Consider the following 144,179-nt stretch of genomic DNA (forward strand, 5'->3'; position numbering starts at 1 on the left):
AAGTAAGTGTGGGGGTGGGTTAAGTATATATATTTATATGTATGTATGTGTGTATGTATGTATATGTGTATGGAGTGATTTTTAAGTAACACTTATTGAATAATGAGTTTACATGTGATATCACATACAATCAGAAATCCTAATCTTAGAATGGTAAAAAAGGAGTTTTCATATTGTTGGTCATGTGATTACACATGGGTAAAGAGAATATATATTAAATATTGAATGATAATCTTAGACATGGGATGAATGACTTGTCTTCATAGCTTTTTAGGAGGAATCTCTGGGAGTTTAAGCATAAAAAATAAATTTGAATCTCAAAAATTAATATCATAAAGTAATATAAAGTCAATATTACTGAAAGGTGGGGGTATCCAAAGCAGAAGCAGATTTCCTATAAATTCTGCATTGTGTTATACTGACAATTATGAAAAAAAATAAGAAATGTGATCCCTGTAGTCTTTTTATCCATAAAAGTAATTTATGAGTGGAAAAAAATATGAAATTCTTTAGGGCAATTTCATATTTGCTAATATTCCCTACTCTTGACTACCTTTAGGTTTGTGAAAGTGATTGAAATGTGGCTCCTCTTTCACCTCTCCTCTATCTGTTGACTTTCATATTTGGCACCATTGTAAGAACGATTCTAAAAAGAAATGAGTTTAATCATAAGAAGATGTCTGATTTGAGTAACAACTTAGTCAAATACTAGAAAGTTCTTTATAAAGTCAAGACCATCTCTTAAAACTAAAACCCATGAACCAATATGAACATAAACTGCAAAATTCTTTCAGGATGGAATTTCAAGCGTCTATTTCACAACTTGCTTTTATGGGTTTACGTACAAGCTTGACATTATGTGAATGCAGTTTGCTGTGTTTAATTACTATCATTATTATTATTATAGATACAGTAGTAATTATCTCTTCCTACTGTCTCATTATGTTTTGATCAGTTCACATAACAAAAGTTTACTGTAAATATAAGGTTAGGTAGCATTCAAGAAAACATATAATTATGGAATATATAATCATATACAATCTAAACAGCTGAGAATTTCCCAAACATTTCTAACAATTAAATATTTAGAAAGTAAAGAATTAGCTGCCTTTATAACATAGGTGTAGTTCTGGAGGCATTGGCTACACAGGGCTTTATTTGTTGACCTAAAATTACTTTACTTCAGTTATATTAATAACATCTAGGTTTCTCAAAACCTGCTGGCAAAAAAAAAAAAAAAAAACATCTTTCCAGCTTTATTAATGATTCATATGGCAGTTTCTGAAGAGACAAGTCCCACAGAGAAGGAGCACTTGATTAATGACCTGGAAACACTTTTCCTTTTCAGCTGATTAAATAAAATTGACTGGATTTTTACATTTTTATAATAAAATGACCCGCAGGGCTGAGACGACACAGTGAAAGCAGCATGTTCACTCTTCAGCAGATTTTTATTTTGTCACTTGTAAAAATGAAAGGGCTAACCACCCAAGCAGAAAAATGCACTTTATCATCGTCCACTGCTGCCATGCTGACAAACGCTGCATACAAATATAAAAACATGGAGGAAAATAGGTAGTGTTTATATTCAGCATGATTTTGTCTAATAATGACAAAACTCTGATCATTCCTAGGCCTAGAAATTGTATTATTAAATTGTTATTAAAAATAGAAAAACCAAATGTATGAACAAGAAAAAAAAATCAAACCATTACCTGCAAGCTTTAGAGTCATTCACTGTGACCCTTAGTAGAATCACTGGCTACCACCACTATAAAACTTCCACACTTCCAGGCCAGTGGCCAAAGGGATGCTCTGTGGAGATCAAAGTTCTGTTCTTACTTTCACCCTAACAGGCTCAGATACAGCTCCAGGCCAACTGTGAAGTAGAAAAAAATATTTTTCTTGCATTTTCCATGCAGGGTCACCACACTTCTCTGTCTCCCTAGGGCCCCTGACATTGAGCTTCAGTGTCACTTCCCTGAAGTTCTTTACTCCTATCCCATTTCTTTTGTTGATGTCACCTGCCTCACTCTTGTAGAACTTTGAATTGCGATTCCTAACCAAGATCTAGGGGCTCTTTCCAACCACCAAAATGATATTTGTGAAATCCTTTCTTTTCCTCCCTCTAGAAAAAAAAAATGCAATTGCTTTTGCCAATTAACCCAGTAAAGCACAGCAATAGGGAAATTTCTAGCTAGTAGGAGTGGCAGGCTAGCAGCATTATGGAAAATTACTATGATAGTTGATATTTGGTGGCAGACGTGAGCTTTCTGTGTCCATAGTAATACTCTGTTCTCCTAACTGGTTTATAGTCATAAAATTCAAATCGGTCAACTAAGCACATGGCTTATTACAATTTGAAATTTATCAAGTTCAGAGAAGATAAGTATTTGAGTATACTTGACTGTATTTTCTACTTATTTTGTGAAGATTCAGGATAGTTGTGCAAGTGTTGGAGTATTTTCACGAGAAGAAGAATAAAGGGAAAATCACTAGGAATTGCAAGCACTGTTCAACCAAAGCCACCACACCTATGGTACTACATTCTTGCTAGCACTTTTCTTGAGCGTGCCCATCAAAAGTATGGTAGTATTACCAGTCTCTCTCAGGTTGCCATACTGGAGTTGAATAGGAAAGGCTATAGGCTTGTTCTTACATCTTTATGATAAGAGAATGGTATATAAAGAATCTGGTTGATTCAGTTTGGGGAAGTAAAATTAATAATAATATCAATAATTGATTACAGGTAATGAGATATTTGTATATCTTACAACATTTACTGTTTTCAAAGCATTTTGCCACACTTAGTTCCCCAGATTAGCATGAATAGCAAAGCGTGTAAACTCTGATGGCGGGGATTTTGGTCTGCTTAGTAACCACTATACTTCTAGCACCTGGAACAGTACTGGCAAATAGCCAACTCTCAATAAACATTTGTTGTTTAGAGTCAATGACTGTTCTAGTTTGCTAATGCTGCAGAATGCAAAACACCAGAGATGGATTGGCTTTTACAAAAAGGGGGTTTATTTGGCTACACAGTTACAGTCTTAAGGCCATAAAGTGTCCAAGGTAACACATCAGTAATTGGGTACCTTCACTGGAGGATGGCCAGTGGTGTCCGGAAAAACTCTGTTAGCTGGGAAGGCACGTGGCTGGCATCTGCTCCAAAGTTCTGGTTTCAAAATGGCTTTCTCTCAGGACGTTCCTCTCTAGCAAGCTTGCTCCTCTTCAAAACATCACTCACAGCTGCACTCAGTTCCATCTCCCTGAGTCAGCACATTTATATGGCTCCACTGATCAAGGACCACCTTGAATGGGTGGGGCCACGCCTCCATGGAAATATCCCATCAGTTATCATCTACAGTTGGGTGGGGCGCATCTCCATGTAAACAACCTAATCCAAACGTTCCAACTTAATCCCCACTATTATGTCTGCCCCACAAGATTGCATCAAAGAATATGGCTTTTTCTGGGGGACATAATACATTCAAACCGGCACAATGACTGAATTTAAGGTACATTCTCAGACCCTCCAATCATGAAGCATCTATATAGTTACTAGTAAATTTTAACCAACCTGATTATTTCCTCCCTCTCCAATTCAATAATTATCAGACTCAATATGACTGAGCCAAAATCTTAGTTGTGTTTGGAAGGACAGGTTATTATTCTATGCCCAGATATGTGTTCAAAAATCTGTTCAATGTAAAAAAAAAAAATCCATGAAAACTGTTATGTCTGAATACCTGATAAGCATTAAAAGTATACAAAGAAGTTAGCATTTTCTCATGAGGAGTTCAACATCTAGTAATAATTATAGATTTATTTTTACCTTTTCTTTATTCAGAACATCACTTAATAGTTATTAAGCTCTATGTAGAAAACAATTTATATAACTGGACCCCATGTTATACTCTTGTCTCCATGCAATCCTTCCTCTACCTCTACCTCTAGCATGCATGCAACTCTTTGCACTTATTAACTATACATACACAAATACACACACACGTATGTATGTATATACAATCTTCATTAAATATGGTTATTTTTAAATCTTCCCAGGGTAATTGACAACTGTTTTATTTCTATTCGCTGCAGTATCTGTTTAGCTGTCTTGAGTTTTATAATGATTTTAGCTTTGAAGTTAAAGGTCATCCTCAGGGCAAGGAGCACTTTACTGTGAAGCTGGAAATATAAAGAAGTGTGAATAAAACTGTTTATGACCCTCTGCGTCTCTGTGAGCCAGGACTTAAGCAAGAATTTGAAGGATGTCAAATGCACACTCACTTCAACAGGCCATTATAAATGCCATACAACTCTCACTAGCATGCAATAAGGCTGGTGACACTGGACACATGGTGGTGTGTCTGTGGCAAAACCATGAGATAATTGCAGTTACATGGAGATCTCAGAGGAACACAAAGCCCTTTACGGATTTCATTCTGAATCGATTTGTGCCATTCCCCAATGTGCTCTGCCTAATTAGAGAGGGATAGATTATATCCCAAGTTTTATAGATAGAGAAATGAAACTAAAGAAAAGTTAGGTATGTTGCTGAAAGCCTCAGAAAACACTTTTAGAACTGTCCAGTTTACATGACACTTTCTGGCTGTTGCACTCATGCTCTTTAATAGCACACCACCACGAAACACACTGAGGGAGGCCTCGGGAAAACAATTTCATGCAGCTTGCACTTTCACATTTATAGGTTCTCAGTAAAAGTTCCGAAGTTCAATCTGATGATGAAATAAGAAGTTCACAGGTTCACAGTCTAAGAGTGAAAGTAATACCAAGAAATTAAAACATGTAAATTTTCCCTTTCATGAGCCAAGAAGCATTTCTATTTCTACATGGACAGAAAATTCAAGAACAGTGTTTAGATGTTTTCCCATTTTTATTTTGTAAGAAGTTTTCCAAAGGGAGAATGAAAATGAAAAAAAAATATATTAAAAACCCAAGATTGGGAAAATGAGAAGTTCCTGGTATTGTGTAGGGAAGCGAAAATACCAGGATTCCTTTATCCTTTGAACGTGAATTCTAAAGACCATCAGCCAGTGCATCTGAGGGCCATATGTAGCCCTAAAATTCAGCTTTGTGAATTTATTTTGCTGGAAAAACCTCCTTTTCTTTGAGAAAGCTTTTCTATTCCCCAGATCAGGTTGATGATGTTTTTGCTTTCATAAGTCAAAATTAATTTTGGATTCTTCTAGGTATGCCCTTCTCTGCCCTTCTGAATACCTTGTGCTAGCACTGGCAAAACAGCTAAAAGTCAAAGAAATGGAATTTGTGAACGAACCTCACTTTTATACTTTTAAAACACTAAAAAATCAACAAAGCTCACTTTGTTAAACTTTGGTGCATTTTTTGACCAAAATTAAAATGTGGAAAGGATTCTTTATAAATCAGAATCTAAAAACTGACAATGCTGTTAATTTTAGCCTATAAATATACCATGGATGTATATTGGATCCAATATCAGCTTTATTTATCAATGAGGTAATATATACACTTCAATTTTTAGAACACAATACTATTATTTTTTGGCTATCCTTTTTACTGGAGTATTCCAATTATATAGCATCTAGATTCCTGATTTTTCAAAACATCAGAATAAAATAAGCTGAAGTGTATTTCACAGGCCCTAGATCTGGACTATGAGCCACCACGTAGCAAGGAAAAACCATTATAGCAGCAACACTAGAATAGTTAACTGGGCTTGCACAACAGGGGCGGGGGGCATGGCTTTAATAGTTAAATGATTTTGCACTTTCATAGAGACCCCTTACACAACTGGAGATATTCTCTCTCTTCAAATCCTCATCCAAATTATAGAATTTGAGTTCTTAACCTTAGACCTAGTCATCCACCATAGGTGTTTGTGAATCTTGGTTGGATTCTATGAACCCCCTGAAAATCTATGCAAAACCTCGTGTGTGTGTGTGTGTGTGTGTGTGTGTGTGTGTGTGTGTGTGAGACATGATCATTTATGCATGGTTCTTTTTGGAGAGAGGATGCCTTGCTTTCTTCAAGTTTTTCAAGCAGATTCATACTGAAAACAAAAGGAAGGCCAAGGGTGTGCAGTTGCCTGAAGGCAGTGAGGTCTAGTGAAGCTGAGCCCCAGCAGAGGGTTGAGATATTTGTGCCCTACTCTAAGTCTGTCACTAAGCAATGTTTGACCTTAGGCAAGTTATCTAATCTCCTCCTGTCTCCGTTTTGTCAGCCATGAAATAGGGGAAATAATATCTTGCACCTGTCTTTCTTAGCTCACAGGCCTATGGTGAAGATCAAATAAGAATTTGTAAGGAAACCCTTTGCATTAAAGTGTTCTACAAATGCATGGCTTATAGGGATATGTGTCTCCTCTCCCTCCCTATGCAACCTCTCCCTCAGCTTCATCCACAAAATTCACTGGGAGAGAATCCAACCCTCTCTTTTCAGTGAATTGCCACCCAACACTAAATAACACTGCCTCTGCGTGCTAAATTCAATATTGCACAAATTGTCACATTTCTAAAGTATGCTCTGTCTTCACTGGATAGTTCCATCTTTTCCCTATTGGGTAAACTTTCATTTACCATCCAAGACCCAGGTCCTGTCATTTCCCGGGTGAAGCCTTTCCTGCATGAGTGCACAGGGCTCCCTCCTTTTGCTTCCTCAGAGCTCTGTTTAGAACTGTATTATAGCATTTACCAAGTTGTAGTGTGATTTTTTTTTTTTAATTTACTGGGCCATCTAGCCTCACTAAACTCTCATTGCCTGGTCTTAATTCCTCTTTAAATTAATCTCCAACATGTTTCACAGAGGCACATACATACTAGGCACACGGTAAAGTGGTTGGTGAATAAGAAAACCGATACAAACTGCATTTCTATGGTAAAATCTACATAAATATGCAGCAATTTCCTCAGAAAATGCAAGAAGTTTCTGCAATTTTGCTATGTGTAGTACAACTGTACTAAACGGCATCTGATTTTCCAGTAAAGAATATCTTGTGCCTTAATGTAATTATATTTCAGCATTTTTGTAGCCAATTTTTCTGTTGCATTTAGTAGTTCCTGTAACTTGTCAGATTTACCTTACTTTTAGATGAATTTATCCCAGAATTTTACATCTATTCCTATAAACACGTTATTTCTGTTTGAGAACAGTGTTTAGCCCTAGTGTCAAAGCACCCATTATATGCACACTCAAATTTAATTAAGAAGGAATTCAATATTAAATCAAAATTTTTTAAACTAAGAGAAAAAGTAGGTTACTTAACATGGTCATTTTAACCCGCCTAAAATGGCTTAGTATGGCCTAATCCTAATGTGCTTCTCTCCCAAAAATCTTTTCTCAGTCAAGAGAGAATAAGAGTAAAATTTGCCTCAAATAGTAGCTTGCAGTGCTAAAAGCAGCCCTTCCCTTTCTCAGCTCTAATCATATGCCAAGCAGAGCCTAATTCAGGTGCCATTGCTATCAGACTACCAATAAGACAGGTGTGGATAAAACAGGTGTTCCCTCTAGAAAAGACAGGCTGACTAATGGCTAAAATCCTTCACATAGGATTTGCACTGGCCATGGTTTGGACTTCAGGGTCCCTGTAAACTGTATCATCCCCTCCCTGCCACCCACCCCCCTCTCTACCAACCAGTTGATTGTTCCAGGTACTCTTTCCTGAGATTTGTTCCTCCAAACTTCAGCTTTAATTTGATAATGCCCTACAATGTCACCACCAGGTTGTAGAGGAGGAGCGATTTTGAGCTTCTCAGCTTAAGAGTAAGTATCAAGAAATCATATCTATTGGCATTTTCCTTTAATATTGGATATAGAATTGTAAACTATATTCATATGAAAAGTTTAGCACTCCCAATTGGTTCTTTGTTTTGTTTTTGTTTTTTTTTTTTTTTGCTTGTTTTTTTAATGGCGCTTTCTCCTTTTTTACAAACAATGCCATTTATTTTTCATTTTTCTTTCTTTCTTTCTATTTTTTTTTTTTTTTTTTTTTTTCGGTCACCATGGTCCAAGCCTTTACTTCTTTACTTGAGGAGAGAGAATGCTCCCAAAGAAGAAAAATAGCTGAGTTTTTAACAATGTGACTCCTTTTTATCCTTTACCCTTTCCAATCTTTGAAGATGGAGCTACCCTGAGGAGATGCACCTCCTTCATAAGACCAGAAAACAAAGTGGAAAATTAAAATAAATCTCAGGGCCTAAAGCCAGTATTAATAATAGAGGTCACTTTAGAAAACTTAATCCAAGAGAGTACAGCTAACCAATTGAGTTATCCTGAGGTCATGATGATAAAAGTATAAATTCATCACTAGGTCTCATAAGTGGCCACATTCCATTTCTTTCATATGAAGTTAGCAAACATATTTTCTGATCTACCTTGTCCTAAAGTGCTCTCACCCAATAGGCTAATGCATTTTCCCTCTATTCCTGAACTTTAGCCTCCTTGAAATGTGTTCTAGCTATGACTCTTCCAATACCAAATGCCTTAAATGGTTTGAAGTATCACCCACACAGTGTGTGTTTCATCTTGGTCCCTATGCTCAGGTTGTCTCTACTACATGCTTTCTCTCATGGAATTACAGGAATCCTACCCCCCTACACCCAGCTCCACCCCACTATTATTTATTGTAAAGAAAAATCTCAAGATGACCAATCTAAGTATTGGTAGGAACTATAATTCAAGCATATTTTAATATGTTGGAGACATACTAAAACCTGATATTGCCAATTCAAAGTGACAGTTTTAATGCTGAGTATGTTTTAAATTTTTCTAAATTCTATTCAGGTTGATTAGAAGAACATCTTCATTTTAATATCCTTTAGGTCACTTTCATGTGCATAGCATTATTTTATTCGTCATGAATTGCAACTTCTGTGATGCTGTTCTTTTTCTTTTTCAAAATTAGTTTGTAAACCTCTGAAAAACCCAGAAAAACCTCAGGACTTACCTTTTTAGATACTGTATTCCTGCATCATCTTGCCTTGAAGATTTGGGTTTTTGAACCCCAGAGGCAACTAGAAACACTTCTAAGAAAGTCTTTCTCGAATCTTATTCCATAGCTTCGGAGAAGTCAGATTAGAAAAGTAAGAGCAGTAAATTGCAGGTGACCTTAAAATGTTGGTAGACAGGATTCGAGTGTATCCTAGCCTAGAACAAAGATTTCTTCTCTTCCATTTTTCAAAAATATGTAGTGAATACTAATGAAGGCAAAGAGAGCAGTTAGAAGACTATTATAACAAATATCAAACAGAAAGAGCAAACTAAACAAATAAATTAAAATAATGAAAAAAATTTCATTATAAATTAAAAGGCAAATGCATTTAGTTGAGATGATTTGCAAAGAGGAGAGGGGAAAGGGAATATTTCGACAAAGAGCAATTGGAAATTAATTCTTACTTTTCCTTTGGAATGGGATGATCGTATGGGGGAAGTGTGATTCTAAAGTGCTTTATTGGATAATAGCCAGTTGAAATTTTAGCAAATTAAAATGGAAAGAACATTGTAGGCATAGATTGTGGTTTGGAGGCCAGAACAGGGACAAATTTTGATAAAAGGAGTAAAGTAGTTTCTGTTGCCTCTGCTTCCTAGGGTTATCACATTGCTCTTCTTTCCAGCTGTCTTCTCCTCTCCCCACTATGCACATCCAGTGATTATAACGAAATAGAAAGCTATAGAAACAGAATTAAACAAAACGTGTCTCTGCAGTGACACTTCAATGGTGAATAGCCACTGAATATTTGCTATTATATAAAATTACTGGGAAATTGTTAAGTTTAAAAAACTTATTTGTGATTTCAGAGGAACTTGTGGGGAAGGTGTTTCTCTCTAATTAAAAGAAAAAGGGGCAAGACATGAGAAATCGCTTTCCTCCGCCCTGTGTGAAATACTAATGCCTGGAACAATGGCAGCCAATTTGTCACCATGAGGGGCAAGTCTGAGATCAAAGTCAGATGCTGATGATGGCATGGAGGAGAGATGGAAAAAATGTGGGTATTTAATAGTATCATTATGCCACTGAATTTTAAAACCGTCTAATTTCTTCTCTCCACATTAGTTATTTTATGATGATAAATTTCTTCCTTGTATAAGCCATTTTAATTTGCTGCTTCCAAAGCATCCTGAAATAATTTGATGCATATAAAAAGTATGTTTTATTCCCTCTGCACATGCCACAATTTTCCCATAATGATCATTCTACATATTGAGTAACTTTTGAATAATAATCTAAATGACTTCAAAATTCTTAAAAATAGCTGTCTTTAATCCATATAGGATATTTGTTTGATTTACAAGAAAAGAATATGAACTTACAAACAAGGCATGTTGCAAAGCCATGATTTGTAAAATTAAAAATAATGCAGTGACTGTATTTAAATAGCACATACTCAATCCCTAATTACAAGTGAATTATCATTGCAAAAATACATTTTATGGTAGCATATCTTTATCCACATCTATGTGTTCTAGTTTTCTAACACTGCTATTAAGCAAAATACCATAAATGGACTGGCTTTTACAAAGGGGGTCATTAGGTTACACATTTACAGTTCTACGCCCATTAAAGTATCCACACGAAGGCATTGACAAGTGGGTACCTTCACTGAAGAAAGGCTGATGCCATTCAGAACACTTCTGTTAGGTGAGAAGGCATGTGGCTGGCATCTGATTGTCCTTTGCTCTTGGGTTGTGTTTCAAAATGACTTTCTCAAAAATGACTCTTTCAGCTGCTCTCTCTCTTAGCTTCACCAGGGCAAACTCTGGGGTTCATCTCTTAGCATCTCCAAACATACTTCTCTCTGCATCGTCAAACATCTCCAAGCGTCAGCTCCCAAGCGTCTCTCCAAAAGTGTCTCTCAGCTGCTCTTGGGGCATTTGTGCTCTCTTAGCTTCTCCAGAGCAAACTCTAGGCTAGCATCTCAAAGTGTCAGCAAGTGTTTGGGCCTGTGTCGGCTCTTTTTAAAGGACTCCAGTAAACCATTCAAGACATACTCTGAATGGGTGGGGTCAGATCTCCATGGAAACATTCAATCAAGAGTTCACACCCTATTCAAAAAGAGTAATCAATCTGCCCCTATGAGATTGCATCAAAGAATATGGCTTTTGGGGGAATGTAATATACACAAAATGGCACACTATGTCTACACCTATATCTACATTAGCAATCAAAGTATGAATGAATTATGTTTGAATTGCAATTAACGAATAGCTTAACATCCACCTATTGGTAAAATATAAATAATGCTATTAATGCAAATATGCTTCACAGTAGCTTTAACAACACATCCAAGGAAAAGCCAAATTTAAAATAATGAAATCAAATTTTGTTATCTTACAATTAAAAAGCATAAATAAAAATCAATCGACACTCCAGGGTCAAGATAGCAGTGTAGGGAGATGTGGGCTTTTGTTTGTCTTCTAGGGCAGCTAACAAATAGCAAAAACTATATGGAACAGCTATTTGGGGGACTTCCATGACCAGACACAAATCATACACCAGTCTGGAATGGGTGGAAGGGCGGAGATCACAATGCAGAACTGTAAATAAGTCTCCCAATCTGTGGAGACTGGTGTCCCCTCCCCCACTAGCATGGCAGACTGGTCTGCAATCACTTCCCTGTGAGAAAAAGTAGTTTCTAAAAGGAGCAAGGGAAGGTAGCTCAACCAAGCAACAATTGTGGATTTAATTAACAAATTTGGACTGCTACATACAAGCTCTGAGCACAGATAAACCCAGACAAAGCAGGAAAGGAAACTGGAGCTCCCTCCATGGCAAAGAGGAGGTAGGACTGACTGAAAAAGAAAAAAGAGGTGTTTGGAAGTGACTAGGTGCTGAATACCAGGAAAGGGTTGCACCCTAAGAAAACGGGCACATAGAACTGGTTACCAATTCCAGCTCTTGATTGGTGAACCGGGGCACTGAGGACTGATTCTGAAAGGATTTTATTTTACTTTTTAGCATAAAGAAAACAGCAGGCTTTTTCAGTTGTCAGCACTGCCCCAGGCAAGGGTGGAGTTAGGGAATATCTGAGACACAATGTAACTATATAGGTGAAGGAGCTAATTCCCTGAAGGGCCCATCTTCCCCAAGAAAGGGGGTGGGGCATGGCCCAGCAAAAGCCAATGCTCTCATTCAGAGAATTCAGGCCCTAGGGGCTGGAAAACAGAAACAGTTTAAGCCTGCCTTCTGCCTCAGCCTCTGTCTCAACCATGCTTCTGGCAGGAACACAGTCTGCTGAGAATTAAATGCACTGCACCTCTTCATGCTGGTGGGGAGCTGTGGGCTGACAAGTCCCAACTGCTCGGTGGATAGAAAAAGCACAGAATCAAGAGACATTAGAGAATTGACTGGCCACCTGCTGGGTCTCATCCCCAGGGAAATTTGATACTGATTGCACCCTCTTCCTGAGTCCTAGGACTGTCTTGTCTGGGAAAATTTGATTGGTGTCAATCCTATCTGGGGAGACCTTCCTCAAAAAAACTTCCATAAAAGCAGGGCAAAAACCAGAAAAAGAAGAGCTGAAAAATTCTCATCAGTTAAACAGAAGCTAGAGGTGTAGAAAAAGTTGAACTGCATGTCAAAGAATAGAGAAGTAATCCAACAAGATAACCCTAGGGAAAAGAGAGAAAGTGACCTCCAGAATAACCAAGTCAAGGAAATCAGACATCAAGACACCAACAAAAAGTTATGAGCCATACAAGGAAGCATGAAGATATGGCTCAGTCAAAAGAACACACTAACACTCCAAATGAGATAAAGGAGTTGAAACAACTAATTAAAAGATGTTCAAACAAGTCTTCTAAATCAAATCAATGAGTTGAAGAAAAATGTGGCAAAAGAGATGAAGGATATAAAGAAGAGTCTGAATGAACATACAGAAGAACTAGAAAGCTTGAAAAAAATAAATGGCAGAATGAGTAGGAATGAATGGTGCAGTAGAAGAGATGAAAACACAATGGAGACATACAACAGCAGATTTCAAGAGGCAAAAGAAAGTATTAGTGAATTAGAGGACACAATATCTGAAATCCTACACATAAAAGAACAGATAGGGAAAATAATGGAATCATATGAGCAGGGTCTCAGGGAATTGAATGACAACATAGAGCACACAAATATACATGTTATGGGTGTCCCAGAAGGACAAGAGAAGGGAATAGGAAAAAAAAAAAAAAAAAAAAAAAAAATGGAGGATATAATCAGTGAAAATTTCCCAACTCTTATGGATATAAAATTAGAGATCCGAGAAGTGCAGCATACACCAACAGAATAGATCCAAATAGACCCACTCCAAGACACTAAACAGATTGTCAAGGGTCAAACACAAAGAGAGAATACTGAAAGCAGCAAGAGAAAAGTGATCCATCACATACAAGGGACGCTCAAGAAGACTACGTGCAGATTTCTCAGCAGAAACCATGGAGGTGAGAAGGTAATGGTATGATGTGTGTCTATGTGTGTATATATATATACGATGCTGAAAGAGAAAAACTGCCAACCAAGAATTCTATATCCAGCAAAACTGTCCAAAAATGAGGATGAAGTTAGAACATTTTCAGACAAACAGACACTGGGAGAGTGTGTGAACAAGAGACCGGCTCTTCCAGAAATTCTAAAGGGAGCACTACAGGTAGATAGGAAAAAACAGGAGAGAGATGTTTGGAGAAGAGGGTAGAAATAAAGATTATCAGTAAGAGTAAAAAAGAAAGGTGATAAAATAAGATATAACATATAAAATCCAGAAAATAAAGTGGTAGAAAAGAGTACTACCTTTACAGTAATAACAGTAAATGTTAATGGATTAAACTCATTGATCAAAAGACATAGACTGGTAGAATGGATTGAAAAACAGGACCCAACTATATGTTGCCTACAAGAGACACACTTTAAACCCAAGAACAAAAGTAGATTGAAAGTGAAAGCCTGGAAAAAGATGCAAACAACAACCAGAAAAGAACAGGGGTAGCTTTACTAATATCAGGCAAACTGGGCTGCAAATGTAAAGCAAACAAAAGAAACAAAGAAGGACACTTTTTACTAATAGAAGGGACAATTCATCAAGAAGACATAACAACCATAAATATTTACTCACTGACCCAGAGTGCCCCAAAATACATGAGGCAAACACTGACAACAGTGAAGGGAGAAATGACACCTCTACAAAAATAGTTGGAGGCTTCACTACACCACTCTCATCAATAAATAGAACATCTAGACAGAGGATCAATAAGGAAACAGAGATTTTTAATAGTGTGATAAATGAACTAGACTTGACAATTACAGAACATTGCACCCCCAAACAGCAGGATACACATTTTTATCAAGTTTGCATGGATCAGTGTCAAGGAGAGACCACATGTTGGGACACAAAGCAAGTCTCAATAAATTTAAAAGGATCAAAATTATACAAAACACTTTCTGGATCATTCTATAATGGAATGAAGTTAGAAATCAATAACAGGTGGAAGTCTGGAAAATTCATATATATATGGAGGCTAAACAACATACTCTTAAAAAAACAGTGGGTCAAAGAAGAAATTACAAGAGAAATCAGTAAATATCTCAAGGTAAGTGAAAAAGAGAACAGAGCATATCAAAACTAATGGATGCAGCAAAGGCAGTGCTGAGAGGGAAATTTATTGCCCTAAATGCATATATTAACAAAGAAGAAAGAACAAAAATGGCAGACATACCTGCTCACCTGGAGGAACTATAAAAAGAACAGCAAACTAATCCCAAAGCAAACAGAAGGAAAGAAAAAACAAAGAAATAAGTGAAATTGAGAGCATGGAAACAACAGAAAGAATCAACAAAACTGGAAGCTGATTCTTTGAGAAAATCAATAAAATCAATGGACCCTTAGCTAGGCTGACAAAGTAAAAAAGAGAAGGGATGAAAATAAATAAAATAAAAAATGTAAGGAGTTACATAACTACTGACCCTAATGAGATAAAGGAGATAATGAGAGGATGCAATGAGCAACTATATGCTAAAAAAACTAGACAACTTAGATTAAATGGACAAATTCCTAGAAAAGCATGAACAACCAACATTGACCTGAGAACAAATAGATGATCCCAACAAACAAATTGCAAGTAAAGAGATTGAATCAGTCATCAAAAAGCTCCCAAAAAAAGAAAAGGCCAGGACCAGATGGCTCCCCATGTGAATTCTACCAAGCATTCAAGAAAGAATTAGTACCAATCCTGCTCAAACTCTTCAAAAAAATTGAAGAGGTGTGAAAGCTACCTAATTCATTCTGTGAAGCCAACATCACCCTAATACCAAAGCCAGGCAAAGATACAAGAAGAGAAAATTATAAACCAATCTCTTTAATGAATATAGATGCAAAAATCCTCAAGAAAATAATTGTAAATTGAATTCAGCAGCACATTAAGAGAATTATACACCATGACCAAGTGAGTTTTATTTCAATTATGTAAAGGTGGTTCAACACAAGAAAATCAATTAATGTAATACAGCACATCAATAAATCAAAGGCAAAGAAAAACATGATCATCTCAATTAATGCAGAAAAAGCATTTGACAAAATTCACCATCTTTTCTTGATGGAAACACATCAAAGGATAGGAATAGAGGAAAACTTCTTCAACATGGTGAAGGGAATATATGGAAAACCCACAGATAACATCACACTCAATGGGGAAAGACTGAAAGCTTTTCCTCTAAGATCAGGGACAAGAGAAGGATGCCCACTGTCACCATTGTTAGTCAACATGGTGCTAGAAGTTCTAGCTAGAGCAATTAGGAAAGAAAAAGAAATAAAAGACATTGAAATTGTAAAGAAATAAGTAAAATTTCCATTGTTTGCAGATGACATGATCCTATATGTAGAATATCCCAAAAAATCTACAGCAAAGCTACTAGAGCTAATAAAGGTGTATAGAAAAGTGACAGGATATAAGATCAACATGAGGAAATCAGTAGTGTTTCTATACACTAGTAAGGAGCAATCTGAGGAGGAAATCAATAAAAAAATTCCACTTACAAGAATAACCAAACAAATCAAATATCGAGGAATAAATTTAACCAAGGCCACAAAAAACCTATAAACAGAAAACTACAAAAAAAATTGCCTAAAGAAATCAAGGAAGACCTAAATAAATGGAAAGACATGCCGTTTTCATGGATTAGAAGACTAAATGTAGTAATGATATCCATTCTACCTAAACTGATGTATAGAGTCAATGTAATACCAGTCAAATTCCCAACCACTTACTTTGCAGAAATCTAAGAAAAACAATAATCAGATTTATTTGGAAGGGTAGGGTACCCTGAATAGCTAAAAGTATCTTGAGCAAGAAAAATGAAGTGGGAGGTCTCACACTATCTGAGTTTAAAGCATATTACAATGCTACTGTGGTCAAAGCAGCATGGTACTGGCATAAACATAGGTATACTGACCAAGGGAATCAAATTGGGTGTTCAGAAATAGACCCTCTCACCTACGGACAATTGGTCTTTGATAAGGCAGTCAAGTCAACTCAACTGTTCAAAACATGGTGCTTGGAGAACTGGACATATATATCTAGAAGAATGAAAGAGGACCCCTATCTTACACCTTATACAAATATTAACTTAAAATAGATCAAAGGCCTAAACATTAGAGCTCAGACCATAAAGTTTTTAGAAGAAAATGTAGGGAAATATCTTAAAGATCTTGTGATAGGAGGTGGTTTCCTAAATCTTACACCCAAAGAGGGGGCAATGAAAGATGAAATAGATAAATGGGATCTCCTCAAAACTGAACACTTTTATGCATCAAAGGACTTTGTTAGGAAAGTAAAAATTCAGCCTACACAATGGGAGACAATATTAGGAAACCACATATCAGATAATGGTTTAATATCCAGAATATATAAAGAGATTCTACAACTCAACAACAAAAAGACAAACAATCTAATTTAAAAGTGGGGAAAAGACATGGACAGACATTTTCCAAAGAGGAAATACAATGGCTCAAAAACATATGAAAAGATGCTCACCTTCAAAAGCTATTAGGGAAATGTAAATCAAAACCACAATGAGATGCCATCTACACACCTACCAGAATGGCCATTATCGATAAAACAGAAAACTACAAGTGTTAGAGAGGATGTGGAGAAAGAGATACACTTATTCACTATTGGTAAGAATATAGAATAATGCAACTGCTCTGAAAGTCAGTTTGGCAGTTCCTCAGGAAGCTAAGTATAGAATTTCCATATGATCCAGCAATATCATTTCTAGGAATTTGCTCAGAGGAATTGAAAGCTAGGACACGAATGAACATTTATATGCCAATGTTTATAGTGGCATTGTTCATGATTGTCAAGAGATGGAAACAGCCTAAATGTCCATCAGTGGACAAGTGGCTATATATACATATGATGTATACATGATATATATGCATATGATACATATGATGAAATATTACACAGCTATAAGACAGAATAAAGTCATGACACATGCAACAATGTGGATGAACCTTGAGAATATTATATTGAGTGAAATTAGCCAAAAACAAAAAGACAAATATTATATGGTCTCACTAATATGAACTAACTATAATGTGCAAACTCTGAGAGTTAAAGTTAAGAACACAGGTTATCAGGAGATAGAAACAGGGTAGAGATTTGGCATTTGATGCTGAAAGAGTACAGCATTTTCAACAGGATTGACTGTAAAGATCCAGAAATGGATAGCACAATACTATCTGATAGTAGCACAATAGTGTAAGTATAATGAGTGGAGCTGAACATGAGTATAGTTGAAAGAAGGTGACTAGGGTCATGTATGACACCAGAAGATAAGATAGACGATAAAAACTGGGACTGTGTAACTTATCAAAAGCTAGAGTGGAAATGATGATGATTAAACGTAGAAATGTAAGAAAGTTTTAATATGAGGGAGACCAAGTGAATGTCAACATTGCATGGTGTTGAAAATGGATGGTGTGTGGAAAAAAATACAATCAGTGCAAACTAGGGTCTACTTTTAACAGTAGTATTGTAATATTCCTCCATTAATTGTAATTAAGGCAATATACCAATGCTAAATGTCAAAGGAGGGGGATATAAGGGAGGAGTATGGGATATTTGTTGTTGCTGTTGTTTTTACTCCTTTTTTATTCCTTATTCTTTTATTTTATCCTCTTCTTCTTTCTTTGCAGAAGAAATGGAAATGTCCTCATATAGATTGTGGTGGTGAATGCATAACTATGTGATTATACCAGGAGTTATCGATTGTTCGCTTAGGATGGATTGTATGGTGTGTGAATAAAACTGTTTAAAAAATAAACAGAAAGATACGAGTGCTGGAGAAAATGTGGAGAGAGAGAGATACTTATTCACTGCTGATAGGGAAGTAGAACAGTGTAGCCCCACTGCAGGGCAGGTGGTGGTATATACTTGGAAGAAGTGTATACTTGGAAGAAGTGAAAACAGGGTCACGAATAGGCATTTGCACACTGGTGTTTATGGTGCCAGTATTCATGATTCACAATGGATGGTGGCGGCCTAAGGGTACATCAACAGGTGAACAGAAGGGTGAACTGTGGTGTATCTACATACAGCAGAATACTGAGCAGCTGCAAGAAAGAATGAAATTGTGAGGCATGCAGCAAGGTGAATGAACCTTGAAGACATTATATTGAGTGAAATAAGCCAGAAACAAAAGGACAAATAATGTAAGTCCTCTCTAGTATAAACTAACTCTAATGAGCAAATGCCGAGAATTGAATTTGAGGGCATAGGTTATCAGGGGCTAGAATGTGGGCAGATTGGGCAATTGATGATGCAGGAGTACAGAATGTTCAATAAGGCTTATTGTAAAGGTTCCTAGATTGCAAGTGCTTATAGCAGTCACATCTTTTCCTGAGTTCTAACTGTTATTTAAAAGATGTTTATTTGGTACAAAATTTATATTCTCTGTAGCACACTATCTAATTTAACATGTATGGTCAGTTTATTTAAACAACATAATTACATAGAACCTAGAATAGGGAATGAGACCTTGTTATTCTGTACAGGTTAATGTAACACGCTGATACATCCTAGAGTATTTTGAGCAGAAAATAAAAAAGTACTTGCAAAGTCCCCTTGAGGGACTGGGGAACAATGTGGAAATATTAAACTTCCCCACCTGGGGAATTCCTGATATTCTCACAAGGATTAGGGACTCCCAATTTAATAAGGCAAGCCCTAAAGCTGAGGACTTGCCCTTATGAAACTTATTCCCACAAAGAAGCTAAGCTTATACTAATAATTATGCCTAAGAGTCACCCCAGAGAAACAATTTTGTTGTTCAGATGTGGCCTGTCTGTCCCAGCCAACCCTGCAAATAAACTCACTACCCTCCCTGCTACCTGGGACATGACTCCCAGGGTTGTAAATCTCCCTGGAAACATGGGACATGACTCCCAGGGATGAGCCTAGCCATGGCATTATGGGATTAAGAATGCCTTCTGGACCAAAAGGAGAAAAACAAATGAAACAAAGATTTGAGAGGTCATTCTGGAGGCCATTCTTATGCATTATATAGATATTCCTTTTCAGTTTCCTGTATATTAGAATAGCTAGAAGGAAATACTTAAATCAGTTGAACTGTAACCTAGTAGACTTGATTCTTGATGATGATTAAATAACTATATAGTGTTTATCGTGGGACCTTGTGATTGTGAAAACCTTGTGACTACTCCCCCTTTATCCAGTGTATGGGTAGATGAGTAATAAAATAAAGACAAAAAGTATATAAATAATAGGGGGGTAAGGGGTATGGGATGTTTTGGGTGTGCTTTTTAATTTTTATTTTTTTTTCTTTATTTTGGAGCAATTAAAATGTTCTAAAATTGATTGTGGCAATGAATGCACAACTATATGATGATACTGTGAGCCATTGATTATATACTTTGGATGGGTTATATGGTATATGAATATATCTCAATAAAACTTACATTTAAAAAATCATTAGACAGCAAAGATTAAGTCAAAACAAAGTGAAACAGAGATATGAGCCAATGAATGACAAATACAGATGAAAAGATTCTACAAGTTAAGATGGGACCATAGAATGTTGAAGCCACCTCCAGCCAGATTTATAACAATCAAGTCAGCATACTTCTCATCATTAACAGATGAGCATTTGCAATCAAAGTCAATGATAGATAACACTAACTTTGGAATTCTAAGAAAAATGTTATCCCTCCCATAAAAAGAATTGCATTCATCTCATTAGTAGACCTGTATTACAAAAAAAAAAAAAAAAAAAATTTACTCATTTATTCTTCTTATATTTTGAATTTTATCAATTATTTGTGGAAATTTGTTTTCTCTTGTTATGTAAATACCTATATAATAGTCTTGATATTGCCTAATAGTCCACCAACCCTAAAACATTTATTATCTAACTACTTGTAAGAAAAGTTTGCCAATCTTTGGTTTACCCTAATGCCTGGTTTGGTTTAGCATAATCCCATTCAGTACAAATAAACAAATAAACAAAAAAGCCCAGCCACTTAAACTCCAAAGTGTTCTGTACAAGGTCTTTCTGACCTAACAGCTATCTAGATTTCCTATGTCACGTCAAACCATTCCCCTGCTGGACTTCTGCTCTAGTATACACATACATATGCACTCACAAGTAAAATATGAGAAATCTCATTTTGATAGAGTCACATTATAAAAAAAAAAATAAAGGAAAATTTTGGCTTTTCAGGGCATATTAGTTTTTTGTTGTTGTTGGCACTTACCAAATTACCACAAACTTAGTGGGTTAAAATAACTCAAATTTTTTTCTCATACAGTTCATGAGGTCAGAAGTCTGATATGACTATGGGACTAAAATCAAGGTGTCAGCAGGGCTGATGGCTTCTGGAGGCTCCAGGGGAGAACCTGTTCCTTGCCTCTTCCTGCTTCTGGAGACTATTGGCACTCCAAGACTTGTGGCATCAGATCACTCTATTCTCTTCTTCTGTTGTCATCTTACCTTTTATTCCTCCTGTCTCAGAACTCCCTCTTTTAAGGACCTTTGAGATTATATCAGGCCCACCTGGATAATCCAGTATTATTTCCCATCTCAAGAGCCTTAACTTAATCACATCTGCAAGGTCCCTTTTGCCATATAAAGTAACATTCATAGGTTCCAGGAATTAAGACGTGCACATCTTTGGGGAGCCATTATTCAGCCTACCATACAGGGCACTCAGGCAATGACTCACATTGGATAGCTAAGTTTTCCAGGTAGGTAGGATTTTATAAAGAATTCTTAATAGTTAAATTATATTGAATCAATATATTTTTGAAATCTGGTAGTCACTTCATGAGCTTCTGTGCATCTATTTTTCTTGATAAGTCACAATGGTCTTAAATTATTTTGCTATATAAAATATAGTGATAACAACAGAATCTACTGATGTGGACAGGACTATTTGCCCTATGTGTAATGGTCCCATCCTCATGTTTTATATTAGACTTTCCCTGTGCACTCATACGTAAGTAAAACTTTTAATAGTTTATCTCCTTGTCATTATCTCTCACAATGGTTCTCAAAATGTATTCACTTGACAAATAGCATTAGTGTCACATGGAAATGTATTAAAAATACAAATTCTCAGGTCCCAATTCAGATCTATTGAATCTGAAATTTTGAAGAGTGGTGTCCAATTTCTGATAATTTTAGGGATTCTGAAAAACATTTTTCTATCAAATGTAATCAATTATCTGTGTCTATACCTGCTGTAGTAGACCCTCTGCTCTTTGTACTTGTTGCTTGTAATCTGTTGTGGGAGTGGAACTCAGACTGTCGCTCTTTTAGTTTCCTGGCTGCTAAAACAAATACTACATAATGGGTTGTTTTAATCAAGGGAATTTATTGGCTCATGGCTTCAGAGGTTAGGATGTTTGCTTCCTTCTGGGGTCAGTATCTTCTGGCTGGCCGGCAATCTTAGTAGTTGTCTTTTCTGTCAAGCGGCAATGCACATGGCAATATCTTCCCCTTTCTCTTCTGGGTTCCATTGACTTGTAGCTTCTCTGTGCTTCCAGTAACTTCTCTCTGTTTGGCCTTCTCTATATGGCCTCCAACAACGTGATTAAGACCCACCTTGATACAGTTAAATGCTTTAACTGAAGCAACTTCACAAAAAGTGCTATTTATAATGAAATTACAATGAGATCTTAAGAATGGATTAAGATTAAGATCATGCTCTACTGGGGTACTTTACTCCAAGACACCAGAGTCATTAGTTACAACTATCTTCAACAGAAGACCAGGGAATCTCTGATTGAAAACTATGAATTTCTTATCTGTGGAAAGTTCATAGACATCTGTAAATAAGCCATTAACTATTAATTTTAGCTCCTTTGAATAATAATTCACTTATTTCCTGGTTCTCTATTAGGAAACACATAATATTTTATATGTTTATTAAATTCCATACAGATTAGGTAAAACTGAAGTAAGAGGTGTGGTTGAATAAATTTTATAATCTGCATTTTCCAGAAAACTTCCAATTTCAAACAATTTATTTAAATCAAAATGAATCCTCAAATAAATGACAAAAGACATATATTTATATATTTACTCAAATTTTATTGAATATTTAAAACCTTTGATCCTTTTCACATAATAAGTAGGCAATTTTAAAATATTTCATCAAAATTATGTTGGATTTTTTGGAAAATAGGGGACTACAGACAGCTATATAAATAATTTGATAAATACAACAAAACTGTATTATATTTTGTGGCTATAACAATGAAAAAGTAGTTGTAAACTTTGAACTCTACTTCTGGGATCTACCTTAAAGAGAATGAATTATGCTTGTCAGACCTCATGTTTTGAGAAGCATGTTGTTGCATGAATATAGTAATTCAGAGTCATTCCTTATATGAAATGTAAGGCTTTTGAAACTGGAATTGAAGAACTAATTTAACAAAACAGAATCTCATCATTTAATCGTGATTGGCAGTATGAATAAACAAGCAAAACTGTGATGATTAATGTAGTAGTAAAAAATACTCTCAGTAATAGCAATGTGTGTATTAATGTATGTGTTCAAAAACTAACATGCTTTTTCTACAAAATTTAAATTTTACTGTTTGAAATGTACTTTTTCTATCCTATGAGTGAATATTTTTTTAAAGGTAATGCTGCTACTGTGTTGTTACTTGTGAACAAGAATAGCTAAAAACAACATCCTGTGTCCTTCTAAATCAAATGCTTAAACAAAAACAAAACTTTTTCAAAGTGCTTCTGATATAACCAAATAAAGCACCTTTGATCCAGAGAAAACGGTTACTTGAAAATAAATTATAAACTTTGTGCAAGCAAAATAAAAATATACATGGGGTTCCATTGATGGTTGGACATATCACCTTTAATAGACTCTTTGTGCCCCAACTGGAATCACCTCAGGCCTTACCACAGATTGCATAATGGCTCAGAACGTCAATGGCCTGAGTCCTTTCTCTGCAGAACAGAGCCTACTCTGCCATGTGGATGCAGGCAAGAAATGCCATGAAATGGGAAATTGACACCCCCTCAGTGCAGCCTGCAAACAAAGGATGACAAGAGTTGGTGGTAAATATCCCAGTTTCCTTGCCCCTCAGAGGAATAGCTCTGAGGCACATGTTCTACACGGATCGTCCACATCTGCAGGATTATGTCCACTTACCCACAATGGCAACTGGTGTGATAATGCACCCTTTCTTGGCTTTTTTCCCTCCCTGCCTCTCTTTCTCACTCACCTGCCAGTGTTTCCTGGGATGGTCTTCAAACAATTTCCACTCTCATCCTTGTCCCAGGGTCCTCTTGTGGGCGAAGCCAACCTAAAGCAGCACATAATTTCAGCAGAAAGGAAATAACAATTTTGAAGTTTAAAGTATGGTCTTTAAATGTGTCAGTCTTCAAAACAGTGTCACCATAGAAAAGAACTAAAAGAGAAGTAGGGTTAAGGAATGAGGGTGGAGATAGTACAACATTGGAGAGAAATTGAGCAAAAAATAAATTTCAGCTGAATGACAGAAAAAAAATAGTTTCAATGAGCAAAATCCCTTAGACAATAAAATAAAAGAAAATGTCCTTGGCTTTGTGGTAGAAGCAAGCCCTATTGTTTGAGGCGTTTAACTCTAGATGCAACAATGTATTGTAAAGAACAATGCCAAATAGCAGTGGATGGACATGATAACCTAATAGGTCTTTTCTGGCTATAATATCTATGATTGTATGATTCAATTCAAATACTGTAGTTTACTGTATCTCGAGGGTATAATACACTTCAATTGTGAAGTGCTACAATTTCAATACTAATATGTTTGAAGTGACATGTCTGTCACCTAAGTACCTAATAGAGTTGCTTGAAATGCTACAGAAAGCAAGCCTTCCCCCTATGGATCTATATACTCCCCTTATCTTCTTATCAGGCAGGCATTCTACCCATAAGCAGTGATAGGGCATTAACAGGACCCACATTAAATCTTCTGAAAGTCCACGGGTGTGAAATTATTCCACAAAAAAAAATAAACTGGGTCTTGCTACTTTCATGTGAAATATTAGTCTGCACCAAGACACTGATCAAAAAGCATGCAGATCATTGCACTCTCAAAGGAAGTCTGTCTCTATCAACATCAAAATCACTGAACTGGGAAATCTACAGTGTCTAAATGATGTTGGGAGTTTTGCTGTTATGTCTTTATTTAGCGATACAGCATGTGTAGCCAGCCTCTGAAATATACCAGGTATGCCATTCCCAGTTGAAACAAGGCACAGAAAGTCCTCTGGTAATCCTCTCTTTGATCCAGCCCATGCACTGTCTTCTTCAATTCTGAAATGTAATTCTTGAACTTGCAAGTCACCCTTGATTACTAGTGAAGATGAAGAAAAGAGAAAGGAACAGTGACTCAATTGCATAAGCTGCATTTTCATGTATGGCACTTCCTTTGATGACAGCAAGGCCTCCCACCCCAGATCCTGAGAAATGAGGCCTATTGAGAAGGCAACTTCAGAGAAGTCAGGCTAGAGATATCATAGGATCAGAGCAGTGTTTTCCTGTTATCACGACCCTGTTTTAATGCTACTTTGTTTCACTGTTAATAATTCCAGGGTACTTGAAAGGAAGAAAATAAAAATGTAATATGCTTCTCAAATCAATAGGTTTATTTATTAACCTTTCACTTGAATAAGACCTTTCACTTTTTGGAGATAAATGAGTTTAGAGTTCAGTGCAGGGATGCCTGTTCAGATCTCATTGAATTTATTCTCATGGCCAGTTCTACGCACAGGCAGACATGAACAGAAGTTTCAAATACCCTCCAAAGAAAAGAAGTGTGTTCGCTATAAAGCAGTTGTGTTTTTTGATACTCTTCTCATTGAGAGGTGAGATCTTTGTCACCTCCTTGTGAATCTAGGTGAGCTTGTGACTGCTTCAATCAATACAATGTGGCAGAAGTGATGCTATGTAACTTCTGCAGCAAAGTCATAAAAGCCCAGGCATCTCCTGCCATGTGTGTAGGACTACACACTCTCAGAGTCCCAAAACACCATATAAGAAGTCTGACCACACGGAGGTCTCCATACTGTGAGGGAGCCCACGCCACAAAGGGAAGTCACATGGTAGATATTCAGTCCCAGCTGATATCATACCATACAGGTATCAGAAGAGGGAGGGAAGAAACCTCCAATGATTCTTGCCTCCCACAATTTGAATCTTCCCAGCTGAGACACCACATATTAAGGAAACAAGACAAGCCATCCCATTATGCAGTGAACATAATAAATGATTGTTGTTTTATACCACTAAGTCTGGGGTAGTTTGTAATGCAGCAATAGAAAACCAGGACTGGACAAAAGATGGGAAGGAGGGAAGGAAAGAAGGGAAGGAACAAGAAAGAGCAAAAGAGAAAAGAAGGAAGAAAGTAGGGAAGGAAGGAAGGAAAGTGGGAAGGAAGGAAGGAAGGAAGGGAATAAGGAAAGAGGAGTAGCCTGCCCCAAAGTATCTCTTAGGCAGGTCTTCTTCAGGTTTTAGCACAAATGATAATCTTAGGGAATTATTCTATTATTTATTTAGACTTGTTTTCTTCAGAGAGGATGGTTCAACTTAAGTATAAATTAACTGTGACTTGTTTGGTTATTTTAAGTGAATAGGGATTAAAAATTTGGAAGAAAAGAAGAAGACAGAATTTCCTTTGGTATTAGATCTTTATTGAATAATGCATATTCATTATAGACTGAGGGAAGACAAAATGTAATAAAACAAAGAAAAGGTGAAAAAGAAGGGAATTAGAAATAAAGGCACAAATTATCTGATGCAAAAGGACCATCATGACTACAACTCAAAATTTTTAGCTAGTATCACATCACCAGTCCCCAAGAAATTGCATGTGGGACATATGATAGAAGTGCTTCTTACTGTGAAAGACTCCATTGACAAAAGGTGTTGATTTTCAACTGCTGCACAACTCATTACTTTTAGGTAGTAATAACTCACAAACAAGACTTTTTAAATCATTTAAGGGAATGGCTATAAAATTAGATTTTATTTAAAAAATTTCCATTGAGAATCCAAAAACATCACAGACCATTCTTCAATGGAAGTCTGTTTCTTATCTCATCATTTATGGAAGCCCAATTCTCCCCATGACCTACCAAAACACTAACCAAAATTTGGGGCTCTGTGCTTAACTTCATCTAGTATGAAGAAAATCGCTCCAAATATTTAAGTTTCTGTAATGTGCTTACCCTCATTGATTCCCCCGCCCCCTCTATAGAAATAAACACTTTTGTACCCAGGGGCTTCCTTCTTTTTCATAATTTGTTTGGCTTTAGCTATCTCACAATCAGAGAAATTACCAGATATCAGAAAATGGTATTGAAAACAGAAGAAGGAAGAAGTTGAAAAGAAGGAAGGATTACCGGTGAACTGTGACATAAATTTACAGAAAGGCAATTTTGATCATCTGGAGGATGAGTGGTGGTTGGTCTTAAAACATTCCCCATTTTCTCTCTGCTCTGTTCTGTGCTTCCTTTTGTTTGCTTATTTCTTGTCCCCCTCCTCATAACCTGGTTTCTCCTGTTCCAAGGATATTATTCATGCCCAATCTTCTATACATCTCTAAGCCCCTCCATAAAATTGTATTTATAATATATATGTCTCGTTCTCATTCTTAATTACAAAATTATTGACAGAATTTTTAGTTCATATGGTTTAAAATGTATTTTTAAAAGCAGCATTTATCTGAATTTACACTCATCCCCCCAAAATATTTTTATACCCCAATACAGTTTTTTTCATCATTGACTACTTCAAGCTTTCATCAATAATTACTTTTAGTTCATTTATAACCATGTTTTTGTTTTGTTTTGTTTTGTTTTTACCTTTTTATTATGAAAATTTTCAAATTAAAAGAAGGGAGACTTGCATGAACACCCTGTGAGCCCATCACTGACTGCTACAATTATTAATATTTGTTCATAAAACTTAGAATTAACTTAAAAGTATGTTAATTATAGTAATTTACTATTTCAGAGTCTCAAATCCTTTTGGAGACCAGGGCATCAATGCAGACAATAGAATTATAATTCTCTAAATTGTGTTCTCAACTATGTTTAACCCATGAACACTTCTTTGGGGATAAAAAGTTATGCCTGCTTTAACACCTAACAAACATTATTTAAAATTTTAAAATAAATTAAGTTTCAACTAAAAAAAATTATTAATTATATCAAATATGTCATTCCAAACTGTACAAAACCACAGCTCCCCTTCCCAACTTCTCCCTATGTCATGTTTTTTTTCTTTTTAAACAGCAGTTTTATTGAGATCCATTCACATGCCATGCAATCCATCCAAAGGTACAATCAATGGCTTTTAGTATATTCACAGAGTTGTGCGTTCATTACCACAATCAATTTTAGACTATTTTCATGACTCCAAAAAGACAATTCCATACCTATTAGCAGATACCTCTCAGTCCCCCAATTTGCCCTTCCCTACATAACAACTAGTCTCTTCCTCTCTCTATAGTTATTTATATTTACATTTTATATAAATGGAATCATACAATATGTAGTACTTTGTTTCTGATTTCTCTCACTTAGCAGAATGTTTTTTTTTATTATTTTTTTTAAATTAGTGAAGTTGTAGGTTTACAGAAAAGTCACGTAAAACATATAGCATTCCTATATATCCCCCTTATTGACACTTTGCATTAGTGTGGTACCTTTATTACAGTTGATGAAAGAATATTAAAATAACACTATTAACTACTGTCCATAGTTTATATTAGGTGTATTTTTCCCATATAACACATTATTATTAACACTGTGTGTTAGTGTCATATATTTGTTATAATTCATGAAAGTATATTCTTATACATGTACTATTAAACTCTGGTCCAACATCTACAACAGAGTTCACTGGGTTATGCAGTCCCTGTTTCATCTTCTGTCTTTCATTCTGGTAACATACATGACCCAAAACTTCCCCTTTCAACCACATTCACATATATAATTCAGCACTGTTAATTCCACTCACAGTAATTTGCTACCATCACCACCATCCATTTCCAAACCTTTACAATCAACCTAAATAGAAATTATATACAAATTAAGCACTTCATTCTTATGTTCTTACTTGAAGCATACGCTCCTCTAATCCTACTCGCAGCTCAGAATTACTAGTCCACATATATTATGTTAAATAGCTTTGTTTTAGTAAAATAATTTTAAAAATTGCTTAACCCCTGACTTTCTAAGGACTCTTAGTAACTTCTAGTGATAAAAGCAGGCATTTTACATTATAGCTAACACAAGTATGTTAAGGGCAACCAATGTTCAATGTCCCCTGGAAGATGAATAAAGACTATACTGTCTTTATTCAGTATAGTGCCTAGTGCCCTGCAGTTACCAGCAGCCCTCCTACCTGGCAAACAGGTTCCAAAGAGTATAGAGGTCAAGTGACAAACATACCCTGATATCTCTAGGCTTTTATTTGTTCTTTATATTTTAGAATTAAATAATATGACAGAGATCAGTCATTGTTCATTTTTTCAGTATATCGTTTTTCTGTCCTGACTTTGCTTTAACATGAAATAAAAGATTCACTGGCAGTATCAGCCATAGATAAAAATAAAATCTTGTAAAATGTTTCTTGGCCAAAATACATAGGGATCAAGGGCAATTTATTCCACAAGAGCCTTCTGTAATTATTGGCAGCTTAATTACTTCTTTGGTTCTCTTCAAAATTGCTGGTGTTAGAAGGACCTTTCTAGTGCAAGTGAAAAGGGCTGTGACCTTCTTTTCAATTAAGCATGCCTTCTCATGGGTGTCTTACCATTAAAAGAGAGTTTGCAAAGTAGGGACTTACCACCATTCCAACAAATATGCCACTCAAAGGATGTGTTGAAAGCTCCTAAACTTTTAGATGTGAATAGAGGTACACAAAGAACCTTTTACTTCAGGTTTCTCCCTTTCAAATGACATTTATATTAGAAGATGTCTGATTAAAGAGAACAAAACATTTGGCAAATGTTTAGGGTAGAAAGTGGTAGCTTCCACTGGAGGATGACTTGCAGGTCAGAATCACAACAACAATTAACTTTAATTTTCCCATAATGATATTTAATAATATCTTCAGATTCAGCACAATATCAAGGGATTTACAAGGTAGCCCTTTATAAAATGTTATTTGGATAATGTGAAATAATTTTCTCATTGTTCAAGTCTTAAATTTCTGTCTTTATTCAGTATAGTGCCTAGTGCCCTGCAGTTACCAGCAGCCCTCCGACCTGGCAATTTCCTAGGGGGGATTTAGATTCAAGGTCAGCAAAATGACAACTATTAGAAGTTAGTAACTTGCTACCTTTAGTTTAGGAGCAATAGTTGATGTAAATGGGGGGAAATCCACTAGGAATTGTAGTGCGCCCTTGTCTCGGTTATGCTCATCCAACATCCAAACTCCCTTTGTAATTTTGGGGAAGGGTCTGGCCCTGGCTATGGAAGGGAAAGGGATCAGAAACAATCTTTCCTTACTCCTAGAAAGCCAAGACACAACAAGGATGTAACTTCACTGGCTGATGGTCCCTTCCAGAATGTTGAATATAAGGGGAAGCAAGGATGAAGAAACTTCAAGTTATTGAAAACAGTGATTCTGGTAAGGTATCTTCCAGCAATGTCAATTATTTCTAGCTAATTCTCACTAACTCATATGAAAATGGTTCAGTTCATCTTTCTTTTAGAAAGAATCAGTGCATTTCAGTGGGTTACATTTCATGAATTCTCCATCTGGATTACATAATTTAGTTGGTATAAATGCAGTCAATTTCTATCCTTCAACATTGATATTTTACTGAGTTTCAGTAAAATAATTTTGAGCTAGAAGCCCCAAAGTGTGGTCTGATGATTCCAGAAAGTCCCTGAGATCCTTTTATGAGGACTATGATGTCAAATTACTTTCATAGTAATACTAAAATGTTTATCTCCTTTTTCATTCTTATTCTCTCACAAATGTACAGTGGAGTTTTTCCAATAGCCTGAAGCACATACAAGTATCCAGCTATCTTCTGAGTCAAAAAAAAAAAAAGAGATTTGTAAATATCTTAAAAATTTTTAAATTTTCTCATGTTTTATTTTTCATAAAGATTAGGTGTAATGAGTTTATTATTCTCACTTCAATGAAATAATAAATAAATAATTCTTTTCAGATGTAATTTCTAATTCAGTAAGTATCAATCAATATAGCCCAAGTAATCAAACGCTCTTTGGGGTCTTCAATATTTTTAAGTGCTTAAAGGAGTCTTAAAATCAAAATATTTGCAAAACATTCCTCAAATTGGTTTAGGTTATGAAAAATAATTGATTTATTGATTGTGTGGAGAAATTAATCACAGTTCAATTAAAACAAAACAAAAAGCAACAACAGTAAGATCTATATTTTCTAAACAATATAACTTCTACAGTCAGTTTGTTCAAATATCACAATTACATGGAACTTTGAATAGGAAGTGAGATATGGCAGGTCTGTATGGGTTAAAGTGAAATAGCAACACATCTCAAAGTAATCTGGAGGAGCTGGGGGAGGATGTGGAGGTGTTGGACTTCCTCACCTGGATTGTTGCTGATGTTCTCACAAACACTGGGGACAGACGGCTTGACATGCTAAGCTCCCTGTCTTGGGGCTTGCCCCTGTGAAGCTTGTTACTGCAAAGGAGAGGCTAAACCTGCTTATAATTGTGCCTAAGAGTCTCCCCCTGAGTGCCTCCTTGTTGCTCAGATGTGGCCCTTCCTCTCTAACTAAGCCACCTTGGTAGGTGATCTCACTGCCCTCCTCCCTACATGGACCTGTCCCCTAGGGGTGTAAATCTCCCTGACAATGCAGGATATGACTCCTGGGGATGAATCTGAACCCAGCATCATGGGATTAAGAAAATCATCTTGAACAAAAGGGGGATGTGAAATGAAGTGAAATAAAGCTTCATTGGCTGAAAGATTTCAAATGGAGTCGAGCAGTCACTCTGATGGACATTCTTATGCACTATATAGATAACACTTTTTAGGTTTTATTGTTCTTGGAATAGCTATAAGTAAATACCTGAAACTACCAAACTCCAACCCAGTAGCCTTGACTTTTGAAGACAATTGTAGACCAATGTAGATTACAAGGGGTAACAGTGTGATTGTGAAAACCTTGTGGATCGCACTTCCTTTGTCTAGAGTATGGATGGATGAGTAGAAAAATGGAGACAAAACCTAAATGAAAAATAGGGTGGGATGGGCAGATGATTTGGGTGTTCTTTTTTATTTTTATTTTTTATTCTGATTCTGATTGTTTCTGGTATAAGGAAAATGTTCAAAAGTAGATGGGTGATGAATATACAACTATATGATGGTACTGTGAACAGTTGATTGTACACCATGGATGACTATATGGTATGTGAATATATCTCAATAAAACTGAATTTAAAATTAAAAAAAAAGGCAATAACAACAAAAGTTCTTTATTTCAGTAACAAAATGAGGACAGATAAATAGATGGCCTCTAAGTTCTCTTTCCCTTCCTAATTTTCTAAGCTTCTATAAAAGACTTACTGAGAGAAAGCATAATTTGCTTAAAAGATATATTTTCCTAAACAGCAAGCTATATGTTTCCTTTGTAAAGGTGACTAATTAATTCACATTTGAGTTCAGCTACCTCCTTTATTTTATCTATTGTTCGGGTTTGCTAATGCTGCCTTTTCACAAAACACCAGAAATGGATTGGCTTTTATAAAAGGGTTTGACTTGGTTACAAAGTTATAGTCTTAAGGCCATAAAGCATCCAAGGTAAGGCATCAATAATCCTTCACTGGAGGCTGGCCAATGGTGTCCGGAAAACCTCTGTTAGCTGGGAAGGAATGTGGCTGGCATCTGCTCCGTAGTTCTGGTTTCAAAATGGTTTTCTCCAAGGACATTCCTCTCTAGGCTGCAGTTCCTCAAAAATGTCACTCTTAGCTGCTCTTGGGGTATTTTTGTAGTTGCTTCTCTGCAGCAAAAGTCTGCTTTCAAAGGCTGCCTCCAAACTGTCTCTGTAAGCTCCTGTGCATTCTTCAAAGTGTCCTCCTTGGATGTAGCAAGCTCGCTCCTTCTGTTTGAGCTTATACAGTGCTCTAATAAACTAATCAAGGCCCATGCTGAATGGGCAGGGCCACACCTCCATGGAAATTGTCTAATCAGAGTTATCACCTACAGTTGGGTAGGTCACATCTCCATGGAAACACTCAAAGAATTACAATCTAATCAACACGAATAGGTCTGCCCACACAAGATTGCATCAAAGATAATGGCATTTGGGGGACATAATACATTCAAACCAGCACACCTATCTTCCTGGAATTTTATTTGATTGCTCAAGAAAATTATTGCACAGAAATTGAGCAAGTATATATAGACACACTGAGAGAGTCATACTTATTTCAAATATCTGTTACCCAATAGTTCTATTGAATTGCTCAAATGGCTATGTAGCTATAGAAAGAAGAGAAAAAAGATACCTGTGGATATATTAGAGGAATCGACAATACAAAATAATCCTGGTAAAAATTGTGAGTGTGAATGTATTCTTGAGTATGAGTTACATTTTGATATCCCTTCATGATTTATAACGAATGTGCAAGAATAGCAATATAACAAGGCTTTGAATTGAAACAATTATTGAATAAGTCTAGAATTATAGTAGTTTCAACATTTATCATATTTGCTCTCAATTGATGTACATATATAGAAGAATTTGTCAAGTAATTACATATTGCGTAGTTGTAATATAAAACCTAAATTATTGCAAGTTGTTTTGTTCTCTTCTTTAACTGTAATAACTTTTAAATTCTAAAATTTTATTTAAAAGTAATTTTACTTAAAACTAACAAATTATTAGCATCTTTTCAGATTAGACTAAGCCTTAATTTTTTATGCTAATAGCATGGTACCATGATGTAATCACCAGTTCCCCAATGATTTGGTGATGAGGCTGTTCCAGTGATTTTGCCACTAGGCACAATGCTGCAATAAACACTCTTTCATATATATTTCTATTGATTGATTTTATCTCCTTAAGATAAATTCCCAATATTGAATTTATGAGTTTTAATTTTTTATTGTTTAGTGATAATGGATATTGGTAGATTCGTTTCCACTGTGGTTATAGTAATTTATACTTCCATCAGTGCACAAAACCACTAGCTTGCCTGCATTCTAGCCAGTAAGTAGCATTATTACTTTTTTATATTTTTCTCCATATTTTGGATAGATAATGCTAACTTGATTTTGCTTTATGTGCATTGGTAGTGGGACTGAATATCTTTTATATTTATTGAGCATTTGAATTTTTCCCCATGAATTATCTTTTCCTCTTTCCTGTGGATTATCTATGATTTTCTTGTCAAATTGTGGGAGTGAATTTAAATTATGGATATTTGCCCTTACCAGCCAAATGTTGGAAATATCTTTCATATTCTATTATTGCTATTTATGATGTACTTTCATTCTAATTCATTTAAACTATTTAAGTTATAAATAGTTTCCTTTTATCTTTTTTGGGTTTCTATATGCCCCAAGAATACATTTTTGCATTATCCAAAATTTTTCTAATTCTTCTTATATCATTTTAGTAAATATTTTAGTTTTATAACATTTTAATTTTATGTTACTGGACTGGAAGTAAAGTTAATGATATAGGAAAAGTATATACATAAATAAAACCATAAAATAGTATTACAACCTAAAATTTGATCTGAAGAGACATAGAGAAATACCCTCCCCCTGCATGTGAAGACGTTATTATAGAAATAAAAACTCTCCCAAAATTAATAATGAATATAATGAAACTCTAGTCAGAACCCCAATAGAGTTTTTATTTTTATTTGTTTGGGGTTTTGCTTTTATTGTGGAAACAGGTTAAAGTGATTTTAAAATTCATCTCAAGTTTAAATATTTTTGCAGAGTCATAAAATTTTTGTAAAAGTTGAAAAGCAAGTTGCCGACATATGATTCAATAAAGATTATCTACTCATTCATGTGGCAGGAATTTTCATCTACTTTTTTTTTTTTTTTTCACTCATATGTCCCCAATGAGTAGACTTTTGCCAGCAATAGAAGGTGTTCAACATTTGGGATAAGAATACATAAATGAATGAATGAATGGCGATGTAGAGATGGGTCCACCCTCCTTCCTTTTCTGCCCATGAGTTTCCTCCTCCTCTTCTCTTTCTGTTGTTCTCTTCCATCATTTCAGGGAATAAGGACTCTCAGTATTCAACTGTACAGAAACTAGAAAGGAAAGGTATACTTGTACTGCAGGGTAGGAAAAGCACTTCAAATGGGGTTTATATGTTACATTTGTTTCCAGTTATTCTCTATTATAAATAACTTGGAATTAATACTGAATTCACAAATCTTTGCTCAAATGTTTGTTTATTTTCTTGCGATAGATTCCAAGAACAAGAAATGATAATTAATGGGTCAACAAATAAAAAATATTAAACCTTAGACAGCCAGATTGTTTTCAAGAATGTCTACCATTCATTTACACTGTCTCCTGCAGTTTTTCCTCCGAAAATTTTCACTGATTCATATTTTGAATGTTTGAATGTTTGAATGTTTAAATGAATGTTCTTTCTTTGTCAGGTGGATTTATAAGTTTTTTGTATCTCATCTTCTGTGAATTGTTTGTTTTTCTCCTAGGCCCAGTTTCTTACTATTGTTTTTATCATAAGTATGTATGAGTTGCTCATAAACTAAAGCTAATCAAGCATGCCTTAATGATTTAAATATTTTCTCAGGTGGTTTTTTACTTCTTAAATTTGATTTATAATTTTTATTGTGGACATTTTTATTTATATTTGGTGAAATAAATTTTTCCTTTTTTTGTATTGATACTATGCTTAAAAAGTATTTTTTCTTTACCAAGATTAGCTAATCACCTCTATTTTCTTACAATTTCATTTATTTCTCTTTTTTTTTTTTGCACTGACTCCTTTAATTGCCCTGGAATTCATATGCTATGAGGTGAGAATCTACAAGGCTATTGTTGTTCTTACACTTTTTTTGATACAGCTAATTGTTTCAGCATTGTGTTTTAAATAACTAATCCTTTCCACTCCGATTAACCACATACTTCATGGTCATATATGCTAGTTCAAGGCTGTTCTGTTTCTCTGATGTATCTGCTAATTAGAATACCATTTCTATACTATTTTAAATGTTTTGATTTTGTAGTATATTTTTATATTATGACAAAATCCCCTTTGTTTATCAAAATTAGTTTGAATACGTTCACTTAGTCATTCATATAAATTTACAATTATATTAATAATCATCACTCCCAGCCTCCTTCCCACCTCACCCACTACAAAAACTGATATTATGATCAACACTTCACTGAATCTGAAGGTGCCCAAAGTTCAGAGGTTTATCACCTACATATGTAAATAATTTTGGAAGGAACTGGTATCTTTAATATATTAATCTTTTCAAATATAAATCTAGTATATATTGTTGAGGTTAAGGTCTGAGCATGTTTTTAAAAACTAGATATGTGAAGCATTTAAATTTTTATATTAATAGTAATAATAATCATTTCTTACCTTCACAGTAGTCGACAGATAAATTTGTATATATTGTTTATTTAATCCTCATAAAATCCTCAGTAGTTTTTACCCTATTATAGATTCGAAATAAGATCTGAGATGTTAAGTGACATGCTGACGTAACTAATAATTTATTAAACTACAACAACCCAATAATTCTAACTCAAATTCCACTTTATAGAATAAAATTTGCCAAAGAGGTACAAAGTTATTAAGTCTATCTCCATACATCAAACAAGATTCTCCCATAAACATTAACTTCCTGTTTTATCCATAGAGGTCCCATTTAATAGGACAGGAAATATATACATGAGATCTGGGTGAAACCACATTCAAGTTAATGGAAGCAACCATAAAAACGTGAAAATCACAGCAACTTTTGCTGAAATGTTTGGCTTGACAAAGACAGGTTAGGAATCATAAACAACCTTTTTATTGCTTGTTGGAATTAAACATAACATACTGCTTTCAGCTGTCCCCAAACAAATAATTTGATAAAATACACATTTAACTGCTGCAATTATTAATTGACTTTTAAGGTAGCTCTGCCATGTGGTATGGAGGGACATAACAGATCTCTGTAATTATAACAAAGTTTATTGGTGCATGGCAAGTGTAAACCACTGGGGTCCCTGGCAACAGTAAAATGGCAAATTAAACCCAAACCACATGCAAGTTGGAGTGAATCATTGGTCAGTGAGCATTTAGGAAGGGATGCCAAGCAAATAAATAGCCCATTAGTTAGTTATTGCCAGCACTAAATGAATAAAACTCTTGAGAAAAAATCATGGCAGTGTGGCGACAATCTGTGTTGGGTTTGTTGAATCCTGGAGCAGTGGCTGAAAAGTACGTATGGCTGCTGTGAAACAGGGGAATGTGGGTGCCATGGCCAGGCTGAAAGATGCCTCTTATTTGAAACCCACTGATGAGCTCCAGTCACTTAACGGCATCCTGAAACACAGCTGGCACCTAACCCTCAAATATTGATTTAGTGTTTACAAATCTGGTTCAGTTTCTAGGCAAACAGCTTATATAAACATACTGTGCCATCTGGTTTTATGGCTCAAGTGTTTCAACTGCACTTTTTTTCCTCCCAGATGTGGGGACCATGATTAATTTGAGCAATTTATAGTGTCCCTTTACTGCCTGTAAGGTAGTTAAGGTTTAGGCTATATTAGACACAAATTTTTAATTCTGGGAGCATAAGATTTTTTTAGTTAATGGTTAAGAGCAAGGAAAAAAATGACTACCAATTATTTATGTGACTCCAATAAAGTGGTAACTCTAAATTCTCTTGAGCATAAATCTGCGGCAAGAAGGAAGTGGATTTTACAGGCAGTGTGTACTTTTGTTATGCCACATTTAGCACACATTATCAAAGACAAACACAGGGAAAGGAGAGGTTTTGAGGAGACAAACAGGTTTTGGATCTTCTGCAAACAGGTATATTGGTTCTCAGGATGGTAGCCAAGCAGAATCTGAAAGTGGAGCTGAGGTTAACCTCAAAGTGTGTGGAATTCAGGCAGTAAAAAGCACTGTCATTAAACTGCATTCCTTCTTCACTAGTTTGACTCTCCCACAACACTGTCCTCCCAAGGTGGTTTGGTGGACTGCAATTTAACAAGCTGTGTTTTTGTTTAACAAAGGAGGCCTCTCCGTTGAGCAAGAAAGAACTTTGCAAGGTTTATAGAGTAAGTGAGGCTTGGGAAGTGTTTGAACCACACTGGCTCCTCTTTTGTTGAGCTGTTAGATATAATTCCTAAGTAAGGTGAAACAGGTTTATCCTTTTACCCTTCACCCAAAAACACAGTCATCTTTAGTATAGGTACAAGAGTAAAACTCATTTGTGCAATCAGACATCAAGTATTCTCATGTAATAATCTCACTCCTTGCTTCAGCTTGCTTTTCACTCTTCTCTTTAATAACCATTTTTTGATTTAAACTTATCTTGCTCTGTTATTATATAGCTCTAAATTTTTTGTTGAAATGATGTGAATTATAAATAAATAATTGCATGAATAATAAAATTCCAATGCCATGTCCCAAAAAATCACCTCTCCTCTCTTCCAAATATATTGCTGCACTTTTGATATTTGATGATGTATATCTACTGAGTTTGCAGAAGCAGTAAATAATCCAAAGAGGAAATTCTTCTGAGTCAAATTAATTCTTTGACTGTAACTGACTTCATTCATACCATGAGACCAGTTAAACCAACTGAATCATCAAAAATATTTCACTAAAATATCACAGTTCTCTTTGAAGTAGGTAAATATGAATATTTTATTTAGATGGCTATATTTCATCATAATTACTGAACAAGTAGCAAAGAGTTCATAATTGCTAAGGTAGGTTTCAGATCCATTATCCTTAATATTTATTATGACTTGTTTTCCCTTAAAACTACATTGGTAATATTAGGATAAAATTTAGTCATACCATTGTAGTTGTTATCCAACAACTTTGCATTCCCAAAGGTACTTTTGTACAGCATGCTATCAGCTAAACAGAATTTTTCCAACTTTCCATCAATCATATCAGGAACCTAATTAATAAAAATGAAATCATTTAACATAACTGTGCCAATGTATCTCCTAAGAGATATGTTAGATTTATGAGAGTTAATTATGTGACCACAGGTGCGATGATGCAGTCATACATTCACTTATTCAAAGCATACAATGTACTTAGGAGCTTAGAATTCAGGTGTTAGCAAGATACAATCCTAAGTATTAGAAACTAGAGTTGGGGAGCCGGGCAGGTAAGGAGGCAGTTATAAAACAGTGTGATAAGGGCCATGGCAAGGGAAGTCCAGGGAGTGAAAGGAACATTTATAAAGGCCTTACAATTCAGTCTCAGGGAAAGGGGTTCACTTTTCAGAGAAGGTGCCATTGATGCCAAGTTGCACAGGACAAATGAGTATGAGCCACACGAAGAAGTGGAGGTGGACTTCCCGGACATAGAGAGCAGTGCATGCATTGCCTAGAGGAATGGGAGGTTCAGTGCTGCTAAAAGTGGGTGACCAAGGTCAAGCATGGTGTGAGACGAGATCAGAGAGGAAACCAGGGCATGAGGAGCCACTGAAGTGCTTTAAGCAGGGCATGACCAAATCTGTGCTTCAGAAAACACATTTTAGATGAGCAGTGGTGGCAAAGCTGGAATTAGAGAGATCAGTTAGGAAGTAATGAGAACAATCCAAGGGACCCAGTCTCTGTCTTGTATAAAATTTACCAGAGTCCAAGTAAGTACTATTGATAGTTATGGCATCACTTTGCAGTGCTCTGCCAGAACTTTTGTACTGACATCTGAGTTGGAACTAGAGGAGAAAAATCAGTGAAGGAAAGGGTCAGGCACAAAGGGCACTGCATGTTCAAATCTCTCATCTCTAGTTGATCTCAGTGTCTACATCCTGCCTAATATTTTTCCACTGACTTTTCCAAGTCTGGGATTACTCAGACAAACCTCAGGCTCTACACACATCCCCAAACAGGCAACAAGTCCCTGTGTATCTGTGGACAGGGTATATAAAAATCCAGGCAAGGATGAGTTTTTCTAAATGAAAAACTAAGGAGAATTTGAAAAATAATAATGATAAAATCAAAGACACAAATATATAGGAAACAGAGGATTGCAGAGTGCAAAGTATGCATCCTATCTTTGATCTCTAGCCAAAGACTATTTGCCTTGGCCGTAAAGCTTTTGGGCATCCTCTCTCCCATTCCTTTAACTTGCCTCCATCTTATAATGGCAGGACTGTAAATATATATCTTGGTTCAACTATCCCGGTCCTGTAAAATCATTTCTACTTATAAAATCCAGGTAATTGGAAACTCAGAATTCTTCCAGACTCTGATTTATAGACTGTTGCTGTTTTCCTTCTGACCATGCCTCTACTGCCACACTCTACCTCAACATTCACTGCCACCCTGAGCTGCCCTCACCACACCATTCATCCCATCTCTTCTACTCAGAAATCATTGGCCCCTGAGTGCTGTATCCTCTGGTTGAGGAGACCACTGTTGTTCCAGCTACACTACTACTTCCACAGATTTCAGGGCATCCTGCTCTGACATTGCAATCACCTCAACCATCATACTCCTGCCATGCTCTATGCCCACAGGCCCCTTGTTCCTGAATCTTTCCTTTGTCACTTCCAATTTCCTGAGTAAAGACAGTGGTTTCCTCTGGTAGAGGCTGTCAAGATTGCTCTTCCTAGCAGGTACACTCATTCCCCCACTGCTTAGAGTGCTCACCTCTTGCCTTCTCCTGAGAATTGTCCTTAGCTGAAGGGAGCCATTGCACCAAAAGATCCTTGGGATGTTGAATCTTCTTTGCCCCAGTAGTCAAGGACTGACTGATAGGGGAGTTTGAAAGATCCCGGATCACAGCCCATTCCCTAAATTCAGGTCAACTCTGCTGGCCTGATTTATGCATCAGGACAAAACTACAATTGACCAAAGGTATATCCTTGCCAGGCTGTTTCTCCTTCCCTAGTCTGTTTCCTTATTTTCTCTAAATAGCCCTCCTTCCAAAAATCCTGTGCACCAAAATTCTGTCTCCATCTCTGCTTCTAAGAAAACTGACCCGAGACATCTATCATGGAAGACCTTAAAATTGTCATCTCCCCTTACTGTTCTTGGTTGGCTCTTTGGAATGGGCCTGTGCCCTGGAAAAGTCAAAGGCAGAAGTCCTAATGTCCTAGACATACCCCGTAATACACAAACAGCTTCAGATGTGCAGAAGCAGGCTGCTGGCCTCCTTGTAGTTTAAAAAGCATGCCCCAATTTTTATTACTCCTGAAATTCCCAAGTTTTCATTCCTATGTGTGGAAACACTGTCAGTTATCAGTTTATTTCCTCAAACACTTATAGCCATTTTACAAAGCTCTGGTCACCAACATATCTGGCGAGTTCATTAATAACTTTCATTTATAGGGTCCAGTGATGGTTAGGTTCATGTATCAGTTTGGCCAGGTAAGGTGCCCAGTTGTTTAGTCAAGTAAGCACTGGTCTAATTGCTACTGTGAGGACATTTCATGGATTTAAATCATCATTAAATTGATTGTGTCTACGGCTGATTACATCTGCAATTAACTGAGGAGATGGCCTTCAGCAAAGAGAGACATTTCATCCAATCGTTTGAAGGCTTTAAAAGGAGAAGTGATGATTTCAGCAGTCAGAAGAGAGAATTTTCATCTCTACTTCAGCTGGCCAACTTCTCCTGGGTAATTTGTCAGAAGCCTTCATCAGAGTTCCCGGCTTGCAGCCTGCCCTTCAAAATTTGGATCCATGCATCCCCACAGTTGTGTGAGACAATTTTATAAAATCTCATAATATTTCCAGATATCTCCCGTTGATTTTGCTTCCCTCAAGAACCCTGACAAATACAAGCCCTTACAATTATTGCTCACAAACACCAAATTACATGATTCACATGTATGAAAGCATTTAACCTCACAAAGATCCTATGAGATCTAAAATACCATTATTCCCATTTTAAGATGAGAAAGCAGAGGGTTAGAAAAGCTAATATCCCTCATAACATATGGATTCCAGAGCCCAGACTCTTAAGCCATGGGCTAGCCTGTCCCAAGTCTTTTCTGGCCCACCTAACTGCTTCACCAACTTAGCAGCATGTTCTCTTTGGTGATTTATTACTCAGTTTCCCTCTACAGGGTGATCATCTGGAATTACCATGTTATAAGTACAGTAAATCAAGTAAAGTAAAATAGACATACTTTCTGCTAAGAAAAGAAGGGGATCATGTTTTGGAGTACAGTAGAGTGGTTAAAAACCTGGGCTCAGTACATCACCTGAATTCAAGGCCTGACTGCCACAACAAATGACATGCAGTTGCTGGAAGAATTAAATAAGTTGATGCATCTAAAGTTCTTACACGGTGTTTAGCATGTAGTAAGGACTCAGTGTTAGCTATTATTAATTCTCTTTATAAAACATGTTTCAGATATTTTCTGTCATCAAGTTATTACCTAGGTAAATAATTTCCTTCTAGTAGCCTTCTACTTCAACTGTAATGAATTCTGTTTTTGAATCTGGTTTACATTTCATGTTGCTATTTCCCTCTCCAAGATAATAATGGGGAGCTGATCCCATCCATGATTCTTCAGTTTCCTTCTCAAGACTCAAATTCGATGCATATTCTCTCCCGGTGCTTCCTCATTCCCAGAGCTTTCAGCTAAGGCCTTTAGGGTAGTAATCTTTCCATGCCTGCAGGGCTTTCCAAATCAGCCTCACCCTCAGCATGGCCCAGCTCTGTACACATCCTCCACCCCACCATGCTGGCTAAATGGTTCCAAAACTCATAAACTATTACAAAGAAAAACAAATTACAGTAAGTTTCTGTGAAAGTCTAAAACTTTGCACGTCTTCTATTTTAAAACACATTTTCCACTAGTCCCCAGAGCCAACCTCAGTCTGCTGCCAAAGCTTCACAGGTGTGGTCAGTTGCCTAACTCATTAGATGGAGAGAATTAAGATCCTGGCCAAGTGATGCATCAATATTCAATATTTACTCTTTGATTTCTCAAATTCTTGCTTCTTGGTGTAAGCCTTTAGTTTAGCAAAGCAAAAGTGATTTTTCAGGCTTGTCCAAATCGTCCTTCTTTGTGCCTACTCTGTGAAAAGTAAACAACTTTAAACTATGACCCAGGAAATAAGAGGCACATTGAATTGTTTTCACTTTGAGAAGGGTGGTTTGATGCAGTCTGCTTGCAGAATAAAGAATATAATGTTTACCTGGAGAGTTCTGAAGGAAGTTCAGGCACAGTGCAGACTTAAATTTTCTTTTTGTCATGACTGTTCAAAAACTATTCATTTTTATCTTGCAATTCCAGTAAAACATCATATGGGAGTATAGGGGTGCTTATTTACTTTTACTTCAAACATCACATTTAAACTGTGCTTGAAGAAATTTGCTCTTTTGGCATCCCATGTTAGATAATTCCCTGAATCTTTCCATATGATAAAAGTAATAGACCATGGAGTGAAGGAACCACAATGGTTTCAGCATTCACATGTGAATTTCATCAAGTCAGCCCCGTGGTTATATCCCACTACTTCCACCCAGAAGTGTTCTCTAGTTGGATAACTTAATATTGTTTTCACTCTCACCCAGGAGTATTCTTTATGACTTAATATTGTTTTCACTCTCAGCCAGAAGTATTCTTTAGCTGAACAACTTAATGTTGTTTTCCTCTATCCAACAAGGTTTTAAAATCTCCTTCAGGAGTTTAAGTTTATATTTTATTGTCATCTGCCTGGTAGCACACAGCACAGGTGGCAAATGGAGTCAGAGGGAAAATTTGACAGCTGAGTTAATTAGTAGATGGCAGTTTGGAGTGTTGTCAAGCTGCCAGTGGGGATGGTAGGTGCTCTGGATGGAAGTATGCAAAGATGTTCTCTAAGGGTCAAAATATTTGTATTTCTCACATTACTTTGATTTTATTTTTGTGGATATTTGTGCCTTAGGGAAATGTATTAAAATTAATCAGTTGAGTTATTTCTAATCACAGATGACTGTTGATCTGAAATCCACATGATATTTATGACATCCACAAAATTTCTCAATGTCTTCTTATCGAATTTTTATGTGAGCACTTGTGAGAATAGTTTACATGCTTTTTCAAATAATTTCGAATTATCCAATGGGTCATTTGAGATTTTTTTTAAAAATACCTTCTTTTTCTTTTTGCTTATTCTGGGTTATAATTTTGAAACAGGAAATAAAATCTTCTTTTTTATTTACAATTTTTATTTCTTAAGTTAATCCCCCACCCCAACCCCTGCCCAAGACTTTTCAGTACAATTTCCCCCATTAGGTATTATCCCTTAAAGAAAAAATAAATAGTTCTTATGTATCTCCCTTCAGATCTCCTTAGTTAATTATGTATATACAAATAAAGAGAATATAGCTTGATATATTTTATAGGTAGACCCAAAGACCTCCACTGTTTCTTGTTCTTTATGAATAAATGAAAATCTTTTGGAAGAAACTCACCATTTTTGAAAACAATTTTTAAAGTGTTTTCTCACACAGTAGATTTTGATATTTGTCTACAATGATAATAGAAAGGCTATTCAGAGTAAATAGATAGACCATATTCTTCATTACTTTTTTAAAGAGAAGTTGTGAGGTTAAAAAACAATCATATGTAAAATAAAGGATTCCTGTTCACCACTTGTTCTAGTTTGCTAATGCTGCTGGAATGCAAAACACCAGAAATGGATTGGCTTTTATAAAAAGGGGGTTTATTTGGTTACACAATTACAGTATTAAGACCATAAAGTGTCCATCAACAAAGGGTACCTTCACTGGAGAAAGGCCATTGGCATCCAGAAAACCTCTGTTAGCTGGGAAGGCATGTGGCTGGCGTCTGCTTGCTTCTAGGTTACATTTCAAAATGGCGTTCTCCAAAATGTCTCCATCAGCTTCCAATGGCCATCTTCAAAATGTCTGTCTCAGCTTCAGCTCACTATGAGCAACTTCTGTCTGAGCTTATATAGTGCTCCAGTAAACTAAACAGGGCCCATACTGAATGAGCGGGGCCACACCTCCATGGAAATTATCCAATCAGAGTTATCACCTACGGTTGGTAGGTGTGGGTCACATCTCTAGGAACACTGAACCAGTAGGTTCTAACCTAATCCACACTAATACATCTGCCCCACAAGAATGCATTAAAGAACATGGCTTTTTCTGGGGGACACAATGTATACAAACTGGCACACTACTCCACCACCAATACCTTGCATTATTATGGAACATTTGTTACTATTAATGGTAGCACTTTTTGAAATAAATTGTACTTTTTTTATACCAGTTTTATCAAGATATAGTCACATACCATACAATCCATTCAAAGTGTATAATCCATGGCTAGCAGTATATTCACAGAGTTGTGTATTCATCACCAAAATCAATTTTAGAACATTATCTTTACTCCAAAAAGTAAAACCTCATACCCCTTGTACTCCCTTATCATTGACACTTAGCATTGGTATGGTACCTTTGTTATAATCAATGAAAGGAAAATACAATATTACTGTTAACTAGAGCCCATAGTTTTCATTAGGTGTAATTTTCCCATATACCACATTATTGTTAACATCTTATAATAGTGACGTACATTTGTTCTAGCTCATGAAAGAACATTCTTATATTTGTACTATTAACCCCAGTCATTGTCCGCAACAAGGTTCACTATGTTATATGGACTCATGTTTATCCTCTAGCTTTACTTCTAGTGTCATACACGACCCAAAATTCCCCTTTCAACCACAATCACACTCATAATTCAGTGCTGTTATTTACATTAGGTGTTTTTCCCCACATACCACCCTTATACCACCACCTTGTATTACTATCATATATTTTGTTATAATTCATGAAAGAACATTCTTATATTTGTACTATTACTATAGTCTGTCATCTACAATAGGATTCACTGTGTTGTACAGTCCTGTTTTATATCTTAATATTTATTCTAGTCATATATACATCCTAAATTTCCTCTTTTAACCACATTCACCTATACAGTTCATTGCTATTAGTTACACTCAGACTAATGTGCTACAATCACTGCCATTCATTTCCAAACCTTTACCATCATCCTAAATAGAAATTCTGAGCAAGTTAAACATCAACTCATTCTACCCCCAATCTATCTCCTGTAACCAATATTCTAGATTCTAACTCTATCAGTTTGCTTATTATAATTAGCTCATAACAGTGAAATTATACAATATTTCATCCATGTTGTTGCATGCATCAGAATTACATTCTTTTTTACATCTGAATAATATCCCATCATATGTATACATCCCATTTTGTTTATCCGTTCTTTGGTTGATGGACACTTGGGTTGCTTCTATCTTTTGGAATTTGTGAATAATGCCGCTTTGAACATTGCTGTGCAAATATCTTTTCAAGTCCCTGCTGTCAGTTCCTCTGGGTATACATTAAGTAGTGGGATGGCTGGATCATATGGTAATTCTACACGTAGCTTCCTGAGGAACTACTAATCTGTCTTCTACAGCAGCTGCACCATTTTACATTCCTATGAGGAATGAATGAGTGTTCCTATTTCTCCACATCCTCTCTAACACTTTGTAGTTTTCTGCGTTTTTAATAGTTGCCATTCTAGTAGTGAACTGATATCTTATTATAGGTTTGATTTGCATTTCCCTAATAGCTAGTGATATTGAGCGTCTTTTCAGGTTTGTTTTTTGTTTTGTTTTGTTTTGTTTTTCCATTTGTATTTCTTGTTTGGAGAAATGTCTGTTCAAGTTTTTTGAACATTTTCTATTTGGGTTGTTTGTCTTTTTATTGTTGAGTTGCAGGATTTATTTATATATTCTGGATATTAAACCCTTATCAGATAATGTAGTTTCCAAATATATTCTCTCGTTGAGTCTGCAGACTTTTCACTTTCTTGGCAAAATCTTTTGCAGCACCAAAGTATTTAATTTTCAGGAGGTCCCATTTACCTGTTTTTCTTTTCATTGCTTGTGCTTTGGGTGTAAAGTCTAAGAAACCATTGCTTAACACAAGATCTTGATGATGCTTCTCTACATTTTCTTCTAGGAGTTTTATAGTCCTGGCTCTTATATTTAGGTCTTTGATCCATTTTGATTTAATTTTTATATAACATGTGAAATACTTTCCTTTTTCATTCTTTTGCATGTGGATATTCAGTTTTACCAGTACCAATTGTTGAAGAGACTGTTCTTTCCCAGGTGGGTGGATTTGGCAGCCTTTTCAAAAATCAATTGACCATAGATGTGAAAGTCTATTTCTGAGCTCTCAATTCAATGCTATAGGTCAATTTATCTATCCTTATGCCAGTACCATGCCGTTTTGACCCCTGTAGCTTTGTAATATGCTTCAAAGTCAGGAAGTGTAAAAACTCCAACTTTATTCTTCTTTTTCAAAGTGTTTTTGGCTATTTGGGATCCCTTACCATGCCAAATAAATTTGATAATTCGCATCTACCTTTCTGCAGAGTAGGATATTGGAATTTTTAATGGGATGATATTGATTCCAGAAATCAATTTGGGTAGACATCATAACAATAATTAGTCTTCCAATCCATGAACACAGAAAGTCCTTCCATTTATTTAGGTTTTATTTGATTTCTTTCAGCAATGTTCTATAGTTTTCTGTATAGACATCCTTTACATCCTGGTATAAATTTATTCTAAGGTATTTGATTCTTTTACTTGCTATTGTAAATTGAATTTCTGCCTTGATAAATTCCTCAGATTGTTCATTACTAGTGTATAGAAACTGCACTGATTTTTGTGCATTGATCTTGAATCTTGCCAGTTTGCTGAATTTATTTTTTAGGTCTAGTATCTTCATTGTAGATTTTTGGGGACTTTCTGAATAAAGGATCATGTAATATGCAAATACAGAAAGCTTTACTTCTTCCTTTCCAATTTGGATGCCTTTTATTTATTTTTTTTGCATAATTGTTCTGTCTAGAACATCTAGTATAATTTTGAATAACAGTGGTGACAGTGGCCATACTTGTCTTGTTTCAGATCTTAGAGGGAAAGCTTTCAGTCTTTCATCTTTGAGTACAGTGTTAGCTTTGGGTTTTTCATTTATGTCCTTTATCATGTTGAGGAAGTTTCCTTCCTATTTTTCAAAGTGATTTTATCAAAAAAATGATGCCAGATTTTGTCAAATGCCTTTTGTGCATCAGTAGAGATAATGTGGTTTTTCCCTTTGAATTATTAATATGGTGTATTACATTAATTGATTTTCTTGTGTTGAACCATCCTTGCATACCTAAGGTAAATCCACTTGATCATGGTGTATAATTCTTTTAATACACTGTTGGATTTGATTTACAGGTATTTTGTTGACAATTTTTGTGTCTATATTCATAAGAGAAATTGGTTGGAATTTTCTTTTCTTGTAGTATCTTTATCTATATTGGTATTAGAGTGATGTTTGCCTCAGAATAAGTTAGGTATTTTTAGGTTGTTTGTGTGTTTCTAGGAATTTGTACATTTCATCTACATTGTCTAATTTATTGGCATACAGTTTTTCATAGTATTATGTTATGATCCTTTTTATTTCTGTGGGTCAGTAGTAATGTTCTCCCTCATTTCTGATTTTATTTATTTGCATCATCTCTGTTTTTTTCTTTGTCAGTCTAGCTAAGGGTTTGTCAATTTTGTTGATGCTCTCAAAGAAACAACTTTTGGTTTGTTGATTCAATCAATTAATCTTTATTTCATTTATTTCTGCTCTAATCTTTGTTATTTCTTTCCTTCTGACTGCCTTTGGATTACTTTGCTGTTCTTTTTCTAGTTTCTCCACATGTGCAGTTAAGTTTTTGATTTTAGCTCTTTCTTCTTTTTCAATGTAAGCATTTAGGGCTATAAATTTCCCTCTCAGCACTGCCTTCACTGCATCCTACAAGTTTGGTTATGTTGTGTTCTCATTTTCATTCATCTCAAAATATTTACTGATTTCTCTTGAAATTTCTTCTTTGGCCCACTGATTGTTTAAGGGTGTTTTGTTTAACCTCCATTTATGAGTGAGTTTTCCAGTTCTCTGCCTTTTATTGATTTCTGTCTTCATTCCACAGTGATCAGAGAAAGTGCTTTGGATAACTTCAATATTTTTAAATTTATTGAGATTTGTTTTGTGACTCAACATGTGGTGTATCCTGGAGAATGGTCCATGCACATGAGAAGACTGTATATCCTGCAGTTTAGGGGTGCAATGTTTGCTATATGTATGTTAGGTCTAGTTCACTTATCATATTATTCAATTTCTCTGTTTCCTTATTGATTCCCTAATGTTCTATCTAATGATAAGAGTGGTGAATCAAAGTCTCCAACTATTATTGTAGAGACATCTATTTCTCCCTTCAGTTTGCCAGATTTACCTCATATATTTTGAGGCACCATGGTTAGATGCATAGATATTTATGATTATTATTTCTTTTTGGTGGATTTCCCCTTTTTTTAATATATAGGGTCCTTTCTTGTCTCTTATAACATCTTTTGACTTAAAGTCTATTTTGTCTGATATTGATATAGTTACCCCAGCTCTTTTTTGGTTAATGTTTGCATGGAATATCTTTTTCCAACCTTTCCTTTTCAACCTATTTGTGCCTTTGTGTTTAAGGTGAGTCTCTTGTAAACAGCATATAGTTGGATCATACTTTTTTATCCATTCTGACAGTCTGTGTCTTTTCATTGGAAAATTTAGTCCATTAATATTCAGTGTGATTACTGTAAAGGCAGTACTCACTTCAGGCCTTTTATCCTTTGAGTTTTGTGTGTCATATCTCTTTTTTTTTTTTGTCTCCCTTTTTGCCCTTTTAGTTACCCGTACTGATAATCCTCATTTCTTCACTCTACTCCAAGCCTCTCTCTGATATCTTTTCCTTTCAGCCTGCAGAACTCCCTTTAGTATTTCTTGTAGGGTAGGCTTCTTGTTAATGAACTCTCTGTTTCTGTTTTTCTGTGAATATTTAAAACTCTCCCTCATTTTTGCAGGACAATTTTATCAGATAAAGAATTTTCAGATGGCTGTTTTTCTCTCTCAGTACCTTAAATATATCATACAACTACCTCCTCACCCCCATGATTTCTGATGAGAAATTTCCAGATCTAAGTATCTGATGAATTGTTTTTCTCTTGCTGTTTTCAGAATTAGTATGTGACTCAGAAAAGTTTTACTAGTATTTATTCTGTTTGGAGTATGCTGCACTTCTTGGACATGTATATTTATGTCTTTCATGAAAGTCGGGAAATTTTTGGCCATTATTTCCTCAAAATTTTTTCTGCCCCTTTTCCCTTCTCTTCTCCTTCTGAGATATCTATGACTCTTATGTTTTTTATGCTTCTTGCTGTCATTTGGATCCCACAGACCCTACTAACTTTTTTTTTCTTTTCTCTATCTTTTCTTTTATCTATAAGATTCTGATTGCCCTGTCTTCTAGTTCACTAATTCTTTCTTCTGCCTGTTCAAATCTGTTGTTGTATGCATGTAATGTGTTTTTAATCTCTCCTATTATGTTGTTAGTCCCCATAATTTCTGCTGGTTTTTTTTTGCATATTTTCAAATTTTTCATTATGCTCACACAGTGTGTTCTCAATATACTTTATCTCTGTAGCTATATTTTCCTTCATATCTTTGAATTAATTTAGTAGATTTATTTAAACATCTTTAATTAGTTTTTCCAAATTCTGTGTCTCCATTGAAGTTTTAATGTGTTTTCTTGACTGGGCCATATCTTCCTGTTTCTCAGTATGGCTTGTAATATTTTTGCTGATGTCCAGATGAAAAACTACTCTGAAAGTTGGTTTCTTCTTTCCTATGGTTTAACCCAAAACAAATGATTTTGACTCATTATTGTTCTTTAGCTATTGGTTAAGGATATTCTTTAATGTTTGGTCCAACTTATTACAGACCTTTAGAGTAGCCTGTGTTTAACAGTTCAGCTCTTCTTCATTCTGCCTCTTGCCTTGCATATGTGGTAAAATTTTTAAGATTGCACTTTGTGCAATTGTTTCTCCTCCAGGAGAGAGCTTCCTTTCCTCTGTTACTCTGGGAATCTTGATATATTCTGTTTGTTTTTGTTTTGTCTATATATATATTTTTTGTACTCCTTTTGTTGTCTCTAGCTTCTTTTGCCTAGAGGGCAAATTCTGGGATAGTCACTCCAGAAAGGACCCTCCAAATCAGTGTCTCCCAGCCAAAATATGTTCAAGGTGTTCAAGGACCCACAAAAGGGGCACAGACCACTTCCAAAGTGCCCTGGAGAATGGATCAAGAAGAATGCCCAAGTCTCTTTGACAGCTTCCCAAGGCTGCACTTTCCTGGCCTGCACAGGAGATGCAACTCTTCAGTAAACTGTTCCCTACAACCATAAGGAAACACTGTGTCCTTACATCTCCATTGTCTCTGTCCCTATCAGAGGGGATTGTAACAATAGTGTGTCAAAACAGTAGCTCAGAGCCCTGACCTGGCAATCCATATTTGTTATTCAAAAGCTGTGATAAGTATTTGGCTGAGCCTATCTCTGTTCTTGGGGAAGAAGATTTTTATGTCCTTTTGACAACAGCAGCCAGCCAGGGACTGCATCCCAACTGACCCTCTGCGAGAGTAGGGGGTGGGTGCCAGCAGCCACCACGCAGAGAGAGATACTCACTGTTCTTTACCATTGTTCATTAGCCTCTTCCTCCCACTTCTCCCTAGATACTCTGCAGTGGTCTTCTGGCCTCTGGGGATCTAGACCAGTTGTTTCAGACAGTTCCTGCCTGTTTAATAGGTGCTTTGGTGGAAGGAATGAGTCCTGGAGCTCCCTACTCCACCATCTTCCCCAGAAATCCTGATTCTTCATCACTTTTATAAGATGTAAATTCTAATTAGAACAACAGCAGACCTTCAAACTGTTTAAATAGTCTATATTCTCTTTCAGTAATATTTTCTAAAAGGCAATGTGTTAAAAATTTCCTCAAGCTATTAACTTGGCAGCATTATAAGACAGATTCTTCCTATAATCATTCTTTGCAGATATTTTACACAATAGTATACAACACATAATTAACTTTGGCTGCTTATGTGTATTTTACTATGACAATTATTTTTAAATTAATGCCAATTTGTTCAAGATAGAGATCATTATTAATATTAAGTAATGATAGTGACATTATTAATATACTTTTGTTTTTACTCCATGTACCCAGCTAGTATTTAACATCAAAATATTGAAATGAAAAGTTGAAATGAAACATATTTGGAGAAAAAGTTTATTTATCCTAAAAATTAAATTATGCATTTTATTCTGTTAAATTCAGGAAGTTTCTATGAAAACCCTGTAAAACAAATATTTTTGAGGCTTTGGGATATTTGAGACAGAGATAATCAACTTTTTTATATAAACAACACTATAGAGTAACCAATATTCATTGAGTTTCAATTCTAGGGTGATAGAATTGGCCTTTAAAAATGAAAGTCTCAGTCCTCTCAGATAATTCACTTTCTTTAAGGGGAGACAGAAAAGAAAACAGACCATCAAAATACACTGTAATGAATATTTTGATAAAGATGTGCTCTGAAGCTAAGGGGACTCAAGGAGCAGCTAATTTAGATTGAGAGGGAAGAAAATTTCCCAAAAAATATGAAGCTAGAGCTGAATTTTAAACAGTAGTAATAATAACAATAACAACAGCAGCCAAAAGGTATTGAGTACTTATCATACAAAGCAATTTATATGCATTATCTCATGCTATCTTTACACAATTTTCTGAGATACATTTGTTATTCTTGCTTTATAAATGAAAATTAATAAACTTACTTGAGAGGAAGCCAGGTCTGGCTGAATGTTCTCTCAAGTGCTTGTCTGCTATTTGTAACTCTACAGAGGAGCCATATGAATAAAGAATAGAGGAGTGAGGAAGATGGGGTGTTTGGGGAAGTTTGGGGTGGTTCAGATTGAGTAGCCTCTTGGATATATAAGGTAAAGTGTTGGGGAATGAGGATAGAGAACCAGGGCAGTTCAAAGAGAGACCGATAGGTCATGATCAGGAAAGTGAATTTCATCCCACAAGTTCCAAAGAGCCAGGGAAGTCATTTAACCATGGAACCTTAAGAGCAGAACCACTCTTTTGAATGGCCCCTCTGTCAACAAGAGATAGGAATAGCAGGCACTGAAGGGTAACTTGTTTGGGAGATGGAAAAGAGGTCCCAAATTACAGATTATTTTTTTTAGATCTAGACTCATGTCTTAAAATGTGAGATTTGCCATTATGCAGTAACCAGTGAATGGTTGTTGACAGACTATTCAATTACCTTCAGAATGGGTTTCAAATCATTAGCAGGAGAAGCATGCTGATCCCTTCAAGAATCAAAGTTTGAATAAGTCACTATTTAAAAGTAGCAGTTCCACAATCTGCTGCAAAATGTAGTGTTCTGATTTGCTAATGCTGCTCTTAGGCAAAATATGAGAAATAGATTGGCTTTTATAAAGGAGGTTTATTTGGTTACACAGTTATAGTCTTAAGGCCATAAAGTGTCTGAGGTAAGGCATCAATAGGGTACCTTCACTGAAGGATGACCATTGGCATTCAGAAAACCTCTGTTAGCTAGGAAGGCATGTGGCTGGAGTCTGCTTGCTCCCAGGTTGCATTTCAAAATGGCATTCTCAAAAATGTTGCTCTTGGGGTATTTTGTCCTCTCTTAGCTGTAGCTCCTCTTCAAAATGTCACTCTCAGTTGCTCTCCAAAATGTCACTCACAGCTGCTCTGAGCTCCTTCTATCTGTGAACTTTTGATATTGGCTCCAGTGATTTAATTCAGACCCACCCTGAATGGGTGGGGTAACACCTCCATGGAAATTATTCAGTCAAAGTTCTTGCCCACAGTTGATTGAGTCACATCTCCAATGAAACACTCAATCAATAGGTTCCAATCTAATCAGCACTAATGTGTCTGCCCCCACAAGATTGCATTAAAGAATATGGCTTTTTCTGGGGGACATAATATATACAGACCAGCACATGTAGGTAACAATTATAAAATGCAAATTTCAGCTAAAATAATTTTGGTGATACATCAATAAAAGCAAAGGAGGTGAATTACAAATAAATGGTAACACAATAAAAGATGATAGAGATCCCTAGAAGTTTATGTACTCAAGTAAATGCATCTTAATTTCAAATTGAGAATAAAATATTTTTAAGACAAATCTAAGAATTGCCACATGGCAAAGGTTTCATGCTAAAATGACAGGGAAAGAAGTAAAGAGAGAGCTATTGTTGTATTTTTAAAGACCAGGCAGTGGTGCAGAAGGAGGCCTGGGACTGAGCTACTAAGTTCTCCAGTCCTATATTGGCCAGGGTTGCAAGCAACGGAATTAAAGGTAATTAACCCAGCAGTACCTTTACCTAAAGGATAATTGAAGCACACTGGAAATAGGTAGAAGTGGAGCCAGGTTTGACAACTGTGTCTGCCTCTCATGCTTCAAGGCAGGTAGATATGAGAAGAATTGAAGCAGCAACTGGCACTGGACATGGTGGTGAAGCAGTTGTTGATCACACCCCAAAATATCTTTAAAAACTAATAATAGTCTCATTTTTGTTCATTTTAAAATATAGTAATTATTTTCAGTCTTTAAGAAAACCATGTGTGTGTATATATTATGTATATGTGTATGTGTGTATAAACACACACACACATAAGTGATTCTATTCTTGTTTCTTCTGAATCATGTTTTTTAACTGCTCCATGGAAGGTCAAAAGCACAGATGCTGAGTCTGTTGAAAATGGCCTAGAAAGCAAAGCACATGCTTTAATCTGATGTCTAGGCTGCATTTTAAAAAATTGGATTGAAAAGGATTAGATTAGATTAGACCTTCTGGATTTAAAAATGTTAAAGCTCCATTTATGCTTTAACATAATCTCTTTCTACTCTCTGGAGCCATCAAGCAGAACGCAGTCTTGGGTAGCTTTTTTATTATTATTAAATTTTAGTCCTTTTTTAAAAACATCTTCCACTTTCATATTTGTAAGAGAAAGAAATCCTCAGAGACTGAGCTAAAAGTTCTTTTGACCTGCTGCTAAAGGGAAGGGTGGGTATGTAAGGCTTCTGATTTACACAATGGCTATTATGTATTTGCACACACACATGAATATGAATGGCTAGTTTTATATCCAAATAACAGTGCCTACTTTTGAATACTATGCCTTTTTCTGACATTATGGTTGCTTTGCTAATGCTACATTATAGAATAACGATTTAAAAATCCTTTATGAAGATTTTGTATGCCAAGCCCCAATTTGACATACCTGTTAGCTTCAGTCTCTGTAAGTAAGAGACAAATAACTATATACCATTTTCAAACTGTCAAGGGTTCTGAATACAAATAGACTTGTTTTGTAGACCTCTCTCAAACACACACACAAAAGAACTGAGATTGACTTGTAAGCACTTATTAAGTTTTGTTACCACTGCTCTTGAGCTGACACTTCTCAAAATTACTGCACTTACAAATGATCAATTACATTCAATAGCATTATAGTTGTAAGATTTGTGGCTTGTCCCAGAAAAAGGTACTATGTCGTTTATCTAAGACATAAACATCACTCCTTCTAACCAAAAAGCCCATATGATATCAAAAAAACCATTTTTAAACTAAACTAAATGAATTATTTGTAACTAAATTATTTTTAAACTGCAACATGGTCAGTCTTAGAGAAAGAAATATTAGTCTCCTTATTGTTCTCGATGTGAAGTTTGATAACCATTTGGTGTAAGACAACATAACAGTGTCTTGTTTCCAAACTAAAAGCTGGTTTACACTCAGAACAGATTCACCAAGAACAACATTATAATTGGGATTGAAAACAAGTTTCTCTTTTAGAAGATTCTAAAATCTACTTTGTTTCTCCTTTGTGAGGTCAGCTTTTGGAATATTGGTGAAAAACTTCATTTTATTTTTATTTGGAGGGACAAAAGAGAGAGTTCTATTCAAAATTCCCTTCTAAATTTAAAAAGAAGTCACTGGTTTTTCAATCAGTTAAACTTTATTTTTTTGTAAATGTGAGACAGAATCTAGCATTTATCCTTCCTTTTCTATAAAAACTATACCCACAGTACTCAAATAGTTGATGAGAGGAAGTTTCTCTTTACAGAAGTATTCCAGAATAATAATTGGAGAGGGAATTCCAGAATTAGAATATCTCCATTTTGCAGACCCTAATTAAAAAAAAAAAAAAAAAAAATGGATGCACTTAATCATCCCCAATACTGATAACATCACAAAATGAGAAGCAACCAGACATTGTGTCACCCCAATAAAGTCCACAACACCACAAATAAACTTTTCTTAACAAAAACTCAAACCTGAATCTGATCAAGCACATCTACCAATTTACAAGAAAGATATGAGGCAGTGGAACATGTTAAACAATATAATTGGATAGAATCAGCAAAATTTCCACAGCAAGACATTCCTCATGACAAAAAACCTCATTTCTTCAACAAATAAATTTCAAGAAAGAATTAGAGACACATGAAGAGAGAGGAGAAGGAGGGAGGGATGGAAAGAGACTGGAGGGAAAGAGACTATATATTAGAGGAAACTTCAAAACTATATAAATCAGTTGCAACTCCAACAATTGTTGGAGAATTTATCTCCAACAAATACACTGTAAAAACAAGTTAGATATTACATAATACACCAGTGTGTGACAATTGTCAAATTTAATAAAGTTGAAAAAACATTCTATTCTGAGAAGCACTTATTCTGACAAAACAACAATTTGTAGTAGTTTTTCCAGAACCCCTTTTACCTATAGGAAAACAAAAACGTTAATGCATTTAGTGAGAACTTGGTTTTAGCCAAATCAGAACGTCTTTGCCAGGTTTCAGAAGAACAACATGTTAACTCTTAAAAGTTAATGTGTGATTGCTACTTTCACAAACCAAATTCTGGCAATCTGCATAACCTTGGGCCAGCAAACAACATTAAAGCAGGTATCAGTAACAGTTCTTTTAGTAGCTAAGTGTGGCCATAATTAGGTTCTTTTCTGAGACATCCAGTTTTAATCCCCTAGACAGTAAATTTCATTATTTTATATTTATGCAAATAAAGAGCTATACATAAAAATATAGCCAGGTTCTAATTCTTGAAAAGAAATAGCAGGAAGAAATAAGAAAGAAAATGGAAAGCACTAAAAACATAAATCTAAACTGAAGACGTATAAAAGCTTTAAATGAATAAAGAAATATATTTTAAAAGGAAAATAAAGTATTAATGAGATGCAATTTGTACAAAACAAAACAAAAAATATCTAACAATAAAAACATGGGGGAGAAATCCTGGAGCAATGGGAAATGAAATACTCCCAAAACACATTATGCTAAAAGGTACTTATTTCATTTGCAACTTGTATTTATATTTTTTAATGTGGAAAAAGACCAGCAAGCAACACATTATGTTAAAAGGTACTTATTTCTTTGTTGTTTCTATTTAAAGAAGTAATAGCCTTACTTGAATTACATATAGATTGAATATGAATCTATATTACTAAATTGTACTCTTTTGAGCTCCGTGATATACACTAAGCTCAGTGATTTATACTAAAAAGCACTGTAATTATTTAGTATATTTTTGTTTTTCCTTGAAATGTTGAGATCCAAGAAGTTTTTTAAAATATCAAATTCTTAAAATGTCTCCTTACAAAGGTTCAAGGAGATCTTTGAATATCTAAATAGTTATTTGTTTTGGAATTACTGCTTTCTCATATGACTACAGTGAAATATGCTGCAGATTTCTGAACCACCCTTAAGATAGTACACATTGTTATATAACTGATCAATGTACAGATAAAATTACTCCACCAATATTAAACATACCCAAATGCTGGGGAGTTTTGAGCATGAGATTATACCTATCCTTCAGCAATTTTGAGTGGAACTTTCCCAACAGCAAAGTCACTTTGAAGAACAATTTGATGTGCCCTGAATGCCCAGCGATACGTTCTGTGACACACCAAGTTAATTTAGCATTTGCCACACTGTAAACATCACTACATGTTAATACACATCCTACATAATATTGTGGGCTCATAATATTTTTTTTGGCTTGAAATCTTTATTTCTAGAAACTAAACTAGAACAATAAAATTAAAGCTCTTGTGAACATTTCTTTCCATATGAGATGGACAATTGTTTTCAGAGAAAATCCTGCCTGTAAAACTTCTTATTCTCCCTTCATTCATAGATTAGCACAATTTTAACTTGGTACTTTTTCTGCTGGATTTCTTTTATATACTAGATGTAGATCTTTTACAAAAGTAAATCCATGCCTCTTGTATCCCTTAATTCTCTTCCTTATACCAGTAAGGAGATTCATCTTTCTATTCAATTTTTTTTTTATTTGTAGTCAATTAAGCTCTGTTCTTTTATATTTTGTTATTTACTATACTTTATTCATGCAGGGTACTTAATTATATTTTGTAATGGGCAAATTTTTCCTTTAATTCTTTGACTATTTCTTTTCTTATATAAAGATCATAAAGCAGTGATTACATATACTTTGAAAGAGGAAATCTTAGGGATTTTTAAACCTATATCTATTGTTATATTTGAAATGAGCTTCTTGTAGTGAACATATAGTTGGGTCATTTTTTTTTTAATCCACTCTACCAATCTCTGTAGTTAATTTGGTATATTTAGACTCTTTACAATTAATGTAATTATTGATATATTGTGGATTAAATCTCCTTTTTTTCAAGTCTTTTGTTTTTATTTGTCTTTTTTCCTTTTTCTGACTTTCAGTTAACTACTTGACTATTCTTTTGAATTTCATTTTGATTTATCTTCAGTGTTTTTCTCTCTGTATAGTGCATCTCTCTGTATAATATTTTTGATGATTTCTCTAGGCACTACACAATATATACATAACTTATAAGTCTATTGACATTGATGTTTTACCTTTTAAAGTATATAAACCTTATCTCCCTTAAGTCTCCTTTAACCTTATTTATAAGATAATTGTCATAAATGCTTCCTCTACATAGAGAACCACATCAGAGAGTGTTATAATTTTTGCTTCAACCATAAAACATAATTTAGAAAGCTCAAGAGGGGAAGGAAAGTCTATTGTATTTACCTATATTTTGTCCTTTCTTCCTTCCTGATTTCCAAGATTCCTACTTTTACTCTTTCCTTTCATTTAAAGAACTTCATTTCAACATTCTTTTGGGGTAGATCTGCTGACAAGAAATTATGTTAGTTTTACTTCACCAGAAAATATCTTGATTTCCCTTTCATTTCTAAAGGATATTTTTGCTCAATACAGATTTCAGGTTTGATGGTTTTCTATCAGTACTTGAAAACTCTTGTGTCACTTCCTTCTGACCTTCATGGTTTCTAATAATAAGCCCAGTCTCATTGAAAATGTCTTTCCTCTATAAGTATGGTGTCATTTCTCCCTCACTGCTTTCAAGACTTTTTTGGGTCTTTTAGCCTTCAGAAGTGTCATGACATGGATTTCTTCAGACTTACTCTGTTTGAAGTTCAATCTGGTTCTTGAATCTGTAGGTTCATGAGTTTTTCCAACTTTGAGAAGTATTTAGCCATCTTTTCCTAGTATGTTTTCAGCCCCACCCTGCTTCTCCTCTCTATCTAGGAGTCTGAGGGCATGGATGGTAGATCTTTTGTTATAGTCCCACAAGTCCCCAAGGTTCTGTTTAATTCTTTCAGTCTATTTTGTTCTCCGTTGTTCAGACTAGGTAAATGCTGTTGTTCTATCTTTAAATTCACTTACTCTGTTCCATCCACTCTAGTGTTGAGTCCATCCATTCAGTCTTTTATTTTGTTACTGTATTTTTTCAATTCTAAAGTTTCCATTTAATTTTTTCTTTATATCTTCTATTTCTTTGTTGAGACTTTCTCTTTTCACTTGTTTTAAGCATGTTTGTAATTGCTGATTGATCTGTCTTATGATGGTCACTTTAAAATCTTTGCCAGATGATTATAACATCTCAGTTATTTCAGCTTTAGCATCTGTTGACTGAGTTTTCTCATTCAATTTGAGTTTTTCCTGATTCTTACTATGATGAGTGATTTTTAATTAAAACTCTGGATATGTTGGGTATTATGTTATGAGATTCTGGATCTTATTTAAATCTTCTGTTATAGCAGGCCTCCTCTGACAATGTTCCTGTAAGGGTGGAGACATGCTACCTTATACTGCCTGGTGGAGTTGAGGTCCAGATACTTCTCTTGGCCTTAATTGACAATTGGGGGTAGAAAGTCTCCTCATTACTGCTGGATGCAGATGGGACTTCAGGCTCCCTACTAGTCTACTACTGCACCTACACTGGCTTGAAGCAGCAGGAGTGCCTTGTTATTGCTCCCCATGTGGTCTCTGTTGATGTTAAGGGAGTATGGCCCCATTACCACTGAGTGGGGGTGAAAGTTCTGACTCATCACTAAATCTACTCTGACACTCCCTCAGCAGGGAGGGAAAGGGATACCTCTTTATGACTTGTTGGACTGGAAGTCCAATTACCCAAATGGTCTCCACTGATGCACAGGGTGTGGGGCCTCCTCATGATCTGGCAGGGATGAAAGTTCCAGCTGCTGACTCAATCTTCTCTGACAACATCTAGGAGGAGGGTTTGGGTACATTCTTACTTCTTGGCAAAAAGGAAATTCTAGGTTATCCACTTGGTCTTTGCTGGTGGTGGTGGTGGGAATGGCGCAGTAGGTGTTTTCTATTATGTTTAGCAGAAGTAGAACAGTTACTAATCTAAATGTTGTCTGTTCTGCTAGAGACATTAAGCTTTTCTTGAGTCTGTTGTTGTTGTTATTGTTGTTTCTGTTGACATTTACAAGTTGCCAGCCTCTCCAGCACCCAATCTGGGATATGGGGTGGGGAAAGGGGAGAGGGAGCATGATGAGGACACAGAATTATCTCAAGATCCCTAGCCAGCTTGCATTCTTGTTTCCACCTTTCAGAGTCTTCCTACTTTTGTTTTATATATAATGTCAAGTGTTTTAAGCTATACTTTGTGAGATGAATAGGTGAAAGTACAGCTACTCTATCTTCCTTGAAGCAGAAACCACTGATAATATGTTCATAGCTAGTATTATGCAGGATACCATACCATCAAGGTGGTGACCAAATAAACTTATCTTTCTAGAATTGTAAGTTTATTTTTATCTGTTTTATGTCATTGATAAATAACCAGATGTTATGAGGAACAAGGGTACAAAATAATTAAATGCACAGACTTTTGATCTAAGCATCTTTGACTATGAATCCTGAATCTGTATCATAAGAAATGTATGACATCCATAAAGTTACTCAATATCTCTAGAACAATTTTCCACACCTACAAAATGAAATAACGTAACATTAATACAGTGGTTGTAAAACCTCAATGCAAAAATGTATATGGACATTGTCTGGCAGAGTAAATGAGTTATTACCATAATCTTTGCATATATGTTTATTTTTCAAGGTATCCTTACATGAAATGATGTATTACTCCTTAGTAAGGTACTAGGTGATATTTTGTTGCTTTGAAATGTTGAGGTGAAAGAAAGTTTCTTTAAAAAAAGTATTTTATTCTCCCTGATGCATCATGGAATCAGATTATGGAGACCATCCAAATTGTTTAACAACCAGGGGTTGCCACAAATGAGCACACTGTAAGCTCTAAAACACATTTGAAAGTATCTTATATTTTGGCCCATGACTCATTCATTGACATTAATTCCTCTCTATAAGGGATTAATGTACTGAAGAATCAATATGCTTTCAGACAGATCCTACATCAGTGAGTTTCTTTGCTGGTCAGTATTTTCATTATTAACAACTTATGTCAGCAATATTCCCTATTTGCCTAGTGGTATTTGAATTTATTCTCTTATTTTAGACCTGAATGTTGAGCATTACTCTGAAGGTCTTTTATAACTTGATTTTCCAGGAAAACAGATTAGGAATATATATAAAGATCCAGAGGATGGAAAAGGGGAGCAATTAGGAAAAGTGTTCTCTTTAGCTCCACTTTTCTAGATACATGGGGTAAGATAAGGGGTCTAGGATATTTCTTGACATTTTATAAATTATTTGAAATTCCTTGTTAACTCTGAGTAAAAGCAAAAAGAAAATAAAGTTTTAGATTTTTCTACCATCCATATATACTCAAAACATTTGGACCAACCATTGTCATGAAAAAATGCTACTAAATTAAGCAAAGGGACTATATGAATATTTTATGTTACTCTGCACTTCTTAAGCCTTGCATTTTAAAAACAATACCATTTAATACTCTAATATATTCTATCAAATCTATTTTTAGTCTTTTGTCATCATGATAGACTTATCATTTTCCTACTTGTATGCCATCTTTTGACAGATTTGAGCCTCTTACAATATGTATTTATCAAATCAATATAATTTTATTTACATGAATCCTATCTTGTATGTTTTTACATCGGTTTAATATAGTGCTTAGAATATACGTTCTATACAAGACCTTGGTTTCTAACTGACATTTCCTCCCGAAAATGGATGACGTTTCTTTGAAGAAGTGGCTGATTCTAGGGCTAAGGCAGGAAAAGTACAAAATGAGCCTAGAATATAATTCTGGCACAGAAAGTAAGGAAAGACTCAGCAAATTATGAGGTTATATCAAAAGGACACAGAAGTCAGCTTGAAAGGGGTCCCACAGGTCACATCTGGACAGTTGGGGCATCAAAATGAGTAATGTCAGTAACAGATGATAGCCCACTGATTTAAAAAAAGAAAAAGAAAAAAAAAAACCCACAAATGTACCAGTTTGTGTATATTATATCCCCCAGAAAAAGTCATGCTGTTTGATGCAATCTTGTGAGGGCAGACATATTAGTGTTGATTAAGTTGGAACTTTGGATTAGGTTGTTTCCATGGAGATGTGCCCCATCCACTGTGGGTGATGACTCTGACTGGATAATTTCCATGGAGTTGTGGCCCTGCCCATTCAGCATGGGCCTTGATTAGTTTACTAGAGCTCTATATAAGCTCAGACAGAAGGAGCGAGTTTGCTAAAGTCAAGAGTGACACTTTGAAGAATGCACAGGAGAAAAGAGAGAAGCTTCAGCTTACAGAGACATTTTGAAGATGGCCTTTGAAAGCAGACTTTTACTCCAGAGAAGCTAATAGAGGACAAATGCCCCAAGAGCAACTAAGAGTGACATTTTTGAGGAGCTGAAGCCTAGGGAGGAATGTCCTGGGAGAAAGCCATTTCTTGAAACCAGAACTCCAGAGCAGATGCCAGCCATGTGCCTTCCCAGCTAACAGAGGTTTCCCTGATGCCACTGGCCATCCTCCAGTGAAGTTACCTGATTGTTGATGTGTTACCTTGGACACTTTATGGCCTTAAGACTGTAACTGTGTAACCAAATAAACCACTTTTTATAAAAGCCAACCCATTTCTGGCATCTTGCATTCCTGCAGCATTAGCAAACCAGAACGAGTCTAAACTGAGAGTACATATACACATAGGTAATGCATATATACATACATTAATGGGGAGAAGGGAAAATTTCTTGTTACAGTAGACTACTACCTAATAAATATAGAACAAAGATATTTTTAAAGAAAATCACCCGTTTTCAACCATCAGAGAAATAATTGATTCAGCCAAGAAATTATGAATGGATGCTGAAATCATTGGTTTAAATTTTGATTTTGGAAGTTATATTTACATTATCTCATTGTATGTTCCACAGACTATTTATTAGTAACAAAGGGGGGGGGGGAATAGGAACTTTCCATTGGAGAAAGCTGGCAGATTCTTTAACCAAATGATCAAACATGACATTACCAATAGTTAGATACACAGACAATATGTGCCTCCTGAGATGTGATGTACTGAGAAGGATACCATATTTGGCATTCAGTTCTCCTAGTAAAATCATGCAATTTGAATCTGAGCATGAGGGAATACTCAGAAAAATTCAGTTTGAGAAATATTGAAAAAAATAAATGGCCTATACTCTTCAAAATGCCATTATCATATAAGAAACAGAAGAGTTGAGATACTCTTGCAGATTAAAGGATTTGTCTACAGGCAATGTGTAATTTGGATTAGGTTTTGTATTGGAAAGTAAAATTATTGTAAAGGACTTTTTGTGAATAATTGGCAAAATTTGAATTTAGACTGCACATTAGATAATCGTACTGCATCTATGTAAAAGAGTGATTATGCAAGAAAATATCCTTCTTAGGAGATATCTGCTGAAATATTTAGGGGCAAAGGGACATAATGTCTGCGAGTGTTCTCAAATGGTTCAACAATAAAGTATAATACTTCTAAGAAGTGTATGTGTGGAGAGAGAAAGAATGAAAAAGCAAATGTGGCAAAATGTTAGAAATTGCAGAATCTAGGTGAAAAATGTATGGAGGTTTATTATATTACTCTCACAACTTTTCTGTAAGCTTGAATTCCTTTTTCAAAATCCAAAGTTTAATTCATATTCTGGATAGAGACATCTTGCATATAATTCTTGTCTTTTTTTAATTTATGGTGTGATATTTGACAATTTATTCATACTCTATGTCTCATATTTCTCATCTATAAATAACAATATGGAACCATCTTCATAGTGTTGTAAGGCTTAAATGAGACAGACATTACATTAAAACTCCCATCACATTATCTGTGATTGTATACGCTCTCAAAATATTAGTTGTTATTAATGTCCGCTAGGTTTTAATCCATTATAAAGTTGCAATCCATCAATATAAAGTATTTAAAATAATAAATTGAAATTTCTTTAATGTGATGTGCCATGAGGTTTTCTTAAAATCATAATTACAACCCTCCCTATTAAAGAATCTGAAGTTATTTCCTTCTTTCCTTTGATGATGAAGAAAGTATTTTGGCAAGAAGCAATGCACACATTTGGTATGTGGAAGTATACGGAAGGTTCTGTCTTAGAAAGCTGGACTTTAGGTATAACAGCTTTCCTTGGAAAGGGCTGTGGTGTGGCAGCATGGATTGACATCTCTGGTTTGGATTTATAATCTATATGGAAATATATTCTATATCAACAAGCACAAAAATAGCATTTTGAGCTATGAGAAAAGCAAATATGAGCTTTATCCAAACTAATATGCAAATGACTGATGGTCTCCAAATCATGTGAAAGACTAAGATGTCCTTACCTACCCCACTGAAAATTAAATTTCTGAAGGCCAGGGACATATGTCATATTCATCTCATTGTCCTTTGCAGCACTTAGTAGGTTGCCTTACACATATTAGGCATTCCATAAATACAGTTTGAATGAGCAAATAACTGCTGAATGGAATCCCATGCCATATAACAAATGGGATGGGAAATTTACAGAAAAATGAGAAAAATCATTTAGTGACAGAGGTCAACTAGGAAGACAAACAGGTTCTCATTAAGAGCCTAACCAAGATTATATCTTATTTTAACTTCTTTTCACTATTTCATTTTTTTTCTCTGTTCATATAATTCTATTTAGGAAGGCCTATTTTCACTCTCCAGTGACTGCTCACAAGTGCAGTTCACAGGGGAAGACCTACAATACAAAACCAAATGGAAAAATTGTTCTGATATATTATTGAACACATTATTATCAAAAGAAATATATTTCTGCTACTATTGCTAGAAATGTGTGAATAATGTTTTTGTAAATGTCATTTTAAAATACTAAAATGAGTATTCTTTCTCTTTATATAAAAATACTGCACATTTATTCCAAGAATGTTCTTAAATTTATTGGTGTTCTACTTATATACTTAAGATATTACAATCCTTTTTCCAATTTAGACAAGTCTACTTTGTATTTTTAAAATTTCCTTAAGTATTTTGATAAGAGCCATACTAATTTATGACTTTTATTTCTGTGTTTGAAACCTACTTCATTATTTTATACATTTTAGCTTTCAAATAAATGTAGATTATTTCATGTATTGTGTGCAACTGATCCAGTTTTAATGGTTATAGTTTTCCATTTATACAATGTTTTAAAAGCTAAGCAGCTACCCTGTATTACTTCACATTGCCTTTGCATATATACATGCAAATGAGGAAACAATGTATGTGTGTATACATATATGCAGTGACAGACTTATTAATATTTATGGATCTATTCTGCAATGACTCAACACAATAGCCAATCCCAGAAAAAAGATGGTTTTATTTTGTACTCACTACAAAGTGATTCTTTTTTGTACTTATTTTATAATCTGGGTCACTAATTTCCATGGACATTGTTTAATCAATAGTCTTGAAAAACGTTAGTTTCAGATGTCCAGCAGGTAGTCATAAGCTTAAATTTCTGTTTTCAAATGACATATAGTGCCACTAGAAACAAAATAAAAAGTCCTCGCTTTCATTGGGTTGATCAAAACAGAGGAAAGCATTAAATCACTGAAGTTCTCTTTGCCGAGCAGACAGACTATTTTCTTTATGAAGTCTTTGACAAAATTGTTTGTTTTGGGGTACTTCATTGTATTTCAACATTTTCATTCTCCTGTCAATGATGACTTTATATGTGATGAAATATCATGTTCATTTTTGTCTTCTGTTTAAATGTATTCTCCTGTGGCAACCGGCAACCAGCACTCAGAGAGGGTTTCTTGTCTGTACATTAAATTGTGAACTACTAACCTGTTTAATGTTTCCTTTGTCTTTTTCCAATATCCATTATGATCCCATTTATTATAATTAGAAATCAACATACCTAGCTGTTTCACCTACAGCTTCTGGCATTTAAAAAGCAGCAGTGACTCAAACTGATTTTGTAAAATTAAGATGGCTGCATCCCAATCACATAAAAGATAATATGGTCCTGGATCGATGTACTAGACATAGTCCATGCCCGTCCCCAGATTCTTTTGGTCCTGAAGAGCCCTAATCTGTGTCTATATTGCATTGTTTCTTAATTTAATCAGCTGCCTCGTACTCCTTAAGGGTAAGAGCCCCATGTCTCCACAGCCTCCATCGCACCCACCGAAACGTGAGCAGCAGCAATTCACTGCCCAGGCAAGTCTTACTTCATCTGGACCTGAGGACTTGGTAGCTTCCATTGGAGCTTCCAGGAGGAGCTGGGTAATACAACCCAGATATGCAGGGGAGTTAACTTTGAGAGACAGGATACAGGAAGAACCGTTCATAGTTTTAGGGATTCCATAAGGCCTTTCTTAAGATAGCCATGTGACATAGCAACAGTTTTTGTTTTTTGGTTTTGTTTTCCTTAATTAAACTTGTGAAGTTCTGGCCAACTTGATAAGCACCAACTTTTATTTGCTTTTCTCTTTCCTTTTCTAAGTTCCCTTTGTTCCTCTTTTTTTTTTTTCCTGCCATCTGAATTTCAACTCCTCCAATAAAACATCATGTAAGCTTTGTCCCAGGGCCTGTTTTATGGATAATACAGGCTAATTCAGATGTAGAGTATTTCAAAACAAGGAGTTTGAATGGCTAAAGATTTCTTAAAGCTATGTATGTTTTAAAACTTATATATATCAATGACACTCATACCACTTTCTGAGGATGATTTCCACTACCATCCTTTATTAGATGTATGTCCAGGAGGTCGTGACTTTTTTCTTTCATACAGCTAGAAACAAGAAGCAGAGGGATTTAAAGTAACATCAGCTGGCAACAAATTAGATGTAGATACCGGGTTTAGGGGAGGGAGTTGAAACTGACATTATAGTTTTTAGTCTGAGGGATGGACTACATAACATTACATTGAAAACATTGATGAGGGGAGAAAAGATTTCTAGGTTTGGGGGAAAAATTATATTCTAAGAGAACCTTGATTAATTGCCCTTTTATAGACTGGAAGCTCCCTTAATCCTCATCATACTTTAAGAATGTTTTCTGCTTGCGCCAGTTTGAATGTATTGTGTCCCCCAAATGCCATTATCTTTGATGTAATCTTGTGTGGGCAGATGTTATCAGTTTTGATTAGATTTCTTTGAGTGTTTCTTTGGAGATGCACCCCACCCAGCTGTGGGTGATGACTCTGATTGGATAATTTCCACGGAGCTGTTGCTCCACCCATTCAGAGTGGGTCTAAGTTGATCAGTGGAGTCATATAAATGAGCTGACATAACAGAAGGAACACAGTGCAGCTGTGAGTGATGTTTTGAAGAGGAGCTACAGACAAGAGGGACACTTTGAAGAAAGCACAGGAGCTGCAGATGAGAGACACTTTGAAGACAGCCGTTGAAAGCACGCTTGCTCTGGAGAAGCTGAGAGAGGGCAAATAACCCAAGTGCAATTAAGATGACATTTTTGAGGAACTGCAGCCTAGAGAAGAATATCCTGGGAGAAAGCCATTTTGAAACCAGAACTTGGAGCATACGCCAGCCACGTGCCTTCCAGCTAACAGAGGTTTTCCGGACACCATTGGCCATCCTCCAGTGAAGGTACCCAATTGCTGATGTGCTACCCTGGATACTTTATGGCCTTAAGACTGTAACTGTGTAACCAAATAAACCCCTTTTATAAAAGCCAATCCATCTCTGGTGTTTTGCATTCTGGCAGCATTAGCAAACTAGAACACTGCTCTTGGGAAAAACTATGGAAATATCAAATTATGATTGTAAACTCTTCTCAATTAATCCAAATCTCTGTACTCATTTCTTGAAATTCACCCTGCTACCAATGGAATATGTAATGCTTGGAAACAACCTGTAAGAAAGTTATTTTCAAAAACTGTGTTGACTTGTTATTAATATCACTTCAGAAGAACAGAGATGACCTGGCAATTAAATAATTGAAGGACAGTCACTTTTGCCCTAAGGGAAGGAACAACTGGCAAAAATTCCTCTGTCAACTCTTCAAAGTGGTCTCCTGATGATGGGCAAACTTTTGAGATCAATATCCATCTTTAAAATTGGGGAGTCCCATCTTCTCAGACTTCTGAAAAAATTTCCGTGAAACTGCATGACAAGCAGGATAAAGCCAGCGAGTTAATATCTCAATGTTGTATAATGTTGTTTTGAATAGTAATTTGGTATAAATAGAATAATTCTTCTTGGCTTGTCTCTAGATCTCTTAATATCTTAAAATTTCTTATTGTTTAGAAAGAATCACCTCTGATTTTGGCACTCACCTACAACAAATGATCAGTTCTGATTTAGACATTGAATTTGAGTTACTTGGTATAATCTTTTGGTAAGGTAAATTTTTGAAACTACAAAGTAGATATTAATATCACCAGGATACCGATGCTTAGGGAAAGTATTTGGCTTAAAATTGCACAGAAGATAGTATCAGAGAAAAGAACTAAAACTAAATCTATCAGAATTTCTTTCCTCTACACCACATTGAATCCTTGCTGTTTTTTGTTAAGCACCTAAACTCACTAGCTATTTAAATAAAGAGTATTAGATAAGGACCATATTCACTGAGTGTACTTTATTAATAATTCATGAAAATGGCAACATAACATAAACAATTATTTTAATTGCAGACTTCATATAAACATATTGCTAAGTTATTTTTCAAATTCATAGTTCATACGGTTTCATTCTACATTTACTAAAAAAATACTAGGCATTTATTCTAATGCTACCATTTCCCTGTGAAAACTACCATGATTCAAACTTAGCCACTACTTAAAATGTTTACTCGGGAATTGTTTCCCTAGAAACAGTTACCATGTGTATAGACAATTCCTTTCTATTCATTGAGTTCCTTTTTTCTAATACCACAATTGTCTAAATGTTCATGTATAGCATTTAGGTTGAAAATTCAAATTTAACCCAGAATGACAAGCTCAAAGTGAAAATATAATCAGAATTAAATCAATGTTTATACCAACCAAAAGAGTGACTAGAGCAATTGAATAAAATATAAGCCAAAGTTGAAAAAAACATGCAAGTGTCAGAGAAGTTGAAAACTGCAAGAGAGGACTTATAAATGCCATCCCCTAGTTTACTGTGGGTTGGGTCAACTCTTTAAAAATGGGGGAAAAAGACAGCTACGTTTCTTAAGACTTTCAAACTTTTCTGATTTTCTGACAATACAAGGCTAATTCCAAAGAAAATACTTATTGCTTTAATAAGTTGTAGAGGGGTCCAGTTCACGTATAGTTTTAAAAAATAAAAGTTCCTCTCTAATTTTCCTATTAGCAATAGTTCTATCGTAAACTCAACCATAATGAGAATAGAACTGTAAGTCACTTTTGTATTACTAATTTATTGATCTACACAAGATGTTAGACTCCTAAAATGAAGTAATCTGGATTAAGACCCACCCTATTAGTTGGGCTCCCACTCTACCTAAAAATAACATCTTTAAGAAGTCCTATTTACAATAGGTTTACACCCACAGGAACGAAGACCGAGATTAAGAACATGCCTTTCCTAGGGTACACAACCCAGTCTATCACACCCATGAGTCTTGAGCATAGAATCAAGCATTTATTTGTTAATTAATTTATTCTTTCACCACTTACTGAGCTCCTCCTATGAGCCAGACACTGTGCTAAGTATTGGATCGAATATGATAAGTAGACATGGAAAGAACAACAGCTTGGAAAAAAAATAAGGATTGACACTCTTGCTCTTTCTATTAGAAGCAGAAAGAGATGAAGCAGGAGTCAGACATCTGAGCTCTTTTTCCCTTTATCAATTAGAGCTGTAGAGCAGTGGGCAAGCATAAAACCTTTCTAAGCCTGGCTTGTTTACCTTACAAGTGACTATAAGAAGCACTCAAAAATGTAAATTGTACATCCTTATGTAATGTTTCATACATTGTAAATGTAACTCTTATATAGATTAAACCTTAGGGTGCAGCCCCAAAGAACCTTGTTGTTTTCCTCCATTTGCATCTTCAAACTTGTTCTAAGGAGATAGTTCTCTGCTCCTTGTTTGAAATCTAGAATATGTCCCATATTTTTCTGTACTCTCAGATAATGAATTTCTCCAGTAATTTTTAGTCAACAAACTCATTTCATTATTATTTTTTAAATGTCCAATTTTCTATGTCAGTCCATCCTTGGTACTTTATTAAAACCCTATCATGAGAAAGGAGGTATGGTTAGATTCTGATCTACTCCACCCTGTCTCATGTTTTACTCCTTTCTTCCCTCTACCAACACCATCACCTTGTACCAAAGGAATTGGAACTACAGAAGGAGGAGAGATAAGGAGCAAGAAAAGTCTTAGCTGATAGTGTCATTGGTTTCCAGCATGGGTACTCAATGGACATTCAGTATGCACAGGGTGCTTTGCCTGTTTTTGAGGGAACCCTGATTTAAGGACATCCCTCAACTTCAGATTTCTTCTCTAGCAAGCCACTTTGTCTCTTTCTTCAGCCATTCATTGTGAAGGTTTGGCCTGCACAGAAGCCCTGTTTGGGTTCCATACTCCTCCAGGCCTCTAGGGTCCCTCTTTTTTCTGTTCCACCTCTTTGTGGTTCCACAAAAAAACTCATGTGTCTTTTGCTATGACAAACTCTGGGAATGCAAGCCATTCCCACCATGGCTTTCTCTCATCTACTCACGTTAAAGCCAGCCTGCCCACACAAGCTTTGGCTAGATGGGATACTCACTTCCACGTGTCTGTCTTTTAAATTGTATTGAACTTTACTAAAAACAATGGCAAATAATTACCTGAGCCCATAAGCTCATGGAAGTCACAGTTTTCGAACCAGGTTAAGAGAAGTGACTTCAGTCAGCCACTTATGTCAAGGTTCCAATTTTTCTTCCAAAAAATATAATCTGAGCATTTTTTAAGTAAATGAATTCCAGAGAATAATATTTTTAAATAAAATACTAAAAGTTTATGTTTTGAAGACAGCTTTGTGGAAGAAATACAAAACCTTCCTATTACTTGCCCAATCATACATCGCAGCAAAGATTCAGAGAGATGGGCTTTGTTTCAAACTAGTGCATGCTCACTGTCAAAATAAGCCAAATTTTCGGTGGCAATTCTGCTTGGGTTAACTAGTATATAAAAGCTGGAAAAATAGTGACATGGAAATCCACTATCATACCACTAAAATCAAAGGTAGTCTCCTTTAATTGTAGAATGGATTCTATGTTGTCATCTTTCCATTAATCAAATGAAGGCATCAAGGCAGATTTTACCTCTATTTCAAATGTTAATCTTAATTCAGATAAACCAAAAAAGCTAAAATGGATTTGATTCATAAAATAAAATTCACTATTTTTAGAGAGCTTTCACAAGGTTTTATAATGTCAAGTACTCAAAAATAAAAGTAGTTCGCCCTGTGTAGTACATATAGTAATAACACAGTACCAATTTTGACAGGACAACTTTATTTGGAAATTCACCATCATATTTCAGGGTGCCACTTATGGAACAAAAGCAAATATACAAAAAAGTCAAAATGTCAATATGAGTTTTTCATATAAATCAAAATAAACAGATGCTATCTCATTATGCAAGCACCATCCAGAAAGATGAAAGTATATTATCCTGTCTCAGATTCTTATAAGATGTTCTTAAAAATTATGTCCTGCCTGCTTTATAATAAAAAGATACTATTTCCTTCAGACAGAGGGATATCAAATACATCCTTGATGATTTTTTTTAAGTTAACATTCTACATAAACCTGGGTATCTCAGTGTGATTACACATAATCTGGATTCATAGAAATTAGACATGTAAAAACTAGTCATCTTCTCTTCCTACAGTGTTCTCAGTTCCCACTGACATATTATTTGCAACATGAAGTTTGATCAGGTTTCATCCAATCTCATTGTAAGTGACTAGAAGCTGGGGATCTTCAAGTATTTGCTTTGAAAGATTACATTCAGACTAATGATGAATCTGCTTGCCAAAAATAACATGCAGCACAAATTACCCTGGAGGTGAATTATATTCACTGTATCTTGCAAAGAAGTAATCATTCTTCTGATGAACAAATATTTACTGATCTGATTTTTTTACTCTAAAAGTAATCTAAATCTAGAGGTCATCTCCAAAATCTGATTGAATTAGAGGCCTGTCTTTGAATTGTTTTTCCAATGTATAAAATCATAGTTACAAGCCCTCTTCTTGTAACAAGAAATTATAAAGGAGAAAATTCAGATATGTGATAAAATTACAATTCTGTCTGTGCAATTTATGAATTGGAATGAGAGGATGTATGACCTCCTGTGGGATAGTCAACTTCTCAGACCAGGACCAAGGCTTTTCAGTCAGATGCTGCAATATCTCATTATTTTATTTACCTGTGTTCAGGTCCATTATCTTGGAAGTGGAGAAAGCAGGAAGAAAAAAGTCACAAAACACATGCAGAGAAAAAGTCAACAAAATAATTTTATAGTACAAGTGTTCCAACTAGAACAGTTTACTCAATTTCTATCCAAATCATTTATCAGTAGCAATTTTGACTAAGGTACAACACTAGATTCTAAGGAATCAGAAATAAATAAGACAGAACCTGTGTCGTCAAGATGCTCAAAGTCCTAAAGGAAGAGACAAATGCATAAGAAGCAATTATACTGCAAGAGATGAATGTTATCAGAGAATTAGAACATGCTGAACATATATGAAGAGTTTAGTATTTGAAAAGCAGTATTTTTTCTATTAAGATGAAACTAAATAACTGGTTCTTATAAAAATCACAGAACACATAAATAGAAAGGCAATTTGTGAAATATTAATTCTGAGCAAGTATCAAATTGACCAAACACCATAGAACTTAAATAAAACTTTTGATTTTGAAAATAACCATTCTTGGAAGTCTGTTTTCAAAAGTTCATTTTGAGGCTTTCTAATGTAAATTCAAAGCCATAATGGAAAATTCACAGTAGAAAATCAACAGTTTGCATTTGCATTAATTCATAATTTTTTTAAAAAAAGAGCATAAGAGAGACAGAAAAAAAAATAGGGAAAAGAATCAACAGCTTCCAGTCTCAGACCACAGAGGTTCAATATGGAGGATTCAGCAACTCCCACAATCCCCCACAGCTGCCGTCCAAGAGAAAAGGCAGCACAAATCAACATGCATAAAACGTATGAGGGCAGAGAATATTGTAATAGACTTGCCTGCAGTACTTGCCCTGTGTGGTGGTTTGAAGCTGTATGGTCCCCATGTAAACATGTTCTTAAAGTTAATCCATTCCTGTAGGTGTAAAACCATTGTAAGTAGGACCTTTTGATGAGGCTACTTCAGTAAGGTGTGACCCACCTCATTCAGGATGGGTCTTAATACTATAACTGGTGTCCTTTATAAATGGAATAAATACAGAGAGAGGAAGAGAAAGCCATTGAAATAAGAAGCTGAAGTCAATGAAACCTGAAAGAGAAGGGAGAGACCAGCAGATGCCGCCATGTGCCTTGCCATGAGACAAAGGAGACAAGGGTTGCAGGCAGCTGGTCTTCAGGAAGAAAGCACGGTCTTGATGATGCCTGGATTTGGATATTCTAACAGCTTCCAACTGTAAGTTAATAATTTCCCATTGTTTAAGCTGAGCCCTTTCATGTATTTGATTTAAGCAGCCTAGGAAACTACACCCGACCCCACCTTTATTTTTTTTTTAATTTAAAACCAGAGACCTATCTAATGGAATATGAAGTAAATAGAGGAAGCAGAATAAAAGCATTAAGCCAAACCAAGTCACGACTGAACAATATTATAAGAAAGAAAAATACTTAAAACTCTATTCATTATTAAAATGAGTCATCATAATAGTCTCGAGGGGAGAATATTTTTTATTTTGGTTATATTTTACTGTAATGAGAAAGCTCTTTACAAATGATAAGGCATTATGCAGCATGAGCTTACCATCAACACCTTTAAGCAAAATGGTTTTCCTGGATAAGCTGGTCTTCTTAGATCATTGACTTTCCCTTCAAGAACCAAGAAAGATGTAGAACAGTGAACCTGATTCTTAGTGCAAAATAAAAATAAAAGTGTTTTTAGCAATAGAACAACATCAACTTGGTAAACCTTCCTCACAGTTGGATAAAACCAACTTAAATCAGAGAGCTCCATTGTTCCCATGGAAAAGTCTTTCTGACTTTGGCAAATGATAGGTTCAATTTGAATCGGGAGGCAGAGCAGAAAGCCACTGTTCCTGTCCATCAAGGTAAGAGACATCTTCTTAATTCATAAGGCAGAAATTTGGCTGGAAGGTCAGAGAGGCCTTTGCCATATCTGCAGCCTATTAGAATCAAGAAGGTGTGTTCTACATGCATAATATTTTCTGAGGCACTAAAATTTTCACATCAGTTTATTTCCTTTAGCAAATGATTTCAATCTGTCATGATTTCATAAAGAGCTCTTCTTTATCCATATTAGACTTTTCTCTATTAAAAAAACTTAAACCCATTACTCCCTGATAAATAATTCCTCCCTAAATTTGCACACGTTAGTGCAAATTTAGCAAGTATATCATTCACACTATCATGCTGGATTTAACCTATTTCTTTGTAAAAGAAGAAGGAATGAAATTACCAGTAAGTGTAGTCTACACTTATAATCCAAATGGGATGACTCCTCGGAAAACATAAAGCCACATAATTCTCATCACATCCCTGACAACTGAGTTTTTACTTAAAGCTTAGAGAAAGAAAATGAAAAAAGAAAAAAACTTGGTGACATAAAACCCATTACCTTGATGAAACATAGTTTTGGTTCAAAGAAAATGATATGCCATTTCCTGTTTGAAACTCTTACCAATATATATCTTGTAGAAATATAAATAAACTTTGACTTACAAACAAGCTTTAAAGAGTTTGAACTGATATTGAGCTGCTGTTTCCCAGGCCTCTTTTAGTCTTTCCAGATAACACTGTAGATTTTTTTCACCTACTCTCTTCTCCACCTGTGATTTGCTCTTACTTCTCGTGGATGCTGAATAAATTGTTGTTTACATGTGTTTTATCGGCCATGAAGGAAAATTTAATACTATTGCTCTTGCTCACCATGAAACCCAGGATACAGACTCCTGAGAGATTCAAGTGCAAAGTAAAAATACATATTAGAATTATACAAAAGCAGTAACACATAGAATACAAGTTAAAGCGACCATAGGAAGGAAACATAACCAATTGCCAAAAGATTTCTTTTTATCCTAGGCAGCACAAGATGAGAGCGTTGTGTGTCCTCCTGAAAGATGAGGAGAAGGAACAGGCATTTGGTTCTGTTGAAGGAATCTGGTGACAAATCAGCCAGATTGAGGGTAAAATCATATGGAGAAAAATGTCACAATTAATTAGCTAAGAGACTTTGAAACTAGAAAAAGAAACAGAAGCCTCATAGCTGTGCAAAAACCTAAGGAGAAAAAGTTAGAAAATTCTGTATTGATGAATGATTCTAACTACTCAGCTTGTTTTATTGGAAAAAAAGTGAAACTGACCCTAGAGAAAATCAGAACACTTTAACAGAGAATCAGTTCCTAAGGTGGAGCACTTATCAATATTAGTTCACAAAAATAAAAGGAATTTTCTCTATTCTCATTCTCAGATAATCTGTCTGCTTTTGTTTGCTGCATTTGAGGTTGCAGATATTCATCTAATAACATAAATTGTACAGCCTCGAGTTTGGGTAAGCTAAGGATTTTCGAAAACAGTGATTTTGTTCAGATCTCAGTAGATAAAATTCAGATCAGGATAGATCTGTAAAAACAATGGAACCTTATTTCCATTTCTTAAAACAAAGCAAAACAAAAAAGGCAATGGAGTTTTAAATAACAAAAAGAAATTAGTTATCATCCTCCAGCTCTTCTGTTTATTTAGATCCTTATCCATCCACTTCACTCTAAATGAAAAACTGGTAATTCAGGGGAAACACCAATTTTAGAACAAGTTATTTTTCATATGTTAGAAATAAATTAAAAGTTTTTCATGCTTGGTGAACATTCTGGGTTCCTTGTAGGAAAGAAGTTTGCAAAGCATTGAGCTGGAATATGCTCCTTTTGCATGCACCTGTTCTTTTCGATGCACTGGCCCACAAGTCACTGCTTCATCTTTGTCAACTTTCAAAGACTCTATTCTCCAGTGAGCAGAGGCTCATACAACAAAAGGAGTTGATTCCAAAGCACCAAAAATTAACTCCCTGCTACAATGTGATAGCTATAAAACTAAAAGGTAATGTTTGTATTGATTTTTATGCAGGACACCTTTAAAAAATAAGACAAGCGAATCATGTTGTTAATTCAGATTCCTATTTATTAATCCAAGGGATTGGGCTATAGTTATTAAGTTCTATGGAAAAGGCAGAAAAGAAATGGAATCACTCGGTTTATGGTTCCAGCAAGCAGCAGCAGAATCTCTGGTTATCTATTGCGTTCATATTCATGTGTTGCTGCTGCCAAGCTTATTTATAATGATATTAAAGAATGAAATTTAATTTCAAGAATTTATATACATACACATGTAGAAATACATAGTTATATACAGAAAAATATATATTATATACATAAATATATATTATATACAGAAATATATGTATAAAGAAAAGGAGTTTGGAAAAAAAGTATTTTGATAATTACTTTAGTGTTAGGATTTCATAAAGTAAAAGATTTTCCTGAGTAGGATCAGTCAAATGCTATTCATGACCTTAAAGTTTTCCAAATTTAACCCTCAAATGCACTTTATCACATTGCTCTATTTTAGATTAGTGCACCAATATAATTTTTTGCTTTCTATTTCTAAAGACACTGTGGAGATACAGAAAATACCAGTTCATTTCTAATTTTTTGATACCTGTTAAGCACATACAAAGTTAGTAATCTTTAGAAAGTCACAGAGGAATCACAACAACAGAACACAACACACACACTTATTGAGTATTAAGTATGTGTCAGGAACCTTGCTAAATCCTTTCCACAAATTCTTGCAATCTTCCCAGTAACCTCATAAGACAGACAGATTGACCATTGCAGTTTTACAAATGAGAAACAGATTTAGGGAGGTTCAATGGCATTCCCAATTTCTCATACCTGGCAAGACAAGGAAGTGTATTAGAAACTCCTCTTGTCTGAAAACTTTGAACACTTTACAACCTGAATGGAAAGCATGTTCCTCTTTTATATTTCTTGCCTTGCTATTTTGCCAAAACATTCATCCAAGAAATTTCCTTTTTGCACCAGCTTCTGTCAAACACTGGAAAAGATCAAATAACAGAGTAACAAAAATCATCAAAGGATAACAACAATTCACCTGGCAGTATGTCTCCTTGTTATAAAAACTGCAAAGTCCTAGTCAGCAAAATTATTTTAGGTAGCTGCCTAAACAACCTGTCTTGATGACTTAAAAATCAAACACAGAAACATATAAAATTCTGTATTAGTGAGAAGGGGCAGTAGGGGGCTATGGACACAAACATCAACTTAATAGATTAACTTTTATAAATCATGCCTGCTGAGAGCAAATCCCACCAACCCCACCAGCAGTGCCCTCTCTAATGTTGATAGTTTCCATCAACAAGATTGTGAAGCTCTGGTGTGCAAGAACTGTATCTAGATGGCTTCTGTATCCCCTGAGGTGGCCAAAATTTATTCAAGTGAATTAAATTAATCATATAGGACAGTAAAACACAGTGAGCCCTATTGTAAATGATGGACTAGAGTTAGTTGTACAAGTATTAAAATGTTCTTTCATGAATTATAACACATGTACCACACTGATGCAAGGTGTTAATAATAGGGTGGTATATGGGGAAAAAATACACCCTGATGTAAACTATGGAGTATAGTTAATAGTACAATTATAATATTCTTTCATAAATTGTAAAAAAGGTCCTACACTAATGCAAAGTGTTAATAATGGGAAAGGGGGTACATGGTAGTGCTATACTTTTTACATGATTTTTCTGTAAACCTACAACTTCTCTAATTAAAAAAATTTTTAATTAATGAAGCAGAGTTATATACATCAACATAGACATAAATCTCAAAAAATATTGAATAAAAAAGCAAAATTGTACATTGGTATCTACACATATTTATAAATAAAAAAAAAACTGTACTAAATAGTGCCTGAGAAAACATAACATGAAAGAAAAATAAAAAATAAATGAATAAATAAATATAATAAAAAAACTTGGAGTAATCAATACAAAATTCAGAGTAATGGTCTTATCTACGGAGGCAGGAGTAAAGGAATGAGGAAGCAAGGGAGAGAGGAGAGAACCAAGGAGGGAGGTCAGAGGGAATGAGAAAAAGGAGGAGAGGAAAGATACCAAGGAGGGACAAACAGGGACCTTCTAATGCCACAGTATTTTGATTTCTTAAAGAAAATCTGAGGCAACCATGACAAAATGTTAAAACCCACTAAAGAAAAAAAAAAAAAATGTAGCCCACTTAATGCTTTCCACCTCTGGGAACTGCCAAGTACGTTACATATTTTACTTGCAAAGCTCTGTGTTAAAACTTTTCCCGAAACTTTTCTGTATGTTTGAACTACTTCAATTTTTTTAAAAAAACAGGGGCAAAATGTTAACATATCAAATATTTGTGGGTATGTGGATGTTCATTATACTATTCTCTATAATTTTCTGAATAGCTGAACTCTTTCTTTTAAAAAAAAAAGCCTGTTTTAAAAATAAAAAAAATTAATCAGGGCAGGTAGATTGTTAAATTCTGAAAAGTGTTGTTAAGTATCAGGTGATGGATAAGATAAGTACTTTTCTCTTTTTAAATCTGATAACAAGATATTTCAGTTAGAAAAAAGTTTAGACATCTGCTCACATACAGATTATTTTTCCTAAATGTTAAATATTAAAATGGTCTTTTTTTGTCTATAAGACTACTTTGTCATTTTAGGATTTCTTCATTTCTGAAACTAAGGGTAACTTCCATGGATTAACAGGAAGCCTATCAATTAGGTGTTCTTTACTCAAGAAACTGGGACCTGTAAACTTAAATTAAGAACCTGAAAGTACAAGATGACCAATAGATGCACATCGCTCAGGACATCTATGGTTCTGAAACTGAAAATCTGCATCCCAGGAAACTCCTCAGCCCTGAGCAAACTGAGACAGTTGGTTAGCCTCAAAACTCAAAAATGTTTTCATAATAGCAGAGTAGTTTGAATTCAAGAAACAGATCAGATAACAAATATTGTATAAGAACCCACTCTGTTTAAATTTTTGCTTCTTTGTTTGGTTGGTTGATTGTTTGGTTTTGTTTTATTTTACTTTTGAGAATTAGGTGGATTTTATAACCTTAAGACCTCTACAGTGTATAGGCAAAATGAAATTGATACCAAAATCTATCTATCTATCTATCTATCTATATATATATATACACATATATGCAGTTGAGTGGGACATGGTCAGTTAAAATTGGAAAATAAACTAGCCTCATGCAGGTGGTGAGTCTTCCTGCAATTATATACAAAAGAAAAAGGAAGATATACTAAGCCAAAGAAGAAACATTCTCAAAGTCAGACAAGAAAACATGATTAAAATTGAACAAGGACAAACTCAAAGAGGATGTCAAATGCAGTGGTTTTCAAACCTGACTGTGCATTAGAATCACCTGGGGAACTGTGAAAAAAATACTCATGCCTAGGACCTGTCCAGAAATTCTGATTTCTCTGTTCTGGTATGGTCCCAGGTATGGGCATTTTTCCACAGCTCTCCCAGTAAATGTAATGTCTAACATGGGTTGAGAATTACTGATTTAATATATAATGTACTTATGTTATTTTTTCCTTGAATTGCTCTATTTTTTGTTGAAATAAATACATTTAACAAAGAAATGCAGAGTCAGAAGCAAAACGGGCCTTTTGATTAATTTATCTTTTCATATTGTTATAAAAATTAAAAAGTATCTTCATATAAGGGGTCTTCTTTTAGCATAGCTAGAGATTGAGTAGACTTTTTAACTCGGTTAATAGAAAACTTACATATTAAAAGATTACTGGGGTGGCCAGAATAGCTACTGTAGACCTGCTTCCAAGCCATTTATTTTGCAAAAGTATCTAATATAACGTATCTTTATATACATATGCCTGCTTGCATGAAAGTGCATCAGAATTGATTTTTTTAAATCAGATAAGGAAGGGAACAAATTATCATCAGTGAAATCCTTCTCATTATTAAAATTTAAGCATGTGTATAAAGAGAAATGGACATTTGGAATTAGTAATGGGATATGAAGACAACAACCTTTTAAAACACTGATTTAATTTTTTTAGGTCAGTAATGGCCAAATGTTCTAACATGCTGATTTCTCAGTGACCCATGTCAGTTGAATAGATAATGTGAACTTTATACTTAGTAAAAACAATTAATATCTAGAGGCAATATTGTACAAATGTGCACTTCTGATAATATATTTTAAAAAAACAGATTAAGAAATACACTCTAAATAATTTTTACTCTGAAGTGTAAAACAAATCATATCAAGAAACTATTACAGGAATATAAATTATTAATAAGAAGTTGCTTGAATTGATTTGTGTAGAAGGAAGTACATATATAAATGCATAGACATACAAGACAAGAGATTTGTGGTAAACTACAAATCTATTCAGTGTGATGGTGAAATGAAAATTAAAATTCTAGCCAACTTTGAAACAAGAAATTGAAATGAAACTGTAATTCAATTATGTTGACTCTATCAGGGATAGGAATTTTTAATTCTTATTCTGTGTTCTATTTGGCAAGTCACTTTGCTGCCCACGGTCTGATTTTGCATTAAAACAACTTGCTATTAGTATTGTCTGCAATTGTTTGGATTCATCAGCTAATTAGAACAAGCCTAATTGTTTGATCACCACACACATCAATTAACTTAAAATCACAATTCTGAAATCACAGGCTAAATTTACAAATTTGAGTAGACTTTTTTTTTCAAATTTATACTATTTATCATAAGAATAGCTAAAAATACACATATCCTTCTATAGCAGATCCATTGCAATGTGCTCATACAAAACTATACAATAATATGGGACCCAAAATGACAAGTACTTTGCAAATAAAATATTTTTTTCATTATGAAAACCTAATACTTGTGTTCTTATAGATGTAAAAGGATTATTTTAATAGAAAATATTTCCAAATGATAATCATTTGTTCTTCTTTGCATCTGAAACACATTTGGTTTAATGTTATTAAAATACCCAAGCACTCTGCAAATATTTCTGACTGGTAGTAGCTCTGTCATCAGATGGGAATGGTCTAGCTGTTTCAGCAGGAGTTGTGAGCTGTAAGCATGAGAGTTTTATCCCTGATCAGTGGTAGGAAAAGTAATGTTTTTTAGAAATTAATCTATCTTACCCTTTCTCAACCAACTTAATGTCTGCAAAAAATATTATTCCTTTTTTCTATTTCAAGTACTATTGGTGTCATCAACTTTGCAGGAAAACACATAACTCCATGTCCCCAGTCTTCACAGGTAAATGCCTCTTATTTAGCTGCAGGGTCATTTTATCTCTAGAAATAACCGCTTTCAATTGTTACACGAAAAACTTTAGACCAAAGAAGTAGCAAAAGCTGCCAACTTCACATGGTAAGAGCTTTGGCAAACCATGGATCTCTTACTCAAGAAACTGTGCCAGAAGAAAAGGGAAATATACCTTAATGGTATATTTAGGTATTACAGATGTGTGATGTAAAATGACAATTCATGTTGCTCTTATTAGATATTGGAAAGCCAAATGGACCTTCTGGGCTTTGAATGAAATGAGAATGAACGTTACTCAGGCAAAACTGTATTGGATGCAAAAAAAAAAAAAAAAAAAGTGTTACATTTCTACATACCTTATTGTTTCCCATCACATTATGACTAGGTGACAGCTTTGGTAAGCTTTTTTTTTTTTTGGGGGGGGGGTTGGTGGGTGGGCAGAGGTATTTTTTTTTTTTAATCATCATTTTATTGAGATATATTCACATACCACGCAGTCATACAAAACAAATTGTACTTTCGATTGTTTACAGTACCATTACATAGTTGTACATTCATCACCTAAATCAATCCCTGACACCTTCATTAGCACACACACAAAAATAACAAGAATAATAATTAGAGTGAAAAAGAGCAATTGAAGTAAAAAAGAAAGAACACTGTGTACCTTTGTCTGTTTGTTTCCTTCCCCTACTTTTCTACACATCCATCCATAAACTAGACAAAGTGGAGTTTGGTCCTTATGGCTTTCCCAATCCCCTTGTCACCCCTCATAAGCTACATTTTTATACAACTGTCTTCGAGATTCATGGGTTCTGGGTTGTAGTTTGATAGTTTCAGGTATCCACCACCAGCTACCCCAATTCTTTAGAACCTAAAAAGGGTTGTCTAAAGTGTGCGTAAGAGTGCCCACCAGAGTGATCTCTCAGCTCGTTTTGGAATCTCTCTGCCACTGAAGCTTATTTCATTTCCTTTCACATCCCCCTTTTGGTCAAGAAGATGTTCTCCGTCCCACGATGCCGGGTCTACATTCCTCCCCGGGAGTCATATTCCGTATTGCCAGGGAGATTCACTCCCCTGGGTGTCTGATCCCACGTAGGGGGGAGGGCAGTGATTTCACCTTTCAAGTTGGCTTAGCCAGAGAGAGACGGCCACATCTGAGCAACAAAGAGGCATTCGGGAGGAGACTCTTAGGCACAAATATAGGGAGGCCTAGCCTCTCCTTTGCAGCAACCGTCTTCCCAAGGGTAAAACTTATGGTAGAGGGCTCAACCCATCAAACCACCAGTCCCCTATGTCTGTTTGGTAAGCTTTTAATAAAACATTTGTAAAGAAATATATATGGAAAAGATTCACAAGATCTCAAATTTGATCTTCTAAGTGACTCATTATTCCTAATGAAATTGTCGTCATGACTATTTCATTATTAGCAGTAAAGCGAAATAAAAAGATAGCTTGAAAAACGATTGTCTTACTGTTCAATAGTAACTCACAAGATGAATATAAACATTCCAGCAGGTACCCAGAAATTCCCAAACACAACCAAGGGGAAAGCCAATTATGCCATGCTGAAAATAAAAAGAGGGAAGTTATCACCTACCTGAACTAGTCCACAAAACAGCTCAGCCAGAAAACTTCAGAACAGTTTGAGAAAATAAAGCTTTTTGCAGCAGCTAGTTCTACCTCACCCATGTCCAAACTGAAAATTCTTTGGTGCCTCATAATTTTCTTAGGCTAGGCAGCACCCACAGGATCTTTCAGTATTTTAGCTCTATCCAGGTAACCCTGAAGCCAGGTAATCTTCCTGCATGTTTATATGGAAATGAAGAGATGCTACAAAAAGATCCATTTTGTCAAATTCTATCAAATCAATGTATTCCAATTATGATTCTTTTATTCTGTTCTAAACTTTAACCAAAATGAAAAGAGAGATTTAATTGTTGATTCATTAGTCATTGTAATAGCTAAAAACTACTCACATCTGGTTTACTTAACTATCACCTGAACAAATAATATGTATGTATATATATATGTGTGTGTGTGTGTGTGTGTGTGTGTGTTTGTGTGTTTATGTACCTTGAAACCTCTTCAAACTTTTAATTTACTGTATAATTATGATTGATAACTAAACCAGGTATGTAAAAGATTAAACTATCCAACAACAACAAAAAAAAATGAGGCACAAGGAGATTATGACTTGACCATTGTCTCAAAGCCAGCTAGCGACAGAGGCAAGTGGCAATATAGAAATCTGGCCTCTGGCTTTTTCCACTAAGCAAGAGATTAACTAGGTCCAGATCCTAGAGCAAACAGCATTTTCAGAACTTGATCCAAAACATCAAAGATGCTGATACAGTAGAAATTTTAAAAACATAATGCATTTAACTAACAGTAGACTTTATAAACTTCATTTGAAATTAAAATTCAGATTCCAGATAAATCCAAGGTAAGTGCTAGGTGGAATTTTACTTGAACTTATTTTTAAGATTTTGCTTGTACAATACCATAATGTAAAATTTTAAAATAACATATTTTATTGCCTTCATCAGATTTTAAGTCCACGAAGACAAGGAAGAATCATTTTATTCAGGAACTGTCCCATCTCCACATACAGATAATGATAAACATAGTTCCTTGTTCATAGTAGGACACTCACTCAATAAATATGTGTTGAATGATTGTATGGATTTCTCAAATAAGTGTCCAAATAGTTCTAAGAAACGTCTGGAATAATGGTAAATAATTAAGTCCTATCTCTAGATTTATTCAGAATATGCTTCATATGTCTTTTCAACCTGAAATTCTACTGGATTTGGACTGCTGGGAAAGTTTCTTATCCAATAGCTATGTGTTTATATTAGTTTTAGTTACAAGCATTGTTCACTAAACCATCCAAGACATGTCAGGAAACATACTGTCCTCTCTCTACTAGAATAGTCTATATTTCCTCCACCTTCCTCCTTTTATTCTCCACACAAAGGTCAAATTTGGACTAATATACAATGAATTGTATATTAGTACAAATTTTTGCCAGAGCATACAAAAAATCCTCTCAGATTCACCCAGTCTCTTCACCAAGAGTCACATTTAGCCTACTCTCTGAGGAACAAATGGGCAACACAGACCAAACCAAAGAGCACACAATGACTAAAACAGCAGCAAGATATAGTTGCATTATCAAAGTTGCACCATCATCATCTCCCTCCAGTTTTATCTCTTATATATATGCCAAACCCATCTACTTTCTTCTATTTCCACCATCCCCACTGTCTGCATCCAACCTTCAGTAATCTCTCACCTGGAAGACTTTAGTAGCCTCAGAACTCTTGCCCATCGATCCACTCTTATTCTTATTCCAGGACACCTCCAATTCATTCTTCACAGTGCAGTCACAATGATCTTTTCAAAATGCAAATACTAGCCTATTATGCTTCTCAGACTTTGCTTTGCACTTTGAATCAAAACAAAAATTCCTTTCATGGCTTACAAAGATTGGCATTATCTAGTCTCCCGCTACAGTATCTTCTACCATTGCTTCACTTATCTGTCGCTGTATAATAAACCACCCAAAGTCTTAGTAACTGAAATAATTATTTATTTGCTGATCTTTCTGCAGTATAGGTAGGAATTGAAAGGAACAGCTCATCTCTGCTGCATGCGGCTTCAGCTGGGTTCACTCAACTGGAGCCAGAAGATATGATTCCAAGAAAACTCACTCACATATCTAGTGAGCTGATTTTGTCAGTCAGCTGGGAGCTTGCTAGTGTTGTAAACAACCTCAGTTCTCCTTCCTATGGGCCTCTTCTTATACCTGATTGGGCTTCCTGACAGCATGGAAGCTAGGTTCCAAAAGCAAAAAATTGAAGTTGCTAATCCTTGTAAATTCTGGGATCACTGCAGGTATACTTTGTTCATCGATTCAGTCACAGGCTTAGCCCAGATTCAAAAGAGTGGATATTTAGGACTCACCTTTCAGTGGGTATACTGACAAAGAATTTGTAACTTCTTGAACCCATCATGTTCTTTCTTTCTTCTTTGTTCCAGCCTTCCAGCATTTATCAGTACAATGATAGAGTTACATATGGATTAAGCAATATAAGGAGAATAGATCTAAATTCATGTCTCTTCTCCATCAATAGTTATCAAATTTTACATTGCTATCATGGCCATATCCTGACTGAAAAGCCTTGTCTGTAAACTCTAGTTCTAGGTTAATTATCAACCTTAGTATTAAGAATGATGATATTACTGAAAATATAGCCCTGATGTATAATTTAAGTTTTCTCCTAATGGTCTTTTTCCAAGTTTCTCTCACCCCTGATGGTCAGTTTGTAATATACCTGACTCCACCATTCCATCACCCATTAAATAAAAGATGGAGGATGACAAACTATTACAGAGAGAGGCAGAAGGAGAGAGATTGAGAGAAAGGAGAGAATAAGAGAGCCCTTAATAGAAAATCTTCTCTTTAGTTCTGCATTCACCTTAACCAACTCAAATACATTAGACCAAATGTACTTATTTTGCAAGAATTAAAAGTGCTAGAAATATTTATATGTGTAAAATAAAATCATAATAGATACTTTTAAAGAACAAAGTCAATAAACATGACCAGTAAAAATTGTGACTACTGTATTCAGAAATAAATTGATAAGTACTTTGATTAAGAAATAATTTGTACCAAATTACTTGTTTTGAAAGAAGACATTAAGCAAATAAATTAGACAGAGAATTCTTAGTGCTATGTTGTACAGAATACAGATTCCATTTGTCTTCTTTCCGTTTAAGAGGGATCAATTTTAAGACACAAATATATCAAAAATGTTATCATCAATCAACCTTGTGGTTAGTAAAAAAAACAAAATGTATGGGGACAGGTCAAGCCTATATTTATCCCTGAGGCAAATTTTATATTGACTCTATAATCATCTAAACTATTAAAATGCTTTGTTATGAAGATTCTAAGTTGTTTCTCAATAAAATTACATCTTCAATGAATACATAGTAAGGAATACAAAATTATAAATGCAACATCAAACTTCAGTTATTGAGCATAGTTTTCTTATCCTGGAATGATAATCCTTTGTGTTATGTTACATGTTTATGTGTTTATGTGTATAACTATCATGTTGCATGAAAGATAACTATTTTACTGTGATATGCAGAAAGTGTGCAATAAGGATATGGGACACCCACAGGAACAGCCAAACCATTACAAATTGGTTTCAGCCCATTTTAAAGGTCAACTTAAAATATCCTATGAACAGACTGCAGGAACTATGGCTTTGACCAGGACTAAAGAGGGAGAGTAAAGGTGCCTGATAGTGTGATTTTCTTGGTATTAGAAAGTCATCTGCTCTTAAACAATTTAACCACCATGTAGGCACAATATACAGAATTAACTTAGAAATCCATGCTTTACATTTTTATGGGAATTTCATACTTTAAATAATACTTCTTAAAACATCAGTGACTTGTTAGATCACTTTTTTTTACCATAGAGACTAGGCAGCTTGACATTAATGATTCTATAGAAGATGACGAGGAGAAAGAGATGAAGGAAAATGAGAATATTTTATAAAGATGTAGGATCCATCTAAGAAAACCTTTGTCTTCATCACGACATTGTTTAAAGTGAGCCCTTAAGAGAAAATCATTGACTAATCATGTCTTTGGATGTTGTCAGTTTAAAGAACAAGACATATCAGGGAAGGAGAAAACCAGATGTCTGGTAATAAAATATTGATTAAATTATTAGACATTTCACTAGATGAAATATTTTGGACTTCATTAAAAATTATGAAGACATAAAAAAATGAGCTTAATATGAAGTTCTGTAAAAAAATGCATTCATATATACATTCTGATTGCAATTATTACATATATTACACATATACACACGTGATGAAAAGTATGATGTGATAATAGGTGGACTTCATTTTCCCCATGATTTAAATTGTTTCAAAGTTAACATTTTTCATTAAAAAAAAGAAATAATTATTATACAATAAGCAGATATCCATTTTAAGGGGAAAATACTGAGAAACAATTATTGGGGCCAAATAGAGGATGAAACTACAGACATAGCCTTGTTTCCATCCCATTCAAAAAAAAAAAAAAAATAGGCAAGCTCTACAAATAGCATGAAGCAAGGACCCATGCATATTAATAGTCAATTAATTGGTCTAGGATAGACTTTTCAGAAACTAAAAACTTATTTTAGCCATGATGCTCTGCATTAATTAGTTTCATCAGGATTTCCAAATATACTGTTGTTCAAAATATCCCATGACACTTTCCTTTCCACGAGTGTGAAACTCTGTCAAGTTTTTTCTTATCAGCCCACCCTTGCATCTGAATCTCAATTTCATACCAAGATGCTGACATATCAGAAATGCCATATGTACTGGCATGGTGACTTCTACCCCTAACCAAGAGACACTTTTCATTTACATTCATCAGTGACGTACTCCACAGGCATCAAACCATGTACCCAGATCTTAGTTTGTTATTTGATTATCCAGCTTAATCCCATTAGACTCTGATCTTTTAAACAGCACAAAAACTGCTGACAAAATGCCTCTGCAAATATCAAAAATTCCCTATGTGAGTAGTATTCGGTTTCACAGTCGGCCATTGTAAAATCTAGTGTTTATGTTTATTTAAATATTAATCACAGACCATTTCTAGTGAAAATGAAAAGCAAGGACTGTCTTAAGAAAATAGAATCTTACATACAGTAAGACTTGGTGAGACCATTTTTCACATTTAGAAATCTGGGATACTAGGGGAGCACTTTCTCCATAAAATGGTCAGATGTTTTAAATCTTTTCAGAAACCTAGATTTAAAATCTATTCCCACTTTACATAGAACCTCTAATTCTTGGCCACAAAACCTACATTTTTGAGGATACATATGCTGTAAACCAGTGCTATGCACACTAGAGCAAGGGACATAGCAGAAAATATTTGCCTATTAATGTTGAGAAAGTCAAAATCTCTTAGAAAAATTGGGCCATCAGTATCTATATCTATATCTATGTCTATATCTATATACCATAAAATCTTTTAGGATAAACAAAAGCAGATGAAAACATTTTTTTTAAAAAAAGTATAATTGTGTGCAGAGGAAATGTTAAGTAATGGAGTGATTATGGGATACTTAGTAAAATGTTCATCTAGAAAAACAAATTTAAAAAACATTTTTAAGGCAACTTATATTAATAGAGTATCTGATCAAAGTCAGAAAAACCACATTGTAGAACAACTTGGATTATTTGCTTATACCTCCATTTTCTCATCAACTAAATGGGTTTAATGAGAGCTCTCCCTTTCAACTCACAGAGAATTTAAAGAGGCTATTGTATTAACGTTCTTATGTAAAGGCACTTGTGGTTAAAAAGAGAAAAAAGCCCTATAAATACTGAACACAATTTTTTATTACCTACATTTTATCCTTTACCAAAAGAATCATGGAATAAAATAAAAGGGAAATTTTAAAAGCACATTTCTACATCTTCTACATAAAAGTTTTTCATAAAAGTTAACAGGATCTTTATTTTAAAACAAAAACTAGTAATATGAAAATGAAAAGTTTCTAGAATGAAGATAGTATATCACCACATGGTATAAAAGATCCACAACATTGCTAAATTTTTCCATTTCAGGTTTTTTTTTAAATTCCTCCAGAAAGGACAAATGCATATTTAAGTTCTGATCCAATGATTTTGGCCCTGGAAGAAAAAGAAGGGTGCTGAATTAAAGCCAATAATCTATGCTCTTAATTAAAAACATAAACTATGTCTTCTGTTGCCCTTACCTCCTCTCCCTATTTCATTGACTTTTGCCTTAAGGTATTGTTTATTTATTGATTTAACATTTATTGTGTACCTACTATGTTCCACTCTCTGAGCCAGGAATTTGAACTGATAAAAGGGAAGAGTGAGATAAGATCCCTCAGGGCTACTGCTCACTGGAGAGGACCAGCATATAAACTATATACAATAAAGAGGCAATGTGCATAGCTATTGGGGGAGTATGATGACACATACATTTTTGAAACAAATAGCCTTTTTCTTCAAAAACTGAATAGGCATATATTCTACCACCCATCATTTCCAGGCTTAGATAAATAAATGCCCTAGAGTAATTTTTGCACATATTTATTCATGGAATGATCGAGTGCTCATAGAAACATAATATTAAAAAGTCGAAAAGAACCTAAGCATTAATCTATACAAGATTACATGCATAAATGTGAAATATGCACACAATGGAATCTAATACAGCTGTGAAAATAAATGATCCTCAGCTCATAGGCAATAGCATGAAAGAATCTTAGAAATATAACATTGAGTAAAAAGCAAGTTGCAGAAGACTACATAGAATATGACACCATTTTAAAACAAAAACAAATGAATAATGCATTATATTTTAAGAATACACATGCAGCTGAAAAAATTATTTTAAAATTCAAGAACTATATAAACTCCAAATTTAGTAGCATAGTAGTTAAATTTTATGGGAGATGGGATGATGGCAATGAGAAAGTGCATGTAGTAGCTTCAGTGCACTTGGTCATCATAATTGAGTTCATGATTGGCTCATAGTCAATTTATTGTCATACTTCTTTATGTATATAACATATACTATATAATGTATATAGCATATATAGCATAACGATTTATTATATATTGCATATTTTGTATCAAATTTCACAAAATAAAAATTAGATAATTAAAAGTTCAAATGTCATGAACTTTGGACAAGGAAGACTTCACAGAGGAGTTAACATTACTTGATATTTTTAAGATTAACCATTTTACACTGAAATGAAAGGAAACACATTTTAAATAGCTAAAGGTAAAAATTTGAAGTCCAAAGAAAAGAATAAGAAAAAGAAGCATTCTGCTGCTGCTTCTTTTGATTCCAGTTCAGGACTGACTTTGTCTTTAAGAAGAACCTCAACAAAATTAAGAACAGACAAAAGCATATTTCCAAGTTTCATTATTAGACCAGTCACTTAAGTTGCCTAAAAAAAGTTTGCCTAAATATATATAGGATTCCTCAGTCAAAGGTTTTCTTCACTTTTAACGTAAAAATTGTGTAAAAATTTTATGTCTTTTTAAAAATCCAAATTAATTTCAAACAGAAGCATAAATGTTGATGCTTTATGTATAATTGGATGAAATTTTTATCAGTGATTATGGATTTTAATAACACAAGCATAGAGTAATTGAAGGAGAAAATTTTATTCAGGCTTTAATTGAATTTGATAAGAAAATCATGAGCCAAAAGAAATGCAGGTCATTAAGAGACTTTTCTCCTTTGGGCATCTTAAATTACCTGCATTTGATAAGATTTCTCCTAAATATTTATCACAATAAATTTCTTTTTATTTGTCATATATTTATTTTCATTTCATATTTTGGGTAGATGGAAGGGATGTCTGATTTTAAAAATGGAATGACCAGAAAAAAATCAGCACATATCAGAGGATTCATATAAAATAGACTTTTGCTGCCCTCTTTTGGAATAAATAAATGAACAATACCACTTAAGAATCTGTGCATTTCACTAACGTCTGTTTCCTACTACTGCATGTTGCTTAGGAAACAAAGGGCTAGAATTCAATTGCCAAATGACCTGTGAGAAAAAATTGAGGATTTATTTTAATTTCATGAAGGCAAGAAAAATTTAAATGTTATTTGGCAAAGGATTACTTAACAGCATACAGAATAAAAAAATAATTGTTTGGAATACAATAAATCCAGATTAAAAGATAGCCCCACACACTAAAATAGTAATTTTACAATCAACATTTTAGGATTTTGGATTTCTTGTAGCCATATAAATAGTTATAATTACATAAGTATGAATCTGCAGTATACAATAAAATAGCAATGGATTTAATTCTGACAGACATTAAAAAAGCTTTTAATCTTCCATAATCAAGAAGAAACATTGAGTATCTTTTAATTCCTATTCTACTTATACTCAGTTTGCATTAGTATTGAATCTTGCCAATAGCATTAATATCACCCAAAGGTATTACTCAAATGTATGTTGAGCCTGCAGAGATTTTTGAAAGTAGATAATTTCAGACAAAGCTTAGGTCTGATCCTATCCCTTATCATCCTATCCTTCTCCCATCAAAACAGAAACAAAAACAAACATGACACCAACAAAAAAGTACAGTCCAAAATATTAAACTTCATTAATAATGGCTGTGAGTTATTTCTGGCACCACACAGAATGTTACAAAATGAGCACAATTAAGTATATGCATATGCTTTGGTTGAGATGGCCAAAAAACTATTAAATATAGTATATATAAAATGTCATAAGAAAGTTAAGAATCAGGTTAACTTTCTTGGCAGCAAGAGCTATTTTGCAGGAATGCACCTTGAAAGCATAAAAATAAATTAATGCATGTTATCATTTGAGTTAGGGAAAACCTATTATTTCAGGGTAACTATCTTTTGTTGCTAGAAAACACTAACAATAAGCAAAACTTGAATGGACTAAGGGCTTGTGACAAGATAAACATATGACCAAAACAATCATGATTATAAAGACCTGTGGTTTGCTTGAGAAAAATTGGGGTTTGAGTATATAATACCTTGAGTTTTATAAAATCTTATTTAAAATTTTTAACTTTTCTACTGTGTAGTACAAATTATTAATAGCAACTCTGTGTGTGTGGACAAATGCTTTACTGTAATCATTGCATATAAAGAGAAAATTTTAAACCCTTGGCTACAATTAAATATGGCAAGAGCTAAAATCAAGTTTCATATGCTAGCAGGGATTAGTATACTTGGTATATAATTTTATATAAATAATTTACAATCAATATCATATTTATTTAACATGTTGAATCTTACAGTCAATTTTCTTCATTCCACTTTAGGTATTATATTTGCAACCCAACTTCTTCTTATTCTATGATATTGAGATGCCTAAATCAAAAGTATTGTTTACTAAATGAATACTACTAATTATAAATAATTACAACCACTCAAATCAACATCTTATTTTAAAATTGCATTAATATATTTCAATTCAGTTATTAATCTGTAATTCAAAGGTGATAGTTTACTCCAACACAGACAGTGAACAAAAATTAACTGATTGACAAAGATTACATTATTATATGTAATTAAACTTTCTGGATAATCTTTGGGTTAGAAGGCCATTGTAGCAATGAAGTTTAAATGAAGTTAAATTATGTGGTCTTATTGTGGGAGTCAAAACATCCAGGTGCAACTAACTACACTGGATATTGTATAGTGAGCCTAGATCTATAGATAAGTAATTTGTTTGATTTGGGTTAAGAAAATTAAATAGACTTGTCTAGACAGAATGACCTCATTACATACATTTGCTCCCACAGAAGCCCGAATCTAATGAAAATTTCAAATTACTTTATTAAATAAATGTCTTTAGCTATGCATGTAAGTTGCTTTCTACCAAGGCCCTATCAATTCTACTGTGGCTAAAGTAGATTTCACACCACATAAAAATTGTAGAAATGTCCTGTGAAGTGAATGTAACAAATTGTGCAGCACTTACTACACTCTTTAATTGTTGCATTTTTGTTGTTTTCTATTTAAGTTTACTATTACCAATAAGTGAGCATGCAGTGTTAGTATAATTCATCAAACTAGATTTGTTGATTTCAGAAAGATGTGGTATAATGGGAAAACAAATAAGAATTAGTCAAAAGGAGAACATAAGGATAATTCTAGTTTGCTTTTATTGTCTGTTTCTACTATGGATTGTCTGTATGTTTGTTTTGCTTTGTTTTAAATTCGATTTAATTATTGTTTTGTTGTAGTTTGGATTGTGGTTTGCTTTGTTATGGGAATGGAATATTTAATTAAAGGAAGGTTTAGAGAAAGGTTTGAATGGAGCTTTAGGGTTAGGATTAAAACTCTCCCTGGAATGGCTTAAGATGTAAATAATGACGTTAGCAATTCTAAGGGAGTACACTGGCAGCAAAACTAAATGTTATATTTGGGCCACTCATATTCTCTTTATATATAGCCAATTTTTAGTGGTTTCAAGTTGCTAGGGGAGGATTGCATCCTTAAAGCCAAGCTAAAGTACTGAAGGGCTACTTTAAAATTTGAACGAATGCAACAACGATCAAATAGTGGTGGAGAATAATTTAAAAGAGGAGCAATGACTACTGTGGCTATTGGAGTTCTGAAAAGTTACACTGGTGTAAAAAGCTCCCTGTGATTTTATAAGTTTTATAGATTAACAAGTATCATTTTTATGAAATGATTCCAGTTCCTTAGAGCAACAGCAAAGCAGTTTTCACAGCTTAATTATAAACCAAGAACAAAAACTGAAAAAAGAATCTGCTGATCCTGCTACTTCCAGTAGAGCTAAAAAGTCTTGTGCATGATCAGCATTCCTTATTACTATAGCTACTTAGTCTTCTCCCCCACCCCCACCATGTGATTGGCTGTTGTCTGCAATCAATTCCTATTGCCATTGGCCAGTCAAACCAGCAACATGTCCATCTTTCAAAGCTTGGCATAAAATCCCAATACTGACTTGGCACAGAGTGACCTGTCAGTTTATATTCTGTGTTAGACCACTGGAATAGGGGGTAGAATTGCAGAGAGCAAACACAGGGGACCAGAATGCAAACTGATGGTAAGTTGAGAGAAGGATGTCTCTTACCAGTTCTTGTGCATGGTGCCAGAGAGACAATTTCAAGATCTAGCCAAAAAGAACTATCATTTGAAGGGGCAGAAATGGGGTAAATATTATTTGTCCCAAACCCACAACCAATACACAAAGGATGCTGCCAAAATTTAGAAACTTTTCTGAGAGAACTTGGGTTCTCTATCATGGACAACAGATTGATTATCAGGGTTCATAGTGGAAGACAGGGCTTTGGTAGGGAGATAGGGTATTTTAAAAGCGAGGGCAGAGCTATAGAAAAGAAGGAAGTGAAGGCAAAAAGGAACTCATGGAGTCTACAAACTGTTCCATCTCAGATAAACTAGGGCAGAAGTCCTCCAGGTCCCAGTGTGGACCAGTGGTGCCCATGCATCAGGAAAAGGATCAAATATATCAGTCTTTTTTAGGGCACTCTTTATGAGGCTTGATGCCCAAGGAAGTGACTTGGCAGCTTTATTGCACAGAAGATATTTTGTCCAGGCAATGGCTAACCACCGGCATCTGGGAAGCTCTCAGTGACCACTTGAAAAGCATTAGGCCCTTCCTCCTTGCAAAGAGAAACCCAATTTAGTTTGTGTGATGATTTAATGAGCCCAGGGAATAAATCATTCCCAGGCTCTTCTAGTTGGGGTAGTCCTGTTCCCGGTTGCCCAGAGATTTGTGCAGGGGTGTTCCTGTAACCCAATCATGGCCAATTAAACTAAAGGAATAGTTGGCTGGTTGGGGAGGATAATAGACAAGATGGAGAACCCATGCCTTTTTCCATTTTCCCTCACTCCCTTCTTATCTAAACTAGGATGCTGCCACAGGAAGATGTAAAGCTGAGAGTTCTGGCCAACACTGTGACCACAAGGGGAGACAGTGCTGATCCACAGAGTAGGGCACAATGAAAAGATAGAAAACCTGTGCAGAGCATCCTTGAGCACTGCAAGCATCCTGGTAGGATGACTTCTCGTTATTTCTGGTGATTAAATGCCTTTACTGTTTAAGCTATTGTTGTTAGAGCTTTCTGTTATTGGAGGCAAAAGTAAATACACACACAACAGACATACATAAAAGTGGGGCTAGGAATTCAGTGGTAGACGTAATTGTTCTGAAAAGAGTAGTCTGGTAGGCTAAAAGGAAGGTTTTAGCAACGAATTGCCAGAATTGGGCATGCTATTCATAATGGGTCTACAAATAAATGTGTTCATCCAGTACCTGTTAGATATGGTTAGTCATTCCTGGCTGACAGTCCAAGGTGGAGTAGTGGACATGAGTGTGGAGGGTCTGGAACATTGCCTACCAAAACCATAATGCAAGCTAAAGTCTGTGATAAGAGACAAAGGGTTTAGGCAGCCTGTGGACCTAGAATTTCAGTCATAAATATGGGAGCAGTGACAGTGCACGAGGTGGCCAGGGTATAAGATGAAATATACTACTCTATTAAAAACACCCACCATTATCTGTGGACAGGGGTATCTGGAGATAAATCTACCATGATGGAATCTTACAGGTTCTTTGAGCAGGAAGCAGAAAAGCAGCCCTTAAGCCAGATAAATACAGTGGCATAAAGAAGGGTGTTTTATGAAGACGGTGGGAAAAATTCACAGAATTTTAAATCGCTCTTGGTAGTCTTACAGAGTGGCATTATGAGCCAGGTATAGAAAGCAGACTTCATATAGAGTAAACTACCCTTGCATAATAATCCCACTGCCAACTACCAATGGAACTAAATCTCAGATGTTGCCCTGGCCAGGGGTGAGTGAACTAAATTTTATCAGGTCAAAGGATTTACCAAGATGATGAACTCTCTACTGCTTTTTTATATTTTATTTCGGTGTTTGGAAGTAATAAGGAAGAAGTTTTTTTCTTGCTGGAAAAAAACCAGCAAGAGTAGCCACTACTGTTGGTGAGCAATAACTAGTTGCCAGGCATTAGACTAAGTATTAAGTTATTTAATTCTAACAGCAACTACTACCCAGAAGAGCACTGAGGATATAATGCTATCAATAAACTTCTCTTCATTGAACACATGAATAAATGAAGTAACTTTTGTTACATTTAACAGATGAGGCAATTGAGGCTCAGAGATGTTAAGCAAATTGTCCTCAATCACACAAACAATATGTGGAAATGCTAGAATTTGAGACCATGTCTTGTTAATTTCAAAATCAAGGCACTTAAGTAGCCTGGCCCACAAGGGTGTTCTCCAGGTGTTTAGTGGAGGACCAATTCCTATCTTTTGTTGTAGGCTGAGTTTCTTGGGTTTTTACTAGGTTTCTAATCTCTGGGGTTCTGTGCACTCTATTACATGTTGCCAGGTACCTTTTGCGTATACCTCAATGATTCAAAAGAAACTTTGTTCTGATATAGTACTAGAAATGTTTGAGGTGTATCTGCATGAACTGTCCTCTTCTTATAGAAGAGATTATGGGTGCCCAAATGGCCAGCTATAAAAACAACCCCAAACTCTACAGATGGTCCAAAAGAAGAGGATCAGTGAAGACTGGTAGAGGATTCAGGTATGTATCTTGTAGGAACCATACTAATTCTCTGTCTACAAATTACTGAGCAAGAAACAGAATTTGTTTTCTATAATGTAATTTAATGTCTGGCTCCAGAGCCATCCTTCCTCCAGGTTGGTGGAAAATGTTGCCTCATTAATTGTGGTTATAACTTTTCATCACCCTTCTCCAGAGTCCTGGCAAGGTTCCAGGATCTTGGGCAGTGTTAATGTGCCTGTGAGTGAGAGGGTCCCTTGGATATCAGTCTGTCCACAAAGTTTCTGTTGAGACTACCATTGCCTCCATTACCATGGCCACATTAAATGTTAACTGGCTCTAATATTTCCATGCCACACTGGAAACAGGAATCCTTGACAAGACAGCTGTTTCTGTGGGGGCAACAGGAAACAAAGCCACGTGTCTCTATACCTCCAGGGTCCATAGACCCAGCTCCTTCCTGAATGCTCCTTCATAACTCATAGCCCAGGAAAAGCTTTGTCTGGTGTGAGGGGAAAGCTCTCACCCCTCCACACCTTAGCAAGACTCTCCAAGATGTTCTCTATATCAATAAATCTCCTTCCTTTTATCTCTTGTACAAACCCTCTTAATTCTCTTAAGGGATTTGGCTTTTTAAAAAAGATCAAACCAAAACAAACAAACAAAAAACAAAAATAATAATAACAACAAAAAACCTTGTCAGCCCCAACATACTCACACATTACTTACCCTTATTCTACCCGCCTAAGAGCCAGCTACCTGCTTGACTGATGGCCAAGAGAAAAATACGAGAATAAAAGAAACACAAGTTAATACAAGATGATATCCATAAGTATTACCCACCCAAACTGGCAAATGTGAAAAATCTGTTTTTCCTTTATGACTAATATTTGAAGATTCCAGTGTGGAAAGTGTAGAACCAAAGAAACTTTGATGATTTGTTGTATATGTATTCATGTGGAATAGCTGAGTTTGGGCATTCAAATAATGAGTGATCCCATTAGAAAAATCTAAGGCTTTGAGTAGAAATCTGTTATACTGACACACTTAAGATTTGAAGGCAGATCCTCTGCTTCTTTATTAGAAAATATCCCCTGGAAAGTAGTACATTATCTTGGAAATTGAATTGGGGAGGTAAAACAGTAAGGTGAAGGGAGAGTCATAAATGGAACATCAATTTTGGTGGAAGTGCATAGGTCTTTTAGGAGGGAATTGGGCCAGTTACTTTTTTTTTTTTTTTTTTAATCATCATTTTATTGAGATATATTCACATACCACGCAGTCATACAAAACAAATTGTACTTTCGATTGTTTACAGTACCATTACATAGTTGTACATTCATCACCTAAATCAATCCCTGACACCTTCATTAGCACACACACAAAAATAACAAGAATAATAATTAGAGTGAAAAAGAGCAATTGAAGTAAAAAAGAACACTGGGTACCTTTGTCTGTTTGTTTGCTTCCCCTACTTTTCTACACATCCATCCATAAACTAGACAAAGTGGAGTTTGGTCCTTATGGCATTCCCAATCCCACTGTCACCCCTCATAAGCTACATTTTTATACAACTGTCTTCGAGATTCATGGGTTCTGGGTTGTAGTTTAATAGTTTCAGGTATCCACCACCAGCTACCCCAATTCTTTAGAACCTAAAAAAGGTTGTCTAAAGTGTGCATAAGAGTGCCCACCAGAGTGATCTCTCGGCTCGTTTTGGAATCTCTCTGCCACTGAAGCTTATTTCATTTCCTTTCACATCCCCCTTTTGGTCAAGAAGATGTTCTCCATCCCACGATGCCGGGTCTACATTCCTCCCCGGGAGTCGTATTCCACGTTGCCAGGGAGATTCACTTCCCTGGGTGTCTGATCCCACGTAGGGGGGAGGGCAGTGATTTCACCTTTCAAGTTGGCTTAGCCAGAGAGAGAGGGCCACATCTGAGCAACAAAGAGGCATTCAGGAGGAGACTCTTAGGGACAAATACAGGGAGGCCTAGCCTCTCCTTTGCAGCAACCGTCTTCCCAAGGGTAAAACTTATGGTAGAGGGCTCAACCCATCAAACCACCAGTCCCCTATGTCTGTGGTCATGTTAGCAACCATGGAGGTGGGGTAGGCAAATATCCCTGCATTCTCCACAGGCTCCTCAAGGGGGCACTACATCTTTTTTTTTTTTTTTCCTTGTTTGTCTTTTTTCTTTTTTTTTTTTTTTTTAACTTTCCCTTCTTTTTTAAATCAACTGTATGAAAAAAAAGTTAAAAAGAAAACAAACATACAATAAAAGAACATTTCAAAGAGACCATAACAAGGGAGTAAGAAAAAGACAACTAACCTAAGATAACTGCTTAACTTCCAACATGTTCCTACTTAACCCCAAGAAAGTTACATAATATAGCAACATTTCAGTGAACTTGTTCCTACTACATCCATCAGAAATTAACAGACCATAGTCATTTCTGGGCATCCCCAGAACGTTAAATAGCTTATCTGTTCTTCTTGGATTATTGTTCCCCCTTCCTTAATTGCTCTCTACTGCTAGTTCCCCTACATTCTACATTATGAACCATTTGTTTTACATTTTTCAAAGTTCACATTAGTGGTAGCATATAATATTTCTCTTTTTGTGCCTGGCTTATTTCGCTCAGCATTATGTCTTCAAGGTTCATCCATGTTGTCATATGTTTCACCAGATCGTTCCTTCTTACTGCCGCGTAGTATTCCATCGTGTGTATATACCACATTTTATTTATCCACTCATCTGTTGAAGGACATTTGGGTTGTTTCCATCTCTTGGCAATTGTGAATAATGCTGCTATGAACATTGGCGTGCAGATATCTGTTCGTGTCACTGCTTTCCGATCTTCCGGGTATATACCGAGAAGTGCAATCGCTGGATCGAATGGTAGCTCTATATCTAGTTTTCTAAGGAACTGCCAGACTGACTTCCAGAGTGGCTGAACCATTATACAGTCCCACCAACAATGAATAAGAGTTCCAATTTCTCCACATCCCCTCCAGCATTTGTAGTTTCCTGTTTGTTTAATGGCAGCCATTCTAACCGGTGTTAGATGGTATCTCATTGTGGTCTTAATTTGCATCTCTCTAATAGCTAGTGAAGCTGAACATTTTTTCATGTGTTTCTTGGCCATTTGTATTTCCTCTTCAGAGAACTGTCTTTTCATATCTTTTGCCCATTTTATAATTGGGCTGTCTGTACTATTGTCATTGAGTTGTAGGATTTCTTTGTATATGCAAGATATCAGTCTTTTGTCAGATACGTGGTTTCCAAAAATTTTTTCCCATTGAGTTGGCTGCCTCTTTATCTTTTTGAGAAATTCCTTTGAGGTGCAGAAACTTCTAAGCTTGAGGAGTTCCCATTTATCTATTTTCTCTTTTGTTGCTTGTGCTTTGGGTGTAAAGTCTAGGAAGTGGCCTCCTAATACAAGGTCTTGAAGATGTTTTCCTACATTATCTTCTAGGAGTTTTATGGTACTTTCTTTTATATTGAGATCTTTGGTCCATTTTGAGTTAATTTTTGTGTAGGGGGTGAGGTAGGGGTCCTCTTTCATTCTTTTGGATATGGATATCCAACTCTCCCAGCCCCATTTGTTGAAAAGACCATTATGGCTCAGTTCGGTGACTTTGGGGGCCTTATCAAAGATCAGTCGGCCATAGATCTGAGGGTCTATCTCTGAATTCTCAATTCGATTCCATTGATCTATATGTCTATCTTTGTGCCAGTACCATGCTGTTTTGGCAACTGTGGCTTTATAATAAGCTTCAAAGTCAGGGAGTGTAAGTCCTCCCACTTCGTTTTTCTTTTTTAGAGTGTCTTTAGCAATTCGAGGCATCTTCCCTTTCCAAATAAATTTGATAACTAGCTTTTCCAAGTCTGCAAAGTAGGTTGTTGGAATTTTGATTGGGATTGCATTGAATCTGTAGATGAGTTTGGGTAGAATTGACATCTTAATGACATTTAGCCTTCCTATCCATGAACATGGAATATTTTTCCATCTTTTAAGGTCCCCTTCTATTTCTTTTAGTAGAGTTATGTAGTTTTCTTTGTATAGGTCTTTTACATCTTTGGTTAAGTTTATTCCTAGGTACTTGATTTTTTTAGTTGCTATTGAAAATGGTATCTTTTTCTTGAGTGTCTCTTCAGTTTGTTCATTTCTAGCATATAGAAACATTACTGACTTATGTGCATTAATCTTGTATCCTGCTACTTTGCTAAATTTGTTTATTAGCTCTAGTAGGTGTATCGTCGATTTCTCAGGGTTTTCTAGATATAAGATCATATCATCTGCAAACAATGACAGTTTTACTTCTTCTTTTCCAATTTGGATGCCTTTTATTTCTTTGTCTTGCCGGATTGCCCTGGCTAGCACTTCCAGCACAATGTTGAATAACAGTGGTGACAGCGGGCATCCTTGTCTTGTTCCTGATCTTAGAGGGAAGACTTTCAGTCTCTCACCATTGAGTACTATGCTGGCTGTGGGTTTTTCATATATGCTCTTTATCATGTTGAGGAAGTTTCCTTCAATTCCTACCTTTTGAAGTGTTTTTATCAAAAAGGGATGTTGGATTTTGTCAAATGCTTTTTCAGCATCTATTGAGATGATCAATTGATTTTTCCCTTTCGAGTTTTTAATGTGTTGTAATACATTGATTGTTTTTCTTATGTTGAATCATCCTTGCATGCCTGGAATGAACCCCACTTGGTCATGGTGTATGATTTTTTTAATGTGTCTTTGGATTCGATTTGCAAGTATTTTGTTGAGGATTTTTGCATCTATATTCATTAGGGAGATTGGCCGGTAGTTTTCCTTTTTTGTAGCATCTTTGCCTGGTTTTGGTATTAGATTGATGTTAGCTTCATAAAATGAGTTAGGTAGTGTTCCATTTTTTTCAATGTTTTGAAAGAGTTTGAGTAAGATTGGTGTCAGTTCTTTCTGGAAAGTTTGGTAGAATTCCCCTGTGAAGCCATCTGGCCCTGGGCATTTATTTGTGGGAAGATTTTTGATGACTGATTGGATCTCTTTGCTTGTGATGGGTTGGTTGAGGTCTTCTATTTCTTCTCTGGTCAGTCTAGGTTGTTCATATGTTTCCAGGAAATTGTCCATTTCTTCTACATTATCCAGTTTGTTGCCATACAGTTGTTCATAATATCCTCTTATAATTTTTTTAATTTCTTCAGGATCTGCAGTTATGTTACCTTTTTCATTCATTATTTTGTTTATATGGGTCTTCTCTCTTTTTGATTTTGTCAGTCTAGCTAGGGGCTTGTCAATCTTGTTGATCTTCTCAAAGAACCAACTTTTGGTGATATTTATCCTTTCTATTGTTTTTTTTGTTCTCTATGTCATTTATTTCTGCTTTAATCCTTGTTATTTCTTTTCTTGTACTTGGTTTAGGATTGGTTTGCTGTTCATTTTCTAGCTTCTTCAGTTGATCCATTAGTTCTTTGATTTTGGCTCTTTCTTCCTTTTTAATATATGCATTTAGTGCTATAAATTTCCCCCTTAGCACTGCTTTTGCTGCATCCCATAGGTTTTGGTATGTTGTGTTCTCATTTTCATTCGTCTCTATATATTTAGCAATTTCTCTTGCTATTTCTTCTTTAACCCACTGATTGTTTAGGAGTGTGTTGTTTAACCTCCAGGTATTTGTGAATTTCTAAGTCTCTGATGGTTATTGACTTCTAATTGTATTCCATTGTGGTCAGAGAATGTGCTTTGAATAATTTCAATCTTTTTAAATTTATTGAGGCTGTTTTATGTCCCAGCATATGATCTATTCTGGAGAAAGTTCCGTGAGCACTAGAAAAGTATGTGTATCCTGGTGATTTGGGATGTAATGTCCTGTAGATGTCTGTTAAATCTAATTCATTTATCAGATTGTTTAGGTTTTCAATTTCCTTATTGGTCTTCTGTCTGGTTGATCTATCTATAGGAGAGAGTGATGTGTTGAAGTCTCCCACAATTATTGTGGAAACATCAATTGCTTCCTTTAGTTTTGCCAATGTTTCTCTCATGTATTTTGTGGCACCTTGATTGGGTGCATAGACATTTACGATTGTTATTTCTTCTTGCTGAATTGCCCCTTTTATTAGTATGTAGTGGCCTTCTTTGTCTCTCAAAACATCCCTGCATTTGAAGTCTATTTTATCTGAGATTAATATTGCTACACCTGCTTTCTTTTGGCTGTAGCTTGCATGAAATATTTTTTTCCATCCTTTCACTTTCAGTTTCTTTGTGTCCCTGTGTCTAAGATGAGTCTCTTGTATGCAACATATTGATGGTTCATTTTTTTTGATCCATTCTGCGAATCTATATCTTTTAATTGGGGAGTTTAATCCATTTACATTCAACGTTAAAACCGTGAAGGCATTTCTTGAATCGGCCATCTTATCCTTTGGATTATGTTTGCCATATTTTTCCCTCTCTCTATTAATATCCTTTATTGTACCCATACCGAATCTCTTTAGTACTGAACCTTTCTCCAGGTCTCTCTGTCCTGTCTTTGTTTCTCTGTCTGTAGGGCTCCCTTTAGTATCTCCAGTAGGGCAGGTCTCTTGTTAGCAAATTCTCTCAGCATTTCTTTGTCTGTGAAAAATTTAAGCTCTCCCTCAAATTTGAAGGAGAGCTTTGCTGGATAAAGTATTCTTGGCTGGAAATTCCTCTCACTCAGAATTTTAAATATATCGTGCCACTCCCTTCTTGCCTCCATGGTGGCTGCTGAGTAGTCACTACTTAGTCTTATGCTGTTTCCTTTGTATGTGGTGAATTGCTTTTCTCTTGCTGCTTTCAGAACTTGCTCCTTCTCTTCTATGTTTGACAGTGTGATCAGTATATGTCTCGGAGTGGGTTTTTTTGGATTTATTCTATTTGGAGTTCTCTGAGCATTTATGATTTGTGTATTTATGTTGTTTAGAAGATTTGGGAAGTTTTCCCCAACAATTTCTTTGAATACTCTTCCTAGACCTTTACCCTTTTCTTCCCCTTCTGGGACACCAATGAGTCTTATATTCGGACGTTTCATATTATCTATCATATCCCTGAGGTCCATTTCGAGTTTTTCAATTTTTTTCCCCATTCTTTCTTTTATGCTTTCATTTTCCATTCTGTCATCTTCCAGGTCACTGATTCGTTGTTCAACTTCCTCTAGTCTTGTACTATGAGTGTCCAGAATCTTTTTAATTTGGTCAACAGTTTCTTTAATTTCCATAAGATCATCCATTTTTTTATTTAGTCTTGCAATGTCTTCTTTATGCTCTTCTAGGGTCTTCTTGATTTCCTTCATATCCCGTACTATGGTCTCATTGTTCATCTTTAGTTCTTTGAGTAGCTGCTCTAGGTGGTGTGTCTCTTCTGGTCTTTTGATTTGGGTGCTTGGGCTTGGGTTATCCATATCGTCTGGTTTTTTCATATGCTTTATAATTTTCTGTTGTTTTTGGCCTCGTGGCATTTGCTGAACTTGATAGGGTTCTTTTAGGGTTTGTAGACCAGTTGAAGTCCTTATCTCTAATTTATCAGATCTACAGCTTCGTGGAGTACACTTTCTCTAACTAACCAGCAGGTGGCGTCCACGAGCCACCTGTTCTCCACAAGCCAGATCTCCCCTGCTTAGCCTTTTTGGTGAGTGGGGGAGTGAGTCTTGTGGGGCCCAATTGGTGTACCAAGCTTGCGTGTGTAGTTGGTGTTGCCTGCCCTGTATGTGGGGCGTGTTTCTGGGCAGTCGGGGAGGGGGGGTGGCCCTAACAATCAAATCTCCCTGATGATCCTAGAGTTTTAAAGCTGCTGCAATAGTCTAATCCTTCAGTTCAGTCCTGCCACAGTTTGTCTCTGCCACTGACCCACAAGTCTTTGGTATTGGCGTATGGCTCCTGAGACTTGCAAGTGGGCCCCTCTTCCAGGCTGTGCACCCCGGGTCCTCTGTTGAGGGATGACTGTGCTATGTCACAGGTGAGTGCCGTCCCCCCAGGGCAGTTCTGGGCTGCTGGGCTGTGTTGGGAGGCTCCCAGTCTGCTCAAATGATGGCTGAATGGGGCTCTGTTAATTCACACTGCTCCCCCTTCCCAGCTCTGGGACATTCAGCTGAGGTTGCAGGGAAGGCTAATGTCCACGCCCAGTTTTGTGGTGTGTGCCTGTTATTTGAAGCACTTCCGTCACACTGAGTTGTCTGGGGCAGCTCTGGGCTATGGGGCTGGCGATGGGCAGGAGTGTTTCCTGTCCACCAGGATGGTGGCTGTGAGCGGACACCCCCCTTTTCTTGGGAAGTTGTGTTGTTTAGTGAATTTTCTCAGCCACTGGATTATTGCCTTTTGTCTCAGAGCTCTCTTAGTTCTGCTCTTGACTTGACGTGCCCAAATTGCAATTCTTTGAAGCTTTCTGTATTGAGCTTCTTAGAGTAATTGTTTTAGAAAAAGCAAAAAGGATTTAAAAAAAAAAAAAAAAAAAAACGGCCCTCCTCAGAGATCTAATGGGTTATTGAAATGCTAATAGACAAAGCAACCAGGGCCATTAAGGAAAGGTGCATAGGGCAGAGAGATCAGCTTTGCTTCGGGATTTGCATATGCGCCTCAAGGCCTGATCTCCACCCTTCCCCTTTCTATGTTCACCAGAACTCCAAAAATCCTCTGCTTTTATTTTGGAGTTTTTCGTGTTGTTTTTTTTCTATGCCTGTCTCCTCTCTGCTGGGCTGGCTGCTCTCAGAGTCTCTGGTGTCTGGTCTCAGTCTATCTATGGTTGGAGTTTGAATCAGTAGAATGAGTTTCCGATAAGAGCAGCCACTGCAATTCTCCCTTCTCCTTCCCGGAGCTGACAGCCCCTCCTCCCCCGGGACTGAGCCTGGCAGGGAGGGGCGCGGGTCCCCTGGCCGCAAAAACTTACAGATTTCGCTGATCTCAGCAGTTCCACGTTTTCATGAGTGTTGTATGAAGTATGCCCAAAGACAGATTGCTCTGTGGTGTCCAGTCCACGCAGTTCCTGGCTTTTTACCTACTTTCCTGGAGGAGTAACTTCACTGGAGGGTGGCAAATGGCATCCGGAAAACCTCTGTTAGCTGGGAAGGCACGTGGCTGGCGTCTGCCTGGGCCAGTTACTTTTAATCAAAACCATCGGAGGACCCAAAGGAAGACATGGGTCATAGATGACTGAATACTGAACAACACCATTACCTTGAGGCACCCCCCTGTTTTCTAGCTTAATGGAGGCAATTTCTTGAATGACAAGGTCCCCAGGAAAGGGCCTGTGTGAGAAGTGACCACTGCCATAGGGATAGACATTTTGTTTCATGGAAGTTGGAGTCCACTGAACACAGCTTAGTTCTTAGAGATTCTTGAAGTTAGAGTGTTAATTTGGTGCAAAATCCCACCAGTCCCGGTTCCTTAGAGATAGGAAATTCCTGTCTGCTCTGCAGCCCTACCCATGGCCAAAGTGTCAGGAGTAACATTATAGGGTTTTATGAGACCTGACTTGTCCCCTGATTTCCTGGTAGCTTGGATATGTTCTCATAACTAGGGTTAATGTCAACTCTGGTCTGAAAGTCAGCATCAAAGGGGTCCTTTCTACCCTGCTGTGTGGAAGGCCACCTGGTCTTCCATCAGTCTACTCTAAGGTACTTATTTGGGAAATAGGGTGGATGCAAACTGGCTGCAGCTTAGCTGCCTCTGTGTCTTCACCTTTGGTAGTTTTGACTGAAATAAGGATTGTATATTTCTTTATCTCATCTCTATTTTTTCCTGAGAGAATAAGAGAGCCTGTCTTTCAAGAAAGTAACTACAATAATAATTACACTATACTAATAATGATTATCGTTTATCGGCTACTTACGTGCCAAATCTCTGCCCTATTCTCTTTATATATATTCACTTTCTCATTTGATCCTCACAATTCAATGAAGTAGATATTTTACCACCAAGAGGCCATAAAATTACATTTTAAACTTGATAACATTACATTTTTAAAAATTCCTAAAGTACTAACACTGAATCTTTGAACCACATCAAGTGGTATTCCAATTTTCATCTGTGGCTTCAGACATGCTTTCTACTGTGACTAACCAAGTGACATCTATCATGGAGAAATGATTGATGTATGAAAAACACAAATAATACTATCTTTCTCCTTAATGTGAAATAGATTTAATGCAGTTGCTCATAAATTAATGCTGAAAATACATATAATCTATGAAATTTGTGATATACAAAGTTTCCTTCCATAACGCATAGCATAGACTCAGAAAATTTTTATTTTGTCCTCAGGAAAAATCAAATTCATCATCAAATAATAATGAATTAACCAGTGTTTCAGTTTGCTAATGCTGCCAGAATGCAAAACACCAGAAATGGATTGGCTTTTATAAAAAGGGGTTTATTTGGTTACACAGTTACAGTCTTAAGGCCATAAAGTGTCCAAGATAGGTACCTTCACTGGAGAATGGCCAATGGCACCTGGAAAACCTCTGTTATCTGGGAAGGCACATGGCTGGCGTCTGTTTCAGAGTTCTGGTTTCAAAATGGCTTTCCTCCAGGATTTTCCTCTCTCAGCTGCTGTGCATTCTTCAAAGGGTCCCTCTTTGCTGTAGCAAGCTCGCTCCCTCTGTCTGAGCTTTTATAGAGCTCCAGTGAACTCATCAAGGCCCACGCTGAATGAGTGTGGCCATACCTTCATGGATACTGAACCAATAGGTTCCAACCTAATCCACACTAATACGTCTTCCCCCACAAGACTGCACCAAAGAACATGGCTTTTTCTGGGGGACACAATACATACAAACTGGCACCAGTAACAATAATTTGTGGTTAATCAGTATCTTAATTTGCTAGGCTGCCACACAAATACTACACAATGGGTTGCTTTAACCCCCACCATTGGTTTAACACAATGGGTCATTTTAGCAATAAGAATTTATTGGCTCATGATTTTGAGACTAGAAGAAATCCAAAATCAAGAAATCAGCAAAGCTTTCTTTCTTCCTGAAGACTGCAGCATTCTACATTGGCTGCCAGAAATCCTTGGGGTTCCTTGACTTGTATCTCTACCTCCCATCACACAGAGATGTCCTCTCCTTTCTTCTGTTCATCTGGCTTCTGCTGACTTCTGGATACTTCTTAGATGGCTTTCTCTTACCTCTGACATCCAGTTTCTTTTCTTTATATGGCTCCAGTAATATGAGACCCGTCCTGATTCAGTTGGTCACACCAAATTTAACCTTCTAAGATTCTATTCATAAATGAGTTCACATCCTGACTGGCTTTAACATTTTCAAAGATACTATTTCTAATGGGTTCATACCCATAGGAATTTAGATTAAGATTAAGAACATATCCTTTATAGGGGACATGATTTAACCTGCCACAATCAGTAATTAGCTTTAATCAGTAAAAAGCAAAATGCTTATTAATGGTGACCAACCAATGATCAATCATGCATTATTAACTATTGGTATGAAAAACACCAATAACTAATAATTCTCAGCTACTTAATATGAGATGCATTTAGTGTAATTGCTAATTAATGTATCCTGAAACAATCATGCCAACTTTGATTTCCTTCTGGCATAAATTGCCTTCCTTATAGCATGGCATGTCTTCTTAAAATTATTATTTTGTTCTAGGAGAAACTATCTTTGTCACCAAATAATAATCAGCAACTTTTTACTGAGTGTAAGCTCTGTGTGCTTTAAATTTACTTTTTGGATCAGTGCTAGATTTGGTCTATTTATTTACTTAAACAAACACTGATTGAAGACTTATTTGATATAGAATTGCTAAGAACAGAGACTTCAATAACAATTTCCAACTCCATAAAGTTATGAGATGGCCCAACTCATTTATTTATTTCAGGTTAAAGAATTATTGTGTTTAACTGACTTGATCTCATGTAATGATACTGATTGAGCAATCAACATTGCTTTTTATTTTAATTCAACAAATATTTGTTGAGAACCTTTTGTGTACCAGATGCAGAACAAATAAAGACAAGTAAATCCTGGTTTATGGTCTTAAGAAGCTCAGAGTCTATTAGTGGAGACAGATGTGTGATGTTTAATAACAGATATTATTTAAGTAATTTTTGAAAAATTTTTGGAGTACATATAGAAATATGCAAAACCCATATACATACAGCTCAATGAATTTTCAAAATGAACATACTCATGTAACCAGCACTTAGAACAAGAAATGGATTATTACCAGCTCCAGAACACTCCTCATGTTTCCTGGCAGATACTGTACCTACAAGGGAGAACACTGGTCTGACTTTTCACACCATAGATTGGCTTTACCTTATTTTAACCTTTAGATAAATGAAATCCTATAGTATGAGTGTGTCAGACTTCTTAACAGTCTACTTTTAAGAATCACTGCATTCTTGCATGTAGTTATAATTCAGTCATTCTTACTGCTGTATACTATTTCATTAAATGAATATATTTTATTGTCTATAGGAACATGGAATGTTCCAGTTTAAGACCATTATGAAATATGATGCTATGAACATTATTAGTTTCTTTTGGTGAACATGTTATATATTTATGTTGGGTATATACTTAAAAGTGGATTTTCTGGATCATATAGTTTGCACATGTTTGGTTTTGGTAGATACTTCCAAACAGTTTTCCAAAGTGGTTGTATCAAATATAATTCTACCAGCAGTGAATGGAGTTCCAGTTACTTCACATCCTCAATACTTGGTATTGTTGATCATTTTCCTTTTAGGCATTGCAGAGTGCACATAGCAGCATAGCATTAAGGTTACGTCTCTCTGTTGACTAATGATGTTGAACACTTGTTAAATGTTAATTGGTTATTTGGCTATCCTTTTTTATAAGCATATATTCTTTTGCCCATGTTTATTTCTACTTTCTTCTCTGCCTTTATTACTACTGATTTTTAGCAGTTCTCTATATTTTATGGATACAAGTTCTCTGTCAAATATGCCCTTCAGATATGCCCTCCAACTCTGTGGCTTGCTTTTCCCTCTCTGAATGGTGTGTTTTCATGAACAAATAATTAATTTCACTATTGTCCAGTTTATCAAAATGTATGGTTGGCACTCTGAGACTTATTTAATAAACATTTTTTCCATCTCTGAGATCATGAAGATATTTTATTGCTCTGCTAAAAGCTCTATGGTTTTATTTTTCGGGTTTAGATCTGAAATGGACTTTTATAGATTAAGTGAGGGAGTCAAGATTCATTTATTTAATATGAATATTCAATTAGCCAAACACTATGAAAAGACCATTTTCCCCCAGTGCCCTGCAGTGTCACAATTATCATAAATGTGGTTTCCATTCTTGTGGGAGTTTGTTTCTGTGCCCTCTATGTTTTTTTCAATTGTCTGTTTGTCAATTCTTATATCAGTACTGCAGTGTCTTATATCTTTATAATTGGTCTTGATATCTGGTGATGTGAGATGTAGGAACTAAAGAGTTGTTATTCTTCTTTAATATTGCCTAAGCTTTTCTTGGCACTTTGTTTACTAGAAATTTTCTTTAAGGTAACAGTGAAGAGACTAAATAACTATCTTTAAGTTCCATAAAGGCCACACAGAGATGATACTGGAGCTGGGACTTTAATGTACCAGTAACATTTTGATAGATGGTAAATGAAATAAAAGAAGAAGAATGCATACTTGTGATTTTGAAGCAACTCAGGGGGCAGAGAGAACTTATGTCCATTCCCAAATAATGTTTCCTGACACGCTTTTCCCTATGGGCCTCCTCAAATATTATGCAAACTGGAGACCATAAGCCAGATGATATATCCTGCAAATGTGGAAGAGAAAATATTCCCTCTGACTTTTCTATTCTTCCTTGGAATTGATGGCCATTGACAAGTAGATTCACTAACTTACTAAAACTGAGGCAACCTAGAAAAATGTGAGTGAAACAGCAGTTACTTAGTAATTAGTAGAACATATTTTACACAGTCCTAAGCACTCTCCTTGGTCTGCTTAGAAGTAAAGGAGGCGATCAATGAATGCGAAGGATGAATAGTCTAAAAGGATATATGTTCCTCCCCCACACACGAAAAGAATTTAGCAAACACATCATGAGTTTATAAAGGCACCAATTCTGAAATTTCAGATTATTTGTAGATGGGATGATAAATGAAGAGAGGCATGGCAAAAATCTCAACTGGGAAATATGCAATAAACATTATCCCTTACCAGGACTTGTTTTATACTATTAACCAGCATTTATGCATAGGTCCTATATGGAAACCCTGAGAGAATGATTAGATTCTGATTTGAGCTCTAATCAAAGCATTAACCCTGATTCTCATCATAGCCCTTTTCCAAGACTGTTTCTAGGAGTTGGTGGAAAGAGGATCAGTGTATCACCTCCTAAGCAACAGACACATTTTAATGATCTGCAACTCTGCGATTGGAGCCTTAGAGGCACATCCAATCCTGTATAATTTAGAAAGCCATAGTAGGTCTATTTGGAGCTTTAGAGAGTAAAGTTCAGATGTATGCATAAGTTTGAAAACTGAAGTTGATGTTATACCTACGTAAAGTATTTTTATGCTGCTTAATGACATATGGAATAATTATTCATAGAACTCATTCAAGATTTTATCAATATAAGTTTTATTTCCCTTCACTAACTTAATAAATTATATAATTCATTTATCTAACCTCATATTTCCACTTTTAATATACTATGTAATTAGAGATTGGGGAAAGACTTTTCAATGAAATATATAATTAAAAATTAGAACAAGAAAGTTATAAATATTTTATGAGCAGCAAGAAAATGAAAACTTTTTACTTCTTATTTAATTTACAAGGCAATTATTTAGCTGGATAAATCACACAGGTTTGATACTAAGTGTGTTCATGTGTAACAATAACATTTTGAGCATAGAAATAGAACTGTTTTTAATTTATCATGCATTTAATCATCTTTTGAATTTGAACTGCATTGCTATTATAAACGTATTAATGATCAAGCATAAAATAGATGCAAAGGTTAGAAAACATGTACAAAAATAAAGAAGATTCTCAGGGTTGCTTTTTTACACCTTGGAAATCCTCTTATTTAAATGCTCTACCATAACTTTGCTGAAATGATTTTTTAAAGGCTGATTGGTTATGTGAAGCAGTAATGATGTCACAGTTATAATGTCTAATTAGAAGTTTAGCTCCCCATGTTATAGACATGAGAAAAAGCACACACACACATACATGTGCACACACAAAATCCACTCAGCTAGGATGATGAGATAATAGCTTTCCGTACATTTATATACTGAATAAGCTTCCACAAGGTACAAAGAAATAAATGTGCAAATTTCTAGAGACCAAAGAAATGACTTATATGGACCTTGTCTATATAGAGCAGAAGTTTAGGGCCTGAATTTGTGTTACTTTTTTGCCATGGATTCTACCTTTAACAAAATCTTAAGTGAGTATACAAGAAAGACATGTAGAGATAAATTATTAAAGTGGCAAATGCTTTAACAGAATGTAAACCAAATTGTAAGGGAACACAGAGACATGGGCAGTGATACAGCTTTGAGAGTTCAGAAAATGCTTCACAGAGGAGATGTCATTTGAGTTGCATCCTCAAGTAGTATTTGCAAAACAAAGAAAGGAGGGAATAATTTCTAGCTCACGGGGGAGGCTTGAGGCTATGAGTTCGCATCCCCTTACTCCCAGTATTTTAACAATGTAACAGGAAATTCTTAAAAATCACATCAACAGACCAGGAAATGTCTACAAGTTTCTGAACAATGGAAAGCTATTCCACTTACATTTTGAGGTAACAATGAATACAGGAAACATTAGGGAACATGCATGGCAGAAGGCTTCTCCATAAGCAGGGTCCTCCTGAACAGCCCTATAAAATATCCACATCTTGAGTTGACAAATTTGGAGCAAAACATTGGGTGTGGTATCAATGACAGTAGTAAATGCTAGAGAAGGGTTGGGTTAGGTACCCTTCCTCTCTGTTCGCAGAGCAATTGGCTGCATCATTTATCCCTTTTGGGAAATACAAAGCAGGGTAGAAAGTTTACCTGAAGAGTGATCTCACTGTGAGTGTTGTGACTGACAAAAGAAGCAAAGTAAAACCTAAGACAGCTTTAGACGTCTACAAGGTACGCAGAGCAATAAAAGAAATGGTGACTGGGAGTGAAAACCAACTAGGATCTCCAACTCTAGAGTAAAATCTAGCGTGCCTATGCTTTATTATCAGCAGTAACCGCCTACTTTATAGATTCCACTATCAGTCCTCCTCTTAGGGAGAATGCTATTTAGGGTAAACTGATGTCCCAATACCACTTGTACTAATTAACAAATCTTTCCTAATTAAAAAATAAATAAAATAATAAAAAAGTAAAAAGGACAGTATATTTATAAAGCACATCTGAGGAAGAGCCAATCCATAAAAGAGATGAAAAGAAAACCACTGACACCAGAGAATGGATATAATACAATGAGGAGAGCCTAACTTTAAAAGTATTTGACACACACACGTGCACATATACATCAGTGCTATGTTTGGGGAAAGTGTGTGGTTTCTGAGTAAACTCATTGTACAATCTTAAATGAAAATTTCCAAGACAATGATTATGAACCAAAAATTCCATATTTCTAGGCCCAAGTAATTAATAAAGTTTAAGAGAAAAATAAATCCATGTGTAAACAAGAACTCAGAAAAAAACTCCAGACATATTATACAGAAATTAAAAAAAAAACATGAAAACAAAATAAATCTAAGAAAGAAGAGCATTAAACAGCAGTAAAACCAGTCCAAGAGTGCAAAGGAAAGCTATACCAGTATGAAAAAATAGTGCTGTGAAGCATCCCTTGTAAACTAAAAAATCAGAGGACTCTGCAAAGAATTTCTTCAAGAAGAAACAGGAATCCATTCAAAAATGGATAATTATAGATCAGGAAGCTCTTAAAGATTTAATTTCCCAGAACATCAGAATAAGGACCTTGGGAAATTTGTTCCTTCATTTAAGCAGCTAGACTAACAGAAAAACTAATGGTATGCAGCTAAATCATATCTGGTATAATTAGGGGAAAGTTTGTTGCTGTAAATTCCTATATTTAAGAAAGACCTGAAATCAATAGTCTACACTTACACCTTTAAGAAATTAGAAAAATAAAAGCAAATTAAAACCAGAGCAAGCATACAGAAGAAGGAAAGAATGAAGATTAGAGATGAAATAAATAAAATAGAAATAGAAAAAAGTAAAGAAAATCAGCAAAACCAAAATTGCATATTTGAAATGATCAACAACATTCAGAAAACTTTAACCAGACTGACCAAAAAAAAAAAAAAAAAAGCAAAAGACTCAAATTAATAAAATCACAATGAAAGAGTAGACACTATATTGAATTTATAAAGGATTATAAGAGAATACCGTGTAAAACCAATTGTACAATAAAGAATTAGATAACCTAGATGAAAGGGACAGATTCTTGGAAACACACAAAACTGCCAAAACTGACTCAAGAAGAAATAAGAAATCTTAAAAGACCAATAACAAATAGATTGGAGATTGAATTAGTAATCAAAAAACTTCCCATAAAGAAAATTCCATGCAAGACGGCTTCACTGATGAATTCTGTCAAACGTTTAAGGAATAAAAACCCTTACTACAGGAAGTCTTCAAAGAAAAAAAAATAGTAAAGGAGGAAACATTTTCCAACTAATTCTATCAGACCAGTATTACTTTAGTATTAAACCAGAAAAAGACATCACAAGGCAAACAAACAAGCAAACAAAACACTACAGGCTAGTCGGTCTTTTATGACTATAGACAAAAACATCTGTAAGAAACCAGTGCTGACTGAACCTCTCAACGTATCAACTAAATCTTGCAATATATAAAAAGAATTATACACCACGACCAATTGGGATTTGCCCCCAAAATATAAGGTTGGTTTAACATTTGAAAGTCAATGTAATACACCATTTGAATAGAATAAAGGACAAAAGCCACATTATAAAGTCAACAGACACAGAAAAAGCATTTGAGAAATCTAGCACCATTTCATTATATAATACAACAAACTAGGAAGTGAAGCAAAATCCCTCAAAATGAAAAAGGAAATCTACAAAAACCCTAATGGTGAAAATTCATTGTATGTCTATAACAAGGAAAGATCTGAAAATTTAATTATGAAAACAATTCTATTATTCTTGCCTGATTGCATTGTATTAGCTAGAAAATCCAATACAATGTTGAATACAAGTGGTCAGAAAAGCATCTTTGTCTGGCTCCCAGTCATAGGAGGAAATTCTTCAGTCTTTTCATTAAATATGATGGTGAATGTAGGTTTTTCATAGATGGTTTTTATCAGGTTGAGGCCATCCTTTTATATTCCTAGTTATGTGAGAATTTTCATTACTTGGTTTTAGAGTTTATTGAATGTTTCTTTTTTGCAGCTATTGAGATGATGATGTGATTTTTGTTTCATTAATGCAGATAATGAAATCTCCAACTATATTTTTGAATTTTCTATTTCACCTTTCAATCCTGACAATTTTTGCTTCATATATTTTGGGATTGTTAGTTACACATACATTCATAATTGCTACATTTTCCAAAAGCATTAACTCTTTTATCATTATGAAATATTCTTCTTGGTCTCATAATATTTCCATATTCACTCCAGATCTCTTATGATTATTATTTTTGTTGTATATCTTTTTCTTTTCTTTCACTTTCAACCGATTTTTTAAATTAGACTTTAATTTTTTTAATTTATTAATTTGAAGCATGTCTCTTTTAGACAGTACATATTAGGATCATATATTTTAATTTCAGTAGGACAATTTTTCTTTACATTGGAGTGGTTAGTGTATATACATGCAATATAATTATTAATGTTTAGATTTACATTTGAAAATTTGAATTTTAAATATATTGAATTTGGTGTTCAATATATATTAGGTTGTTATTGTTCCTTTGGGGAATGAATCTTTTTTTATAATTTTATACATTTCTTATTTTGAATGATTACATTTTAAAATAAATAAAGGCATTAAGTGTATTCAATTTATAAATAAATTAGTGGAAGAAATAAAAGCAAAAAAACTTGAGTTTAGCCCCAGGGAGAATAGTGAGAGATAAAGGAAATGTGTTTTATCAGTAAGTAGATTTTATGTAAAGCACATAGCTGAGAATGAGTCAAGTGGGGAATGGTGAAAGTATCAGAGGCTTGCCCATAGGGAACATGACAGAAAGATAGGGCAAATAAAAACACTTGAACCGTAGGCTGCAGCCTCTTTCTGAGGGCCTATATGCAATTTGTCCAGTTTAGAGATGAAATAAAATCATGCCAAACATAGGAACCCAGGGAATTTCAACCATGGAAGAGGAGCCAGAGTAAGTGTCTGAGAAGGACCAGTCAGAATGTAGGACGATAACAAGGAGAGAATGGTAGCTTGAAAACTAAGATAGGAGAATGTTTACAGAAGGGTAGGCCACACTATAAACTTCTGTAGAGAGGTCTAGCGGGATGAATCCTTATAAATGAAGCCTGCTGTCGATTCTGCAATTAGGAGGTGATTAGTAATGACAGTGTAATTTCAGAATTTGTAGGGCAGACTCTAAATACTAATTGATTGAAAATAAGAAAATAAGGGATTGTTATAGTGAGTGCAATTTCATAAAAAATAATTGATAGTCATAGAGAAGTATCCTAGTTCAAAGAAGAGAGAGGAGGAAAAATGTTTATGATGCGGTGATAGACAAACGTATTTTTAAGTGTAAGGAGTCTGTGAAAGGGGCTAGATTAAATGTACAGGAGGCAAGCAGAGTTATGTAGGTATTGTTGAATGATCTTGCTGGAAATAGAGATGGAATGGTTGGTGACAAGAGCCTCAAAGAAGAAGGGACTTTAAACAAGGGTTTAAAGACCTGTAATCTAAACATGATTTAGAGCCAAAAGCATGCTTAGCCTACCAAAGAAACTGAGATGTGGGTGTGGGGAAATTAGCATCTCTAATTTGAAAAAGCTGCATAAGAAGTGGTTTTCACTGATACTTCCAAGATGTCTAGACAAAAATAAAAACAGAATGGTAAACATTTAGAATTTGTATATACTTTTGTATATACTTGGTTTTAAAGTGGATACCAAACTCATTCTAAAAACCCAGGAGCTGAGCAAAAGGGATAGGAAGGAAACATTGCAAACACACAGATAAATCTCTAAATCTCATTCTGGCTATGGAAACATGTCTGAAAGTGTGGTCTACTCTCTCCTTCCAAATGCAAACAAGTCATGTGTTAGCAGTATGTTGAGAGAGACACAAAAAAGTTAATCCTGGATTCTATATGCATGGCTTTTGGTTTATTAATCCCTTTATTTGTTACACTGAAATGTCAGGAACTAGATAGTAGGCACACTCTCACAATTTCTTTTTATTTTTTCTTTGCCTAGTCCTACAGCTCTCACGTGAGGTCGATATGATTCTGAACCTGTAATGTTTGCATAGCTGATAAGCCTTCCTAATCCACTATACACAGCATATGATATCCACATAGAGGCTCTGTTTGGGTTTTCAGGAAAGCCTTAGATAGGGCAAAATGAGCTAAAGAAGGCTTCCAATGCCCCAGTCTGAGGAATAAGCTGCCCTCATGGCCAATATACCTCTATGCTTCTGCTTCTTATGTTCTAATGTTCTATTTAAGTCTTAGATAAAACAAGGGCCTACTAGAAAAGATAAAAAAAAGAAAAAGAAAAAGAAAAGAAAGAAAAAAGAAAAAAATGAAACCACCAGAGGACAATCAAGATCTAAATTTAAAGTGACTAAAGCAATGCAACAAGCTATGAAATGCTGAGTCTGAGAATATATAGACTACTTTATTACAGGTGAAGATTCCCAGTAATTGAAGTCCTCAAAAACCATTCATGGTCACAGAGCCATAAGGCACACATTTTACTTCCAGTTGGGCACAGCTAATCTTTTATCACAGAGGGCAACGTAACCAAACCATCTCTCAGTCACACCTGGTCCACTCCCCTTCAGTATCATGCTATCCATTACCCACAAAGATCTACTATTTCCACCATGGTCACAGAAATATCTCTTAAGACAGAATAATAGATCTGCTCATAACAAATGTTTTAATGGAAAATTTCCTCCTATGAGTTATGTTGTTAGACAACATCAGTTGTCGGTATTTATTGATGACTCTTTATGGATTTATTTTAGCTGAGTGTGTATTGACCTAAAGAAGGTCTTGATGGAATTTTACTTAGAAGCCAATCCTCCTGTTCATTATATTGTAATTCTTATGTGTTCTGAAAAGTCTTGAAAAGGAAGTGAAGTGAATAAAAGAGGGCCAGTAATTTGGTTTTCAAGGTCCTATGAGTTTAGGAAACAAATATTTGTAAAAGAAAATACTGTGGCTCCACAGAGCCTAAAATTATCAAATCTGAAGAAATCTGAGGGTACTTTGAGAGAGGGCTGGTTGACAGGAGACATGAACTTTGTAAGGGTATGCAGTCAAACAGGAGTGACCCATCATGAAGATAGCCAGGGAAAAAGGACCCCAACCTTACTTTTCCTCCTTCCCTTTGTTTCCAAGCTATTTATGACCTTGTTTTTCCCATTGACTCAACAAATATCTATTGAATATCTACCATGTGCCAGACACTAGGCACTTGGGATAATTACTGTGCAAAAATGACAAAGATCTCTACTTTCATTGTGATGACACTGTAATAGGAAGAAGCAGATAATAAATAATAGAAATATTATGCTAATAAAAAAATGACCTTTTATGACTAAAAATGTTCCATTCAGCCAAATGTTAAGACAGTTCTTTCTGAGATACCCTGGAAAAACACTATGGTGTATAGGTGAATAATTTATTGACCTTCCTCTCTGTCTTCCTTTCTAAAATAGGGTGCTTTAAGTCATCTGTAAGTCTTAGGTTCCACATCTGATCATATTTATATCAAATATCAAAATATATCACACCCCATGATACATATATAATTCTTGCTACACAAGTATTTGATAGCAACTTTTCTTTTGAAATTATGTGGCTGCAAGTAACTCATTTAATTTAAAACTGCCTATGATTTTTGGCACTCATCATGCATCTCAGAAATTCTTAAAATTAAAATTAAAAATCCAACTTATAAGATGTCAAGGTAATGAAATTATTAAGAACACTAAAGTTAAATTTTCCATAATGTCTGCAGACATTTTATTAAGTATTTTTAAATTTAGATTGTGAATGGACTTGCCACACTTTAGAGCTCGGAAAGTATTCTACAAGTTTCAAAATTGTTTTCAAAATTTTTTGTACACCCTTAAAAACTCATAGGCCAAGAAGTGTTTGTAAATCTAGAAGCTAAAAGCACAAAAGAGCTGGGTCTGACCTTTTTTAATCTTATGTCAATATTAACAAACCCAATATTTTCACTGTAAAATTCTCTACTTGTGGACATGGCTTATAACTTTGAATAACACTATCACCTTGCTGACGTATGTTTAAAATTAAAAGGAACAGGGAATTCATAACATAGGGAAAATGTGATAATATCACATAAATTAGAAGTTTCTATCCAAGGATATGTATACATTTAGAGAAGACAGCAGCAAGGGAATAACAAGAAACAACACATACTAAATTTGGCTCATATGGGTGAAATATGAAACAAATTATGTTTTCTGAACTCTGAATAACTGAAATTTTATTAGAGAAGAAATTTATTCAGAAACAACGTGTGTAGGCAAGTACAGAATTGTAAAACATTTTTCTAAGATTTCCTGGATTATCCTAGTCTTTCTGCTCAAAATAGTTGCTCACAAAATGCTCTAAATTTCTAAATAGTTTCAGAAAAGTAGATGATTCTCATGAGTCCTACCATTTTTAACAAGAAAATTAGAAAATAAATCACTTATTTTTATGGCATCATTCTCTTCCATGAATTGCAAAGGCACTCAGCATATTGAGACACGTTGAGAATGAACCCTTGATGGTTGGTTTCCTTGAGAAGCAGACTCTGAGGTAGAGATTAGAATGTGGGAGTTGATTAGGAAGTTCTCCTGGGATCAACAGCTTTCCAGACAACTACAGCCACCTCCTCTTCAATTTGAGATGATGATCACCTTGCAGTAAGGGATAAATAGCAATTTCTTCTCAAATACAGTATTTCAATCAAAGGATAGTTACTTTAAAAAAATCATCTTTCCTTTCTTTCCGGTACACAACTTTGTTCTGGCTCTCTGCCTTGATGAAAGAGAAAGACTGGAATTCAAACATGTGGTTAGCATTACTCCTCACCAAAATCTAGTTCTCCTCCCTTTACAGGCACTTGTCAATCAACTTGTAGTTAAATAAGGTCACCAGACTAGATGTGGTCAATAGGTTCTGGGTAGAAGTGACTTGTCACCTCTGGGCTAAAACAGAAGCAAGCCTGTCAGCGACTCTTCTGATGCATTGATTAAGAGACAATGTATTCCTGGTAGTCTATTACACGTGGGTGGGAGCATCAACACAATGGGTAAATACTTGCTCTGGGATGTCACCTTGTCTAGTAGCAGCTTTTGCATGAATAAAAAAAAATGAACTTTTGTCATGTTAAGCCAATGAGATAAATGGTCTTGTCTATTATTGCAACACAATCTAGCCTCTTCGTTAATTGCACAAAATGATCTGCAAGGCTGATTTTACAAGATAAATTCAAGTCAGGACTGGGTGAAGGCATCAAGGCCATTTCCAGTTGGGTGAAGTTGATTTTGCCCCCATATCAATGTGAAAATATTAGTGAATGGATTCTGTATAAATTTTCAAACATCATAATGTTAATTCCAAAGCAGCATCTTAGGAAATTTCAAAGATAATCTTTCATTCTCTACAATGCCTCAACCAAGTCATCAAATGCTATTTTTATGCTAACATTTAACAGAGGAGGATTTTTAATTTTCTATAGCATTTCTTATAAAGGATAAAATATTTACTTCATGAAAAAAAGAATACAGACTAGAAGGTGGCATTTGTCATGTTGAATTCCATCATAAGTCCTTTTTCAGGGACATTCCAAGTTTGGGCTTGAAGCTGTCTGTTTGGCATCATTGGCAGGATGAAAGCAGAACATGAGCCTGTAACTTTCTTCACAGGGTTTCCAAATGGCTGACACTTCATCACACAGTGTGTGTGGTATATGCTCTACCTCACTCCAAGAATCCTCAAGGGATTAGCATAATGGGAGGTGAGAGTCAAAGTCAAGGGTGGAGGAGATGATTCCTGGCCATTGGCTATTTTATTAACAATTATAGTCTTTTTAAGCAGTTTAAAAACTGTCACTTTAATCAAAGATTTAAGCACTTACAACAACCTCAGGCAGCAAAAAAATGGAAGTCGATTTTCCACTATAATTTTATAATGGCACTTGGTTTGTATAAGGAGCTACATTCCCATGAATTCCTATGTCTACTGGGATATAATCCCCAGAGTGGTACTTTATCTAGTTGTTCCCAGCCTTACAAGAGAGGAAATGATGAACGATTTTCAATGCTTAGAGATGGTCCTTTTCTTGCCCCCGACAGTTATGACCTTAATTTTTGTTTCTGTTTTAAATAAAAGTAAATAGAGTACAGTTGAATTTCCAAATTTTCATAACACTGCTTATGAGAAATGTTGAATGATGAGAGTCTAAATATAAAGATTTAAAATCATATGCCCTAAGCCACTGTGAAAGCATACGTACACTATAATGGATTTTTTTTATTCTAAAAGAGTTATACATTATGACTTCATGAAAATATAAGAATGCTTTTGTGAATTGGATTGAGAAAAACATACCCACCCAAATCTTTCTATTTGCCTTTATGGAGTTTCACTATTTCACATAAAAGGACTTACATACTTAGAGCTAAGATTCTTCTTTTGTTTAATGATTATAAGTGCTAGACATTAATGACATTCTATTTTTCTGACTAAATCTATATTTTCCTGATAAATATCACAGTTAAAAAGAAAAACAGGTGTTTCTAGAATTACTATAACAATTAAAAAGAATACATTGGGAAAATTTAAGCTTCTCCAATAGTTGGCAGAACCTGCATGAATAAAGTGTGATATTATAAACCCTTGTCTGATAGTCTGTTAAATCTGTACAGTTTAAAGTGACAGAAATGCTTGTAAAACAAAACAAATGAAAAGCCTAAAAGAAATAATAATGTCATTATGAAGAAGCTATGCAATAGTGAATATTTGAAAAGTTCATCTATGTGATGCCGATCAAGACCTTAATGATATCAAAAATAAATTGGCTATTTACTCAGATTTTTTTAGCTAAAAATAAATAAAACATACCAGGTTGACTTCCATCTAACTTTAGCAAACATGGCCTTCATGCTATTCTATTTTTCCAACACTGTATTTTTAGAAAAAACAATACCTCTAGTTATACTAAATGTTAGCATATAATTTAAGTACTATGGTGCCAGTTCTATGGAATAGGTAGTTTTATTTCATAATTTTATCTCACAAACTTTTCTAAGATGCACATCTATTTAGACCAGACCCGAAGGAGAGTCTCTGTGTAACTTCATAAGGGATGTTTTATCAAAAGTAAATCTATTTGAATAAATAGGTACAATGATCCTTATGATTATTTTTATCAAAACAGGAAAGTAGGAAGCAGAACTGGAAGGAACTAAGGTGTGGCTCATAAAAAGTTACCTTAAAAAACAATAATTGAACTGTAATCCGGTAGCCTTGATTCCTGAAGATGATTGTATAACTATATAGCTTTTACACTGTGACTATGTAATTATGAAAACCTTGTGAGTAACACTTCCTTTATCCAGTGTGTGGACAGATGAGTAAGAAAATAAAGACAAAAAAAAAAAATAAATGATAGGAGGGGATAAGGGGTATGGGATATTTTGGGTGTTTTTTTTAATTTTTATTTTTATTTTTATTCTTTTGTGTTTTTTTTTTTTTGGAGTAATGGAAATGTTCAAAAATTGCGGTGATGAATGCACAACTATATGATGATATTGTGAACCACTGATTGTATATTTTGGATGACTATCTGGTATATAAATATATCTTAATAAAATTGCATTAAAAAAAAAAAAACAGCAAATAAAAGCACAGAAAGGACCAGAAGCACTGAGCATTAACTCTAAAGGAATATTCAGTAACACAACAATGTGATGGGGTTGAGGAACTCTCATTGGGTCTGAATTCCACTTTTTATTCATGTCATTATACAAAAAATGATTATCTATAATAAATATTAAATAAATGATTTGGAAAAAAACAATGGCAATAATTTTTACAGCCAGTATTTTGAGCACTAGATCTCAGGCACTGGGCAAAATTCTTTACTTATATAATCTCATAGAATCTTTACCTTGAGAATGAAATACTGTCACATTTTACACCGATATTTATAAAGCATTGTGCATTTTAACGACATCTGTTACTTATTTCTCATAAACATACTATGGAATAGATTAGCATTTCATGAAGAAACAGAGAATTTAGATTCATTTACCCACAGGGTAAAGGAGGTTCTTGCACCGTATTGTATGTTGTTATTTCCATGAAAGTGAAAATGTTCTGAAAGTGAAATCCTGAATAGGTACAAGATTTTCCCATCATATTGATTTTAGTAACAATTTAACTTCTGGTAATAATTCCCAAAGGATTTAAATGGCATTTTCCCCTGAATCTGAAGACTATATAATAATATGAAAAAAAAATAGTAAATAAGCAGGAAGGTACAGATTTTCATGGTCAGGTTTTAATTACACTGAGGTAATTATACTAAGTAAGGGGCAGAATAATGTGGGCATCAAGGTCACGGGTTCTAGAGTCCGACTGCCTGGCTCTGAATCCCGGTTCTGCCACTTCTTCCATGTGACCGTGAGAGTAACTTTGTTGAGCTGCCGTTTTAATAGTACCTACATCGCAGGGCTTCTGTAAAGATTAAAGGGTTAATCCATGCAAAGAATTTAAAACAGTGCTTAGCCTGCTGCAGGTTCCAGGAATTCTTAACTGTCTCTGTGCTTGTGGGTGGATGTAGCAATACATGAGACCCAGCTTCTGCCCTCAAGGATATTAGTAGAAAGATTGACTTACAAAACAATTTTCAAAAAACAATGTGATTAAAAACTGTTGACCTTCAAAAGACACCATTAAGAAAATGAAAATATAATCCACAGGCTGGGAGAAAATATTTGTGAGTGATACATCTGATAAAGGACTTATATCCAGAATATATAAAGAACTCTTGTAACTCTGTAATTAGGAAACAGACAATACAATTTAAAAATGGGCAAAAGATATAAACAGACACTTCACCAAAGAAGATCCATGAATGTCCATTAAGCACATGTCCATTAAGCACATGAACGTAGTGCTCAACATCATTATTCATTAAGGAAATGCAAATTTAAACCACAAAGAAATATTATTATGCACCTACTAGAATGGCTAGAATCAAAAAGACAGAACATAACAAGCATTGGCAAGGATGTAAAGAAACTGGAATTTTCATGCATTGCTTTACGGACATGTAAAATAATATAGCCACTTTGGGAAGCAGTTTGACAATTTCTTAAAAAGTAACAAACTTACCATATGACCTAGCAATTCTATTCCTAGGTATCTACCCAAGATAAATGAAAATATATGTCCACACAGAGACTTGAAAGTGAATGTTCATAGCAGCATTGTTCGTAACAGCTCTAAAGTGGAAACACCTGTCCATAAGCTGGTGAATGGATAAACAAAACATGGTATATTAATACAATAGAATACTAGTCAGCAATAAAAAAGGAATGAACTACTGACTGACACATGCTACAATATGGATGAACCTCAAAAACATGCTGAGTGTAAGAAGCCAGATACAAGAAGCTGTATGGTTTCACATATATGAAATGCAGAAAAGAGGCTAATCCATAGGGACAGGAACAAAATAACCAGGGACTGGGTTGGAACCCAGAATTGATTGTAACCAGAACAAGGGTATTACTGTGGGTGATGGGAATATTCTTAAAATGGATTGTGGTGATAGCTGCCTGACTTTATACATTTACCAAAAATCAATGATTGTACACTTACAATGAGTAAATTTTATAGAATGTAGCTTATACTACGATAATGCTGTTTAAAATTTGATAATTGCAAAGTTATACACATGATATTATGAAAGCATCAAGGAGGCGCACGTCACACCCTGGCAGGCTGTTTGCAAAAGGTGTTGCTGGAAGTGACTATTAGTGAACAAGAATTGGCCACCTGCAGTGGGACAATGAAATTCAGGCAAGGTGGCAGCACAAGTAATGGCACAAGAGTGAGGAACAAATGTGCTGAGTTACACCCAAGGAGGCCTGTGTTACTAGAGGCAACATAGGAGACCAGGAATTGTAATAGCTAAGGCTGGAGAAAGAACATGATGGGATCACCAGGACCTCGTGTGCAGCATGCCCATTGGGAACTTGTGTCTAGAGTGCTTCAGTGAATAGAGGGATGAAAGCGACTTATTTTTTATTTTCTTTATATTCATATTATGATAGTGGATGTGCCAGTTTGAATGTATTATGTTCCCCAAAACACCATTTCTTTGATGTAATCTTGTGTGGGCAGATGTATTAGTGTTGATTAGACTGTAATTCTTTGATTGAATGTTTCCATGGAGATGCGCCCCACCCAACTGTGGGTGATGACTCTGACTGGATAGCTTCCATGGAGGTGTGGCCCCACCCATTCAGCATGGGCCTTGATTGGTTTACTAGAGCACTACATAAGCTCAGACATAAGGAGCGATCTTGCTACAGCCAAGAGGGACACTTTGAAGAACACACAGGAGCTGAGAGAGGAGCTGCAGCTTCCAGAGACATTTTGGAGATGACCTTTGAAAGCAGCCTTTTGCTGCAGAGAAGCTAAGAGAGGACAAACGTCCCAAAAGCAACTGAGAGTGGCATTTTGAAGAGGAGCTGCGGCCTAGAGAGGAACATCCTGGGAGAAAGCCATTTTGAAACCAGAACTTGGAGCAGACACCAGCCACGTGCCTTCCCAGCTAAGAGGTTTTCTGGACGCCATTGGCCATCCTCCAGTGAAGGTACCTGGTTGTTGATGACTTACGCTGGACACTTTATGTCCTTAAGACTGTAACTGTGTAACCAAATAAACCCCCTTTATAAAAGCCAATCCATTTCTGGTGTTTTGCATTCCAATAGCATTAGCAAACTAGAACAATGGACATATTATTAATATAGCAAAAAAAGAAATGACTCTGTATTCACTCTGCCTTCAGATAGCCCCATGCTGGATAGTCTTATCCTTGTGAGGTGCTGAGGACCCTCAGGCATACTGGTTGCAGGAGAGGTGCCTTGGGCATCATACTCTAAAGGCAATGACCAGCTATAGCCCTAGCTTTTATGACTTTATTTTCTCGACCACTGGAATTAACCCAATGAAAGGGGCTTTATTTACATACTGTAAAGAGAGAAGTGGCTACTAGTATGTCCATATTATAGGAGTAACTTCCTTAGTATTAAGCCCACATAGAGACCATCCTGATTCAAGGGGATGGAACATAGACCCCAGGTAAGAATGAGAAGAGTAGGAGAGGGCGAGATCAGCTTCTAGGGCAACCCAACCTAAGTCATGGGTATTCAAATTACACTCGGCAAAGATTCACCACATCTCAGGAGTCACCATTCACATACACTAGCTTATTTGAAAGCACTTGGGAAGGCATGGAGACGGCAATTCCAGACTCCCCAGATGAGTTCCACGTAGTCCGGGAGCTCCCACTCCTGCATAATCCCACCAACTCTCTTGACCATATTTGCTGGAAGGAAAGCATGCACACCACTCATGAGTATACACCCACGTGCATGCAAGTGTTGACAGGCACCTCCCCTGGTCACTTCTCTGGCTAATCTACTAATGGCTCTTAGAAGCCCAATACTCACCCCTTCCTCAACGCTGAAGCTAATGCTGTCACCTCATCCGGGGGAAGGCATCTGGCACTGTTTGTGATTGCTAGTGATGTGGGTGTTCTGGGCTGTGTAGAAGTGGAAGAGAGGTCTGGTATATGTGTAGAAAACTTGTCTAGGTAGGACTTAGCTAATTATGTTTGTTCAGGTTGTAGAATAACATATTAACTTAATCTTTTTTTTTTCTTTTTTCTCCTTGTGCTTTTACATGAGAAAAGAATGCCTTTTTCAAATTCACACAAAGGGAGCTCATGTCTGGCAGAGACCTGCACATTATATCATATTGGGGGTATTGTTTTTATTACCTTAGTGAAAAATTTTCTATAGTTTCAGGATAGATTCCTGAAGAACTGAGAACTCTATATTCTCTTTTTGATCTTGACTAAATAAATGACCATAGCAAGAAATAAACCTTTTGGGATTTAGTTTTTCCTAACTGATACATTATAGTAGCAATAATAGTCTTCTGCTACTTAGTTTGCAGGGCTGCTGGAAGGATTAAATGGAGTAAGAGATGTAAAGTGATTTGAAAACCAGAATGCACCAAAGTATTGATTAAATGTCCAAATTCCCCAAGACAAAAGATTGTTACTATTCCCGAGTCACATTAAACATGCAATAACTATTTTTGAAATGAATGAAAGCACTGTCATCAGGACTGAAAAAACTAAATAGTAGTTTGTAAAATTGAACATAAAAATATACTTTGATCCAATAGAATTAGAACCAGTCAGTAATGATTCATTCACCAAGAATTAGGTTAGGTTTTGAATTTTCTCTAACTCATGAGTTCAAAGAAATTGCAACATACAGAACTTTGGAATTAGATTTTTTACCAAGGCCTTCCACATTTCTAAGGAGGAAAATTTGGGTGGCATTGAAAATAGGAAATGGTAGGGAGAGAACATTTTCTGTGAAGCAGTTGGATTATTTTTTAGCTCTTTGGAAATATTGTAACCAGCCACCATAAAAGCCTCTAGCTGAGATGTTTAAAGGTGAGCAGTTCCAGCCTCCTACCCAGCAGTCTGGGGGAGGGGTGAGTTGCTGTGCAGCAGAACACGGAGTCATATGGTCCAACTGTAAAATAGAAAAATTGCATGTAATTATTTTACAAGCAGAGTGCGATGATGTGAAAGGAAGAACTAATGATGATGCACTCAGCTTGTTAGAGGCTTTTCCTTCTGGGGAGCTCAAGGTTACAAGAAGTGCTGCTCACTTGAATTTTTTTTCTTCCCTTCCCCTAGATACATAATGTTACAATAAACCCTGCACAGAAGGGGTTAATGTTGCAAGGATGTCTTAAAATAATTTCTGTGACCAAAGCCGGAGATACAAGCCTGGCAATAATTCTCCCTGACTTCAAGTATCCTGTATTGATTAATTAATTATTCCACCAATGAACTAACAGGTATTGACCTTATCTGGTTGAGTAGCATTTAGCCAAAAGTCAGTAATCTACATCGATCACTTAATGGAACATCAAAGCTCAGCATTCTGACAGGTTTATGTCATTCAGCAAAAATCTGTCTCTGTTTTGCTGATACCTTGACCTTTTGTATCCAGCAGTCTTTATAGAAAACAAAAAAGCAATGACATAATTAAATCTTGGAAATGATGCTTTGTTATGTAAAAGAAAGTTCTTCTTGGACTATTTGACATAGCTTCTGCTAAGCTCCCACTGAGGATTCTTTGCAAACTGAAAGGCAGTTTAGCAGTTTTTCTGCATGCCTGTGATGCATGGTATTCTGCTGAAGCATGAAATTATAACAACAATGGACCCTGTGATAATTCACAGCAGAGTTTCACAGAGGTAGCACTGAACTAGTCAGATTCCTTGGAGAGGGTTCCATGTAAGAAGAACTTGGGCCAATGATTCAGAAGCTAATACTGGGTGCTGTCTGCCCCTGCCCATTCTGAATATAAGAACTATCTTTCAAATATTTAGACAAAAATCAACTGATCAAAATGCCGATACTTTTCTCTCTATCTCAATAACTAGAAGAAAGAGTTCATTAGAAAAACAGCAAAAGGATCCATTGATAATATCTAAAACCATACTTTACAACAATAAGTAAATATCATATTCATGTACAGTAAATATAAAAAGTACACAGTAGATTCTTATAATGATTCCATTTCTTTCTTACTAATAATTGCTGATGAAATTCTTCCCAAGTCTCTCTTGAGCAATGGTCTCTGGAGTAGTCCTTTGATATTTTTCTTTAATAATGCTGTTGTCCTACAAAGTTGGCTGAATAAGGAAGCTCATGCCTTGCTTCAGAGCTCTTATATTTTTAAGTTTTAATTATTGCTCATCCACTTGACTCAAGTACAGTTACTGAGTACCAAGCTTTTTAAATTGCCCTACAGAAAGATTCTGTTTCCTTCTAATACATTGCCAAAATGGTGCTTCTGGCCATGCAATACTGTTGCACCACGCTGTGTTCTCTCTGTGTCTTTGCTACTGGAGGTTGCTTTTGGTCTGGAGGATCCACCTTCTAATGCCTGCTCTGATGGTAAGTAATGGACCTACTGGGTTTAAAGCTGTGTTATTGGGAAGCAGCTATTCCTGCTTGGAGTCTTACTTAAAATGCTTCTCCAAATTGCCAAGCACCGTTGTGTTTCATCATTTGCAGTGCACAATATGGCTTATCTTATGTCAGTCAAAAAGCACACCATGCATTATAGCTCCCCTAAACTTTGATGTTTAGTTTACGTTCATAAGTGGTTTAGAAATTAAAAATGAAATTTCCCTTTACCAGTAATCCATTTCAATGAATGCTGAATATTTTCTACAACCAATCTAATAATCACTGTCTATAATAAAAAAGGTATGCAGATTTCAGGCTGTATTCTAATGCTTATTTTCATAATACACATAGAGTCTTTTTATGCTCAGTAGAATATACATCTTACTCCTGGAGAAATAGAGATCAGGTTTACTATTATAAAAGTAGTAATGCTTACATCTCATGATTTGAAGGAGAACAACATATTTCTTCTTGAGAAAACAGGTTAGCAGAATAAACAGATATACAATTGGACAGACTTCATGCCAGGTAGCTTGGGAAATGAGAGTGTAAAACACTAGTTAGTATCCTAAGTTAGGAAAACTCATGCTAATTATTAAATTTTTAGAAACCCAAGTCATTGAACAGAATGAGCAATTGGGAATATAAGTATATGAAGTCCAACAAGTAAATCTTTGGTAACTTATAGGACACAGGGGTTCTAGATGCTTTGGCCCGGACCCTTTTATACTCTCGATAATTACTGAGGATCCCAAAGAGCTTTGGTTTATGTAGGTTCTATCAATTAATATTTACCACCTTAAAAATTAAAACTGAGGTGTTTAAATATATTTATGCATTATTTCATTTTAAATGACAAGAACAAACACATTACATGTAACACAAATAACATAGTTTTAAGAAAAATAAGTACACTTTTCAAAAAATTTAGTATAGAGAATGATATTGTTTTACAATTTTTCAAATGTTTTCATCAAAAACATTCTAGAAAAATATACATTCACTCGAAATTTTGCATGCAGTTTCAGGGGAGTCAGCAACCAAGAAGCTGTCCATAGACCCTAGAACAAGTTAATGATCCCCACTAAAGAGACTGCACCTAGCTTTAGATTTTATTAGGCATACATGTAGAATTTCCCACCACAAAACTTTGGGAAGCCTTATAGTATAAGAGCCCATTTTCAAATGTAAGATTCTAAAGTTCATAAATCATGTGTGTTATTCACAATACCAGAAATAATTAACAAGAAAATCATTTAAATAATAATAATGCTGCTTCTGAAACCCAGGTTTAGAAGCATGATTTGAAAAAAATAAAATCCCTAACTCTGTCTCTTTAATTTCTTCCCTATTAAGAAAACTAAACTATTTATAATGATTATTTAAATTTAGAGGTGCTTGACCTTAAATGAACTGGTTGATTTCAGATTTTTCCCACCATACTCAAACACAACAAGAATAAACAAAGGTTTCTATATTTTATCCTATCACTGCTAGTCCTTAAACTCAGGAGAGCATCTCATTTAATACTTAGCCTGAAGTAACAAGTTTCACAAGTATATGCAGAAGAGTAGCAACAGTGATTTTGAACACCTGGAGCCGGTGAAATTGTAGACCATTATCAGCATCTGAAATTTTTAAAACTTTTATCAGTTTGGCACTGTGTTTACTCATACAGACACACATATTCATACCTTAATAGATGCATTATCCAGGAAAAATGAAAGCAGCCTTTTAGTACTTTGTTGCACATAAACTGGGCTTATGTGTAGAAAGTTATTTTACATGGACAATAAACCTAATGTAAAACGGTTATTTCTGGCAGGTAATTTGCCTTTATAGTTTATAGTGGTGCCTTCTTCATAATGGTACCTTTGGATTCTGCTTTCCCTGAGTTCAGCAATCAGTGTCAATTACTGCTGGTTTCCATAGAAACAAGACAACTAACATTTTAAAAATCTTCATTCATGGACTAGTTTCACAAATAATGTAGAGTTTGGAATGACTGCTTACTGAAGACATAATGCTGGAAACAGATGCCAATGAATTTAACCCCTTCAAATGATGTTTAAAGTTTTGTGTATAGTTTTCACTAATAATAGACCCACGTATTTAAACACAATGATGCATACTTCAAACACTAAGAAGGGATTAAGTGCTCCTTCCTTCAGGAGATGTCAAATAAATTGTATAATTTGGAAGCAGCTGTTGAGCAGTCATGAAACCTGAGTTGTTAGTACACTACTTCCAGTTTGTCAGGAGATTATTGTTCTTACCAATGCTCAGAAAATTCAGATTTTCTTTAAAAAAAAAATGCAAGGCATTTAGAAAGAGTTTCTGTACCCCTCCAAAAATTAAGGAGGGGGAAACACTATTAAGGTTAAAGTAATTTTGTTAAGTAGATGGTTTTAAATTGCATTCAGGTCGTTAAACGGTAATGTTAATATTGGTCCTTAGGTAAGGAATTATTTACTGTACTGTCTTAGAAGTTTCTGTATTTTTAATATAAATGTAATGTGTGGAACTTTATTAGTAGTCATTTTCTTTGTGCATGCTATGGTTTTATGTGAGATAATGCATTCCTATCCTATCTTTTAGTACTCATTAGTTTAGCAACTAAAATGTAATTACTGAAAACAACACAGATCACGAGTTCATTCATGAATGTGTCTCTTTAGAGCCAGAATCTCTTTCTTCAAAGCATTTGCCAGGTTTTATTATTTTCTTAACATTACCTTATATTTTTGAGATTATAGCTATAGGTTTTCACTTCATCTCTAACATTAATAAGAGGTAGCATTAGAGCAGCAACGCTCACCCCAAATATGTAAGGACTTCTGACTCTTCGAACTTCAGCGTTTATCCAATATACATTTTGACTTGGGTAATGATAAAGCATCATCGCCCCTTTTTCCTTAGGCACATGGTGTCACCTCTCCCATTTTAGACCCAAACCTCCTGGGGCTCCTCGGATTTTACGGTACCTCACCCACAGTTTTGACTATAATTTATGGTCATTAAAGTTATTTTACCTTTGACATTTCAGTTATAGCAAACCTCACTTATCCTTCGAGCAGATTATGTCTCTATTTATAAGTTTGGTCTCAAGTAGAGTGCTTGCATCATTGTTATGTGCCTCCATGGGGTTGTTTGTCCCCCGTTTGTTAATGTCAGGAGTTTGCCATAGATTGAGCTCACTGTTATCTAGCATTTCAAAAGCCAGTTATGAAAACCCAGCGGGGCCCAGCTGAAATATTTTCTTTCAATACAGCTAAGCTGCAGGCATAAAACACAACAGTAAAATACACAATGGAACAAAGTAAAAGGCCTTTATAACGTATCTTTGTCATGCCACTGCAAGTATTCTATAACATCACCTACTGTTTTTCTCAATTGACATCAGACAGGCCTCAGTTAATGAAAAGAGACATGGAGCATATTGCATCAAATAGATGCTGGACAAGAAACAGAAAAATGGATCATGAATCCAGGCCCCATAGCTAAGGCAGGCAAACCTCTGAATAGCAAAAGCACTAATGTGTTTTAGCTGTTCTTCCTTCCAGCCATAAACCCAAGTGAGGCACTGAAAGTGTTTTCTTTTCTAGGCTGCTCACCAACCCCCACCCACTCCACCGTGAAAGCCAGACAGCAAGGATCAAAAACATTTCCTTTCAAATGAATCATGGCAATCCAATAAAGATGTAACACACAGATTACTTCCAAATCAATGACAGAACCATAGCCAGTGTCAGCAAGACTCAAGGAACAAAATTTGCTCACAGTCAGGGGGTGACCATCCAATAATGAGCTGAGGGGCTAAACACTGCACATACATTGAGCCCTGGGCAAAATCCTTCATGTTTCTACTGTTTTGGGGTGTTATAGTATTGTCCACATTAATACCCTCCCCAGATGGCCCATGACAGCTTAGCTCAACTTTCCAAGGGGGGCCTTCAAGGACACAGTTACAGCCAGGAAACACAGGAAGCCAACTGTAACAGTAATATATAGAAATAATTGTTAAAATCAGTAGGGAACAGGATTGGTTGAAAGAATCAGTTGCTGTACATGACCATTTAGAACCCTGAATGATGGTACATATTTCAGAAGACCTGATTTTCATTCTAGCATTATCCAAATTGGGTGTAAGACTTTAGACAAGTCATTTATCTTGCCAGAGTTTAGTTTCTTTCATCTAACACATCTTTTCCAGCTCAAAATTGTATATTCAGATCTAATGATCTATTGCCAATCAAGAGAAAAGCAATTCACATTTAAGCAACAGAAATTTTATGGCCTTCAGACTCTTTCAAGAGCATTTCATGTACTGTACAAAACTTTGATGACAGTTGATCTGCCATGGGTTATTCTTCTTTCATATTAAAGAAGTTACATTAATATGAGATATCTTATTCATTACCTGCTAATAGCCTTCTTTATGATTAACCCAAAAGTCTAAAATAATAACTAATAATCAGCTGCTTATTAGAAAACTACCTGCCTCTGAGGACATCCCTACTTCCTCTAAATTCAATAGCCCATTGTATTTCATGTTCATATACCCAAGGTTTACTGATTCTCTGGGAGTAGTTAGGGCTTATGGCACAGTTACCCTCTCTGGGAGTATAAAACCAAGTTATCCCAAATAGAAAGGGCTTATCATTGGTAGACAGATCTTTAAAACACCTGTAAGATAATGTAGATTCACAGCAGTAATAAAACAGCAAGCAAATTTCCCTCTCTTGAAAAATGATAAATTAATGTATTTCAGGGAGCAGACCTTCCCTTATCTGATTTTTTAAAAAGAAGATAAATATGTCTCCATAAATCTGAAGGAAACCCAGGAGTCTCCATCTAGTTAATTGAATCAGAGATTATGTGATTCAAAGAGATAACAGCCCATTAAATAAATGAGGAAATTTTACATTGAAAAGGTGGATATAAAATTCACCTTTGAAGAAAACAGAGTGAAACATAAATACTCAAAATAGATGAAATACCAAAATTAAAGTCTCATTACTGGAAACTGTCTCCTTCATGAATAAAACCCTGCTTGAAATCTCAATTTTACTTTTTCAAATATCCTGATCAGTTTTATTATGATTTCCTTGTTAGTTTATTTAGCATATATCCTGTTCCTTGAAGTTGATTATGAAGTCATTTGTCAATAAACTTTCCTTTCTGCTCATGACCTTAATGTTTCCATTATCAACTCTTAAACACTCTGTGGATTCTATTTTCATCTTTTCAGGAAAAATAATTCCCCTTTAATTTGCACATTCCTTTTTCAATTCTTGCTGTAAGCATTTGGCTTGCTTTCTGTCACCATTTGCTGTTCTCTTGTTCTCTGCCCTTTCCACCTTCCAGCTGCCCTCCACTTGAGACCTCTGCCTTACTTCCTCTGAAATCTTTGCCATTTTTGATATTCTGCTTCCTCTCCAATTCTTCTCAAGGTAGGTACCGTTGCTCCTTCTCTGACCACTTCTTGGCAAATATTTGGCTTTAGGTTTCTACTTTTGGTTCATTGTTCTTGCCACATGGAAAGAGGAAATCTGAGGAACCACAGTGATCTAAAGGAGAAGAGCTTGGTTTTTACTAGACAGGCAAAGAATGAGTCTCCAGTTTATTTTCATGAATAATGACGCTAATATCATTTGGAATCAGAGATCCTTCACACTGTATCTTGGGATAGAAAACCAAAATCTGTCTTTGGGATCAAAATGGTACATAATCATTTCATACAGCATCATATCTGGAGACCTTTCAAACAAACAAACAAACAAAATGCCTTCTTCTGAGATGGCTTAAGTGGATACTACATGAAATCAGTTTATCCATTTCATTCTGTGATTACAGTTGTATAGTCATATAGCTCTTCATTTTAAGGTAAGTAAGAGAAAAAAGAATTAAGTGAAGAAACAGACATGAATAGACAAAGGCACATGGGCAATATTGGAAAGTAGAGTTTTCTCAGAGTGCCAAAAAAAAAAAAAAAAAAAAAAAGGCTCTTGAAAACCTAAATGAAATCACAATATTCCACAACTCAAAAGTCTCCAAAGTCTTCCCAATCATATTTAAAATAAAACCAAAGATTTTATGCTCTACAAGGCTTTACATTATCTGGTCCTTGCCAATATCTCCAACCTCATATTTTACCACTCTCTCTTCCCACCATAACCCAGCCCTCCTGCCATAATGATTGCACTTGGGCTTGAAATTCACATGCATTTTCTCTTTCTCTTGAACAAACCAAACTTATGTCCATCATGGGACTTTAGCACTTGTTGTTCATCTTCCTGGAATGTTCTGCTCCCAAATCTACACAAGGGTCAATCCCTCACTTTTGTTGATGTCTTGTATAAACATAGAACACCTTTGCTTACCATTACTCTCTAAACCCTTCTGTGCTTTATTTTTTCCGTAACACTGTAGAAAACAGTGCCTAGTACATAATGGATACTCAAAAAATATTTGTTAAATAAATGAATGGAACTAATAGGTTTGTTTTAAGAATAAAATAAAATAAAATAAGAATAGCACTCAATACAGTGCCTGGAATATACAATAGTAAGTGCACATTAGTAAGTGCTCAAAAAATTATCAGATGCTACTATTATAGCTTACTACATCTATTTTTTTCCACCAGATTACCAGCTTCCTCAAAGCAGTGACAAGGTTGGTTTTTGTTTTGTTTTGTTTTGATTTGATTCTGCCTATGGCCCTATTCTCAGAACCTAGGATAGTTCCTGGTACATAAGAAGTACCCACTAAATCTTTTCCTTTGAATGGATGGAAGAAAAAATATTAAATGCTATAAATGCTAGACAACAATTAATTTAGTTGCTAATCAAACCACAGTGAAAATCTGAATTGTACTCCCAGCTCACTCACCAAATGCATGAATTAGTCAAGCATTTAATTTCCCTTCATTGAATTATATTTATTGAGAAACTACTATACACAAAACATGATGCCAGATGCAGAAGAAGCAAGGATAAACAGCAATAGATGCAGTCCTCACAAAGCTCAAGACAAAACAGAAAACCTTGCTGGTGTGGAAATGAAAGAGTGCAGTTAGACAAAGATATTACCATTGCAAATTTGGGTAATCTGGAGAATAGTATATCGATAATTAAATGAAGAAAAATAAATGACATTGTGGTTGGTAGCCAAGGGTAAAGAAGGGATTGGAGGAGGATATGGAATTGAAGGAAGAGGAAGACAGTGGCTTTGGCTGTTGATATAAATTTTGAAATCATGACTTACCATCAGACAGAAATATCTCAATTTGGAAATCGAGAATTAGGATTCAGAAATATCACGAGTAGCGATTTGAGAAACCAACTTCTCAGAAGTGCAATTGAAGTTATAAGGAATAGTATGTACAGTGAGAGGAAGCAGGCATCTGCATTATAAAAACAAAACCTACAATTGTCTATGAGAGGGTGGGTTTATTTTTGGCAAAGAAACCACAATAAAGATTAACATTGCCTAGCACTTAAAGTAAAAGAGTTTCATGAACTATTAATTATTTTATTTAGTTGTTAGCAATAACCTTTGAAATATGCCAGAGAGATATTTTATCAATTTAAAAACTAGAACCCTTCTGGAATTTAAAGGAATTGACCACAATATTCTGAAAGTAATTGCTACAGTTTCCACCAGAGCAAAGTTCTTCCATGCATAGAAAAAAGCTCTGTATCAACGTGTTTTTTCCATGTGGAATAAGTCATAGCCTAAATTTTATCTACATAATACCTTACATAGAATATATATGATCTATATACATATGTTCATAAAAGTTTCATCCATATATTGAAAGCATAAATAGATAAAATATGCCTATTAGGAATTGCAATTGTATAGAAAAATATAGTTATGTTCTCCATTTGGGGGATACACAGTGAGTATTAAATATTGAATTTAGTATTTTCAATAATTAGCTAATGGTTACTAGTGATTAGTAATGTGTAGGGTTGGTTAATGCCATAGTAATAAACAGCACTAAAAATCTCAGTAATTCCAAGTAAGAGTTACTTATTTCTCATGCAAAGTCTGCCAAGGATTTGGGCTTCTTCAGGGTAACTGTTCTCCATGAAGAGACCCAGTCATCTAGGCTGCTCGGTGTTTTGGCCTTACCATCTCAACCTTATGTGAGGGGAAGAAACTGGTGTTGGGACTTAAAATGGCACTGAAAATGCTTTGACCCAAAAGTGGCAAGTTACACTTTTGCTCACAATCTATTTGTCAGAAATAGCCACTTGACCCTTTTTAAATGCAAACAACATCGGAAACTATAATCCTTCCATGTGCCCAAAAGAGAAAAGAACAGGGAAGGAATGGGAAATAGAAGTCTCTAGCATAATAATTATGTCTCATATTATTGTCAATTAATCATTATTTTACCCAAAATATGGCAGCCAGTCATCTGAGCATCCATAAAAACATTTTATTGGGCATTCAGGAAAGACCATATCTGACCCCCAAAAATTTACAACCTAAAGAAATAATCAAGCAGGAAAGATGCAAAAGAACAACTTGTAATATTTATATATTTTTGCAGATACATGGAAAGTGGTTGTTAATAAAAGAAATAATTACAAGGATTTAATGGATGGCCAGTAAAGAGGCGACATTAATAAGATAAAAGCTTCCTGGTAAGCAGGTGGATATTGAGCTACAATGTAAATAAAGGAGAAATGAGTTATAGTCCATAAATCACATTTAATTTCATGTTCTAATTAAGACAAATCTGCAGTTTTAAAATTTTTTGATGCAGTTATTATCATGCAGCAGCAGCAAGGAAAAAAAAAAAACAGCTGTGTCATTTTACTAAATTATTGCCACCACTAAGTGCATGTAACACATCCTCAAAAATATTCTAAATCCAAAGTTCAATAACAAAATTCCAGAACATTTTTTAAAAATACAAAGGTAAAATATTTTAAATTTAGAAGCCACAAAATAAAAGACACAAATATACCAAGAAAAACTGGTGATGATTTATTTTAGGACACCAAGAATGAGATGTTCATACAAATATCATAAACTATTTAAAGCCATGCAGAAAAATTTTAAAACATTTTTTTGTATATTTTATACTAAAAGTTTGCCAAATCAGTTTATAACACAAAAAATGAATTCTAGTTTTCAATATCTATGTACTTAACTCCTGAATTTGAAGCCAGCTAAATCTGCAAAATTATTCCTGAAGCACACACAAAATTTCCCCTTCAAATACAATAAAAATAAATAACTTTGGTTATGTTTATCAGCCTTTTCTTTCTAAATGTGCAAAAGCTGGAGGAAGCCTTTTCACATTAGTCATCCACTCTTAAAAACAAAAATAATTCTCTTATGGAATCACGATAAGCCAACTTATCACTGGCCAATTATTACTATAATTTCTTTTGAACTATTCTCTTTGAAGAATCATATGAAGTTATATTTTTTAAATGTGACACATTAAGTGAATCTAAATCAAAAAGCTTCTTTGATTAGTATTAATATTGATATTTTTTCTGTAGGTAAGCAACTAAATATAACACACACATCCCTATAGTTCAAAGTTAATGATGCAATGAAGTCATTAATATAAAAATTCTCTTGTAAAAAAGACACTTCTGCTTCTACATAGTTCATTTACTTCATGGATAACACTTTTATCGGATATTATATTCTTATCAATTCCACCAAAAAAATTGGAAATGAAAATCCAGAGAAAGGAAAAGCTTTTTATTTTAGGAAGTATTATCACATTCATGTTTTACATTGACTTTAAAGTAGAAAAATATGATACACTTATCATGATGATAATAATGATAGTGAGAGGCAGTGTGTAGGTTACCAGTGCTGCTCAGATGGACAAAGGGAGCCATAGATTTCCAGCTTCATATTCATGGCATAGACCACCAGCTACTACCAGTTTTAACACTTGAACCTGAATAAACTATTTCCCTCTTCATTTTCTGAATGACACAGAGAATTCACATTTTATCTATTTTGATGGGAATAACCAATTAAGAAAAGAAAAAAGAAAAAGAAGAAACAGAGAAGACCACCCCAGCATGCTGTGCCAGTTTGAATGTATTATGTCCCCCAAAATGCCATTATCTTTGATGCAGTCTTGTGTGGGCAGACATATTAGTGTTGATTAGACTATAATTCTTTGATTGAGTGTTTCCATGGAGATGCAACCCACCCAATTGTAGGTGATAATTCTGATTGGATAATTTCCATGGAGGTGTGGCCCTGCCCATTAGCTTGGGTCTTGATTAGTTTACTGGGGCACTATATAAGCTCAGACAGAAGGAGCAAGCTTGCTACAGCCAAGAGGGACACTTTGAAGAATGCACAGTTGCTGAGAGAGGGCCATCCTGGGAGAAAGCCATTTTGAAACCAGAACTCTGGAACAGACGCCAGCCTTGTGACTTCTCAGCTAACAGAGGTTTTCCAGATGCCACTGGCCATCCTTCAGTGTGAATGTACTCGATTGCTGATGTGCTACCTTGGACACCTATGGCCTTAAAACTGTAACTGTGTAACCAAATACACCCCCTTTTATAAAAGCCAATCCATTTCCGGTATTTTGCATCCCAGCAGCATTAGCAAACTGAAACACAGGCTTAATTAGGAATATTCACATTAATAAAAATTAAAGATTTACAAATATGCCAGCCAATGAAAATAAGCAGATGTCCTAAACCAGAGAACCACCTCTTAAACAGATCTGCCTCACATTTGCAATAGAGGGATAGCTCTGTAGTAGGAAAAGTTCACCTCATTACCATACAATTCCTTTTTGATAGTGGTTCTTTGAGCCTCATGAAGTAACTGGAAGAACTTGAGTATGAATACTGTCCACTTTGGCATAAATTTTATGATATTTGGAAATTTATATTGTCAGAATGTTAAAAGACTTCATTTAAAGTTATATTTTATGAAATTACTGTCTAGTTATGATTTTGTTTCTTATAACATTTTTCCCTAATTGCATGTCACAAAAGTTTAATGAAAATTAATTTAAAATGATTCAACTCTCAGAATGCTACCTATAGAAAATATTTCAATAATGAAGTGTAACCAGTATGATAATTAAGCATAATGTGTGATTGTGATCAAAATTCATCTATATTTCTTTCTTAATGATGTAATCCTTCCCTGTCCTTGAAGAAAACTTGTGAAGGTCTGTGAATTTTCTGATCACTCTTAGGTAATAGACAACTCTAATTGCTTTAGGTTAAAAAACAGACTCAAGTCAGAATTTAGACTTTTCAGTCCTCTGTAGTAATCAAAAATCTGATCTCAGCTTATTGTTAAGCCTTTTCTTCTCATGGAGCTTAACACCTGAAGTGTGAAAGGGATGCCAGTTTGCCTTCTCTTATCTCTCTGTTCAGTTTCACCCTTGCCACTAATTGCTCTTTCACTCTCTGCATGATCAAAGGGAGGAAAGTTTGAAGAGGTAAGAGGATAGGACAGGTCTTTCTGGGCTTGATATTTTTTTTTTTTCCTTTCAAGTTCTGAAGATGTTTATAGCTGACTTCATTTAATGAGATGCTTTTGAAGGTCCTCAGGGGTTCCCTGATGAAATCACAGAACCTGGGCTTCCAGAAAATCCAGGCTTTTTCTGTTGAGATTTCCTAGCCTCCCGGTGGCCTTACTCAAAAGAACCCAAGCTGACTCCATCCTCATTCTCTGCAGTGTGGCCACATCTGCCTGGGCAACATTCATGCATTCTTAGACTCATCAATCTCTGGGACCGTTCTCAACCATTGCCCTGACTCTCCCACCAAAGCAGTTGGCAACCTTTCTCTTGCTTTTGGATTTTCACAGCAAACACTATCTTCTATGTCTCCCATAGTCTTCAACGGAGTCCTTCACAGTCCTCCTCACTGAGCTTGGAGAGCAAGGTCCTCACAGCACCACAACTGCTATCTACAAAGAAGTCTACTTAACAGTCCCTTTTCTTGCAAAATCCTCTTTCTGGCCCCCTTTTTAAAAAATTGTTACTCTTACTAATTCTAAGAAGTATGGAACAAAATGTCTCTTCCTTTTGTAATCTTCCCTTTGTAAATTCTGCATAACTGGGCAGGAGAGGGTTGTCTCAGAACACTTTGAAATCCCCATATGTCACACTAGAGCCACAACTGAAACTAAAGCTAGTCCATTTTATGAGTTACATGAATAGCTTAGCGGCTCCATACATGGACCAACAGAAATTAAAACAAAGACAGACAAAAGTAACAGACTCTAATATATATATATATATAATTAGCACATAATTAAATAATTAATATATATATAATTAGTTTCATTCCTGAGGCTACTTTAGCTTTTCAATGCAGAATAAGTCTCCATTGTAGTAGCAATATTTCATAGAATATTGAATCAATTATTTCAGCTCTTTCTGTAACTACATTAAACAATTTGCATTAGAGAGAAAGAGTATTAAGCTTCCTGACATCTAAGCTTTGGGGCTGCCACTTAAGTTATTTATTTTCAATTATGTATCAAGTGACAGCAACAATGCTGTGTTGTGAATTCATTAGCTTTGATTCTCCATTAAATGTGAATTCAAAGCTCAAATATGGGTATAGCGAGCCATGGTAGAGGTGGAATCCAACAAGGCTTCTCACAGAAATTGGACTTAGTTTAAATAGCTGTATATTCAACTTGCACTTCCCCTTCATTCTATATAGCAACTAGTGATCACCATAATTAAGAGTTAAACTGTGCTAAGATCACGGACTACAGGAAAACAACTTGAAGTGTCAGCAACAACATTTACTGTAGTATTTATTTATTTGGTCAGTTGTATATTTCCAGTCTGTATCACCAAAATGTATATGTGAAGAGGGCAGAAACTTTGTCTTTCTTATTTATCATGCATTTCCACTAACCAGAAGGACAATGCCTAGCACAGAGTAGGCATTTGATAAAGGTTTAATAGATTGAAGAATGAATGCCTGAATTAATGGAAAAATAAAGTTTTTAATGAATACTGGAATTAATTCAGGAATGGAGATTTAATTTTTATGTTTCTCAGTTAATGACCAACTCTAAATGATCTAGACACTGATTTTATTTGTAAGTTAGAATAATCCTAGGATCTTTTCATTTTTAATTAATTTCAGAGCTAAAAAAAAATGCAGTAGGAATAAAAAAGGGAAACATATGAATAAAACAAATACTTCTTTTACATTAGCTGCAAAATTAAATCTAGAAAATGTTAATGGCAGAGATCAGGCATGGGTAACTTACAAATATTGGCCATTGGAACCCAATTTAAATTCCTCTTCAGGGCTGTGCAGGTAAATTCAGCTACGCTTGACTTACTTCCTGTTGACCTCTGAATTGAGTACTCTGTTTTCTCCACAGCTAGGTTCAGATGCACACCAAATCCAAAACTAATCCAGATGTGGTTTATTCCTTCCTTTGAGATTAGGTTCCTGCCTGTGAACTATTGCCACAATGGCCATCTGAGCTGATGACTACTTGCCTTTCTAGTTCCTAATTGTCATTTCCTACCTGCTGATAAACAAGTTCCATCCAGTTTGGATGCCCTACCACCTCCCTTGGCAGCTTGCTTTAAATCACAACAGAGGCCTGGACATTGAGCTTTGCTCACATACAGTTTTCTCCTCTGCTCACCATCCCAGCCTGTTTGTTACAGAGGACTCATTTCCTATCAGGCATGCAAAACCTGTCTGCTTTATACTGTCAGGGGAAACCACCACATCTTATATACTCAAGTACCCAGATGGCAGCATCCTGCCCTGACATTTCTCCTTTGATGAGGGATGAAGTTGCCTGGAATTCATCATGAAAATGTACTCCTCAAATGTCTTCTTAGAGAGAATTGTGTAAATCACATTGTGTTCTGCTGACAAACGCAGAAGAGATGGAAGTTCTTGTGAGTGCCATTAGGAATCAGGGACAGCATGTGAACTAATCATGGTGCCTTCAGTCCAGTAATTCTCAGTAGAATTTTCAATGTCTTTTTCTCCTAGTTATATTAACTTCTGGGTGATCATTGTCATGGGAGAATATCCAAATTGCCTTTTCCCAAAATGCAATTAGTGCTATGTTACTTCAACTATAATACGGCAGGCCCTGGAGAAATTTTAGGAGAACAAAAAGGACTCTAACATATGGTTCTTAGAGGTTTGTGAAAAACAGTCTTCCACAAGACCTGCAATGCAGTTGGCTATGGGGAAGCACCATGTTCTCCAGATAATATAGTGGGCCCAAAGAAGGAGACCTGACTTTTATCTCTTTTTAACCCACTTTGTTACCCCAGGCTTTTGGGAACTAAGCTTCCTTCATCCATTGATGGAGGAAATCCATCCATTTGATGGAGCTCTAAAAAGATACAATTATAATCAGTAAACAGAATTCAAAGTTACATAAAGACAGTAGAATTAAAGTAGAGGTGTGGCTGGCCCTAGATGGCAGTAATAATAAGTTACGGTTCTCTATGTGTTGATACTTGCACTGTAACACAGCACTGAGAATGCATTTCCACAAGGCAA

At 35.4% G+C, this 144,179-nt stretch overlaps 1 long non-coding RNA gene across 1 annotated transcript; it reads right to left on the reverse strand.

Annotated features, from left to right (window-relative positions):
• Positions 1-128,165: 128,165 nt before the first annotated feature.
• On the reverse strand, positions 128,166-131,266 carry LOC119505922. Its single transcript, XR_005210903.1, has 3 exons — positions 131,240-131,266; positions 130,085-130,180; positions 128,166-128,194 (listed from the first exon to the last, which is right to left on the reverse strand). It is a non-coding gene; the product is annotated as an uncharacterized LOC119505922 (long non-coding RNA).
• Between the last annotated feature and the right edge of the window lie 12,913 nt (positions 131,267-144,179).

Source organism: Choloepus didactylus, chromosome 11 (assembly GCF_015220235.1).
Source record: "Choloepus didactylus isolate mChoDid1 chromosome 11, mChoDid1.pri, whole genome shotgun sequence".
NCBI lineage: Eukaryota > Metazoa > Chordata > Mammalia > Pilosa > Megalonychidae > Choloepus > Choloepus didactylus.